This window comes from Diadema antillarum, unplaced genomic scaffold, assembly GCF_040938485.1.
Source record: "Diadema antillarum isolate AM-2024a unplaced genomic scaffold, OU_Dant_1.0 seq00000085_RagTag, whole genome shotgun sequence".
Lineage (NCBI taxonomy): Eukaryota > Metazoa > Echinodermata > Echinoidea > Diadematoida > Diadematidae > Diadema > Diadema antillarum.
Genome location: NW_027271177.1, coordinates 1,592,258 through 1,722,505, shown reverse-complemented (window position 1 = coordinate 1,722,505; position 130,248 = coordinate 1,592,258). Strand labels below are relative to the sequence as shown.

At 38.3% G+C, this 130,248-nt stretch overlaps 5 protein-coding genes across 5 annotated transcripts; 4 read left to right on the top strand and 1 right to left on the bottom strand.

The window, feature by feature from the left end:
* The first annotated feature begins 22,903 nt into the window (after window positions 1–22,903).
* On the top strand, window positions 22,904–27,881 carry LOC139726477 (uncharacterized). Its single transcript, XM_071637432.1, has 3 exons — window positions 22,904–22,922; window positions 27,055–27,197; window positions 27,300–27,881. The coding sequence occupies exons 1-3, from the start codon at window positions 22,904–22,906 to the stop codon at window positions 27,879–27,881; spliced, it is 744 nt and encodes a 247-aa protein (XP_071493533.1).
* Window positions 27,882–28,893: 1,012 nt separating this feature from the next.
* On the top strand, window positions 28,894–87,333 carry LOC139726476 (phosphopantothenoylcysteine decarboxylase-like). Its single transcript, XM_071637431.1, has 6 exons — window positions 28,894–28,927; window positions 31,407–31,570; window positions 77,470–77,571; window positions 78,691–78,819; window positions 84,693–84,861; window positions 87,272–87,333. The coding sequence occupies exons 2-6, from the start codon at window positions 31,424–31,426 to the stop codon at window positions 87,331–87,333; spliced, it is 609 nt and encodes a 202-aa protein (XP_071493532.1). The 5' UTR covers window positions 28,894–28,927; window positions 31,407–31,423.
* A 6,813-nt stretch (window positions 87,334–94,146) lies between these two features.
* On the top strand, window positions 94,147–96,081 carry LOC139726494 (histamine H2 receptor-like). The gene is made up of 2 exons (XM_071637447.1): window positions 94,147–94,275; window positions 94,916–96,081. The coding sequence occupies exon 2, from the start codon at window positions 94,960–94,962 to the stop codon at window positions 96,079–96,081; it is 1,122 nt and encodes a 373-aa protein (XP_071493548.1). The 5' UTR covers window positions 94,147–94,275; window positions 94,916–94,959.
* A 9,136-nt stretch (window positions 96,082–105,217) lies between these two features.
* Window positions 105,218–107,017, bottom strand: LOC139726475 (uncharacterized). The gene has a single exon (XM_071637430.1). The coding sequence runs from the start codon at window positions 107,015–107,017 to the stop codon at window positions 105,218–105,220; it is 1,800 nt and encodes a 599-aa protein (XP_071493531.1).
* Window positions 107,018–120,664: 13,647 nt separating this feature from the next.
* On the top strand, window positions 120,665–127,276 carry LOC139726492 (snRNA-activating protein complex subunit 3-like). Its single transcript, XM_071637446.1, has 7 exons — window positions 120,665–120,769; window positions 121,467–121,533; window positions 122,072–122,179; window positions 123,041–123,267; window positions 123,643–123,813; window positions 126,368–126,475; window positions 127,129–127,276. Exons 1-7 carry the CDS (start codon window positions 120,684–120,686, stop codon window positions 127,274–127,276), a joined length of 915 nt encoding a protein of 304 aa, XP_071493547.1. The 5' UTR covers window positions 120,665–120,683.
* The last annotated feature ends 2,972 nt before the right edge of the window (window positions 127,277–130,248 follow it).

Sequence of the window (130,248 nt, the reverse complement as noted above, 5' to 3'; positions counted from 1 at the left end):
TGGGCATGTCACCTGCTGCCTCGTCCTTTGTGACCGCATTGTCTTGTTTTGCATCTTGTGGTGACAACATTCGGCTATACTGTCGGCGGTCATTCTCCATTCGCAGGAATGCCTCCGTATTCAGAGCTGCTTGAATTGCTTCATCGAGCGTAGTTGGTTGGGCGCGGAAGAGGCCAGCTCTTATTTCCCGGTCAACTAAGGCATCGAGAAAGTGACCCCGAGCCAACCTGTCTTGGCCTGCTTCCCCGAACTCTGGATAAGCCATGATTGTAAGTTCGCGAATGCTTTGCCCAAGCTCTTGTAGGCTTTCTTTGGGTTTGCGTCGCCTGGTGCGCAGTTCTGCCAAGAACATTTCCGAGTGTCCAACAGGGCCAAACCGGTGCTTGAGGCGGTTAACCAATTCTTGATACGTCAAATGACGTCCCGTCTGTTGAACTAGGACTTTGACAGCAGCTCCTTTGAGGCTGGCAGCCAGGTATTGGAGAGCCTCTTCTTCTGTCCATTGATTAACACCAGCGCAGGCTTCGAAATGGCTGAGGTAATCCAGCACTGGTCCCTTGCCATCATATCGATCTGGTGTCACAGCTGGCTTGTGGGCTCTATTGCCTTGTACAACATAGTAGCGTCCCTGGTCCCACAGCTCTGGGCGTCGCCACGGAGTACTTGTCGCTCGGATTTCCAAGGGAGGTGCTGGGCCAGGTGGTTGAGTCATTGTTACTCGTGACAATCCTGGTTCAGTCAGCTGTCGTTGCCGCATTGTCGGTAGATATGATGGCCCTGCTTGGTGTGAGTTCGAAACAAACTGGTGTGGCATAACATCTGATTGTTCCCCACATCCCAGTGCTTGTTCACTTGTATGTGGTGGAGGCGACTGCTTCTGAAGTAGCTTCGATGAAGGCGGAGCCGACCACTCTACATCCACATTTGAGTCTCCAAACAACTGAGGTTGTACTACTGGCGGGCGTAACGGTGGTGACGGGTTAGGGCTCCCTCCATGAAGTGTCATCGGTGAGCAGCGTGAATTAGACATGACCGAAGTTGGTGCTACTCCAGTTTGTTTGCGTACCGACTCAGATACCTTGATGATTAAGTCGTCGATTTCACTTATTCGGCTCTCCAGCAAACGTGAAAGTTCCAATAATGATGTTCCGTGTGCCATCGTGGTAACAGATTCAATTACATTTACCTATCTTAAAATTATTAACTAGGGATCCCACTCCTGACACCATGTGTGACGAACTCGCCTTCTTGTCGTGAATTAAGAGAGTGTATTTGCCTGTTTGTACAAATGTCTCCGCGAGCCGTGTCAGGATGGCCGAGTAGGCGGGGTTCGTTTTGTTGCAGTTTACAACGATCCCTTTTAAATTACTAAAACTACTAGTCTATGTCTACCATGTAACATGTTGGGTCAGAAGCAGTTCACCAACACAAGCGGCATACATACAAGTTCATCATCACTTAACGTATCTCACTCCCAAGCGTCTCTTGTTGAGGATGTTAAATTGGTACACCTATTTTTGTTACCAACATTTGCTACCAAGTTCTACTACCAAAGTTTGCTACCAAGTTCTGCTACCATGTTGTGCTACCATGTTCTGCTACCAACTCGTGGAACACATTTCACAACTATGTGGTGGCACAAGGTAATGTGATGACTGGACCTTGGATTGGGCACGGGCATATGCGACAAGTCACATTACCACTATTCCCGAAATCCAATAGCGACGACTGGAACTTGGATTGGGTACGGACTATGCGACAAGTCACATTACCATTATACCCGAAATCCAACGGCGACGACTGGCACTTGGATTGGGTACGGACTATGCGACAAGTCACATTACCACTACCCGAAATCCAATGCTGCTTGCTGGTAGAACTCCACTGCTTGTGCCACCACTAAGTACTACTTGCTTTATAAGTCAAACTCAAAGAAAGAGTCTAAAGAGTCAAACGTTGAATGAATGTATAAACAGTTTACTTGGTGCTTCCAAGCAGCAATGAAACAAAAGCAAATGAACTCATGCAAACACTTACTGTACTGTTAGTGCTACGGGCTACTTGCTGGCGACGTAGTCGGACAGCGGCCAGTTTATATGCTTCCTTTCCTTAAAAGAAACCTGTACTGACATTTTCTACTTGTCTGATAATTCTAATCTACATTTTTTGACGCCTACAACTGGAAAGAGAGGATTCTACAACCCAGGATAAGCCTGTAATGATTTTTTGAAAAAAATGAAAACGAGCAAGCCAAGGAACGATCCACACAATTTGGCATACGTCACAGGTGCCAACCTCCAACTTTAGCAAAACGAACTACACATGTCAATTTACTGATGAAATCTCACACGAAGTACTGCAAAAACTGTTATTTAGTAAAATTGCAATATGGAGCTGAAATAAACATGTTAAACAATATTCATTAATTTTTAAAAGGAATCTATTCAAAAGCTTTTTATTTAGATCAAATTTGTGGGGAATATTCCAGATATGCAAAATGAAATTGGCATCATGTCCGAACGTGCTGCCCATAGAAAACTGTGTGTAAGTAACGTTGCACTAACTAGTATGCATTGATGATGAGCGATAATGGTTCGACATCACAGTTCAAACTATCTAACGAAGATGAGGACTGAGTGATTCTTAAAATCTAAATCCAAAAAATAGTCAACGGCAATCACGGTTTACGCCTAGTTAGAAGAAAACGGCACTCAGTAGAGACGCTAGACTAGAACTAGGACTAACGTTAGGACTAGTGAGCAGTCAAGGACCGAGAAGATTCTACTCGCCCGCCCGTCGACAGCTGTACGTGCACAGCGCTATATAATAGGCACAGTGTACTAGTAAACGGTTTAGTATGCAATACTTACCCTTGCTGCCAGAACTTGAAGAAAGTCCAGACGAAAGTCCAGACTCCAAGGTCTAGCGTTGCCGCTAGATCTAGGCCCTTGTGCTGCAGGCCCTGTTGTTTCTGTGCTGAATTTTGCAGGTAAGGTATCTGCTTTATGGATTTTCAATGTTTTTGTAGTCGAGATAAATCTCATTGTGGTCGTATTAACACCAAGGACTAACTTAGATCTAGTTTTAGTACGAGCCATGGCCCATACCTCGGAAGAGTGGCCTGACCACGTAGAAACAAACAGTGCCGCCGCTTCGCGATCCAAGCGCTGGTGTAGGCATAGTGCTAGATAGACAGAAAGATCCGTCTGTCCGGAGGACTCTTTTATATTTTGCCATTAACGCTGTCCTCCGTAGACAGACGGAAGGTTGCAGTACCCATTGCTGTGTGGATGTTCTTAACCACTGTCTCTATGGAAAATTGGGTGAGGTACCTCACCCTTCTCGATTGCGTCTAATTCACGGCCCTAGGTCGGCAAATTTAAGCTTGTATGGTGAAATTATTTTTTTAAGAATACGTTACACTCACCAGATTAATGAATAATCCAACATTTTAGTAGAATTTTCAACGTAAAACACAGCCTGTCGCGTCGTCACATTCAAACTGCCGAAACATACACTATGAATCTATAAGCCAATCACATGCGAGGTAGTTTCTACGTGTTTGTTTTACTAAAACAGGTACCTCGCATGTGATTGGCTTAGCAATTGTTACAGATTCAAAATGGCGACTTACTGCTCGCGAACGGCGATGTTGCGATATCGATCAAATTTCTGCATTATAACCGAGGTTATGTGAGTACATCAGTATTTCGATTGCACAATGTGAGAAATTTATCCCAAATATTGCTGCATAATGTGTCATGTCATGTCATACTTGTTTGAAGGTAAAAAAGCTGTCTGAAATTTGGTTTATCGTAACGTTTGATCTGTGCGCGACTGCTCCACACAGGAGCCGCAATCATTGACTTCGGTCTGTATACGGAGGGGATCCGTGAAGCCAGACGCAGTCTCCGCGGAACATTCCCCGACGGACAGATACAGACCGATCTTTCGGTCAAAGTGCTAGAGTACTTCCGTATCCATGTAGATATCTCAAAATTCACTTAACCAAATTGCACCAAAATCACAAGAAATATTTTATGACTCATGTCCACTTGCTCACGCTAATTGGAACCAAATAGCAAGTCGGGAAGCGTAAGTGAAGTTGTCGACTTTCCTGTTGTCGCTAAAAACAATCTGCTCTGTAGAGACTGTACGACTAAACAAGAGTTATCGCGGCGTAGTAGCCCTACTTGCCTGCGCACGCACAGACTGAAGTTAGCCATCTAATATCATGAGACAAATCTTTCAAGTAATCGGGAGCAAAGAATCAATTTAAAAATTATTTGAGTTAAGTTGAATGAAAAATATAGTTCGTAAATCACACAAATTGCTAAAATCATGACATTTTTTAGTTTAGTTCCCGCGCAAATTCCCCGTTCGCACAGGACTAGTCGGCTAACTTCAGTTCTAGATTGTGCATGTCGCGTTTACCAAGATCTCTCGCGAAGAGTGAGTTTTTTTTAGTGACAACTTGAAAATCGGCGTCAATATTGATACTTCTCGATTACCGATTTCGTTCAAACATAATACATTATTTTGAAATATGCTTTGACGTATATCCTGTAATTTTGGTGCGATTTGGTTCAGCGAAATTTGAGACAGCTGCATGGATAGGACAGTACACAAGTGCCGCCTGCTAGCTAAATTGGGCCTAAGCGTCGTCTGCTACTCGGCACGATTTAACGCACGCGTATGCGAGGGCTTGTAATCAGTGATATATTTGGCACCTGTGACATCACGACATCCGGGCTCGTCAGCTCATTAGCATAATTCTCGCCCAAAAATTTCCATTTTCAAAATGAAATTACGGACTAAATCGTTATGAAATTTTGAATCTGTTTGCACCGCTGGGTGTTTTAGAATTAAAAGAACAACATATAAAAAAATAAAAAACCGGTACAATGCCCTTTTAAGAAGAAGGATAGAGGATGCAATCCCGCACGGCCTTATAGTGCAGAGCGAATCCTCCGGATATCGATCAAATAACCTATTATCATGTCATGGTTAGTAAATTCGACATAATTATTGATTCTAAACATATTTGGGGTTCATCGTTCCATCTAACGGTATGTACCGACGGCTAAAACAAACATGTAAATACTACGATGGCGCCAACTCATAAATTTCCAACAGTATAACTAATTATTTAACATCAATGTTTAAATCATGATAATTAATTATCCCATAACAACGACTATTGAGAGTACGGTATACGGCACTACTGTTGAAATAAATAGGACGCCCTCTTTTACTGTTAAACGTACAATCGATTTTAACAAGTTGTAATTGGAAACAATTAATTACAATCGATTTTAACAAGTTGTAGTTGGAAGCAATTAATAACAATCGATTCAACCAAATTTTGTTACAATATATATATATATGCATACATACAAAGAGAGAGAAAGAGAGAGAGAGAGGACTGGTTTTAACGGATATAAAGTTTGCCTTGTCATATATCACATCCCTCTTAATGCTGAATGAAATGAACTAGAAGAGATTATTAATGCATTTAATATCGTGTTCTCAAAGCGAAGAGACTGATATCGTATCCTTGACTGATTTATGCTTTCGTGAGTTATCACAAAAGATCGCGGTTTTATAACACAAAAGTAATAGCTAATTGTACAAACAATGCACAAACCAGAAGAAATATAATTTTGGTTGTTATGTCTGTAGTCCAAGTGTACGTCTCTTTTTTTGTCATTTTGTCTCTAATTAACATTCTGATATGATCTAATGCTCAGGCCCATTTTGACTCAGTGCTACTCCATGGGCTCGTTCTTATTGGATAAGCAGCTTTCTGCGGCTTTTTATGCACTACTTTTATATTCTAGACACGAAGTCCAATGCATTTAATATATTACATTGTATGACGTTATGAGGTTTTTCCTCTTAAATGGATGCTATTTATTGATATAAACGTCTCATTTCTACATAAATGAATGCTGTTTATTGATATAAACGTCTCATTTCTACCGTCGATGCGCGCATAAAACAAACATACAAACACGCACACATATACACCAGTGTACACTCAAGCACATTTGGACCTCAATAAAAAGTAACCACGTCATCATGTTTCAATCTGTATAGGGAAACAGTAAACCCTTATAGCGAGTGTTCCTTTTGAGTCGATACGGAATTCACATCTTCGCGAAAATGAGGATGCTAGGGCACTGGCGTAGCCAGGGGGGGGGGGGGCGATGGGGGCGGTCGCCCCCCCCCCCCCCCCCTAAGATTTGGACCGGGGATTTGGGAGGCGGAAAAAAAAATGCGTGTATACTGTATGCATGCACATGAAGCGGGTCTCCTTTGCAACCTTTCATCAAATAAGATATTTTTTTTTGAATATTTCACTCAAAGTGTGCACCAGATTGTTGAATTTCAATTCAAAATATGCAAAATCTCTCGTGCTTGGGAGGGGGTATCCCCCTCCCAACCCCCCCCCCCTCTGTGCCTCTTTCCCTAGCTTAGTACACTTTTTATATTTACTAACAAATTATGAATAATTCTGAGTGCACAAGACTTATCACTTATATTCCGAAAACTGAAGGTTCCCTCATGTATAAGGGGAATTTCCCCTTTTAATCGACCCTTTCCTCCCTCAGTCCCCCTCCCCCATCAGTTTTTTTTTTTTTGTGATTTCCCAAATGTTGATTCCATCAAATATGCGTATACGAGATATCTCAATTTCAACCTTAAAAAGGCAAAAGCTCCATCGGAAGGGAAGGGTGGAGATAACACTCGCCCACGCCTTCTCCCTGCTCGCCCGCCCCTCCCCCCCCCCCACCTTCCACCATACATAGAAGTAGACTGTGGCTATACCCAGATCGCTTTATTTCAATTCTAAAAACGGGGGAATCCCCCTTCCGCTAAGCTCTACCTCACTAGACTTTATACATACACACAGATGGTGCACATTCGGAATAAGAGCTAAATTCCGTGATTTTAACACTTCGATGAAAAAGTATTGCACCAAAAATTTGCACCAGATCGCTGAATTTCAGGTCTGAAAACGCAAAATCACCTTCGTGTGGGAGGGGATATGCCCCTATCTACACCCTCGTGTGCATGCCTTTTCTGTTTGATTGCTGAACAGACAGCGTTCATGATATTCAGTGTAAGAATGAATACAAGAAGATTATTTAAATGATACCATTTTATAGGCAAATTGTCCAATAATAATGTACACTAAAATATACTGCAACCTTAAACAAGTGGAACTGTTTCAACTCGTTAAAACACGCAAAAACATGCATCAAATTGCACCATTTGCAACATTAAAATGCAAAAAGTTCTCACCGTGGGAGGGGGGACACCCCCCTCCCACACCCTCCCCTCCCACTTCGCTCGCTCCGCTCGCTCGGGTTCAGTCGCGTTCATGATATTCAGTGAAAAGAATTAATACATAAAGATTATCTAAATGATACCATTTTATAGGCAAATTGTTCAATGATTATCTACATCAAAATATACTGCTACCTTAAACAAGTGTTACTGTTTCACATCGATAAAACGCTCAAAAACATGCATCAAATTGCCCCATTTGCAACATCAAAATGCAAAAAGTTCTTACCATGGGAGGGGGACACCCCCCCCCCCCCGCCCCTCCCACACCCTCCCCTCCCCCCTCGCTCGCTCCACTCGCTCGGGTTCAGTCGCGTTCATGATATTCAGTGAAAAGGATTAATACAAGAAGTGTATTTAAATTTTACCATTTTATAGGCAGATTGTTCAATAATAATCTACACTAAAATATACTGCTACCTTAAACAAGTGGGACTGTTTCACGTCGATGAAACGCGCAAAAACATGCATCAAATTGCACCATTTGCAACATCAAAATGCAAAAAGTTCTTACCGTGGGAGGGGGGATACCCCCCTCCCACACCCTCCCCTCTCCCCTCGCTCGCTCCGCTCGCTTGGGTTCAGTGGCGTTCATGATATTCAGTGAAAAGAATTAATACAAGAAGTGTATTTAAATCCTACCATATTATAGGCAAATTGCTCAATGATAATCTACATCAAAATATACTGCAACCTTAAACAAGTGGGACTGTTTCAACTCGTTAAAACACGCAAAAGCATGCATCAAATTGCACCATTTGCAACATCAAAATGCAAAAAGTTCTCACCGTGGGAGGGGGGAAACCCCCTCCCACACCCTCCCCTCCCCCTTCGCTAGCTCCGCTCGCTCGGGTTCAGTCGCGTTCATGATATTCAGTGAAAAGAATTAATACAAGAAGTGTATTTAAATTATACCATTTTATAGGCAGATTGTTCAATAATAATCTACATCAAAATAAACTGCTACCATAAGCAAGTGGGACTGTTTCACGTCGACAAAACGCCAAAAAACATGCATCAAATTGCACCATTTGCAACATCAAAATGCAAAAAGTTCTTACCGTGGGAGGGGGGACATCCCCCTCCCACACCCTCCCCTCTCCCCTCGCTCGCCTCGCTCGCTCGGGTTCAGTGGCGTTCATGATATTCAGTGACAAGAATTAATACAAGAAGTGTATTTAAATTATACCGTTTTATGGGCAAATTGTTCAATAATAATCTACATCAAAATAAACTGCTACGTACCTTAAGCAAGTGGGACTGTTTCACGTCGATGAAACGCGCAAAAACATGCATCAAATTGCACCATTTGCAACATCAAAATGCAAAAAGTTCTCACCGTGGGAGGGGGGACACCCCCTCCCACACCCTCCCCCCCTCGCTCGCTCCGCTCGCTCGGGCTCGGTCGCTTCGCTCCCTCGCAGACTAACCGCCCCCCCCCCCTAAGATGAAATCCTGGCTACGCCGTTGTGCTAGGGACAAACAAATATAATAAGACACATCCGTTATGATAGCTGGGATCGAGCCTGACAGAAGCACTACATACTCGTGAAAAATATTATACTGAAGACACTCCCAGCCTTACAGCAGAACGGCGACGCTGTATGCGTACAGGTTTTGAGACTCTATCTTATTCAGACAGCTAGTTCATACCAGGTTGCGTTAGGCACTCATTTCCTATAAGTAAACAAACAACAACAAACAAATATCTACAGCAGAAAAATGTCCATGCAAACGACAATGTGACCTCCACATGTATTTACAGATCTCTTCTATACGCTGAACAAGTTTTTAAAAAGTTACCATACCCACTTGAAGAAAAGGACTGGAGAAACGGGGAGAAAACTGAAATGACGTTGCAGATTTAGTTTGGGAATCTTACTTTATAGTTTGTACAAGTGGACTTCATCAGCAACGTAAAGTTTTAATTTGAGATATCTGCACAGAATTAATGCCTTGCTGTCTTTAGTTATGGTTTTGAATATCATGAGATGAGAATTTTTCTTCTAAAGTACACGATGTGTCAAACTGAATTTTCATTATGTTGTATCATCATGTTGGCTGGCTTCAGATTAAAAATCAGTCTGGTCCAGTAAACAAGAGACAAGAACGATGGAATAGAGGTCATAAAGAGAACTTCAGATGAATCAGCTATCTGGAAAAGGATCTCTAAACATTTGATCCTCGACCACTTTCTTGATGTCATCTCATCCTCTCCGGGCTTCGCTGACTCCCAAAGATCAGATGTTGCCCTTGGCAAGGCGCTGTCACGGAGCCGTCAAGTGGCCCGGCACACTGGATCTTGAGGGTTTCGACATTTCACAGGGTTTACTCACCTCAAACTATAGCCTCGTTCGTGCGAGCATGAATACACTCACCCATGACCGCTCTTTGGCTGGATGTCCACATGTTCATAAAAATGTCTATACACAGAGCACTTGTCTGCTTGTACCCAGGGATTTTGTTTTCCCTTTGGATTCCGTCGCATGAAGACAGCAAAAAAAAAAAAAAAAAAAAAAAAAAAAAAAAAAGGGACGACGTCAATTTAACTACGTCCATCTGAAACGAACCTGCTCTTGCAGCGTGTCATGAATACGAAATTTCACTGTAATTATGAATATATATATATATATATATATATATATATATATATATATACAAGGTGTATCAAAAAAGTTACACTTAAAAAAAAATGTCTAAATTACATTTCAAAATATTTGGAAGATTTTCTCATATCTATGGAAACCCAATAGTGTTATCCATCAAGTGCAATCAACAAAACAAATTTTTGTTCACGCTTGGCTGAACACTGACGCTCTTTGTCCAGAGTGTGAAAAATGGCTTGCGCCAAATTGAAAGGAGATGGAAAATTCAGCCAGCAATCCAAATTAGTGTTCTCATTCAAACAAATTGCTCTTTTACTCACAGTTTATTTTGGAAACTGGAACGAATAATACATAAAATATACAGACGTATCCTTGTACATGTATTGTGTGTTTGCATAATGTGTTCATGTTTATCTTTTGTTGTTGGGGGAAGGGGTGATTTTTTTTTTTAATCGGAGCCAATGGACGTTTCACCAGACACACACTTACATAGCCGACATCTTACACAAACAGTACAAAACATACGTCCGTATGTACGCTTTCCATTTTTTTTAACTTTGCATGTTCTATAGGCCTATCCATTTAGGCCTTATGTGACCTAGCAGAATTAATGAGTGAAATACACCAGAATCAAAGATTTAATACTTGACGACATTCGAAAAAATGAGGAAAAATTTGTACATGCATGTACGTGTAAGTGTATAATTGTGTGTGTGCGTGTGTGTGTGTGTGTGTGTGTGTGTGTGTGTGTGTGTGTGTGTGTCCACATGATACACGTGTAATTTTACATAAGTTACACAGACCAGGATATGATAAGGTTTAATTTTAGGTTTAATAGTCTTATCTCGTTTAGGTTTAGAGGTGGGATATAGATTGTAGTACAATATTCTTTGAACTTGTTCCATCATTTGACATGGCCTCATGTTGCACATCTGTCACTACAAATGTACCGTATTCGATAGCCCTGCAAGATTTTAATGCTATCTACTTTTGACTGTTTTCTAAGTCCAAGTGAGCATGGTGAGTTCTTTACATATAAGTAAAAATTAATGATGTATACATTTCATATGAGAAATTATATTCCAAGAGCTTGACGTTTTACACTTCATGGCTTTAACTTCAATACTGTTCCATGGCTTAACAAATGGAGATTCATCGGGGAACGCCACTGGCGTCATGTAAACCTCATTCATAATAGCCATCATTTCCCATCACTTTCCACCAATCACAGCGTGTCACGGTGGGCAGTCTCGTAGTTTTGTTAGAAAGAAACAACCATCTTATTGCATGCTCAGGGAGTATTCTTCCGTAACCACGGTAACCCCATTACACGTTCGAAGATGTAGTGATCGAAACGAGCTTAAAATAATGATTTTTTTCTCCATGTTGCTTCTTTATTAGGATGTGCTGTTCTAACTGCATTAGTATCTTCTTTACACGTATGATATGGGCATTTATGGGCGATTGCAGAGTAAAAGGTATAATTAACATACAAGGGGGAAACCTGAAATTTGGTAATGTCTCTTCAGCTACTTATTTGTAAAAATCATGCATCCCTCAATTTTGTGTGTCTTAAACTGAAGAAACAAAATGATGCGTTGATTTCATGAACGCCATTCACCTCAATTATTCATGTTTTCATCAACTTTTGACTTTTGGACATGGCGAATAGGTCAGTGTATAATATAGGTGTGAACAGCAGCAACAATGCGAACAAAAGTCAATGGTTCAAAATCAAACCTAGAGAATTTAGTCTTGATATCAAATATGTCCCCTTCCATTTCTGAAGGGATGATTATAAGAACATATATTTTGCCCTTGTCATTTACACTGTTGGAATTAGTATATATGTATATATATATATATATATATATATATATATATATATATTTATATTTATCTATTTATTTATTTATTTATTTATATATATATTCATTTATCTATAAGGAAGTGCTACAGTTGAAATGAACGTTTTGGCAAACCAAACTTCCTTCGACGTGTCGAATAGCAGCATGTGTTATTGTATGTACCACGTCAAAGAAGAAAGTCCATATACTGAAGTGTTTTTTTTTTTCATTTACTTGTGCGTTTGTTTATTGTTGGCTTGGCCTGTGAGCCTCCTTTGGCACATCGGCAGCTGGAAATCTGTGGAAGACAGAAGCGAGAAATAGAGATGTTAATCTGGCTTTGCCACGGGCTGTTGGGGAATACGGTTACGGTAGTTGAGTAGATACGAGGGTGTGCCCGGTCGGCAACGGCTAACAAACAGAAACTTAATATGAACATTTTCGCCCAGTTACCTGACGTTGTGCTCTTCACTGATTCTGGTTTCGCACGAGACGCATACATCTTAGATGGCATAAGCTTTGTTGTTGTTGTTGTTGTTGTTTCATCAGTGTTTTACATTTCAGTAAAAGAATAGTTTGCAATATATGGGAGTAATATGAGGAAGCAACTCGCCCTTGCGTGCACCTGTGAGAGCGCGCGCGGATGCTCTTTGTGATCTGATCAGTCAGTGCGTAATATCTATTGTTTATACACTTTCGGTTAGTTTCGTTTGCTGTTCTCAACAGGCTTTGGTTTGTTCTGTTTGTCTGTCTGTCTGTTTGTTTGTTTGTTTGTTTGTTTGGTGGAAGAGGTCTAAACTAAATGAATGTACAGAAAACAAATGAAAATGGCACTCCCCCTCCATGAACAAACGCAGAGTGCTGAGTGCAAGGTTCACTGTGTTTTAACGAATCAGTTTTGTACCCCCCCCCCTCCCCGTCTGAGTTTTGTCATTAATGAATCAATAACCATCAGTCATTTAGCCTCTTTTCTCTTTACTGTTAATGTCATCTTTCTTCCTCTTTTCAATCCATAAAAGCAAAATCGTCTAATGAAAATATTGACGAAAAGCTAGCTTCCTCTTTTCTTTGCTTGTTTCTCTGCACCCCCCTTTTCTCTGTCTGTCAATATTACCCCTCCCCCATCTCTCAAAGTAAAATGTAATTCCATGTGGTATTGATTTCATTCCATTCACTTCCATTTTCATTCTTTTTCTGTTATCAACATTTCCTTCCAACCACCTTATCTGTTTAACGCTCATAAGAATAGAATGATGTCAGTTCTGCGGTGTCACTGTAGCCGATTATTATCTCAGTTCTCGTGGCAAAAGTGATAACTCGCGGCGTTGCAGGTATTCAGTTGCACGCATTGCCGAGCTAGTGCGATCCTAAACGGAAAAGCGACTGACAGAATTTTGTTCCAGGTAATCAAGAAGACAATTTGACAGTAAGCACCGCTTTCCACCCCGATAAGAAGACGATTAGCTTTGTGAAAGTGTAAACCTATATTAGCTTCTCTGGGAACGAAGCAAATTTCGCGCGCAAGAGTCCATGAAATGAGAGACTGTAGCCTCTGGAGAAGACAACAAATTTGATAAACTAAATCTAGGAATGCCAGTCATCCGCCTCCTGCAATTTCCACTTAGTCTCCGTACCGTGCTGTGAAATTTTCTGAGATAGTAGGACCTACTACATCATTCTGATGGAAGCTAAAAAAAAAAATCAGTATGAGCATTGAATTGTTGTCATATAATTAAAATCTTCTTTAATGTTAACAAGTTCTCAATAAACATGGACGCTGGATCAGTGGTGAGAATTTCGTTTTTAATTATTTGAACAACTCATTAATACTTGTTTAGTTCATTTTCCCCTGCAAACAAGAGAAAGGTAAGCTGTATCTGAATTCCCCCAATACTTGTCTATTACATGAACATTAGTCAATATTAGTGTATTTGACACTTAATGTCCTGTTCACCTGGTTTTACGTAGTACACTGTAGTCAACTTCAATTTGGTGTTGAAATGCACTTGTGAACATATTGCGGTTAGACACAATCACCTTCAAGAAAACAAATATGTGTGTAGAAATACCGACTATCCAGTCAAATTAGAATCTGTAGTGAATTCAGCATCCACGTCACAGCGAGATAATATACAATTGCTAATTAATTCACTTCACTTCACTTCACTTCACTTGTAATTCAATGTAATTCAATTCAATTATATTCTATTCTATTCTATATTCTATTCTATTCTATTCTATTCTATTCTATTCTATTCTATTCTATTCTATTCTATTCTATTCTATTTAATTCAATTGACATTTATTTCCATTCATCCACAAACATCCAAACAAAATACAAACTATACATTGCATAATTACCATAGCTTAAACTTTGTTACAATTTCCAAACTGAATACCACAGTAATAACTACGACAACACTTTATTACTAGAACGATGACTTAAAGAAAGAATTGGGGGGGGGGGGGTCGGAGGCCGATACACACATTAATTCTATCCACAAACTTAGCAAACAAATCGTATCTGTTGACGTAGGACTCAACTGTTGGAAGGGTGAATGCCCCCACTTTAAGCAGAAAATCCTACATGCCATCCAGGGAAATCAAACTGGGTATCAGCTCTCGGAATGAAATCAGAGGATTTTGCAATAATCTACCTATCTGCCGAGTCTCAGGATCACGTCATGTAATGGAATACCAGAGCGAGGCTATATCCGGTCATCGGGAGTGTGAGGTGACAACAGAGAGAGAGGAAGAGGGGGAGGGAGAGAGAGAGAGAGAGAGAGAGAGAGAGAGAGAGAGAGAGGGAGGGAGGGAGAGAGAGGGAGACCAGAGAGATCAAAGAGAAGGTACAAAACAGTGTCAGTGTGAGAGAGACTAAGAGAAAAGAGAGGGAGAGAGAAATGAAGACCGTGTTGGTGTGATCTACAAGGAGGGAGAAAGAACATGAAGAAGAAAAGGTGAGAGAGAGAGAGAGAGAGAGAGAGAGAAGAATATTTTATTTATTTATTATTTATTCATGTTTTCTTTGAAAATACAGAGTAGGCACATTCAGTTCGATTACTGCTTCACAATGGCGCCCTGAATATACGCAAAATATAAGATTACAATACATTTATAGTAACATGATTCACACGATGACAGATCAATGACAGAAACAAACAAACAAACAAAAACTTAACTACATTTCTGTTACGTACTATATACTGGATATATCAAAGGTTATACGGCCTTAGCAATTTGGAAAAAGAGAGAGTATATAACCATATACAAAAACAAAAAAAAATGTCTAATGGGTAAGACAATGAAAAAGAAAAAGAAATCTTGTTGGATTCATGAGAGAGAAAAAAAATAGAGGATGCGGATAAATCTTAAACAATTTTTAAAAAAATATATTCAGAGACGAGGACAGTTACTGCAATGGGGAGTTTGTTGAAAAAAGAGCTACCGGTGGACGGAAAGGAACGTTTCTTATATTCAGTTTTCGGGTAAGGTATTGATAGAGTGCTGTTCTGAGAATATTGTGTTTTGTGGTATATTGGTCGAATAAGAAGTAATCAAAGGGTTTAAATATCAAAGTAGGTACCAGATTATGATTGATTTTGAAGGTGAGTATGCAATATTGTAGCTTGATTCTTTCTTCAATAGAGAGCCAGTTTAAAGTGGTGAGCAGAGAGCATTGGGGTGTATAACAATCAACATTAAGCACTAATCGCGCATATTTATTTTACATCCTTTGTAGCTTTTGCACATTGGTTTTAGAACACCCCCCCTCCCTGCCGTACAACAGTAATCAATATGTAGTTATATAAAAGGAAAATATAAATTAATCAACATTTTTTGAGGAAATAATCTTTTTTTTTTTAATACGGCGAATGCATCCTATTGCTCGAGATATCTTTCCACGTACATACAGAATATGATAATTCCGCAATAGTTGTGAGTCTAATATAACCCCCAAACATTTAAAGCCCGGTCACACCGCCAGAACTTTGCTAGAGCGTTCCTGGAGCGGTAAAAAAAAAATCATCACGGCTCGTAACCGTTCACCACCGTTTAACAGAAGTTGGCCTCCGTTAAGGCAACGCCGTATACGCTCTGTCACCGCAGATGGTCCCTCCTACCGCTCCGAAAGTTTTAAGCTGCACAAAATATTGCGAGCGGTGAGGAGCGGGCAATTTTCCGCTTCGGAAAAGTTCGCCACCGCTCCAACAACGCGCAGTCAAAGTTTGGCACCGCTAGACCCATTTTCGTGGACGCTTGGGTCTGCTAGGCCAACGCAGAAATCTTGAACGCTGGACCACCGCTGCTTCGCCAGCTTTGCCCGGGCGGTGATTAAACGTTACACAGACTTTGGTGGAGCGGCTGCAAGTGTTTTACGAGCGGACACGGGATTGCTGGAACGGTGTCGGGCGTTGAAGCAGCGATCCATTGCAGTGATGAACTTTGGTTTGGCGTTGATGTGGAGGTGTCGGAGCGGGACCAGAATTTGGCTATCAATACGGGGAGAAATAGACCAGGAGCCCATTTTGAATCGAGCTGCCGTTGAGTGCAGACCTCATTTATATCGAATGCTCAAAGTTACAGTAAAACTGTACTACCATGGATGCTGAGAGACTTGCTATGATTGGTGCACTAGTCCAGCAGCAGAATCAGAACCTCCTCAGATTGCAACAAGCTGTTGACAGAAGGTGAACAGAGAGAAGAAGCTGCCTGCTCAGTAATGATCTTCTTGGAGGCTGATGCCTTTCCTTTTCCAGCCTTCCTCTTCTTTTGTCCACGTGGCATGATGAACTTCAACTATCGACTTCTATCAAAAATCTATCAGAACTTCTATCAAAGCGATCTGTTCAGCTCCGTAGTCAAAAGCGGTATGCCGCTAAACCAACTTTAAACCCCCGCCGAGCCAACGCCCACATACGCAGAACGCCGCTCTATCAACGCTCGCGTCACCGCTAAACCAATGCTCGCTACCGTTAAAACAACGCTAAAGCAACGCCGGCTTCAGCGGTGCACCGCTAAGGCACCGCCCGTGTTTTCGATTTTTTTCCCCATTTGGTGCGCGGTGACGAGCGTTGTCGAAATTCGGCCCCCTCTCCCTACCGTTCAAGGAACGCTCCAACAAAGTTCGGGCGGTGTGACTGGGCCTTTAACAGTATCAATAGTTTCTAATACAATATCATTATACATTGAATATTACAGATACTTTATTTCTCAATTTTCTTTTTGGGCCAAAAAACATTACCTTGGTTTAGAGAAAATGATATAGTATAAGAGATGATGAAATAGAGGGAGAGAGCGAGAGAGGGTATAAAAGACAATGCCTGTGAGAGAGGGAGATGGAGAGAGAGGGGAGAGAATATAATTTATAAGACAAAGTTATAGTTGAACAGGTGCACACACACACACAGACACACATAATCTATATTATACGCCTATTAAATATATTTTATTTAGTGGCGGATTCTGCGCTCAAAATGTCATCAGGAGCGTGTGAATCAAAGTCAGGTTAATTGACAAACCCGTCGGGCCAACAATGGTCAAGGGCTGGTGGGTTTCTCCTATGTCTCAAAAATGTTTTCACATCTTTTGTCCCATCTCGTTCAAGACAAAGTTATTATTCAATTTGTTAGCAGTTTACTTTCTCCACCCCATATGCGGAATTTTTCTCCATATTTCCAATTAATAAACAAAAATTTTCCTAATAGAAATTTCATAGTATATGAAGTGCACTCCCGTTATAACGAACACGGCTTTAACGAAATTCCGGTTACAACGAAAATGAATTCAGGCCGCTACATCATTATTGTTTATTTGTTCGGTAATAACGAAATTTCGATATAATGAAAGAAAACTGCCGGTCCCTAGAACTTCGTTATAAGGGGAGTCCACTGTACAGGCTCTCTCCTCTCAGTCCCCTCTCTCCTTCGCTCTCTCCACTTTGTCTTTTTCTTTATCTTCTTTTGCCTCTCCTGTGCGTTTATCTACTCTTTCTTCGTTCATTCGTGAGATGTTTATAGTACCCCCATTCCTTTCAACAGTGGGACATCACATGTAATCATCTTAGCAATTTGGCCTACATGATATACGATGTGAGAATGGTCAGAGCCTTATATCAAATATCATTGGCAACCATTTCCAAGTTATGAGAAACTATTTCACATGAAATATAATGGATAACAATCGTAATTGTTCTCTTAGGATCAACACTTGAGAAAGAACGAATCGCTCGTAAATATGTGTGCCGAAATAAACTGTTGGTGAATACAGCATGAATTTTGCTTCAGTTTTGTTTTTGATGATATTATTACACTAACACGTGGACAACTCACTCAGTATGTATATATATATATATATATATATATATATATATATATATATATATATGTATATATATAATGCGTGCGTGTGTGTATTCAAAATTTGCCATGCTCCTCGTTAATATCATAATTAGGAATTTCACTTGTAATTGTGCTCTGTATATACGATGTCAATGTATGCATTTATCTTCTGTAAAAGAAAAAAATAATGTAGTCACTTTTATTGTAGATGGAAAATGAATAAAAGAATGAATGACTAAACACAAGATACAAGTAAAAACGTTAACATTTTTGCAGAACACTACAGAAAAAAAAACGTAGATAGCAATTCAGATAATTTCTCTTTTTAAAACTCAACATGGTAACTTAAAGGTGGTCATTGCAATGAAGACATGCCATTAATGTGAATATATTGGTGAATATATCAAAAAGAAAATTTGTTTAGATTAGCAGAGGAAAAGATCCTTGTCACATTTCAGTGATTGACAAACGAAATACAATCCCATGGAAGTTTGAAGTGGCTGTTGTTGTTGTTGTTGTTGTTGTTGATGTTGTGATATTTCAGTGCTCAATTGGGACGATTCAACTTAAATCCTCCACACGCTGCATGTTCTGATATATATCTACTAAATGACTGCTTCTCCCTCAGAAATTCGACATGCATTGAATTGGCTTTGAAAATACAGGGGTATAGCCTTTTCAAAGATTACCTGCAGGCTGAAATCGTACAGAGTGAGAAGGGGGACAACAGAACACACGAGGAGGGGAGGGGGGTGGGGGCGGTGGCGACTAGACAGTTCATGCAAACAACCCTAAATGGGACAAATATTTAACATGGCCAGGCACTTATTCGTTGGGAGGGAGAGAGTCCGGCCGCCATTATTTCCTCCTTGAGACATTCGGCACATGTCGACCAGCCCAAAAGACTCATCTTTAAGGGAAAATCCTCTCTTTGCTCAGGTTTCACGTTTCAAGTCTCAATTTATTTCGTACCTCTCATATATCAATATTACATCAGGAGTGATAGCACAAGTTCTTGTCCTTTGTCAATAATATATACAAACAAACAAAAATATAGATTACATACATGTACACAGTAATTAAAATGATAACTAGTCAAAGTCGGAGTCGGGTTTTATGTACAAAGAGTAGTACGACTGGACCTACATGAAAGCAAGCTTGTTTGAATGTAAGCCCCCAAGGTTGACTTGTGGAAAGAGAGTAATGTAAAACAAACAGAAATTGCATTTCATTTTTGTTACTAAAATCAGATAATTGATAAGAAAGTTGTGGAAATCACTAATGCGAATTAAACAAGGTGATGATAATTCGCTCTCGACATTCTCCATGTGAACAAAACCAAAAAAAAATATATATATATATTTTGGTAAATAATATCAGCAAATGAAATTACCTCTATCTATAAATGTAATTTTGCACTCTCTTTCATTTTGTCCGCTTTTGATGAAACTTACACTGTTGTATTTATTGAAGATAATAGTGAACATGGAATGAATTTGGCTTTAAACACTTTAAATGTAATACGCGCGCACGTTCAAATCTCTTACATTATATGCATTCGTGTGCGTGCTCTCGTGCTTGCGTGCGTTATGTGCTGTGCTTTTGCAATGTCTGTCGAGATAACTTATCGATTCTCATTTTTGGAACATTTCATTGGCTAAGCAATGAGCGACTTTCGAAAGCCGTTCAAAATGTCAACCAAATATTCGTCTAAGAGATTGTATTTGGGTTTCTGTATTGCTCACAGACATCAAATTTCAGGTCAAACATCAGCTGTGTTTGGGGCAGTGGGATTTAAACGGATCGCCCTTCTTCAGTATTTGCTGTTGTGGGATTATGTTTATCTCACTGCGATACATGTACGTTTGATCTCGTGAAAAATTGCTTTGTACTTATGCATTGTAAGCGATAATTTTCATGTATAAACTAACAACTAATGATATAATGTATAAACTAACAACTAATGAATTACCATCCGTTTTTATTCACATGTTCAAAAGAAATCGCTCTATTCATTGCTACCCCACTCGTCAGAGTGACGCCTATCACCTTCCCCGTACTCGCACTATTTTTGCAAAGAAAACAATTATGTTTACTGGACCCAGATACTGGAATGACCTCCCTCAAGATATTACTTCTTCCTTATCCTTATTCACCTTCAAACGCAAACTAAAACGGCTATTACTTAGTGGATACACACTACCCGGCTCTTAGCAACATTCTTTTTTTTAATACCCCCAGTCTTTTGTCTTTGTCTGCAGCTCCAAGTTACTTCACGATACCGTTATAGCACTTTGTGTGTGTGTGTGTGTGTGTAAACACGGCGAAATATGTACAGTCTCGTTTAAGCGATACTAAAGTATTCATGTGGTTCGATAGTTCGTTTTTAATACTGATTTTGCACTGGTACAATTTAAGTTGGTCGAGATAAACATGTCCGTTCTCCGTATAATTTCACGCCTATAAATTCGGGAACCTACAGTTTTTACAAGCGTCATTGCTTTTATGTAGGCCCCATCATATTTCTGACATTTATTTGTGATATCCTCAGATGAAAATGACCATTTATATTTGTGTGTAATGTTAGTTTGTCTTTTTTTCTTCAAACATAAGATATGGTTGTATATGTTTTGTACTTTTGTTTTATTGTCAATCATTTTGTGATCCCATCACTGAGAAATGGAAATATGAAATAAACTTGAAACTTGAAACTTGAATAATGCCTGCCATATGGATTTTTATGTTTTATCACAAGAACCCAAATTCTGTTTGCCATTTTTAAACCTTTTTTTCCGATTCGGGGGCACCATCATTAATAATCAATACGCTTGATGACGATGTCTTACATCTCTCTGTGTTGTATAACTCCACGATCCCTGGGCGTACCATCCTGGGTACTGCAAGCGGAGCATCTTTCACGGGACCCGGTCACACAGATCCTTTGGAGCATGAAGTTCGTAGGGATGGTACAGTTCCGGTTGAGATGGGGCTTCAGGTTTCCAACGTTTTGTTGATGATGATTATTTGAGATAATGAGAAACCTCTTATGAAATATGAAAGAGCACACAATTCTAAGAGATCCTCAAAGTTTATTTGATGAAAATTAGTTTTGAAATGGCTCAAGCATCCGAAACAAAACGATCCTAATAAAAAGTGGGACCCACATTCTATTAGGATCTCTTTGCTTTGCTTTGTTTTGGGATGTCTCAGCCATTTCAAAACGGATTTTCATTTCTTTGAATTCGTCTTAGAATTATATGCTCTTTAACATTTCATAAAGTGGTTTCCAAGTATCTCTCAAAAAGTTAAAAGCTGAATCCTCACCTCAACCAAAACATTTAACCCTGTGCATGCCACACGGATTTCTTGTCCTTAGGTTTGTGTGAGGAATTTGGGTACAATTAACTCATTGACACACAAAGGGTTAACTAGAGATCTCTTGAGAGAGGTATCATAAATCGTACCAACATAAATCTGTCCGAGATGTTTTTCGTCTATAAGTCGCCATTCCAAACCAAACTATACACTGGCCATCTTTTTCAATGTTATTTAGAAACCTAATGGATAAAAATGGGGGGGGGGGGCGCTGTGGCAAAGTGGAAAAGACTCCCGACTCCAAATCGGAGGACACGAGTTCGATTCCCACCTAGTGCTTACTTCCTTGAACAAGATGTTTTTACTCACAATGTCCCTCTCTACCCGGGTGTGTAAATGGGTAACTGGCAACGCTATAGGGTAATAATGGCAGGACCCTCTGACAGAGCAGTGGCAACACTGAAGAGGCAACCCTGGATAAATAAGACCTTGTACCATCTTGTGTATTTTCTGAGGGTCCCATATCGTACAAGTTTTGCTTCTTAGTGGGACCCTCCATTTCCACCCCAATCCTTAGTTAACTTGTATTATACGCTTTATGTATATATTAACAAAGATATGATTGCGTTTTTTCCCATCTGCTACTCATTTTCATAAATACTTTGTTAAATCACGTTCTGCAATTATTACAAATATACTGTACATATGCATTGTATATAATTTCTTTGTTTATTTGATGGAAGTGAAATTAAATTTGAATCTTGAATCTTATTATTACAAAGTCCTTGATTTACTTAATCCAGAAGACAGAATACTAACTTTTTTGAAACTATACCTTTCATTAAAAGTGGAAAACGTACCTGTCAGAATCAGTGATTTCTTTCAATTTGACATTATCATTATTGATCTATTGTATCAAAGATGAGTGTTTTATCTTGACTACTAAAATTTTAATGAGGCGGCCGGTGTGCATACTAGTACTCTATTTTTACTGTACCAATGAGTATTATACCACAATAGGCCCTATATATTTTATTTTACAATCACCAACGTCATGATAATCACATCGTATTTACTTCTGCTGTCAAACATTAAGAATAAAAAGGAATAATACATAGTACATCAGGAAATATAGATTTCCTGCATGTAATTGTCCTTTTGGGATTACTAAATTTTTTTGTGGTAAATTTGCGGTTAAATTGATGAGAAGTCCTTGTGAGTGCATTCGACAGCTTGGACAAGGGAACAATAAATTCGCCGATTGATACTTAATAAAGTAGAATATCTTAAGGCGCATCATGATTTTAAAAAGCTCTCTCTATGCGATTTATGAGGTAGGATAATATAGATAAGCGGTGAATTCATGTTGCGAAATGACCGGCCAAATTAAGCATGCTCCTTTAAGTTTTCCGACGCGGTAATGGATCGTCCCTCCAGATAGATGACGCGGAACATCCACGGTAAAGACGCGGTGTTGGGCAGCGGCTGAAACTGACGCTCTCATTAGCTGTCCGTTATAATTATAGGAGTGATCGAGACAGAATTGCACTGCGACACCCTTCGCGATCACCTTGCCACCGCTGCCCTGCCCCTAATACAATTGCGCCTTTCAAATTTAATCATCGGAGTCTTTCCTCATGTGGACAGTACACGACCCGCTGATCACTTTCTACCTCGTGGATTTTGTTTTGCCTGTTTTTAATGTCAACGTCACGATAATTGAGAAAGAATGCGCAGACAAGGTGAGGAAGTCATTCCCATGTCATCAAGCTGAAATTACAATCGAATCGTTAAAAGGCGATAGAAGAAGAAGAAACGACAAACGATGATAAAAAAAGTAAGCTGCAGAAAAAAGGACTGAACAGTGACTTCAGTATCTAACACACCCCTTTCTATTCTTCCCCAAGGTAATAGGGAACAAGAAAGTACCGCATTTGAAGTAAGCATCTGAAATATAGTCAACGGAAAAGAAGGCGCTACGATACTGAAAATTTTAACTCATGTGACATTAACGCTATATGCACAAAAATGAACAAAACCTCTCAATTAATGGGCCTATACTTAATGTGACCGCAGCCGACGTTACTGAGATGCACATAATAATTGTAACAACCAGATGAGTGCATTTTCTACATAGACTCAAATGTTTTAAAGACAACCCCCAATTATATATAGTTTGTCTTCCTCACATAATTATAGATCTACCATTGTAAATGGGGAATACGTCACATTCCTGATTTTCGGTGCTTCAGAAGGCTGTCGCACCCCCGTGCCCCCCCCCCACCACACACGCATGAGCTTTAGATGGAGGTTTGTACCTCCATGCACGAACCCACATCGCTATAATTGTCGTTGAAAACAATATTTGTTCTTTGTGGTAAAGTTCAGCGGGTGTAAAATGGACTGTATCTTTATTTTCTACAATTTAAACAAACAAAGAAACATCAAACAAGACAAACAAATGTCGAAAGCTTGAATTGAAGTGGTTCATAAAATAGATTTAAAAACTTAGAAGAAGAAAAGAGGGGAAAAACTGAGAAACTGTAAGCTGGTGACTGATCAGTAGACAAATAATATGTAAGAAACCCAAATAACCAGCCGAATAAATGGAACCCCTAGATTTCATAACCAACCGAACTAACTGTAGGCAACCTAGCCACCCCACCCAAGCAAGCAAGCAAACAAACAAACAAACAAACAAACCAAAAGCAGACCAAAGAAACAAAGAGAGAGAGAGAGAGAGAGAGAACAAAAAACAAACAGACAAATAGACAGACAGACAGATGGGGAGGGTGAGGGAGAGAATTTGGTCAGTGAAAGAACTAAACAAACTTTGAACTTAATAGCCTTCTCAATATTAGCTTGGAAGATACATACAGCTGCAATCTGCATGAAGTTTGAGATCTAAATTGCCCAGTACCTTTATATTTATGCTATTCATTTGATGTCAGTCTACAAATTTGATCTGGTGGCTGGTAATGGCAGATGTCAGTAGCTGTTTGATTATACTGTTCTGTAGAGTTGATTACTCTTTCTGTGTCACATTCTTCAATTTTGTTACTCTTGCCTTATCTTTGAAAGTACCCTTTGTATATACCCCCCCCCCCCACTATGACTGACCTTCCATATATTAGTGTTCTGTATATATCTATGTTTGTATCATGTTTAAATGTGACAGCTGACTATTTGGTATCAATGTTTCCTAAACTGCAGGCTTACTCAGTAAAGCACCCCATTCAATGTACATATGGCTCAGACAGAAGTAGATGTTTGTAATTTTTTTTAAATCCGACACAAATTCCTTAGATTTTGAAGGTAATGAAAACACTATGGATTGCTCAGTAAATTGTAATTATATCACAGAAAATACTTTGTTTGATAATATACATTCCTCCGAGCTCACTCTTTTACATTTTAACAGTTTTTTACATTTTTTAACAGTTTTTACATTTTTAGACATTCGCAGTATGTCTAAAAATTTTGATAAACTACTATCATTTATGGCAAAAATGCATTCAGATTTTACTGCAATGGGTATCTCAGAAACGTGGTTTGGTGATGAAAGTGACACCAGCTTGTATCCTATTCCGGGTTATAACTTGGTGTCTAATAGCAGACTTGATAAACGAGGGGAAGGTGTTGCCATGTATATCCCATCTCATTTTGATTATCAAGTTCATCATGGACTTAATACAATGAGTAATTTGTTAGAAACCCTGTTTGTTGAAATATTGATACCAGGAAGAAGAAATATTGTTCTAGGAGTATATCCCATCTCATTTTGATTATCAAGTTCATCATGGACTTAATACAATGAGTAATTTGTTAGAAACCCTGTTTGTTGAAATACTGATACCAGGAAGAAGAAATATTGTTCTAGGAGTAATTTATAGACCACCCAAGGAAATTTAAGTTTTGTCATGAGTGATTTGCAAGATATGTTGCTGAATCCTTTACTTAGTAATAAAGATCTATTTTTAATGGGTGATTATGATATAGATTTATTACAATGTGATGTGAATAATCAATGTAATGACTTTCTGAACTTGATGGAGGCCTTCTCGCTTATGCCCTTAATAACTAAACCCACTAGGATAACTGAAACATCCTCTACTCTTATTGATAATATTTGTAGTAACTTACAACCATTCCCTACTGCTTGTATAATTATTTCTGATTTGTCAGACCATTTTCCTGTCTGTGCAAAAGTGCCTCTCAAGAAGCATTATTTTATCAATGTAGAACGTAATAAGCTTGTTCGGAAAAGCAGCCTGGAAAATATTGCTAGACTTAGAGAAGCCTTAATTGAAACTGATTGGAGTCAAGTCTTAACTGATGAGAATGTTGAAAGTGCTTTTGATAATTTTTGGGATAAGTTTTTGTTGCTGTACAATAAATGCATACCACTGTGTCAAAGTACTGGTAAAAATCGTAAGAAAATTCCTAAAATGCCATGGATCACTAACTCATTATTAAGGTCAATTAATAGAAAAATAAATTATATTATGAAAATAAAATATCAGGATCACAATCTGCGTATAGAAAGTATGCTGATTATAGAAACACTTTGACTTCTGCTCTGCGTACAGCAAAGAAGAAATATTATTCTGATCAGTTTCACTCAACTGTTAATAATATCAGAGACACATGGAAAGTTATTAAAAATGTATTCAAACCCACTCAGTAAAAGTCAGATATACATGACATTAGAATCAATGGTGAACTAATTGAAAATAAAAATGTCATTGTTGATAAATTCAATGATTTTTTTTTGTTGTTGTATTGGTCCCAATCTGTCAAGGGCAGTGCCTCACTGCGAGAAGATGTTTTCTGATTATTTACGGGAACCAAACCTAAGTAGTTTATTTTAATTCCCAACAAATGAAGAAGAACTTTTTAATGTTGTGAATTCCCTTAAAAAGAGGAAGAGTCCAGGTTATGACGGTATTTCAAATGATTTGATAAAGAATGTTATATTAGGGGTTGTTCAACCTCTTGTACATATTTTTAATCTATCAATGAATAATGGCATTGTCCCTGTGAATATGAAAATAGCGAAGGTGATACCTAGTTTTAAGAAGGTTGATCCTCAGTTATTGAGTAATTATCGTCCAAATTCTCTTTTATCCACATTTTCCAAAATTCTTGACAAAAACTTATATATGTCAGGACGGTGAAATTTTTTAATGTGAACCAAACCTTCTCTAATTTTCAATTTGGTTTTCGTGAAAAGCACACAACAAGTCATGCTATTTTACATTTTATTGATAAAATTTCTACCGCATTGGATAATCACATGCACACAGTTGGTATTTTTCTGGATTACTCCAAGGCTTTCGACACTGTTGGTCATACTATTTTATTACAGAAGTTATCTCATTACGGAGTAAGAGGGAAAGCCTTGGAGTGGTTCACAAGCTACTTATCTAACAGGAGGCAGTTTGTCTCACTGAATGATGCAAAATCGGGGTTACAAAATGTCACATGTGGACTTCCACAAGGATCACTACTTGGACCACTATTATTTCTTATGTATATATATTAATGATTTTCAATATTGCTCTGATGTATTCTCATTTATTTTATTTGCAGACGACTCAAACATATTTTTATCACACAAGAATCCTCAGGTCCTTTTACAAACAGTTAATAGTGAGCTAAGTAATATTATAATTTGGATTCATGCAAACAAGCTGTCATTGAATTTTCAGAAGACCAATTATATGCTTTTTAGTAATTTTGTTAGAATATTACCAGGAAATGTTTTGTTTGGAGGAGTTGCGATAGATAGAGTAAACTCAACAAAATGTCTTGGTCTGTATATTGATGACAAACTAAATTGGAAAATACATGTGAATAAGATTTGTAAGCTCTTATCACGAAATACTGGTGTTATATGCAAACTAAAAAGAGTTATTCCCAAAGAAATATTGTTTATCCTGTATTCTACTTTAATTCTTCCATATCTTAATTATGGTATATTAGCGTGGGGTAATTCTTCAAAATCGCAAAATGAAAAGCTATGTTTTATCCAGAAGAGAGTTATAAGAATAATTTGTAATGTACATTTTCGTACTCACACTAATGCTCTCTTTCATCAACATGAAATTCTGAAAGTGGAAGATATCTATTTTATGCAGTTAGGGTCTCTAATGTATGATCTTAATGCAGGTGAATTCCCACTGGCACTAGCACAGCGTTTTAAGAAAAATAGTGATATTCATAGATATAACACAAGGCAGGCTTCAGATTTGCACTTACCCCGTGCAAGGACACAATTTACTCTTAAAACGCTAGTACATACTGGACCCAGGTTTTGGAATTCGCTTGATGCAAGCATTAAACATACTTCAAGTAAATCAGCCTTCAAGCGTAGGCTTAAGTCTCATCTTTTAAATACTTATTGTGTTGATTCGTGATGTCGTTAAAACAATGTTAATGTCAATAACTGAAAGTAAGTCCTGTATGTTATATTACAGATGCATATACTTTTATGTCAGACTTCCCTTTAAAAAAGAAAGAAAGTATCGATGTATAATATTATTGAAACCCAGTTGTCCTCTTGTCATGTTTTGTTTTGTTTTTGTTTTGATTTTTGTTTTGTTTTGTTTTTGTTGGATGTGTGTGTTTGTGTATGTATTCTATCGTCTCACATAACCCTCTCTTTAAGTTTCCTTTCCACCCCCTCCTTTCATTCCTACCCTTGTTTTATGTAAATAATCTCCCTTCACCCCATTGCACATTAGCCTCCCTTGTCTATTCCCTGTTTTCGTTTGAGATTGTGTATTTTTGTTATTTTTTTTCTTCCACTATGTATACATACATGTATTTTTTCTCTCTTTTATTCCTGAGGGACCTTGTCTTACAAGTTATGCTTCATTAAGGTCTCCTCGTTTGCCTTTCTCAAAATATTGTTACCCTTTTTTATCATTTCACATACACATGTAATTATATATTTATGTATTTGCAAAATTTTAGTGTTAGTTGTTGTTGTTCCTATTATACTCCTGAAAGAAAGTGTTAATGTTATTGTTATGTTATTGTTATATTGCTTATTGTTGGAAGAAAGACAAATGAATAAATAAACTTGAAACTTGAAACTGGGGGGGGGGGACATCCACACTATAAAAAGAAAGGTCATACCAAGTACGGCTACAATCTGTAATACACTGTACCAAGAGCTGGCGTGAATAGCGTAGATGGCGTATAATATATGATACAGAAATGGATCAGGCCTTGGTCATCCTGAAAGGTTCTTACAGGGAGCTCTCTTCCACCTCCCTGGTTCTTACATGAAGACACACCTGTGTACGTGTGTGCGCCTCAAGCCATGCATGCAAGCTGGAGGATATCTTGCGTAACGGATTTGGCGCAGCTAAAGGATGCAGCATGCAGCTGGCTGATCATGCTGCTGACAGTGCTGCTGAGTGTTGGTGAGGTATACACAGTCATGAGTAAGAATACGGTAAGAAAGTGTTGCTCGTTTATTCTTATCATCGCATGTCATTAATTTGCCAATACAGGTGACATAAAGGAATGCGATGGCATCATTCTGTTTAACAAAGATAGATTATGTGCATCTGCAGCATAGCCATTGGGCATTACATAGACGAGTAGCAGACGATACGTTATGTTGACATAGCTCACGCAACAACATTACGGTCCCATGCATAGACATCTGTGTTTCCCCGTTCTGGTTCTGTTTGATACGAGAGAGAATGCAACCTTTGTCGACCCTCTGACGTTAGTACGTAGATCTAGAGTAGACTCTAGTAGGATGTAGTGTCACGCAGTTCACACATCTCTGTGGGCATGAGGTTTGACATTGAAGTTTTGTGCAATGCGGTTACGTCAGTGAAATCACTCTGATGTTGTGTGTGCCAGTGTCCAGTGACAGTGTAGTGGCTGCGCTCACCCTTCAAATCAATGCATCGTCTAGCCTTACAGTGCTGTACTACTCAGCTGAGCTGCCCCGCCCGCGCTCCCTTCTTGCTTTTCTGTCCTGTGCTGTGCTAAGAGTAAGACTGTTATGTGCTGCTTGCATAATAGTGCAGCTGGATGAAGTTGCCATATTACTGAATTGCCATGCATGAATGGGTACAATAACTGCAAGTGAAGTTGCCTGTAGGCGTTTTCACATCAGCCCGATAAAAATCCAAGCTCGAGATATTTTTCAACTTCCCAAGTCAGAAAATAGCGCGCTATTTTGAAACATCGGGCTGATGTGAAAACGCCTTATGAATAACACTGCAGACTTCCACTGAGCTGAGGAGGCGTGATGTGTTAGACAGCCAATCAAAGAATGAGATACAAATCACTAACAGAGTGTTTTTGCTCGGTCAGTTTCTCAGTTGCAGTGATGGGTCTTGACCAAGTAATGTTCTGCCTTTTCACCCTGCACAAGAATTGTATGCATGTTTTGACGCACTGTTCTTGGCTAGAGCAAGTGGTTAATTTACAATCTGCACTAGTGGGCTGTCTCATATTCTGCTTTTGGCTCGGCATATCATCATTTTTCTTCTAAACCCTCAACCCTCAACTTTAAAACATGCCTGTGAATTTCTGGTGAAGTGCAGCTCACATCAATAATTTACTACACACAGTGCACTGTCAAATGCATGTTGTAATGCTGTGTGCACAAGTGCATTATGGGAACTCAAATTAACAAAGTGTAGACATACACTGACCATAACTCTCGATCTTTTCACTGTATGTGGGATTTGCTTCCAGCGCACCATGGTCTCCATTTGTGTATAATTATTACCCGTTCATTATTACCTCCGCCAAGGCAGGAGGTTATGTTTTCGTTACCGTTTGTTAATGTTTGTCCATGTGCAAAATAACTCAAAAAGTTGCGAACGGATTTAGATGAAACTTGCAGGAAAGGTTGAGAATGACGCAAGAAACAGGTGATTAAATTATTGGTAGTGATCCGGAAACTTTTATAGATTTTATGAAGGATTTTCGATATTTTGGCATGTCGGGTCAATGAACTTGGGAGTTCAAGCTGCAGTTTATAGGTTTTCATACGCTCTACTTACTGCGAGGTGCGCCGCACACCTGAGGGTTGGTGACATAACAAAAGGCTTCTATATTGCGAATTCGGACGATTTTTAGCATGCACTAGTATACGTATAGGTGGATTTCATTGATCTCTATGGACATGATGATAGAACAAGATCGTTGGTAAAAAAAATTAGGTGCTTGGCGGAGGTCAGTGGAATCGTCCAATGGCTAGCTAATGGTTATTGAATACCCATTACAGCCTTTGGATGTTTACAGCTGTGGTGAAATAGTAGACAATTTTCAATGTTTTCCCATCTGGCAGAACATTCCTGGATGTACTGCCCACAAGCAAATGGCAAAAAAAAAACAACAACAACAACAAAAACCACACTGTAGAACGATGTGTTTACTGTCATTGGTAAGTAAAAGTTCATGTTCCATGTAATGCCAGAACCTGAACAAAAGATAGTATTTGATTCATGTGAAATTGTGGTTTAGAGAATCAGGATTTTATGTGGTACACACTGAACACTACATCCTGTAAGCGTGGAGGTGATCAAATGCAAAAAAAATAAAAATAAAAATAAAAAAAATGCCTGCCATTTTGGGAAGTGCATAATGTTGAATATATTTCTGTGTGTTCTTCAAGTACTTTGACTAACCCATATGATGTCTACAGATTTGTGGATTTTATCATTTGTAATTGAATATGCATGATGTTTTAACTCGTTGAAGATGAGTCCTTCAAGAGTATACTCGTGCAGGTGTCTGTGGGAAATGTTTGTTGTATAATAGCAAAGTCAGTCCTCAATGTCAGGGTGGTCCCGAACAGGCTTGGGTGGGTCATAAATCCGTAAATTCAAACTGTAAGGATGGAAAATTTTGTATCTTGTTTTCTCTCCCCTGTGAGCCACAATCTATTTTATCGTTTGACCCAGACAAGCCCATTTGCAGAATGAGTGCATCAGGAAAGCAAACTTCATCATCACAGGGCATCTCAAGAAGCGAAGACAAGGAAAAGCATGTTTTAATTGGGTGCACAGGCAGTGTGGCTGCCATAAAGCTCCCAGTCTTGGTCCAAGAACTGCAGAGTATTGGTAATGTAAGTACAAAATAATATCTTAGAACCACTTTTAAACAACGACAAAAGACGTTTTTTTGCATCCTTTAATGGATGAATTATTTACATTTAATGTGAGGGAAGTGTGCCTCATGGAAATTATTACTTTGTTTGTTTGCTATTTTCTTCCCCGTTGTCATGTTTTGTACATATTTTCTTCTTTGTTGAAGCACCATGTGTGCTGTACTGATAGCCACTTTTCTTCTTCTTTTTCTTCTTCTTCTCATTATTATTATTATTATTATTATTATTATTATTATTATTATTATTATTATTATCATTATTATTATTATTATTATTATTATTATTATTATAATTATTATCATTATTATTATTGTTGTTATTGTATTCATTACTAGTACTACTACTACTACTACTACCTACTACCTTTGGAAGGGGAATCATCACATTTCAGAGCTCTGGAATGGTTATGAGTTTGCTATAGGTGACTCAGCCTTTACATAATCACGAGCTCAGCTCCACTGAAAAAGGTGTGTTGCACATGCTTAAATGGTTTTAAATATTTTGCTGTGTTTTTATTGTTGAGAATTTCACAAGTTGTCCAAACGAATGGACATTCATAACAGAAATAACGAAATGAACAATTAGCAAAAATATTGACTTTAATACGTAACACAGAAAAAAAAAAGCATAATGATATCATCTCCAATATGGCAAATCTCTAAGTTTTCTCTTGAAAAGCGATAATAATTCTATTTCGTTCCATCATTGTGGTTCTTGATGGCCAATCCGACCATTTGCCAAATCATCTTACAAGTCCCAAGTTGCAGAATATCACGCTCGGAAAAATAGATAGCATACACAGTAATTGATGTATTAGGATGACCAAGACTATGGCTATCATGATACCCGAAACACTCGTCATCAACAGAATGAAAGGAAGTTATTTCAATCAGTGTTACCTGGACATACCTGGTTTGCCTATCATAGAAATTGATCCAATAAGACATTATCCAAGTACGTGCTTACCTTGAATCGGTAAAAGTCTTCACAAGATTTCAGCATGACTTCTCGTTATGATCTTCCTTTTGAAGTGTTGGAAATACACTTACAAGTTTCAGTTGACATTTAAACAAGTGAATGACCTTCATTAGTGTGGCTCTCAAAGGATTTTGTGTTGCACTAATGTGAGTGTGCTAACATTATTATGATTGACAATGAAATTAACATATCATAGCAATATTTAGTGGGGCCACCATTCTGCATTATTCATATCATTACTCAGTGTATTAATCACTTTGTAATTAAGGCTAATTTTCACAAAATTTTTCATAAATTTCACAAATCACAATGTTGTTGCTTTGACAGCTGTATGTACAGATATGTTAGTCATGAGGGGTTGAGGGTTTTCTGTGCGTTTATTTTTGCAAGAGCCACACCTTGAATTATGGACAGAAAGAGAGAAAGAAAGAGAGGGGTACACACACACACACACACACACACACACACACACACACACATTCACAAATATACTATATATCTGAAATCCTTCCTAGGAAGAAATTTCTTCCTAAGTCAGGATATTTTCCTACAGGGTAATTCTGAAAATCCTCCGAAGTTTCTTACTAATTGTGACACTGCACCTCAAAACAAACAAAAAGTCGCCAGACACGAATTTTAAGTTAAGACCATATTCTGAAAGAGCAGACTTTAAGCTTTAAAATGATGTATAACTCAAATCAAGTGGACTCTCCTAACCTATCTAAATATTGGACAGAAAGCACAAACTCAGGAAATGTGTGAACTGAGAAAAGAGGCTCTGAAGTACAGTGTCTATTCAAGCGCTTAATCTTTACCAAACCATGCTGGCTGTGCGATGAATGGGACAAAAAACAGGAAGTAAACCACCAGAGTAACAACAATGAAGGGATTATCAGATTAAACTGAAATTAAGCATGTCTCATGAACACATTTTGTCCATAATAAAATGCCAACTTTCAAAGCAGTAGCACTATCCTTTCAAAAGTTATTTGAGTTGAAAGTGAAGAGTGAGGACAAGGTTTTTCAGAAATGAAAAAGGGATTCTAAAGACGCACCTAATCACACTATTCTACCAAAAATGTTCGAGATAAACTGCTAAAAAAACACACTTTCCTGCCCGTTTTATGATACCACATTTTAGCATAATGTAAAAGAAGACCCGCTCTTTCAGAAAATATGAAAAAGTCAAGCTCGGCTAGGTTGACCCATTTCACTTATTTTCAGTCCTCACGCAAAATCAGTGTGTGCGACTTTTTGTTCGTTTTGAGGTGCACGGTCACAATTGTCTTCCTAACTATTTTTCCTAAACTTTAATAGGAAGATATGCCAATGAGGAGGAGATATATGCAAATTTCTGACTTAGAAAGAAGTTAGTATTCTGAAATGCACCTAGAAAAGAATTTTAGGAATATATCTAGGAAAGCCCCACCCCTGTCCTAAGTATGTTGTTAAGATGTAGCAAGCTGCAAAATATTGTGATAGGCACTTGTCATTCACTGTGCGCAACATGTACTTTGATGCGCGAAATGGGCATGAGAAAGGGGACATGCGGCACACTCGTTTTTTTAATCCTACGTCAAAATGATATAATATGCGATTGTCATGGGTTGGTCCTTATTATACAACGTCTCGTATGCAGGGATAAGGATGGCCTAATTTGCAGTACTCTCGTTGAGGACAGGCTGATTTTGATACAGCACACAAATCCCATAGACACTTGCCCGAGTATACTCGGGACTCGTCCTCAGTGGGTTAATAAGAAGTTCCTAGGAAGAACTTTCAGAATGCCAATTCTGTCTTTGATCCTAGGTACTTCCTAACTTTCTGACTTAGGAAGAAGCTTCGGACGATTTTCAGAATACCACCCCAAAAGCAGCAGAAGTATATTGTAAGTAACATCTGTCCAAAAAAAAAAAACCACACGCACAAAACAAAATCAAATGTCTGCTCTGGACATTAGTTCCCAATTGGAGAAGATGGTTTATAGTGTACAAACACATGATCATTCAATCATTGAATTCACAGATCTTTGCCTGAAATATGTGATCCATCATATTTTAACTTTGTAAAGCAAAGTGTTTTTCCTCTGTTGGATATGACTTAGAATGTGGTAATGAAATTGATTCTAAGCTATCTACAAGAAGGTTTTTTGTTTTAAATGATTTTTTTTTCTTAATTTACTCTGCTCATGACTCCTGTAATCATATTTCTATCAAATGTACTGGTGACAGATGCAGAAATATTAGCATTATCAAGTGAGAACCCACTGTCAGACACAGGTCAAGGTGAGACTACTCCATTGTATTATTGTATTTGTGATATGCACACAAAATCTCATAAATGTGTGGGTTACCCCCCCCCCCCCACCCCACACACACACACATACAATTCTAATAGCAATTCCACGTCACAGAATAGATTGTGTTCCCAAATCTACATCGCAGCTCATTCTTTGAGCGCATCTATAGGTAGTTTGAACCCCCACTACTGTCTTTGGTACCATGACAATTCATTGAAAGAGGACATTTACTAGTCTGTACTTTGTAGCCTAATACACAAATTTCCACACCATTCCATGTCATGTTGTTGATATAGAATAGAGTTTTTCAAAGATAAATGTGATTAATGTGTACTAGTGTGAATACATGCTTGCAGGACTCTTCTGATCATTACCTCCACCAGTGGGTGGAACATACGGCCGGTGGAGGTTTTGTTTTTAGTTCTGCATGTTTGTCTGTCCATCTATCTGTCCGTCCGTCTGTCTGTCTGTTTATGTACAAGGTAATGGGAGATCAAATGAACGAAATTTTCACAAGATTTGCAGGGTGTATTCATAATAAGGTGAGAGAAAAACAATTGCATTTGGGGTCATGGGGTCAAAGATCAAGGGCCATAGGGGTCATGAAGGACATAAAATAAGCTTAATCTCCTAATAACTCAAGAGTGGATGACTGGATATCTTACCAAATTTGCAGCGTGTGTTTATTGAATGTAAATTAAGTTAGAAAGAAACGATGCGATATGGCAGTCATAAGGTCAAAGGTCATTGGAGTCATACAGGAGATTACATAAGCTAAATCTCCCAATAACTTGAGAATGGATGTTCAGATTTTCACCAAACTTTGCAGGGTGTTTCCATAATGAAGTAAGAAAGAAACACTTAAATTTGGGTTCATGAGGTCAAAAGTCAAATGTCATCTCCTTAGGGGTCATAAGGGACATGAAATAAGCTTAATCTCCCAATAACTCAAGAACAGATGATCAGATTTTCACCAAAACTTGCAGACTGTGTTCTTTATGAAGTAGGAAATAAAATATTAAATTTGGGGTCATGAGGTCACAGGTCAAAGATCATAGGGGTCACAAAGGACATAAAATTTTAAGCTTTATGTCCCAATAACTAAAGAACGGACAATCAGATTTTCACCGAACTGACAAACTGTGTTTATAATGAAGTAGGAAGGAAACAACATAATTTGTGGGTGATGGGGTCAAAGTTTAAAGGTCATTTTGGTCATAAAGGACATAAAGTAAGCTTTGTCTCCCAATAACTCATAGAACAGATGATCAGATTTTCACCAAACTTGCAGACTTTCTTCATAATAAAGTAGGAAAGAAACAAACATTATGGCACCTTTCATGGTATCCACATTAACTGAATTTAAAAAAATGCCAGTAGTGCCGGCAAACAATGGTCCCCAGTTGCCACACTGTACAACATTTTACCTTAAAAAGTCATCCAAATGGAGTATTGGGGGTTTGATTTGGGGATATGTGCTTGTGAATGGGGCCCCTGACCAAGTGCTCTACAGTATTTCCCAATATGAGGGGATTTAAATGAGAGAAAAAAAAAACTCCTTGGTGATATAAGGTTGATATTAAAGGCATCCAGTCACATATCAGAGCTGCCATGTCACCCCCCCCCCCCCAATTGTTTCACAAGTCACCTTGAACATAAGGCTCCACTTCCATCACAAACTACACTCAATATATGCATTATCTAATAATGTACTTTGTACGAAAGAAAAGTATTCATATTTTCAATTAATGTAATATCACAAGAATTGCCCTAGAATGTATGTGGAACCATCCACATTTTTGATTTTTTTTTTTTTTTTTTAAATAAGGAGGGTGGCAAAGTTGATTTCTAAAGACATTTAGCATTCTGCAATATCTTTTCTGCAATATTTTAGTGACTTGCCTGCAGTTTTTATACCAGATCCCTGTATTCTGCAATAACAGTTTATCATGTCCCAGTTTTCAAGTTTCATTGCTTCTGCTGGCATTTTCATGCTGTCCTTATCATGTTACATTTATATGGAGAAGGGCTAGATGGAACTGGCTGTGATACATTGAATCTGCACAAAATCAGAAAACTTTATACGAAATTGTCCATTTTGTCCGGGAAATTATTACTTTGAAATTGTAAAGTGTGTTTGGGATTTAGAAATCAGTTGTAAATTAAGAAATACAGCAGCTTTTAATGATTTTGTAACCAAAATAAAGAATGGAATATGAACTTGGTGGGGCTCAAATGAAAAAGGAAGTTTTTATTCTCTCTTGATATGAAATACTCATAATGAAGGTCAAAAGTGATAATCAGAAGATACAGCAGGAAACTACAGAAATTGTGGTTTATTGGACTTGATAGGTTGGGTTTCCATAGTAACACCGGATGCAGAACAGAATTCATTGAGAACAAGAGTTTCTATCACCCTCTCTTTCTTGCGCTTTCTGTCTCTCGTATTATCCCCCTTATTCATGAGCATCATGTTAGACCCCCTTTCCCTTATTGCATTAACCTATTGTATCATCGGTTGCCAAAGGGTCAAGCTTATAGCTTTCTGTACCGTTCTGTACAGTAATTAATAACACATGTACTGTAATGATGTCACAGATGTATGTGTAATCAAAATTGTTGAAATTGTAGAAACTAGCTATAATGACTATCATAATTTGTTTAATATTATGTTTGATTATGTTGATTAAAAAAAATGCAAATGGTACCATATGGAGAATAAATAAATCAAATCAAATCAAATCAAATCAAGAGCCAATGTGTGAATTGGACATGCCATATTACAATTCAACTCCCAACCAGATTCACTGTCAACATCTGGGTAAAGTGAATTCTTCATCATTTGTCTGACATCCCATCCCGTTTCCGGAGACAGACTGGTACTTATTGCATCTGGGAGGAAGAGCCATGTGATTTATGTTTTATTCATGTCAACATGTTTGTGTCTTCTCGCAAATTCATGAGTCATGTCTCAATCCTATGACACAGTGGCATCTAGCTCCTCTAAATACAACACCAGACACCGGGAGATGTCGCCACGCAGACAAAACTCTATTTTTGTACGACACATACACAGGGATGCCAAGTTAAAAAAAAAAAAAAAAAAAAAATGATGAGTGAGATTTTCATGACTTGGCATCTCAGCATGTGAATGTGCGCGCGAGCGAGGGTGTGGGAGGGGTTTTTTCCCCCCTGTGGCCTCCCACGGTAGGGAGCTTTTTCAATTTTTAGCTCTTAATGGCGCGATCAGATGCATACTTAAGTGACTATTTTTTACTTATTTTGAAAGACAAAAGGGAAATATACCTTCATTTGCAACTATCACTTTAATCTTTTGAGCTATGCTCATTATTATAGGCCCAAGTTGCAGACTTCGCCCGATGCGTGAGAAAAATGGTTGCCATGCGTGAGATCGTGAGATGGCCCCTAAATGCTTGAGTCTCACGCAGAATGCGTGAGACTTTGTAGCTCTGCATACATCACAGTCTCATATTCTAATCGTAAACATGTTTCATGATAGTGCATGTACTGATTAGATTGTCATCGCTTCATCACTGTTCAAGGCCCATCCCAGGGGTGGATCCAGGAATTCCGTAAAGGGGGGGGGGGGGGGGGGGGAGGTGCAAACAATATTTCTGGTGCTACTTCCGGGTTCCATCTCATTTTTTTCTTTTTATTTCTTGTGTTTTAACAACAGATAAAGAGGGGGGCGCACACCCTCCTCTGGATCTGCCACTGCATCCCCCCCCCCCCCCCACACACACAAAAGAGCAAAAACTACAAAAACAACCTAAAACCCCACAAAAGACAGTTTAAGAACGACAAAATGAATGTCACATACTATGTACTTTTCGTAAGTCATCCGTCTTTGATGTCACATGCCCTGATCTGTGTATACTCTGAGCTAATTGAAGAAATTTGGCCAAAGGCACAATGTCTGCGTGGCCCACTTTACTGGTAATTGCTTAAGAGCAAACTGGATGGTTGAGTAAGTGATGAACTCGGAAAGTAATTACTGGGAGTGGGTACCCTTTCAAACTGAAGAATACTCTTATTTGTATTCAAATTTATTTGTGAGTTTGTTTATTTTTCCTTTTGGGGGTAGGGGTGGAAGAGGAAATAGAAGATTAGAGTTAATCATGAATATTAGATTATGGGCTTTCATTGATTGATGCATTTTTGATTTTCAATCTAGGCTAGAACCAAATGATATGTTTAGGTTGGAGTGGTTTATTAGGCTACAAAAACAAAAACAAAAACAAAAACAGAAAGTCAGTTGCCAGCGTATTGATGAAGTCCATGTTTTCATATGCTGATGTCTATAATTCTCTCTAGAGCTCCTACAGTGTGCTAGGTACAATTCATGCCATGAAATGTCATTAGATATCTTGTTATTTAGATTATTTTGAAAGATGAGATCATTGCAGCAGTTTGATTAAAACATAAATCAATGTTGTAGATGTTGGGGGAGGGGAAATCACCCTCTATTTTACTTTGCAAGGGCAGAATTGTATTTCATATGGTGAAACACCATACTACACAAAATTAGCCAAAGTTTAGACATCCTACTCCAGAAATGTTCTGAGTACTGTAAAAGTGGAAATTTTCACACAACCAGAAACTAGCGCGAAAATAAAAGCATGCATATATTTTTGCTTGCTATATGTTCCTGTGCATGATGTCCTGATTCCACTGAATGAAAAACATGCGAAACTCTTCTTACCCGGCCAAGCGCGAAAAATTAGTCGCGAGAAAATATCCACTTTTACAGTAATGCAATGTTATATACACTGTTACTTCACATTCATGTTGGAACTTGTCTTTTATCTACAAGTAAATTGTAGGAGACTGAAAGAAGAATAAACTCACACTCAAGACATGAGGGAAAAAATGGTAGTCCTGACAGGATTTGGCACAAGAATTCAATTGTACTTAAAGGCAGCCGATCGCCATCCCTAATGGTACGTAAACTCCGAACGACCGAAGTTTGTGCATGCAATTGCGCAATGCCAGACTCGGTGCTATATCCATAAACGTGTGGGACAATGCTGCCACTGAGACACGTGTGTGTGTGTGCATGTGTGTGTACGCATCATACACAAACATTGTCACCACGAGCTGCGGTGATTGGAGGAGAGAGGCCAGAAGACGCGTGTGTGTGTGTGTGCATGTGTGTGTACGCATCATACACAAATATTGTCACCGCGAGCTGCGGTGATTGGAGGAGAGAGGCCAGAAGACGCGTGGCTCTTTTGGCCTCTCTTCATGCGCATGCGCACTGAGTGTGTGCGTCCATTCGGAAGCTCACGTGGCTCGCTCGGACAGCCATTTTGGGTTAGGAGATTAGCACAGAGAGCGCTCTTGTAGCCTGCGCGTTTTGTTCGCTGACCCATTGAGCCAGCGCTATTCTCATTCGGGGTCACTACATTTGATACAGAATGGGGAGGCAGCGTGTTGCGTTCGTCTCCGTGCCGCACAAACCACTCGCCACGACTGAGTGCCTTTAGTACACTTCACTGTACATTCAACGTGCAGCTAATTGCCAGTAGGTAGGCAAACATTTAAAAATACATGCAGATGATTCATGGTAGCCATGCATGTTAACTGTGAGAGCAGAATTACCAACAAACTTCCCTGCAGTTGCTGCTGTGTATGTAGAAATAAACCATTTGACACTTGGCATTAGCTATGCAGTAAGAGTATAGTGTAACTGACCCTTTGCCATATGCAGTGGCAAAGGTTAAGATTGCAGTGTAGCTGTGGAAAAAATTCAGACTATTAGATGAAGCAAGTCGGGATAAAAAAAAAAAAAGAAGAAAACTGTTGACGAGAAAGAGCCTCTGCATGAAATGGGGACGAAGAAACAAAATTGAAGAAGAAAAAAAAAGAGAATCTCATCAGGGATGCATTATGCGGAATTGAAAAATGACACATGGATTTATTTCCATTTTCTTATAATGGAGGCTGGGATGAATGCAGAGTGCATATCATTTACCAAATCAATAACCCCCCACCCCCACCCCTCTACCAGCCCCCCATTTTATCTCATCATGTCTGCTCCAGAATTTCTGAGTTATTTATTTTCTTTCTTCATCTCGGGGGAATTCGGGCATTGGAGCATTGAAGAGCAAGGCACTCAGCATCATTCAGTATTGATCTACTTTTTTTTTCTCGCTTTTGCAAGTCATTTTCCATGCAGCAAGAAATAGGAAAAACAAAGCAGTATATCAAAATATAATAGAATCCCCGTAACCGACGACGCTGTATACTGCTAGCATTCGAAACAGGATGCAGTTGTTCCATACTTGTGTGCATTTAAAACTATCATGCATTGAAGGAAAAGAGTTTCATGAATTATGGAACCTTCTCTTTATTTCTTTTCTTTTTTCGGGGGGGGGGGGGGGGGGGAGGGGCAAGGATGAATGATTGGCTTGCACCGAAATGAGCAAGACTGCCAGAAAAAGTCTTTGATAGAACTAGAGTGATAAATGGTGGATGAGACCTGTTTATCTTCCTACCAGGCACTACGGAATATATCGAATGGCTAGAGAGCCTATTTTGATGCATAATTCATCGCCATGTCAGGTACCTCAGAGCCATGTGGGCTTATTGTCACAGTGGAGGGATATCCATCAATTGCCATCTTCTGATTACCAAATTATCTTATCTTGTTTTTTGGGTGAATAATTGCTGATGAATTTGTTAGTCTTTTTTTCCCCTTTCTATCTACGTACTTTACAGCTGAATAATACTTGCAGTATAGATGTACTAAAATAACATACATTCAGGATAGAAAAACACAGACATGAAACAAGGACATATTGTATAAAAAAAAACAAAATAATATAAAAATGTATGAACAATTCCGTGGTATCATTTTTCTGTTTTGTAATATATTGTTTGTATGGTATACACAGTGCATATCAAGAAAAAAAGAAGATAATCCAACTTTGGAGGGCTACTGTTTTGTAATATTTTGTCAGCTATGAAGAGCACAATGTTGGTTGTGAGGAAAGAAGAACCCTTCCTCTTTCCATTGATACCTAATTATGTTGACAAATGCCATTCATGACTGAGCACATGAACTTTAAAGACAACAATGACAAATTGCACTTTTTCAAGTTTGAGAGTCACATGAAGGAACAATGCATGTCTCACTGAATGGATGAGATCTGTCAATGAAAGTGGCCAAATTGGCCAGCCTGTACAAACACAGGTTTGTGTTTATCATTTCCTCTAACATTTTATTTTATTTTTACCTTTAACATGGCCACCTGTCCAATAACTTGGTCACCCCCACAAAGACCAACCCACATACACATGTAGTCTGGTTCCATATGCCAAGAATTTCATGTACAGCACATGTATGTATGTGAGATGAGCACAGACATCAGAGACAGATAAACCTTAATGCGCTCTCTTCACTATGAAGCCCTGCCTTACTGAGATCATGCCTGTGAGTTCCTTCAGTCCAAAATGTGGCCACAATCTAGGTTAGACCAAGGAGGTTTGAGAAATGGAGTTCCAACTGGCTGTTTCTATTGACGTACAAAAGAATTCCACAGGTGGATTTGTGCCTAAGTTGATGATCGGGGTTCGATGCCGCTGTCTTTCTCAGCAATGTCATGGTTCATTTGGAATGCCAACATAATGTCGGATATATTTTGTTTGTTTTTGTATTAAAGGAAATTAAATGTCAGCAAATGATAAGGCATATGAAAAAGAAAGTAAATCCTGACCAGGATTATGTCAAAAGTGTAAATCTGAGCCGTACGCTGTGAAAATATTTGAAACTGCACTCTTACTGGAAAGCCAATTTTATTACCTTTCCGATCACTTCCGACAAATGAAACTGATATGATATAATCTTCAAGTGTAGTTCTTTATTCATGTATATGTTAGATTGGTGTAAAAACATGTCAAGTTGAGTAATTTAAATTTTTATTTCATCAATTCGTGCAGAATTTTTATTCGCACATCCCTGTGTCTGTACCTTTATGTACCGCTCATGTTTCATAAGAAGGGACATCGAAAAGTAATTACCAACATAAAGACATATCTTCCTTAGAGAGTGACAAGTCATGATGTAATGCCACATGAATCAATTGTATTTGTGTCTGTGGGTAGCTCCAGTTTAGCACAAATACTTAAAATATTTCTTAGTGGCGGCATTAAACATGGGATCAAAGGGAATAAGAATGGTGTAACTCCATCTCTTGAACCTCCTTGGTTAGACAAACTCCTCATTATTATGGCTATAGATGCACTATACAACAGTCACATTCATGGTGGCTGTTGTGTTACTGCATGTATTACAGGGAATAGTCCATTCTTTTATCATGTTGCTTTGAAGTAGATCAGAGAAAATTTGTAGAAAAAATCAGACACTCACAATACAGATATGAATTTATACAGTTTAGAGAGTACAGACAAATTGGCAACTCTGAGTGACATCTAGGCCTACTGTACTATAGATATGGAGCAGCACTCCTTTTGTTTTGTACACAGAATTTTACTGATTTTCATTTTTCTGAAGTATTTTGATGCAGACAGAATCTATCCACTGAGGAAGACAAGCAGAGACTTTATTATACATCAAAAAGAGATCTGAAGGCACTTTTTCTTGTGAGAAAAATGAAAATTTGTGACTTTTTTGTGTACAGATGGAATGGAGAGCTACTCACAATATTGCTGTCATGCTGAATTGCCAATTTGTCTTGCTAGTTCATAACGTTTTTGTGCCTTTAATTTCTTTACCCAAATTTTCACTAATCGACTTTTTTGATTTTCCTGTTTTCATACAAAGCAACATAATATCAAGATGAAGTTCCCTTGAATGGGATGATGGGATCCTGGTAATGTGACATTTTATTTCAGGACATGTGCTGAGTTCAGGAGAGAAAGCAGAACAGCTTACCTGAGTGCCGATTGACAAACAAAACACTGTATGGGTTAACCAGAAGTACAGACGTCTGTGGCAAATGTAGGGGACTGGACAGCCCCCAGGGCTTGCGATTGATACGGACAGGTACCATATCGCCATTTGCCATTTCGCATTCTCCTTTTTCCATGCGGGGGATTCGTGCTGTCACGAATTCTTTTCCCACAAGCCCCAACAAACGCCCCGGTGATAGACAGTCTGGATCACGACTGAGCCCGGAGGCAATTTTCAGCAAGTCAAATGTTTGTGAGCATAATGTAGGCTTCACATCTGGGAGCTCGTCTCAGTATCTTTTCCCTTTTTATTTCTTTTGTTTCTTCTTTTCTTTTTTTCCCCCTTTTTTTGTATCGAGAGAAAGTTGTTGGATGTAGTTTCTGCTTCTTCATGCTGGTTGGGTTCTAAAAAATAAGCCATAAAAGCACATCAACCTCACAAATCATTTGTATTTTAACCCTTTTCAAATGTAATAGCAGCTTCGATTGAAGGAACGTTTACACCCAAACATGGATTCTTTGGGATACTAATATCTTGTGCTGCCATGTTTTCCAGTCACATGATGAAGCCATACTATTTTCTATTGATGTGTAAAAAATAAAGCACAAAGTGACAAGCAAACTGCCAAATCTTTTTGAATTGGAAGTTTTCTTTAATTGCCAAGATTTTCATTGACTGGCCTAAACATGTCTGTGATTATTAAACCGATGACATAGCTACTGGTAATATAAAAATAATGTTCTCAGCAGTACTGTACACTTTTTGTGAACAAACCAGTTACTTTTGAATCATTTTCAAATTACAGCCACATGGATAGCATAGTGGTCATTTCAGTTAATGTAATCCTTTAAATGAGAAATGCAGTTCTGGCTAGTATGCAGTATTTAGAAACATACTCTTGCCTTTTTTGTATCTAAATTCATTGAATTGTGTATAGATACCCAGTTCGGATTAACAAAACCAAAAAGAAATTCAAACAAACAAAATGAGTCCATGTGCACTTGCCAGTTGTTCATGGAAAAACGTGTGCCAGATGAGTCAGAATTTTAAATGGGCTAGTGTGAGATAAATACTGAAATAATTACATTGCTTGTCCTAAATCATGTTAACTCTGCAATGTTTATGAGGTGAACTGACATGGGACAATGTTTCACAAGAATGTTTGACTCTGGCAAGCAGTAAAGACTCCCAGATACTGGTTTGTAATGACCGAGACTAAGATATAGATGTCCTGGACGACATTTGTGGCCGCTCACCCAGACTCCTGCTGATAAATTTACAGTATGTCCTGTCATATAGCGGTGGCATTAATGTCGAGGTTTATGGCTCATGTAGAGTCGTATAATCTGAGTCATGTTAACTTTAACCCTCGCTGTGCCATATCCGCTGACTTGTGTGCAACATATTGCAGGGATGCCAAGTTCAAAAAATTTTTATGAGTGAGATTTTCATGACTCGGCATCTCGGCGAGCAAATGTGCACGGGAGCGAGGGTGTGGGAGGGTTTTTCCCCCCTGTGGCCTCCCATGGTAGGAGCTTTTTCAATTTTTAGCTCTTAATGATGCAATCAGGTGCATACTCTAAGTGACTATTTTTTACCTATTTTTGAAAGACAAAAGGAAAATATACCTTTAATTGCAACTATCATTTTAATCTTTTGAGCTATGCTCATTATTATTGGCAGAAGTTGCAGACTTTGCCCGATGCGTGAGAAAAATGGGTATCATGCGTGAGATCGTGAGACGGCCCCTAAATGCTTGAGTCTCACGCAGAATGTGTGAGACTTGGTAGCTCTGCATATTGGAGTGCTTTCTTTGCTTATTGGATCGTGCAATGTATATTATCTGGAAACTAATTGTCAATAACGGATTCTACCTAGTCCCCATAATCCCTATTGTGTTTCCATGGCCTTTGTGCTGGGCTTAGAGGCACTTTGCTACAACTAAAATAGGCTGTCCAGCTTTACTAATGCAATGTAGGTAAAGTTTTAATGGATTGCTGATGGTTGATTCAAAACTAGTCAAGTTATTGTAACATTTTATGCTTTAACTCAAAAAAAAAAAAAAAAAGTGAATTAGATAAAGATGCGAAGGTTTAAGCACAGGCAACTTCAAAATAATTTGCCTGAAATTGTATTAAAAGATGAAATTTTAGGGATTAGGTAATCACTATTCATTGACAATTAGTTTCTGCACATCATCTGTGCATCGGCACATAAAGGGTTAAAACAGAAAAAGATGCCGAGGTTTGAGAGAGGGCAACTTCAAAATTAAGTAGTTTTGCCTGAATTATTATAAAATTAGATACTAGGTATTATATATAGGTAATCTATTCGTTGACAATTAGTTTCCAGACGTCTGTTCTTCAGCACACAAACGGTTCAATGGATAATGAAAGATGCGGAGTTTTGAGCAATGACAACTTCAAAGTAAAGTAATTTGCCTGAAATATATGATGAACAAGATTATAGGGATTATGCAATCTCTAATCATTGACAATTAGTTTCCAAACATCTTTGCTGATCGGCAAAGAAAAACACTTGAGCGTACATGGTAAATTTTGCATACAAAGTGCAGTCAGGGTCAAATAGTTCCAAATTCAGCCACCTAAGCTAACCTCTGCCTTTAGATTACAGCTGAGCCCTACCCAAAGGGTCCCCTCTGTGAAGGTTCCAGTGCAGACATTATTGGCATGCAGTGTCCCATAGTCTCCTGGAAAGCAAATTTTTTTAAAACAGATATTCACCAATTTTGAAAAGATTTCAAGTTTTTTTTTGTTTTTTTTTTACATTCCTGTGATGAAAAGAAGTGCTTGCAAGTACATACATAACAGTAGTAGTGGGCCTATGACTTTTGTTGTACAGCAGTATTTTGCTAACTGGTAGTCACTGCACTTTATTAACTGGCAGGTGCATTGATGACAAGTAATGTTGGATAACATTGCTTGGTACTTAATGTGGAAAGTACAAGGTGTGTTTCCTGACTAGTCATGTGGCAAAGTTTTATCAGGCTGCAATGGAACAGGTTTGTGGCTGTCTTCAGACTTTCTTGCTGCTGTGGTTTCCTGCAGTAAGACTTGTGGTTTATTATAAGACATCTGTGAGGCAATTAAAACCATTTAGTTTAAAGGATCTCTCTGTTCCTGCTGTATCCAAGGTGGTGCCATAATGTTGGGAAAATATTTTTTGGCTTCTTTTCATTGGACTAGGGTTGTCACATGAGGTGTGTTTTCTATTTTCAGCAAAAATCGCACTTGTTGAAGGGTTGAAGTTTTCTAAAATTGGCTACAATGCCATTTTCAGCTATAATATGCCATTAATTGCCTAACATATCAAGGATGAAAGCTATAAAAAGGATCATCTTAAATTAGGTAAAGTGTTATCTGGCTATGAGTTCTATGAGGCATAAGTCTAATAGCAATGCCATTTGGTGTATTAAAGGGATTGAAATAAATTGGAAACTATATGTCTTTTGCACATAGAGATCGCAAAAGTTATGATCTGTGTCAATGGTCAAGATCAAGGAGTGTCATGAAAGATGTAAATGAAGGGCCATGTTCTTAAATGGCAAATATATAGTGGGAAGCAGAGGCAGCACATTTGGCTGAGTGCTGAGGTTAAAGTCCTCTAATATTATATTCTCAAAGTGTCCTCTGATCACGTAATATCATCTGCTGCCCTTCTCTCTTTTTTGTTCTGTCACTCATCTTTCTCTGTCTTCCCTTCTTAAAGGGACTGTACAGTACTGGTTGAGGTGGGGATTCATGTTTTGAACTTTCCTAAGTGAGATAATGAGAAACCTCTTATGAAATATGAAAAAGCATACTGATTTTAAGAAGGATTCAACGTTTATTTGATGAAAATTGGTTTTCAAATGGCTTAGATATCTCCAAAAGTGATAATAATAAAAGGCGACATGCCCCAACTTTATTAGGATCTCTTTATTTCACCTTGTTTTTGGATATCTCTGACATTTCAAAACCGATTTTCATCAAATAAACATTTGATACCCCTAAGAATTGCATGCTCTTTAACATCTCATAGAGTGGTTTCTGAATATCTCGCAAAACATTAAAAGCTAAATCCTCACCCCGACCAGAACTGTACACACCTTTCATTTGATGTCTTTGATAGGTATCATCTGCCCCCTTTTGCTTCTTCTGTCTCTACCGTAGTAGCCTTAGGGTCTTGCTGATGTCACCATAATACCAGTTTAATAATCTCTTTGGAAGTTTGTTTGTGCTTCCGTTTTGAGAAACGTTAATCACTTCTGTGCGCTAGTATCATTTCAACCTCTTCTTTTCTCCTCTCACTCTCACTTCTGATTTTCTGCACAGAAGGCTGACGCGTTCAGATTTATCGGGTCACGAAGGTTTAAGGATGAGGTGAATAGCATGGTGTCATCACGCCATCCTGCCATCAGTAATGTGTTGCTATTCTCACCAGTTGCCCAGTCCACTCCCAGCTCATCAATATCTTTGGACGTGTTTGTTATTGTCTTGCCTCCAGAGTTGCAAGCCAAATAGGAACATTTATCATCCGCAGTTCCATGACATGTGCTCCTGTGACAATTGCTCCCACGAAATATCTGTACGCTGAGCTAAACATAAATAATTCTACCCACAAGCATAACTCTAACCCTAATCCTAATCCTCAAAAAAAAAAAAGACTGGAGCAACGTTCGCAGGAGCAAAATGTTGTGTCACCATCATCCGCAACAGAGGTCTTAAAGGGGACTTCCGGATGATTTTCAGACTTTTACATTTGAAAAACTATAAATTAGTTAAACTGAGTACAGAGTTTTAGAATTTTTAGTGATTGGGTTGAGGAATGAGAATGTTTTCAAAATCTATAACAAATTGCGATGAAGAAGGATGATGACATAGCAGCCTCACCATAACAGTGCATGAGTTGGGGCTCAAGGAAGCAGAACAAAAGAAGAAGGCATGCATAGATTTTTCGCAGGTGAATTTGTTGAGCAAGTGGTATTGTAATGGAATTACACTGCTACATTTCTGAAATATATGAGACTCTGATGTCATCAATACTGTTCAGTGTAATTTGTTTAAGATTTTCAATTTATTGGTTTCTCTGCTCAAGGACCACAATAAATTCCACAAATCTATACATGGAACTGTCGATTTATGTACTACATGATGTGAAATTATGAAAATCGTCCGGAATGCCCCTTTAGCTGTTGACCTACCAAGCTGTGACAATCTAAAGGAGTCTGTTCACATCTGTTGAACTTACAAATTATAGAAATGGACATATATGAATACAGTACCACTGCCATGAATGACAAACACAGAAGTGATGTTTATGATATCATTCAGTATTTTTTTTTAAAATCATGAACTGATATTAGCAAACTTTGATAGAGCCACCTTTCTATTAGCTCCCATGCATACTGTAAAAGTGGATATTTTTGCATGTAATTTTTCGCACTCGGTCAGATAAGATGAGTTTTGCGTGTCTAATTCCACAGAATCAAGACAATAACTACTGGAACATGTAACAAGCAGAAATATTTGTGTGCTTTTATTTTGCTCGAGTTTCTGGTTGCCTAAAATGCAAAAAAAGAAAGAAAAGAAAAGTAAAAAAACTACAAAAATTTCTACTTTTACAGTGTTATTTAGGAGATGAAAGCTATTTGCATCGATGGCGAAGGGATGAGGTATTTGATGAAGGGAAGATAGAGAGGGCATTTAAAAAAAAACAAATATCAAGTAACTTATTTCTTCTGACAAATCACCTCAATTTGCAATTTTCTTGGTCTATTGCTTTTTCAATCCTAAGTAAAATTAGATTTCTTAGAAATGTATCTTTAATCTCAGTGAATGATGTTACAAAGAGCTCTTTTTTCCCTCTCTCTGACAATTATTACAGTAACTCATACAAACCAATAGATGAATACCCTACATGTATCTTCATAAATGTGAATTTGATTGCAACTTATCCGTCTTGTGGAAAAGTCATTTGTGGAAATCCCAATAGATGTGTTTCCTAGCAAAGCGGGCTCATCGGCTTTGCTGTACAGGTAAAATTGCATCTGTGCTTCCCATTTGCATGTCCACGGAGCACTATTACAGATGGCTAAAGTTTGATTTGTATTCAAAGAAATGCAAGTTTACTGCCAGTGTATCTGTACTATTACAAACTAATGTTTCTTATGATACATACTGTCTGTGGCACGTGGACCATGTGTGGAGATCGTTTATCCTCTACTGACTCGCTTCTAGGGAACTTAAGAGACAATGACAAATTGTAAGCAGCCAACTCCTCCTGATTCGTTGGGTTTAGAGATTACTTCATTGGACATGTGACAAATGTATTGATTACAGAGACGCAACTGTCCCCTTGTTCACATCGTCACTTTCTGAAATGTTCGGCTCATTGCCATGAGATGCAAAGTAATGGGGAGTTTTGCAAATGGTCCGGAGCATTGATTGTTGCAAGCGATGCCCGTTTCTAATACTTTTTTTTTTACCAACAGAAAGACACCATCTCCTGGGCCAAGGTCTAATGGATATGTTTTGAGGTGGGGGTTTTGCTGAAATCCTGCCTGTATCACTTACAGAATATCTGATGGCAGTATCATTAGTATCAAGACTCACTATACAATTTCCTATCATCTGTGATGAGTATCAATCAAAGTCATGCTTTTTTTCCAAAAAAAAAAATATATGTAAAGAAATGGTACAAGATGAAAATTATTTTTAGAATATCTTGGTGATTGAAGCTTAGCAAAGGAAATTGAATTGGCTACATAGTTAAAGCTTGAGGAGTGTATTATTGCATGAATTATAATAAATGGTGAATACAGATTGTGAAAAACAAAACAAAACATTTTTCATTCAGATGATTAAATAATTATGTGTTCTCGAAGTATTGTTAAAGAGTAATATTTTTTTCTTTCAAAATGTTTATTAGTTTCATAAGCTTACAACATTGTGAAAACAATATTCACACATGAAAGATAGTGATGTCACAGAAAACACACAAAAACAAAGAGCCTGATGTAATGGTAGCAAAGCATTAATACTGGTGGCTAGAAAATAAACAAGTTGTGAATATTTCAACCATTTCTATGCCAATGAGTCAAATGTGCACAAATTTCACATTAAAAAAACCCTATGGACAGGTAATAAATGTATCATACAGAGGGAGCCATTTTCTCTTGGATATGAATATTTTCCTTTATCTTTTATTTGACAATAACAAATTCTAGGAGTGTAACCCTACCAATAAATGCTAAAAGACCAATACCGATGTGTTGGCTCAGTAAGTAGAGCGGCTGCCTCACAATCGGGAAGTCATGGGTTCGAACCCCGGCCGCGTCATACCAAAAGACGTTAAAAGATGGGAGTTGCTGCTACCTTGTTTGCCGTTCAACAGTTGAAAAGGTGAGAGCAACGTCGATCTGGCGCTGCTCAGTGGCTGCTGGGCCCACGATCAATTGGGCAAAAAGAATATCCATTTTCGGACAATAAAATTTGGAGTTTATATCCAAAACAATTATCTAAGATTGATAGGTAAAGAAATATTATGCATGGGCAGGCAAAAACAAGCAGAGGGAAGAATAGTACGGTATGATGGGTACCTGACTGTGATGAAAAACGTGATACTTCTTCTCTTTCCTGGAGACACAGACATGACATTGTAGTAGGCTATTCCCATGCTGAAAGTGCATTAAATGAACTTGAATTTTTTTCATTTTAGTCACACCAAGTCCAAAATGACATCCAACCTCAAAGTTTTTTCAGGGTGTGAGCATCAGCTACACAGTGTACATATATGTGAAACAAACTGAGTGTATTTGAGCTGAAGTGTGCACCATTTCACCTCCTCCAGTTGATAGCGTGCCGATTCAAACTTTCCATTTGATGTGGGCTTGAGGTAAACCTGGCATTTGACATTTCTATAACCTTTTGCCCAGTGTCCAGCAATTGTGTAACCTCCATGCACTTTATAGTCATGTCCAGGGTAGCTGTTTTCCGGAGATAAACCCAAACGGACATATCTTTTGATAGCAGCAAAATGGAATAAATGAATGCCCAGGGTGTGTGTTGGGAGCACCCCGCCAACTGATGGATTGAAGCAAATTTGCATGAAGATTGCCTCGTAAGGGGAAGGTGAGGAAAAGAATGGGGTGGGAGGGGGTAGGAACTGGTAACTGAAGAAACCCATTTGCTTTGAGGTTCATCAAATGGTGATAGTCAAACAGGAAGTACCCTCTACATGGTGGGCAGAGATAATGCCTTCTAGGATGTGTCCTAATGATCGGGGGAGATTTGAATTGACAGCATAGCCTCTCATCCCATCAAGCTAGGGCCGTCAGATGGGTTTCAGACTTTAAAAAGATCTTGTTCACTAAGTTGTAACCTGTTCAGATGCTGCAGTGTGTCTCCTTGACACTAGGTCATTTCTGTAATGTATGACAATTTTATGCATGCTGAATTCACAAAGATTGCGTTAGCGATCACAAAGGTTGCCAGAGGAATGCTCTGCCTACCTACATGAAGCAATGACTGATGAGTGCCAGTGAATTCCTGCCTCAGAAACTTGAGGGAGCAGGTGAATAAAATGATTCGATCCAGGGTGTAATGAGAGAAACAGCCATGAATGCTAATACATCACAGAAACTGTCAATTGCCACATGCAAATGCATTCCATACAACATTTGTCACAAATGTTTAAATGTGGTCTGTGAGTGGAACACATCCTGAAGTACTTGCCTGTATGATGATACTTACATAGATATGTTATGCACATGCAATGTTAGAATGGAATGCAAACTCAAGCTACAATCTCCACCTCTCCAATCATCTTTTAGAAAACAAATTATTCTGATTACAAACGCACCCAGAACTGAGGAGAATTTAAACAGATATTACCTTCAGACTGTGACTGACCAAACATGACTGGAAAAGTGTGTTAAAGGAGACCTCCTGACAATTTTCAGGTTTTTACATTTGAACAACTGTAAATTAGTTATACTGAAGACAGAGTTTCAGAATATATGGTAATTGGGATGAAGAATAAGAATATTTTCAAAATTTAGAACAAATTGGAATGAACAAGGATGATGACATGGCAGAGTCACCATAAGAATGCATGAGTTGGGGCTCAAGGAAGCAGAACAAACGAAGAAGGCATGCATAGATTATACACGGGTGAACTCGCAAGCAAGCGGTATTGTAATGGAATTACACTGCTACATTTCTAAAATACATGAGCCTCCTTTGTCATCATTCTTGTTCAGTGTAATTAGTTAAAGGTTTTCAAAGTATTGTTTCTCTGCTCAAAAACCACAATCAATTCTACAAATCAATACATGGAGTTGTTGATTTATGTACTACATGATGTGAAATTATGAAAATCGTTTGGAATGTCCCTTTAAGTGAAAAACAATTCCTCGGTTTGCTACAGTGTATCAAACTTTAATACTTGGTAAACCATTAAAAAAAATGTTACATACAAAATCTTTTGCCGGTGTGAAATGGGTCCAAGTTGGAGGATGATTGTTCTGTTTACAATATTCTGGCACGTAATATAATAAAGGGGGAGGAAATGGGAGTCGAAGAAACCGCCTTAAGGTAGTTTAATCTCTTCCCTGGTTTGGTGAGCCTGTCAGATTTGATATGGTCTCTTACAGACTCGCTTGCAGGGTTTTTCTCTTTCCAGAGTACAATCTAATGATACACCCTCCATTCTGTATTAGTCTATGTTGCTTTGTCTATGACTTGGAGACGGTTTTAGCCAAGTTTGCAAAATAGATGTAAATTTTGTTGTTTGATGAGTGTAGAAGACGTGTCTGCCATTAAATGTGACCCGCTGCAACAAAAGGATCTGAAAGTCGGGGGAGGACAATTTTCTGAAAATGACATGACATTATTCCCTTACTCTTCCACTGTAATGCCATACATAACATGACTCATAAAAGTATTCGGTTGCGGAGATATGGATGATTTTATTAGCGTATGTCGAGTGGTTTAAGAAATCTGCGTTACTAGAAAACCACCTTCAAAGTTTTCCTTCTGACGCTATTATGATCAAGGGAAAGCAAGGCAGTTTTCACTGTTTGACAATAGAAGGTACGCTCCTAGCAACCTCCGCGATGTTCATTCAAGCTTAGCGCCAGCGGTCTACGCACGGCCAATCAGTAACCAGGATGCCACGCACTGACCAATGAGATCACTCCCTGGTTGCCAGGGGTGGAGTCTAGCTGCGATGCTAAATCCAAATCTTCAGACACGCTTCTGTTCCGTTGAAAGTCGGAAAATCATGGCCCAGAAAAATGTTATTTTCTTGCCTTTCCACTGATCATTTAGCTTCGAAATTTCGGCAGATGATAGAAGATAAATTAGACTACAAAATGACATGTCAAAAACAGAAATCCAAATCTTTTGACGGATTTTGATGATCTGACTTCAAACTCGATTTTCTCGGGTGACCCGTCAGCGACTGTAAGATCCTTTTGTTGTAGTGGGTCACAAATTAGCAATACAAACAGTTCTTTGGAAAATTTGATAAAGTTGACAATGGATATTGTTCCAAAATTGCCCATATGCCCTTCATTATTTTGTGTAAAACTAACCAGGTGAGAATTAATAATAAAGTACACTTTCAAGTACAGACCAGGAACTGAGGATTGCATTTATTGCAGGTTTTTTTTTTTTAAATCTTTAATTTCAGCTAGTAGTCCAATCCAGGATCTAGGTAAAGATAGAAAATGTATGTTAAATGCTGTTAAATTTTATCATGGGTATGCTGAGGTACAACACTGAAAACAAAGTCAAAATCAATCAAAAGAGAATTGATGCTTAAGTCTTCAGTGTAACTGAATCCATGTGTACTATACACATGTCTTTATGTACACTATAATATTACGCATGTCTTTATCCCTATATCATACAAATTTCATTCTGTCATTGTCATCACAAGGCTACACATAAAAAATATTATTCTGCTAGGTTACAAAACCAGAACTAAAAACAAACAGAACAAACAAACCCATAAACCAAACTGACCTTTGCCGATGCCCACATGTTGATTGTTGTTATCTACAGGGATGTCTCTTGCGCAAACCAAACAAACAGAAGAAGGAGAGAAAAAGAAAACAATATGCAGCATAAACTGAAGAAAATGAGAGCCAGAAGGAGAGAAAACAAATCAAGGATGTTTTTGTCAAAGATCTCTTTCAGGAGCATTCTCTTTTAGCCATCAGTGAAATGACATCTCTACCTTAGCGGTGGGACCCCTCATCGACTCGTTGCACTGGATACAAAAGGCGGCGTGAAATTGAAGATCTCCGCCTGCGGGTGACATGGAAGAAATCAGACGCAAATGGCTGCACGACTGTTTTTGGACTGTCACAATGTACAAAATGTTTTCCTTCATCACACACCCACGTGTTATGTGTTTACAAGTTTCTAACCCTATATTAAAGCCATAACACACAAACAATATTTCTGTGTCTAGTATTCACACAGAAATACATACACATACATAGGCCTGGTTTCCAGAAATATGACATCTGCACAATCAACCATCTTGACCACACATACCAGACAGTTTGTCTTTAGATGCATCAACTGATTGACCAAAATTAAAAATGGACACTTCCAAGGCCCAATCATGCAGCTAAAGAAATAACATTTTTTTCTTCTTCTCTGTGACTCTCAACCGGTACCTAGACAAGGACCAGGAATGTTGTTATTGATATTTTTTTTCAATCATTCATGATACCATTTGTGACCCGCTACAACAAAAGGATCTGAAAGTCGTCGGAGGACAATTTTCTGAGAATGGCATGACATTATTCCCTTACTATTCCACTTTAATTTCACATATAGCACAACTCATAAAAGTACTTGGTTGCGGAGATATTGATGATTTTATTAGCGCATGTCAAGTGGTTGAGGAAATCAGAGTTTCGAGAAAACGCCTTCAAAGTTTTCCTTCCGACGCTATCATGATCAAGGGGAGGCGAGACAGTTTTCACCGCTTGACAATAGAAGGCATGCTCCTAGCGACCTCCGCGATGTTCATTCAAGCTTAGTGCCAGCGGTCTACGCATGACCAATCAGAAATCAGGATGCCACGCACTGACCAATAAGATCACTCCCTCATTGCTAGGGGTGGAGTCTAGCTGCGGCACTAAATCCAAATCTTCGGACACGTTTCTCTTACGTTGAAAGTCAGAAAATCATGGCCCAGAAAAACGCAGATTTCTTGCTTTTCCTTTGATCATTTAGCTTCGAAATAGAGGCAGATGATAGACAAGACATTAGAGTACAAAATTATGCCAAAAATAGAAATCCGATTGTTTTGACTAATTTTGATGATGCGACTTCAAACTCGATTTTCTCGGCTCAGCCGTCAGCGACTTTAGGATCCTTTTGTTGTAGTGGGTCACATTTTTCTTTGTCTACAGTGTAGAATCATTGTGTACTCTTCTTTTAGGATCATGACAAAAACTGAAACTGATTCTTTTCTTAATCATTATTTACATTACTATTATTAATTCAACTAGATAAATAGCATAAAGATATCATTAGCATTACAAACATAAAACAAAAACTAGCATGAACATTACAAAAGGATTGGTTGTACTTGTAACAAAAATGATAGAGGTAAATATGGTGACAACATGTGGGTTAGGGCACACAAAAGTAAAAACATTGTACTATTGCCCATAGACGTTATTTTTTCAGGATTAGACTATATCAGACTGCACTTATAAGTTAATTCTTTTTGACTCTACAGGCATATTCTGGTTCATTCTACCAACAAATACTCTTGTTTCTTCTTATATATTCCATAATATATAAATAGTGAATTGTCACGAGTGCAGTGGTACGAGATTTCGCACGAGGTGGAAGATAGATGCACTCTATTCAACTCCGCTCTATTCAACGAGGCAAAGCCGAGTTGAATAGTGCGCCTCATCTTTCACCGAGTGCGAAATCTCGTTCCATTGCACAAGTAAAGACCATACACTATTTGTTTTATACAACACCTCGTACGTCAACGAATTTGTTACTCACAGATTCTTGAATTTAGCACAGAAATGGCAACCATTTTCCGTGAAAGACGAATGAGTAGCCTCACAGTCGCAGTCACCATGTATGTATATGTTAACGTGTACATACATCTATGTGAAACGAAGTTGTTTACAAAAAATAGTGACAAAAGTACGCGCTTGTAAGCGCGCTTGTAGTTGTTGAGTGCGCGCTGCACATGTTTGTTTATTGTGACATCAGAGCACGTGCAATAGAACATTTTGATTGAACCAAAATTGAACGCTGAGACAGCCAGAGTGTGTAATACATGTAGAATCTTTCACTAAATGTCACGTAATGGGTAATCGACTAATCGGATAGCTACATTCTAAATAGGTGTTGTATAATATGGTTTATTCTAGCTATCAGAATCATGCTTATCACATCGCCTTTGAGAAGTGACAATTTCCACTCATTTTAGAATGGTGGTACAACAGTTCCTGTTACCAATGAAATGGGAGTGGAGAATAGAAAAATATTCCTAACAACCAGATAGTTTGCACAAGGTTTGCCCCATGCTTCAACAATCATAGGTATGAAGGCTGGATTACAAGTGATAAGCTGTAGATTGTAGGAAGTCATGAACAAATCTTTGCTCACTTGTCAGCTAAACAAAAAAAAAAAAAAAGATTTTGTAGGTTTTGAAATTTAGTGAATTAACCCAATAATATGTCCTGGCAAATTCTGTCTACCTTCAGTATCATCCCAACCATGTGAAGGAAAATTGATGTGATGAATGCATTTTCCCATTTTTAGAATTGCTAGGAAGCTTCTGTACAGCTCAGATGCATGTGATCGTCCATGTTTGATTGCTTTTGACCGAATGCTCTAGGCTCATGGTATACAAATCCCTAGACCCCTTTCCTCCACTTCTATCTACTGATTGTAGTGGTTATTGCATTTACTTCTCAGGTTGTATTCCCCAAAGGAATCACAGAGTGATGTATTTCTGCACAATGTTTTTCATCTGGTATGTATACTCTCTGCTTCCTTTGATTGCTAATTCATTTTATGACCCCTGACCCCCTCCTCCACTTCTGTTCCAATAACTGTCTGATTTATGTAAAGCCAGTAAAGTTATCTTAATGGAGTCAAAAGCTTTCAGTCATCTGTCCTGCAGAAAAAAAGAAAGTAAATAAACGTCATCCAATGCTGCAGAGGGCAGTATGATGCAGAGGAGCTTACTTTAAAGTGTAGTTTTCGTTCTGATGAGTTTTGCTTTAGCTTTTGATGGCTGAGTTTTTGAAACCAATCAGATCCTCAGAGAGCCCCTTTGAGAATCTCACTTTTGCATTTGTGTTGGTTAGAATGCATGGCAGTGTTTTTCCCTTCTTTCTCCTGATTTCATTCCATCCAGTTTGTTAGATCTTTATGGTAATGCGTCTCTCCCTAGTCCCATGTATGCAATATTCATGTTGTGTGTGAAGGTAGAAAAGCAGAAAACAACCATTACCCCCAACTGCAGTGCAATGGAATGCACAGGTTGCTATTTCAGTCTCCACGTGGGATCATTGCGCTGGGCTGCCTCAATTTTAAGTTTGCACACCTGTGTTTGCTGGAGTGAGCTGAGCGTGTTGAAGTCCAGAAAGAAAACTGCATCCACATCTAGATTGAGAGCAAACTTCAGGACGCTTTGACCTGTCCAAGTTGGATAAACCCAACGGTTTATTGCTGCTGCAGTGATCAAATAAGGCTTGACTATGCTTCCGCCAAGGATGTTTTCTTTTTTGTTATATACCACACACGCCTCTTCAGGGGCTTTAATTGTGCCCAGCATTACAAAGATTTGTAATTGACAGTCTGTTTTGTTTGATGGATATTCGCAGTCACAGAATAACTCATACCAGCCCACTGATTTATAAGAGATAAGAAGAAAAAAAAAAACGGGCAGGAAAAAAAAAATATATGGTGTACTCTGAAGGCTTGTATGATTTGTGAAACCATATTAAGTATGTAAACATAGCCATTTATCATGTCTTTCACCCATGAACCCCCCATCACAGAAGCTTATGATGTAAAAAAAAAAATGTGCCAACAGATTCACCCGCTGAGGAATTCTGATTATACTTGGGCCGGTGTCGATGGGAAATGTGTGTTGTAGCGAAATGAGTCCGTCCTCAACGGGTTAACAAATATATCTGATATTGAAGTGAGAAACTGCATCATATCCTAATTCTTCAAAAAACTTTATTTCATAAAAAACATTGCGTACAAATTAACAAATGTATCTGATATTGGGTTAAACACAGACGTGAACAACTGCACCATATCCCAATTCTGTTATGTTTGTGAAAATGTTGGCATCAAATTTTGACTTAAGCTCTTCTATTTTCCCTAGTAATGTCTTTTATGCAAATCAATGTTTGATATTGTGGGAAGTGACCAAGAGATATGTGTTTTGTGAAGGTTTGTTTAGTGATTAGAATTATTGTGAAGGTTTGTTTAGTAATTAGAATTATTGTAGCTGATCTTACACAGAGTTGACCGTATGTTTCAATCTGGATTTTTTTCAGAAATAGTAAGCAAAATGGTAGATACAAAGAGACATGAGACTTTATGACCAGATACTACCATATTGGATGTATAATAAGTTCTTTCTTGAAATAGGCATTACTTCTCATTTGTCATAGTGTGTATTTTTAAAGAGGAAATCTTACTTTCATGGACAAACCAAATGCTCTCCTCTACCGTAACTCCCACACATATTTCCTCTCTCATGTATGTCAAGAAGCTTTTGTTTTATTCATAGTGATAACTACTGGTAATTCTTTTGAGTGCATTTACATAGCTTTCAGATATATCCTTGTGTAACTTTGTACCATTTGAATTTTAAAAGGTGTAGTGTGGACTTCAAGATTAAAGTATTTGCTGGATCTCATTGCAATGCAAAGGATTATTGTCTTTATTGCAGAACAGCCTTGTATCTCAAAGTCCAAAGTTTCACAAGGCTGGTGAGGAAATATGTGGGTGGTTTGTCCATTGCTCTAAAAGCAGTCATTACCAAGACTTTCAGCATGTTGCATTCATGTGCACATTAGTCATGTCTGAGTTCCTGAGTGTTGCATTTTAGGTTTGAAAAGTCTGTTGTTTGCCATTTGCTAGTGCATTTTTTATGTGAATGTTGTTTTCTTTTTTCAATTTATGCCAGAAATATCAATTCTCTCTGGTATTACCTTACAATGTAACAAAATAATTCCTTTAGTAAATGTAGCAATTGAGGCAAACATTTATTTTTCTAATGTAACAAATAAATGACAATAGTACTGCAAATCCCTCTCCCCCCCAAAAAAAAAATAGATTGAAAGTGTATCTAATATAAGACCCATCCCCCACACAATGCTCCCTAGCCACCCTTCCTAATAGTATACCTTTAAACTACCCAAGACTATCAAAAATCCTCCCTATTCACATCTCCCCTCCCCCTTAATTTAAGTCCAGCCCATTGCCAGACAGACATCTGTCCTTCTCTACCCTTAGTTCCCAGTCAAAACAGAACAATACAAAAACAAACCAAAACTGCATTGAATACTGTAAACGCCAATATTTTCGCGCGATTAATTTTTCGCGCTGAGCGGCTCGAAAACATACTCGCGGGTTCTTAAATTCGCGCTCCGCAGCGGGTTAATACACAGTCGCTGTTTTCATCCAGCGATGCCAGCGTATGAAAAGCGAGTGCGAATACAAGCGCTCAACTACGTAGTACACTGTACATGTATTTTACTCGATACATGTACTGTAGTACTAGTACTGTAGTCGCGGGGATGTAGCACACAAATCGGCCGTGGGCTCGGTGCGTGCGGTGCGTGCGATGATACTGCTATATGCGTAAACATGTCTGTACTACGTAGCAGTATCATCGACGAAGCGCACACAATTCAGGCCGTTCAAAATGTGCGTAGAAAATTGCGAAGATATATTCGCGCGTTTTTGAATTCGCGCTAGCTGAACGTAGCGCGAAATCCGCGAAAATTAATGTACCGCGAAAATTTCCACGTTTACAGTATGCCATATTCATACAAATGCACATACAACATATTCATACAATTGCACACACACACACACAAACAAACATACACAAAATTGGATGATTGATGGTACATTTAGATGCAATCATCAAAGAACATAGTAAAATGACATCAAATAGTGTTTGGTTCTTACTAACACATATTCACAACTTGTTTACAAGTATCAACAGTATTGTGATCCTACTTTCAAGTGTAAAGTTAGTTTTCCTTTACTGATCTTGTGCATTTATTGTATATCTTCTCAAAGGGTAATGACATGATGATCAGTAATGGCTGCAATAAAAAATTGGTATACTTTCCACTGCAACTCATAAATGTTTGAAATTGCGCAGCTCACGTCAAATGATAAAATAGACCAACAGGTGCACTGGTCTTATTCACTGCTTGACTGCATAAAAGGAAAATGTATGTTTCGTGCCCACACTTTTCTTTTTTTCTGCTTGTGCACCCTCCCGCCTCCACTTCCCTCGAAGCCAGGTTCCAATACATCATCTTGGATAATGTTTCAGGCAACGTCAACTGCCCCCGACATAACAGTGATGGGCCCTTTCTCCAATGTGATTATCAAATTTCACAGAAGATTTTTTTGTCCTCTCCATTTTTTTTTTCAAACGAAAAAAAAAAAAACTTGGTCGTGAAATTATTTTTCTTACTCCATCTGAAAGCAGCTGCTGCACTTAGATGAAGAAGAAAAAGAGAAAGGAGAGATAGAGAAAAAAAGCAGAGAGAGAAAAATGTCCTTGGGACGGAAGCCATTTGCAAGCTGATGAAGATGGAATGTATGCTCCCAGTCGGCGGAGTGATCAATTTTGAGCAGGTGCTCTCCACGGACGTCACAGTCAATGCCAGACAGCTCGACTTGTCTTCCCTTGTCTTCTCATCTCTGTCAGCCCTACTATTCACAATGATTTCATCTGTTTTGTTTTTTTTGCTGCTTTGTCAGACTACATCCATCGATGTGGAATTTGGGAGCAGCTAGGCATTGAACTAAGGTTGTCCTAGATAGTCAAGTATTCGGACACCATCTCTTTGTTTGATTGTTATATGGGGGGGGGGGGAGCAAGAATAGGCTGTTCTTTCAGGTCAAGGCATGTCCCACAAGAAATAGAAAGATGTCACCTATTGCTGACTACAAACCAGACCAACCAACACACAAGTGCTTGTGGCTTCTTTTCTTTCTTGTATCAGGATCAAGCAGATATCACCACAATTAACCCATTGAGGACGGATTGATTTTGCCACAACACGCATTTCCCATAGACACCTGCCTGAGTATACTCAGGACTCATCCTCAGCAGGTTAAAAAGTCTGAAAATGAAGGTGAAAGTAAGAAATAAATGTTTGCTCTATGAGTGTGCATGTGTAGACAGATATAGACAGAGAGAGGACATTTAATTGTGCTCATTCACATACACTTTGGAATACCAACTTTGATTCGAATCACAAATCAAGTTACGTTTTTGTTTTTGTTTTTTTGTTCTTGCTCATACATACATGGGCAAAGAAATCCACTCAAAACACACTGGTTCCAAGGAGGACAAAGTGTGCATGCTTTAGTTTGCGAAGTTTGACCTGTTGACTTTGACACGACAGTCTGGAAGGGTCTAACACATGCCTCTCATTATGAGACTGTTCATACACAATGCACACAGCAAATTTTTGTGACTATTCTGAAAAAAGCGTAAGCGTAAGCAGTTTGGAAACATCACACTTTAATAGTGTGTATACTGTATAGTGCACTGTGAATCTCACTCATAATCACAATATTATGTCCATACACATTAGAAAAATGTAGATTTTGTGCTGTGATTCAAATTGCGAATACTTGAGACCATTGGTGGCTGTGTGAATGGGCCTATCATTATTCAGGTCTTGAGGTGGATGGTCATCCCAGAAGCTGCATTTTTATCATTCTGTTGTGGTTGTTTCTTTGTTTTTGTAGGGAAGGGGGATTAGGATTTGGTTGGATGACCCAGAATTTGCAAAGGGAATCATGCACCAAGAATAATCTGCATAGAAATCATCAAATTATTACTTATGTTCACAAATTATGGTTAGTTCTGTTCTTGTGGAATATTGATTTTTATGGTTTCTGGTGTGGTAATATTCATCAGTTCCCCATCTATAAATTTGTAGTGATACCAATAGTATCAGTCACTTGCACTCCATATTATCTCAGAGTATGAGGAAATTGTGAATCTTTCAGTAGAAATTTTGTAGCTTGACATCCTTGAAAGAAACCTCAGTAGACATATTGAGGACCTGTGAGAAAGTGGGCAAACAAGGATTACTCTTTTATTCCAGCTTGCCCTGGATTTATATTTGTATGACTTGATTGCAGAAGTTGATGTCAAGTGGAACGCCCTTCAAATTTTCATTCGATCTGCGGGTTTTGTCAGCTCAAGTTTCCTGTTGCCTGTTATGTCCCTATACATGCCACAAAGAGTCTGGATGTGTTCCAACCATGCCTTCCCCTCTCTTTACCCCAGACTTTTATGGCATCATCTGGTGATTTCATGATGACATTTATAGGTGATTAGTCGTTACTTGGGTCGATACATACATTATGCAAGTGGCTGAGCACCTCACCAGCATCTGCCCATGGAAGCTGCCCGTGAAAAAGATTTCACTGATGTACAACTGGGTAATGGTTACAGAGATGTATTATTAATGTAATGGGTGTACATATACCACATTCATCTCATGAAGTATGCAAGAATGGAGTCGTTGGTGATGTGGGTCTAGAATGGCAGCAACATTATCCGCGCTGCCAGTGGAACGAGGGGTCATTATGGAACGATGCCTAGACGAGCACCACAGATGTGCAAGTCATCTTGGAAGATTGAAATGCGGAAGGGGGATAATGGTCCCATTCATAGATCACCCAGTATGGATGAGAACATTCCCCCCTTGTGAGATGGATGCCTTGTATCCCTTTTGTCTGTGATAAATTGTAAATGCCAGGTACTTCATATTGAAGGTAGATGCTTCTTGAAAATACAGCAGGCAGAGCATCAAACAAACAAACAAAAAACATGTGAATCATCATCAATCAAACCCATGAAGATCCTTCAGGCAGTTTAGGCTCAAGTTCTGATGTCAAAAGTCTTGCTTGGTGCAGTTTATATCTTTTCAGCCAATGGTTTTTTCATTCCCCATACATGACTTCAGATTTGATGGGGCTCCATTCTCTAGAATAATGGATTTACTTTAAGATTGAAACTCGAAGCAAGATCAGACTTTGCAAAGAATGGAAATGTTAATAATCTATACCATCAAAAAGCACTTCCTCTTTCAATAGTTCAAATCATTCATTTGCCGACCCTATGTGAATTAAATTTCCCATAATTGAAGTTTGCTACATTTTAACATTTTAATCATACATGTATCAGGTATCTTGAATTTTCAGGACCATTGTATTAATCTCTAATTTATGCCCCTATGCAATCTGAGCTCTTATACAAGGAATATAGTTCAGTAATGAGGGCAAATGCAATTTGAAACTCCATAATGGTCATTTTTTTTTTAACTCTGAGAGTACCATTGACTGCATTTTATATACAGCATCAATGACATTATGAAGTGGTGAGTCTGAGAGGGTTTATGGGTCAGGAACATCTCTCCATATTCATATGATCTATCTATCTAATAGGTAAACACCTAATTTGCAAGTATAAAGCCATTTTAATTTTTTATTCATAAAATTCACTCTGTTTGATGCTAGCTGCTGTAATTTGAAAAGTGTGCAGTCTTTTTGCATTATTCTTCAACAAACTGTGTGTTTCACTACAGCCTAGAACTTAGATTGGGGTTCTAGAGTTGTGCAGATATTCCATCACACTGTAGGTAGTCTAGTTGTTTCACATCAGTAGTAGACAGCATATATAGAACCTACTGCTGCTTGATACTATTTACTTCCTTTTGTTGCAAAAGTTGTACAACCTGGATTAGCCTTTTCAAATATTTACAGTTATCACACCTCTTTCCCTTTAAATTGTGCATGAATTTCATAATAGCTTTTCAAAATGATTGCATTTCTGTCATAGAGGGCATAGAACAGCATTGTGACTATGTACATTTATAATGTACCGTATTTGTTTGTATGAATATGCATGGGTTTGTGTGTTGTATGTGTTTGTGAATTGAGTGTGTGTGTGTGTGTTTATCATGTGTGTGTGCGTGTGTGCATGTGTGTGTACATGTGAGTGTGTGTGTGTGTGTGTGTGTGTGTGTTTTTTTTTATGTGACATGCATGCAGGAATGCAAGAACATGCTTGCTCTAAGAATCAGTCATGGTGTGTGTGAAATATCTTTCTTTTTTCTCAGCATTTGCTGGCTTGAACAACCAATTTGGTTCATTTAGGCATTATGGTTGAACCCATTTTATGCTAAGATTTCTGGATTGTAGTGTGTGTGTGTTTTGTCTTGTTTGTTTGTTTGCATATTTGTTTGGTTTTTTTGGTATCGGGGGTGAGAGGTTCACACTACACTCTACAGCACTCAAAACTTTGCAGACTTCTGATGGCTAACAGGTGAACTAAAGTTATGTTTTCAATATTAAAGTTTGGAGTCAAAAGGGGCCTGAGCTTTCGATCCCAGCAGAATCTTCATCAGAAGATTTGCCTCTGACGAAAATTCTGCTAGGATCGAAAGCTCAGACCCCTTTTGACTCCATTTTACTCCATTGGCTCGCCCTTATTGGATAAGCAGTCTTCAGCAGCTTTTTTTTTGCTACAGTATTAAAGTTTCACAGATAGTGATGAGTATGGAACCAGCTGAAGGTATGGAAATTATATTATGACCCCTCCGTTTATATCTAGATGAGAATGTATGATAAAAATTCACTCACCATATAAAGGCTTGTGAACCTAGCTCTCTAAGTGTGGCTGACTGCACACAGCAGAATGAGTTATTAAGATAAATTTTAATGGTATCATAATACTGTAACATCATTACTGTTAGCAGAATGATAATTACTGATATCAGTATCATATTAAACTAATATAAGTACACATTGTATCACTGAATGTGTTATCTATGATTATTGTACTCTAGTTACTGTAATTTTGTGCATTCATTACATCAGCCTTGCTGCCTGTAATCCCTACAGATTTTGTGTACATTTACCCATTTCTGTGCCAGTGTTCACAAATAGTAGACCTATGGATATCTAAGAAATGTCTCCACATTCAAACATGTGATATACAAATTTTAGTCTGTATTTATAGGTGTAGACATGGTGTACATCAAAAGGCAAACTTTTGAAAAAAATCTTTTGGCATATTATTCCCAAAATCTGACCTTCCACCCACCCGCCCATCACTAGCCAAGAAACCATCATGCCCCCGTGTGATGTGAACCAGACATAGAATAAATCTGACTGCTGGTTGAATGCCTAACCACTGTGTGCTTCATCTTCAAAAATTTGCCCTCTTTTTATATCTGGCCAAGGTAAACATTGACCGGTGTGCCTATATGCCCAGTGGACCAGAGTGAAAAAACCTGAATCATTATTTTTACAGCCACATTTTTATCTGATTAATTCTGGCACGAGTCAGACCCACATACCAGGCAATAAAATCTGCTTGTCAGCTCGGGCACTCAAATCTGTCTCTCAACCCAGAATGTGCCCTTTAACTCTATTTCCCCCCTCTTCTTCTCTTTTTTCTGATGCCTGTGATGAAAGGCTTCTTTGCTCCTTTTAACCAGTTCAGATCAATAAGAACTTTCAAAACTCATTAACTGATCAAATTTTTAAAAGTGAGCAAAATGGCATTGCCGGCAGGTTTGAGTGTGACCCAGATAGCTGCTCCAAATCACACCTTGTTTCTCCTTTTCTCATTAAAATTGAGAATGACGGCTTGAAGTACTTACAGTCCATGACGAAACTTATCTTTGTACCTCAGAGCTAATATAATGACAGCTCTTGTTTTATTCCTTTGGTGTAATATCTGAGATGTGATTATGTCAGGGGGGCATAATGATACTTTAAATCAGGAAAATCGCGACACTTATGCGTGCCAAAAATCTTCTTACCTGCCCGGAATAAAAGAAATGCAATTTATGAAATGTATCATCTTGTGTACTCGATCACATGTCAAGATTTCTTTTTTCTTTTCTTTCTTTTTGCCAGTTAAAGATGCAGCAGAAGCAAGCATTTGTGAGTGCTCTGAAGCTTCACCATATTGTTTTGCCATTGAAATAATCATCTGTAGAGGATCTCTACATTCTATTTGGATTGGATGATGAATGCAGTGTATGTAGCATTGGATTTGTTTAACTAGGGTTCAAAAACCATCCAAAAATTGCATTGTATTACAAAACTGTGTTGAAGGTCACACTGCTCTGGAGGCAGTGTACCACTAATCTAATATTAATGTATTGAATGGCATACTTTTGGGGAGCAAAAGAACTACACTTCGTGAGATATATCATATCATATCATATCATATCATATCATATCATATCATATCATATCATATCATATATCATTTGTTTTCATTTCATCTTTATTAACCTCATAAAAAGATACAATAATACATGCTAAAACGATTTAAAGCACAAATTTGAAAAACAAAAACAAAAACAAGTTTATCAGAATTTTTTTTACAACATGCCACATGCAGAGGGATGTGCAGTGTAAGCAATAACAAGCCTCGTTTCTGGTACCTGTCATTTATAATCATTTCCAATTGTCAATCACCTTTAGTACCAGGGTCTGTGAGTCATTTTCTGTTTCGTGTAGCAGCAGGGAGATAAGGATTAGAATCAAGGTTTACAAGTGGATTTTTAATAGTCATCAGGACAAAGTAAAGGTTTCATAATTTGGGTAAAGTTTAATCCAAGATTTCATAACTGAATATGTCAAATGTATGTTTCAAATGTAAGCTTCAAGTAGCCAACAATACCCCCTCCCCTGCCCTTCAACAAAACAGATCAAATGGATGAACTTTTAAACCACGCACTCCAAAAGGTGCATACATGTGGAGTAGGGCAAAACGTATTAGAAACATCTTAAGCTTACAGCTGTCAGATTCTCTTCTATGTTACCACTCAAAAGGGGGAGGGGGAGGGGAGCGGGGTTCAGGGGTGGTGGCGATCCAAGAGATTAGGAAGATGAGACACCAGTAATCAAAGATGATGATTTGGGAATTGCGAGGCAGACTCCCTTGATGATCCTTGTCTGGGATTGTTTTTAAGAGCTGCTACCACATATGGAGGAGACACATTGCCTAGCAATGCGATCTAGCCGGACCTCAATAACCATAACTGCATTTTTGTTTCTATATTCCTCTCTCCCTCTCTCCATCTCCCCCACTCTCCCTTCTGTCACTCCCTTTTCTCCCCTTCTCCCCTTCTCCTCTCTCTCCTCTCCTTCTCATCCTCTCTCTCTCTCTTGTATTCCTCCCCCTCTTTTTTCTCTATCCCTCCTCCTCTTATCCCCTCTCCCTTCTCCCTTCCGATATTTTCTTCATCTTCTCTCACCTTTATATCCTTCTCAACCCCTCTCTCTCTCTTTTTCTCCTAATTCCATGTCATCTCTCTTCCATCCCTCTATATTTCCCTGATCTCTCGTTCTCTCCATCATTCTATCCATAGTGAATATCTACTCATCTGTGACACATATTTTGCTCTCCCTGGAGTCTTACCATCAAGACAGTCACACCTACACCTACCACACTGACCTATGAAGTAGTGCAGTGCAGGTTACCCCATGTGTCTCTCCGATGCAGGATGAAACAAATTGCATCAACAAAACAAACGACTACAACATAGCAAAAAAAAAGTGTATTTCCTGAGTACAAGAGAAAGACATCAAGATGATGGTTAAGATCGGAATTATTTGCTGGGACATCGGTAAGATATATCCATTTATAGATGGTGCTTACAGAAAAGCTTTTAAATTCTGGGGTAATTGAAGGAATTTATTTGAAACGCAGACTAGACATTGGTCATTACATGAGAAGTTTATGCGCCATTCAGTACAGAGCAACATGGAAAAGGATGATTTGCTTTGTTATTGATCAGTTGTATATGTCCAACCATAAAATGGAGATTATCCGTAGCTTTCCTCATCCGTAGAACATTTGTCTCCACTTTTCCCATTTGTCGAGCGATCCTGTATGGAGGACCCGTGATCCATTTGGATGGTAATAATGACTTTCATATGTAATTTCTTTTGGAGGATATTGCCCCCACAAGTTACTCCTCTTCTTGTCTTGCGTTCACATACGTCTCCACGTCCTGGGGAAAGTCCCACGCAGTAGGACGTAGCCTTCCAAAACTATAAGGTGAACGCTCCCTTGGACTTGTCCCCCTGTCCCCACGATGCAAGTTGGGTCTAGGAACAAAATTTGGAGGGGAGAGTAACCTTTGGGAGTAATTAATAGCACCCAGCTGTATTCATCAAATGTGCACACGCGCGAAGTCTGATTTCAAGAGGCAGAGCTCGCTCCAAGCCCCGATTTCTCCTGCAGCTCGAGATAGTTGAGATAATAGTGTGGATGGTTGCTCATAAAAAAAGATAAGATCTTTGATGACTGTCCCCGCAATGCAAGGACAAATGTGAATGCGGGGTTTGTGTCTTTGGAGAAGAAGGACCTCTTAGAATACACACCTGTTATCATCAAACTTTCACAGTGAGAATGCAGCATGTGTGCGTGGATGGTTGCTAGGTGTGGACTGTTGCTAGGCGTGGGCCATTGTGATAAGTTCTTGAGCATTGCTGAGTATTACAAGGCTCAGAGATACACCTTGCTACATGTCTGGTCATTATGGGAAATGTGTTTTGGATGATGATTGTGAACTCGAGACATTTATGGATTTCAGTTTGTGTGCCTTAGATATTGGTTTGGGGAATTCATTAAATTCTCACCCAGCCATGAACAATTCGCCCATCGTGGTTGTAGCTATTTAATTTCCATAGTGCTTTAAACATCCGGTCCAGGGCCTACACGTACCAAGACACCTTTCATACCTTATCCATTATTCCATGTACCATGTTTCATGAGTTGGTCTCTTGCTCCAACTTGCTGGGTAGGTTAACCACCCAAAGAATTCTATGTGTGGCAAATGAATCAGGATTATAGCAAGCACACTTAAGGGTAAAAAAAGTTGCATAGAGACACAGTAATGAAGGTAAGAAATGAGGAGTTTGTTCGCAAAGACCTATAAGTCCATATTTGCCAAATGGAGATATTTGCGATTAAAGGTCAAGGAAAATAAAGAGAATAATAAGAAAATTTGTGCTTCTTTTGAACATAACTTTAAAAATGTACCTTTATATATATAGTGACCAATATATCATTTAAAAGGTATTAATTTGTACTTTATGACAGAGATCGTACTTCAAAATCTTCAAAAATGGACTTATCGGTTTCTGCAAACAAACTCTTCAAGTGGAGAAGTAAAAGAAAAGGAAGAAAAATGATAAAAACAGAAGAAAAACAAAGAAACATGCAAAATAGAGATAAACTTCGTAGAATCATCCATAAATATATTGTTTCAAATTCCTTGAAAAAAATGTTTGTTTTTGTTTGCTCGTAGGTACAATTTTTATACCCTCTGTTAAGAGAAATGCACATAAGGATTTGTGCAATTTTCCTCAAATTTGTGCCAATTTCTTTTCTTGTTTTTCCTGTATGCACTGTAACCACATACCTATTTGGGATTTTTTTTTTGCCTTTAAAGAATGATAAAAAAAGTGTCAGATCAGCGAATTGAATTTGAGTCAAACATCATTCTTAGGTTTATGTTCCTGATCTAAGCACTAAAAGAAATCTCCCCATCCATTTCCAGCAAATTCCTCTGATATCCCAAAGTCTATGAATCTGGCTGAAGTAAAAAGGATGAAGGATGCCTTAGAGTAGAGATAGATACGACAACAAGAACTCACATTCAGAAAAAGAAAAACATGTTTGATTTTTTGCCCTAGAATCTTTGATTATTACATCTTTTTCAGACTCTTTCTTGACTTGAAAAAAAAAAGAATCATTACCTTTTTCAAAGTTGAGAGATACAGTATGCAGCAATACACTCATCATATCCAGTATTGTGAATTTTCAGACATTTAACTTTAATGATATACATTGTATATCATCTGTCACTGATACATAATATATATTAAAGAAAATGGTTTATTGTCTGAGATAGTTAAATAACACCAGAGTTTTGGTATTAGTTTTTATCGATGTCATTGCTGTTATGATGATGATGATGATGATGATGATGATGATGAATACTATGTATTAATATATTTTGTTATCTGTCAATCCTAAGTGCTACATGTTTTGGCTGGCATGCTTCCAAGCAACAGCAACTCATGTCACGTTTGCCAGCCCAGACCAGCATGTAGCATTTTCTTTTCTTTCTTCACTGTCCTTTGTTATTCCCGTCCAAGTGTCACGTTCAGTACAATATCTGCTAACATCACTATCTTCATTCACTTGACAAATGAACAAGCAAATAGTGCATGGTTGCAACACAAAACTTGACTAATGGGTTTATTCAGTGATGACATCTTGTAGCCTTCGTGAAAGTAACCGCACAAAGAAAAACTTTAAATCAAATCCTTGTGGCCATGTGTTCCACCCTCCGTCCCCCCCCCCCCCCCATGCACATTGAGGACAATACATGAAAAAGACAAATCCACAAAATTTCCAGCAAAATTTTGACTATTCCATGGGTTTTATTGAGATAAATAGAAAGTATCAAATGGCATTGAACTTAATGCATTGTATTACAAAGTAAATGTAACATGGTTTAAATAGTGGAAGTGTATGCTTATTCTTTACATTTATCAGTCAGTGGTTACTGGTGCATATACACAATATCAATTACAAGAAATATCTGTCTCTTAAGTGTAAATGATGATTTTTTTTTCACCCTCTGATAGATGCCTTGAGGCCAACAGAAATTTGTAAAATGATATGATGCAAATTAGCACACCTCCGAATGAAAGTCTGACAGTCTGCTTGCGAGTGGCAAGCCTTCAGGACATTTTACACTGGGACAGAATCTATTGACTTCTGTTATGCTGCTTTTGATCACTTCCTTCAGGGGCTTCTGTACACATGTACTTACATGATATAATTTGTCATTCCAATTAGCTCAATTTGTCACTCCAGTTAGGAGGAGGCTGTAATTTGTTTATTCCTCAGACATCAGTTGTTGTTGTTTTTTTCTTAAAAAGAACAGTGTCTTGGTGGGTGGAAGGAAAAAAAAGAAGAAAATAAGAGCTGAATTTGGGCTCAGCTTCATTATTTTTTTAATATGAAATGAGAAGCTTTTTATGATGCCTTTTTTAATACAGAGTATCTCTTTTCTGGTATCTTAAACTTTGCCAACACAGTAGTGATAGAAATTTCTCTCTCTTTCTCTCTCTCTCTCTCTCTGTCTTATTTAATACATTTGCAAGCACACAAATACTGCATAACACTGTAAGACAATACCAGTAGGGCTTGTAGAATACATTTTTGTTTTTTCTTTAATAGGAGAGATTAAGGACAATTTTTCAAAAAGTGATCTAGTGCCACATTAAATTTCATGCTGCTTTTTACCAGGTATAGTAAGCCACACTTTTTAAAGTAGTGAATCTGTGAACCTGTTAGGAAATCAGTGAAATTGTTGAGATAAAGGCTTCAGATGATATTGGCTCAAAACTCTGTTAAAAGTCCTTACACAAGATTACAGAATAGGAGAAGAAGCTAATTCAGAGGCAAAATACAGATATACAGGTATAGTAAGCCTATTTTTTTTAGTGATAAATCTGTGAAAATGACAGGAAATTAGTGAAATTGATAAGATGTAGGCTTTGAATAATATTGGCTCGAAACTCTGTCAAACATTTTAACAAAAGATTACAGAAAAGAAAAGGAGCAAATAGGCAAAGTACAGATTGATCAGTACTCATTGTTTCCCTTTCCCTGTTACCTGGTGCATTGATGTAAACGGTGTAACTGCACATAATAAATGCAAAAATCAAAATCCTGGACGGACAACTGGGATACGATTCTAGCCTCTGGCGGGTTCATTTAGAGGTTATTATCATCCAGCCCTCATCTGCTTGGGCAATTGTCGAGTCATTAAGGCTCACTTTCTCTGCATCATTCACACCGCCGGATTACGTGTCAAGTTTGTCAATTGTCCAGTGGCAGAGTTGATAACATCTACATGAAGTTACCTCTCTGCTTTTATGACTCTTCCTGATTTCTGGTTGCTATGGGAACCGCATCTTTTTGGAGCTCCAGCCCCATGATTTCACAAGCATATTGTACCTGCTGCTCTGGAGCTGATAAATGGCCTGCCATGTGATATAATATGCCAGTATTTTCTCACATCATGTTGTATATTTCTCTGAGCTTTGGTCTGTTTTCTTCATAGTTCTAAGGACATTTAAATGATAGATAGGCCTACCTGTACAAGGTGTATGTATAACATAGAAAAAATAGAATATGTATGTATTTGTTAAAGAGAACAAAACTGTGTAAAGTGGAACATACACCAGAATAATGATAATTATAATGAATAATGAATAACACTTATATAGTGCTTAATACTGACATTTCCAAGTGCATTAATCCGAAAAAAAAAATTGAAGTAAAATACGGGATTATGTACATATATAACAACAACAACAACAACAACAAAAATGAGGATTGAGTAGTAGATACATTTTCAGCAATGATTTAAACTTATCAACACTTTCAGCATCAGAATAAAGGATGATGTTGAGATACTATTAGTTTTTTTTTTTTTTTTTGGCACAGGGACACTGAAAGAACTCCAACGTATGTTGAATGGAATCTGAGATTTATTTACTCAAAGTTTTCCTGGGGCGTCTTTTGCAATCAATGTAAGCACAAACATACACAACACAGACACAGACACGCAGACACACAGACAACCACATAGAGACATATGTATACAAATGCTGTGATGAATCTCACTCTACATTGCTGGGACGGAATTAGGAGTTGACCCACGCCATTAGAGCACAGATAAATGAGCGCCAAGAGATGGTGATATCTTCGTCCCCGTAATGCAGTTTGTTCGGCTTAACGACCCCAATTAATCTTGACTGAAGTATGGGACCATCGCTGCCTGATGTTGACACTGCTCTTGCCTCAGGGCAAGGGGGTGTGTATAATGCATACATGTGACCCGCCCATCATGTTATACTGCTAGCATCCCAAAAGATAAAGCCTAGAAAACTTGTGTGAATATGCAGTTTACTCTGGAAAAAAAAAAGGTTGAATTGGATATTTCTTTAAAAATGTATGATGGTGATATGATAAATGATATTCAATGACCTCTGCAAATAATTGCAAAGTCTAAAAGTCTATGAAATTTGAAACATTTTACTTTTCAGGATACATAGTACTAATGATGCCATTCTGAATAGACTCAAGTTATTATTAAAGAAAAAAAAACACAACATAACAACCTTAAAGGTAGGGAATCCCAATTGCACGCCTTAAATGAAGAGTTGTATAAATACAGTGGTATGTTGAAGAGAATATCATTTCAGAAACTCCCATAAAGTATTGAAAGTGGAAGGTAACATTTAGTACATTTTTTTGACGGTTAGATTTTGAAATGAATTGTTTTCGGGGCTCACCGTAAATTCCAGTACATTACTAGGCTACCTTTGCAGACCCATGTACTGCATGTGTGTCCATCATGTATATTTTGTGAAGAAAGTTCGTCAACACTTACAAACATTTCTATATACATTCTTACCACACACTCTATTAGTTACTACATCAACTCTAGTACTTTTAGATTTGTGTTTATAGATCACAAATACAGAAGAATGCAACAAAAAGGCTTAAGTGTGGCTGACACACAGAACTACTGAGTAGTTGAGTTTTGTGCATTATTCAAATTTTAGATAACGGTTGACTTCTAAATTTCGAAGCAGTGGCCTAAGCAAGTCCCCTGAGGTTCATATTTAATGTTTTGCTGCATTTTGGGAGGTCTGTAAAAGGTATCTCCTACCTTTAAAGTGAGGGATATACAAAACGTAGATGGTATGCTCAGTTTATTTCATTAGATTGCCCTCCAGTTCTCTGCAGTTACCACCTGCAGTGATCGCATGGATGTATTTTCTATTACTGATATGAAATGCAAATCAATCATGTAATCTGTGGAGCTTCTGCATTGAAATTGTGTGGAGTCCCTGCCCAGAAATTGCGTGGAGCCCAGGTGAGAATGAGCCAGGATGTAAGGTGACCGTGCATTGGGTGTGCTGTGCCATCAGCCAAATGGCCTCTGCATGATGTCTTTGCAGAGCTGCCAAGTCTCCCTGATTCTGCAGGAGTCTCCCTGAAAATGTCAAAATCTCTTCATGTCTGAATATTCTCGAGAATATCAAAATCTCCCTGATTTGGGAATTATTTTTTCGCCCATTGAAATGCATGAAACACACAGATATCTCCCTGATTACTGTGTGGAATCTCCCTGATTTGGATGTGGGAATGTTGGCGGACCTGTCTTTGCAAGAACCGTGCAATGCCACTTACGTTGCATGACGTGTCTGCCATCTACAGTCGTATAATTTTTCAGATTTGTGTAATTTCCCTCTGAACGGAATTGTGAAGGCCACAAAGCCTGTGAAGGGCATGAAAGCATCTCACAACCTCCTTCTGCCTCCACTCGGAGGCTGCAAGAGAAGGGGGGTAGCGGTTCAGTAGACACATCGCCGGCCAGATGTGAATAAGGCATAATCAATCCTAGGGATTCATTCCCCATCATTAGATATATAATGCAAATTGAGACGTGATATATTCCGAGTGAAATGAAAGAAAGAAAGAAAAAAAAACTTAACTCATGAATAATTCCAGCAGATTTGCTAGGAAGTTGACACTGCCGTGGCTTTTGCCTCCTTTTATTCCTCAACACGCCAGGTTTAATGAGTTGTCCTCCAATATGGCATTTTGGTCAGATTGAGTCCACGGATCCACTTTCCCCACGAGAGAGTTCAAAGTACAGATTTTCTTATCATTGGCAACCGGGGGAGTTGACTTGCATCTGATTCCTTATCAAGCAAAGACAAGCAAATCAAGTGAGAAAAAGAAAAACCCCAAAATGATGGAATACAGTAAATCTAAAAAAAAAAAAAAACAAAAAAAACCTATATCAAAGAAAACACTTCTATAAAGGCTTCGACAACCATTCCAGATAGACGACGTTTCACAATGTGGAAGCTAATGTGTAGTGACAGCTGTGCTTTCGCATTATCACACCATGAAGATTTGCCGACGGAAGTGGTGATGGTTGAATGCAAGTGTATATTATTAAAGTGCGCACTGTGATTTCTTCATGACTACTTTGTGCTTTATTTTGTGAAGACAGTACAAAAAAAAAGAAAAAACAGCAGCAGAAAGAAATCAGTGGGTAGCATTTTCAGCACTATGGAAAAAACACTAATTCACCCAAGTGTTCACAGCCTGTGAGGGATATGTAACTGTGATTCTCACATAGGCCAACTTTATTTTGTTTCAATGACAAAGTGTGCAAATGGTGCGTTCACACCTCTTTCAATGCCATGACATTATTCTTTTTTTTTTCATCCTGTTTTCACAACATAGAGAATTCTCAAGAAGATTTTCCAAGCTATATATACAGAAGTACAGAAGCTATGTCACACATGTATATGTGACTGCTCATCACAGAGCTGATAAAATGTCACACATGTTGGTTTTACAATTACAATACGTGTACTTACCTTTAGGAGCCTTTTATGTTATGGGTAATTTAGGTTGATTTGGGGTTTTCAGTATTTCCTGAAAGAGCAATCCTATCTAGTTCTGGAAATTCACAACATTGAGAGTAAAGAATTTGATGCAACTTTTTCACAGTTTTACATTTTCACTTCTATTTCAACGGCTTTGAAGCATTGAGTATTTTAAGAACAATGGTAATGCTTTGTTACAGTACGTGTTAATAGAACCTTGGGTCTGGCTTTAGTTAAACTTAATTTTCCAACCATTAAATGCATTAAAGCATGCATGAAAACATTACCAAACCTGTCAACTTAGTTAGCAGTAGAGCTGATAAGTTGAAATAATCAAGGAATAGAATGCAGGATGATACAACAGTCTCTTAATGCTTCATTTCTCGTCAAGACAATACGGCGAAAGTCTCTACGTTTCGATAGACCGTAATTACTTCAAATATGCTGCTTGCTCCCATGAGAAACCTAGAAATGTATCTGGTGAATCTTTATTCAGGTATTGTAAGGGGTTGGGAACATCACACCTTCATGAGTTCAAACCTTGAAATTCTTTGCTTTCAGGATCTTTAACTTGAACTTGACAATCTTCCTTGGCAACCTTATAGTTTGTTTCATTATGCGAAGTCACATAGATTGATATGCCTACTCCAACAGTGTGTATACTAAATTGCATAATTTAATGCAGGACAAAAATGGAGATTACTCTTTATCTTGAAGAATTGCTTAGAGCAAGAACCATGTGATTCCGTTTCACCATGAAATAGCAATGGTGACTGTTCAAATCAAAACCGCCTCGTTCTCTTCTGTTTCTGTCTTCAAGGTGGAGGTCCGCGTCTTGGTAACAGAAAACGCCCTCAAGTTTTTTGATAAATCGATGCTGCCCTCGGGTGTCCGGATCTACCGTGATCAAGATGAATGGCAGGTATGTATCTGTGGTCAATCCTTGGCATTTATACACCCCCTGATCACAGAGACGTGTGTCAAAAGATGGAGAAAATCTACACCTAGAGTGAAAACACTCAAATCAATGTTTTGACTTTATTACATTCTCTCTTTTCCAAAAGTGGATGATTTGCTGTAGAACAGACCAAAGATTACAGATTGTAGAGTGTTAAGTAGTCTCACTCTCGTCATTTTTTTTTTTCAATTTAATGGGTAGCTTGTGTGTCTTGTGTGAGTGTGTGTTTGTTTATCTACTTGTTCCATAGTATTATTTCATTTCATTTCATTTCATTTATTTTATTGTCCATAAAATTGAAAGTCTTTATGATTCAAGCGGCATACATAAATACACATACATAAAGCACACATTTCAAAATAAAACAGATGATAACAACACACATGTCATTAATCCATATATAAATAACACAGAATGAAAACTTAACACTCAATAACAAAAAATACATCCACGACACCAAATATTGCACCTGTTTCTTCTATACCTAATCTAAATAACTTTTTAAACCAAAGTGTTATGATATATTAAACAACAGTTGCAAAATACAATGAAATAAACAAAAAATAAGGCTGATAAAGCACATACAAAAAAATATTGACATGTCATCCTATGAAAACCTGGAACATTGACAACACTATCAATAAAAACTTACTACCTGGAATAAAACTCCCCATGAATCTCAATAACAAATTTGAATAAAATCCGACAGAGAATGTGGCTGATACAGCATGCACAAGAATGTGATAGATACAGCACACACAAGAATGTGACTGATAAAGTACACAAGAATGTGGCTTGGCATCCAAGTCAGGAGAGTTATATCTCTTCTTTGCTCACACTACAATAACTATTTCATTATCACATTTATACACATATACAATAAACAATTCTAATGCACATACATGTATCAACATACGGTGAAGACATAAACACATGTGTCTGTGTATGTATTTGTAATGACAAACATTTGCACAGTGCATATAAGATACTCCAGTACATGAAGAGTCAAATGAGATTGGGAAGGCATACATGTATGTTTGATTTTAAGGGAGTCCTGTCAATAATTATCGCTCTATATCCCAGATGTGGAACAAGTTGTCTGATCCTGTGCTGCACATCGAGCTGAGACGCTGGGCTGACCTGATGGTCATTGCACCCCTGGACGCCAACACCCTGGGGAAAGTGTCCAGTGGCATTTGTGATAACCTCTTGGTAGGTCCTTTATCATATAATTTCATACAGCCCTGTCTGGTTTCACTGTCCCTCTCTATGGAGCATTGAGTACCTTTAGAGTGCTAGAGTAAGGATGGCTACAATCAGGAATTGCTATATGATGTACAGCGTATTACACCATTCACAAACAGTATTGTCCCAAGCAAATATGGGCATGAAAAGTTCACCAGAGTTAAAACCAAAAAATAAGATTATGGTAAAGTTTTTATAACTATTTGTAGTCATTTATTGATGTCAACACTGTAGTTATACAAAACAGTGCTAAAATTACACGCAACATCCCCTAGTAGTAGTACTACAACTATTTAGGATAATGTCTCCCAGATATTGTAATCTTAAATTTTTCTTGAACACAAATTTACAAAGAAGAAAATGTGTATACAAAATATGATAATACTATAAAGTGTGCCTTACATTTCTGTGATACAAATCATTATGAAATAGTACAGGCTCATCATAATTGATTAGCAATGATGTTGCAGGGTTTACGCAAAAAGCAAAACTTGAAAGCACATGACAACCCTGGGGGCAAAAAATCTATAACCTATCTACTTTTGTAAACAAAAGGCACAGTTGCATATGCATTAAGGGTTTGGGATGGAACAAGGGGGGGGGGGATTGCTTGTTCATTAAGAGTTGTTTGAAATCTTTATATTAAGTTTTGGCATGGAGCATATAAGAGGTAATCATTATCACTCAATATATAATATAGAAAAAGGTGAAAAAGAATGTTTTATTCAATTAATTCGTTTTATATTTTACATAGGATTATGAGGATAGCATATTTCCTTTCATTCGGACTAGGGTTAGGCATTCGAAAGATGTGAATGCACAGGATTTGGGCCAGGCTGCAATACAAAACCAAAGCAGAAACACTGATAATGACAATAATGACTTGTAAGAGTATAGTACTGATAATGATATTACCCCGTTGAGGACAAACTGATTTTGCTACAACACACATTTCCCATCCAGACACTTGCCCGAGTATACTCGGGACTCGTCCTCAATGGGTTAACAAGAAGAATAAGAATTACAATGATGAAATAAGAAAGGGGTAGCCAGCAAGACTGTGTGAAAGGGTGATACTTAACCCAGTAGATACTAGTGCTATAGCTAAAGCTTGGCCTCCATGGCATTTCCCCGGGCACAGCTATTAATGTATGCTGATGTGATATTTTTATTTCCCTCTCTTGCACCCTAGTTTTTCTCCCCCTCAAATCTCGAATGTTTGTTTTCAAAACAGGACAGCACCAGCCACCCACCACCAAATTAGTCATGATCGATTGAAAGTGTAGTAATGCTCATGGATGCATCTGATGATATTGTATTTCAATGATCCTTTGTGATTGAAAAAAAAGGTAGTTAAAGGTCGTGATTGTGCCCTCTTTTCCACCCCCACAGTATTTCCATTGTGAAGTAATATCCACCTTGGAATGTTTTCTATACGAAAGTATTTGTAGTAATCCATGCAATGGTTAAATACATTGAGAATAAAAGCTTAACCCGTTGAGGACGAGTCCTGAGTATAATCGAGCAAGGGTTGATGGGAAATGCGTGTTGTAGCAAAATTAGCCCATCTTTAACGGGTTAAGATCTTAACCAGCATGATACATGCATGCGTCACAGTGCCTTTTTGGTATGCATATACTATTGAAAGTTCATCATTTATCATTGATTTTATATTCTCGAGTTGTCTGGAATATTAATCCAGACTCCTAGAAGTCCTCAATATTGAGACGAAACAATGAATGTTAAATTCAAGATATAAGTATGGATACTCTTGGAATTCTCTCTCAGCAAACTTGAAGGCATTTTTTAGCCGGAATTCTGTGGTCATGCTATTCTCGGACCACACAATTTAGCAGGAATTGCAAGGTACTCATCAAATGAGAGCCGCGACCTTTACAATACCTGGTTCTTTCATCTCTCCCTCTTGTTAGGAGACTATCTCTCAAGAATGCTTGTTGAGTGTATTCATAGATCACTTGATATGCTGTACTGCTTCTCATCATTTTTAGATTCCCATGAATGTCATGTTTGAGTAAATGCTCAGATGCTGATTGAACATATTTCTGCCAGGGTTAATGTATCGGACCGCATCCCTTGGATTGTTCTGGTTTCTGTTCTATTCGCAGGAAGAGAAATAGAGTGAGAGATGGGGGATGGGGGCTGGAGAAGAGATGAATCGCCCAAATTTGATTTTCGCCGGGCACCTGAGCAAACATGCCTGGATACAATTGCATGGAAGTTTACTGGATAGCTCTATTGCCTGAAAGACTTAAGGCTGGGCTTAGATGATGTAAATGTATGATTGCAGATTACCCCCTCCACCATCCCCAATTGCTCCAGGCAGGTTCTCTGATTCAGTCCCAAGAGATGAATTAGTTTGTTGCCATGGCATTCACCTCCACCTTGTCATCAGTTACTGTCAGCATCAACAGCAAAACCAACAACAACAAAATACTTTCTGTTTGGTTTATTTTCTGTTACTCTACCTTGTTTAAAAGGATGTCAAAGAAGGAATATGAAGAATGGACGTGAGGCAGCTTCAATTTCAATTCTTTGGAATATTTATGAAATCTGTAATGTTTTAATCCTCACTTTTCGCACAGCATCACCAAGGATGATATATGTGTTTTTAACCCACTGAGGATGAGCTAATTTTGCCACAATACTCATTTCCCACAGACGCCTGCTTGGAACTCATTCTCAATGGGATAATAACTGAATATGTTGCAAAGTGTCATAAAGTGATCCCTGCCTGTGCCCGGGTATCCCAATATAAATGTGTGCAACATTATAGGGTTTTCTGAGCCAGTCAGCACTCAAAGCACGTAGAAGGTTACCAAATGTTATGATGGGTTAGCTTTATGATATTAAACTATGAAACAGATGAAAGTGCTTTGAATTTCATCACATGTATGCTGCAGTCAGCTACACTGTATCTGTTCAGAATTTAACCTCAATATTCTACCTGTTCTTCGTGTTTTGTTTTGGGTGTTGTTGTTTTTTTTTGTGGGTTTTTTTTTTGGGGGGGAGGACATTTTTTTAATCCAGCTTATATACACAAATTTCCTTTTCATGAAGTTATTTCTGCTTCTGTATCATGTTGATCAGTCATTTATAAAATGAAAAGTAACATTCATTTATGTATGTATCTTAATTATAGTATTATATTCAGAGGGTTGAGACTCAATCATAAATACTGGTATTTGTGTCCTTCTTCTTCTTTCCATTTTATCTTTCTTTCTCTCTGCATTCACCCAGCTGTTCTTTCATCTCTATAGAACTACTAACCATCAGCTAGCCTGTCCTCACCAGAACAGTACAATGTACTCTGTGCTTATCTTTGTACCAAGTCCATATAACAAGGAGCGATAGAAATGAGGGTAACTCACACCTTTAGGCCTCATGCTCCTTTTCCGGGCTCCCATAGAAACCTGTGTTAAGTGCAGCATATTCCATAAATCATAAAAAATCAATCGAATCATAGAATTTTTTTAAATTGAAGCAGATGAAGGGAAATTTTCTCTGCTTTCAAGCAAACAACATATTTTGGGATGTTTTCCAGCCCTAAAAAAAGTTAAGAGCCTCCATACGAGACTATTCATCCAGTCACTCTCAAAAACAATAAAAATAGCAAATTACCTCATATATCAATAAAAATTCATTAAAAATACAAAAAACCCTGATTCATTCAACTTCTTCATAGCCTGCAGAAGCTTTTGTCCTCAAGCAATGTCAAACACTACCAAAGGTGGCAATTTTCCACTTGACTGATTTTTGATTATTTTTTTGGTAAAAAATAACATTACCTCATCTTTGGACTGCTTTCCCTGTAGGCAATGCGCGAGTTGAATGAGGAGCGTGAGGCCTATATGACAGAGGACAAGAGATGGCGCTATTGCATTGTCATGCATGTACTGATTAACCATGACTGCCACTGCCATTTATACATCATGCCATTCCAATGAAAGCCCTTCCTCACCACCATAGCATGACAACATTAGTGTCCCTGCTTTTGTTGTTGTTTAATGACTGTCATTAGTGAGGATTGTAGTTTTTTTCTTCTTTATGATAGTGATATATTTATGGAAATAATATCGTCTGTTGAGAATGAGAAGGGCGTTAAGTTGTCTCGAACACTATGGGTTTAGTGACAACTTAACGCCCTTATCATTCTCAACCGACGATATAATCAAGGTCGACTTTCCTTCAGAAACATGACTACATAAATTTTGATGGTGATGATTGTTGCCTCAATTTTATTCACTCTGCATGATAGGGTGGCATAATTTACTCTGATAATGAAACTGTATGAGTGCGTTATCTATTTAGCTAAATCTCATAGAATCTCTAGTCATACAAAAGCCTTTGGCTGGGACTGTTTTATATTTCACCAGTGTATGCTTGGACTTCTCTGAATCACAGTTACCTTTGTAAGAGCGTGGGTGTATGTTGTCATCCCATCTTAACCCCTTAAAGATGTGTCCTGAGTATACTTGGGCAGGTGTCTGTGGGAAATGCATGCTGTAGCAAAGTCAGCACATCCTCAAGGGGTTTATATCAAAGATATCAGCCTTGGTAGAATCTATCAATTTTTACCAGACCTTTCATTTATAATGGAGAGATGTAGTTTTCTCTTCAAGTTTTGTTTAGATAGAGATCATACAAGCCCTCTTTAGCCATTATTTTAGTTTTTTTTTCTTTTCATTCCACTTTTGAAACATATTGAGTTTTGAGATGGCTGAGTGTAACTTAAAGTTTTTGATTGCTTTACTAGATTTTATCACACATATGTGACCCGCTACAACAAAAAGGTCCTAAAGTCACGCACGGTCGAAGCCGTGAAAATCGAGTTTGAAGTCAGAGCATTAAAATTGGTCAAAACTTACGATTTTCTGATTTTGATATATATTATTGGAGTCTAACATGTCTTCTATCATCTGTCAAAATTTTGAAGCAAAATGATCAAAGGAAAGATAAAAAAATAGCGTTTTTCTGAGCCATGTTTTTTGGCGTTTCAACGAAGCAGAAACTGGTTCGAAAATTTGGATTGAACGCCACAGATAGGTTCCGCCCCTAACAACGACCAGAGTGATCTCATTGGTCAGTTTGCTGCTTGCTGCTAACCGAAGCGTGAAGCTCGCACACTGCCCAGTCGACTGGTGCGTGCGGGCGGGGTGCGCTATGCTCAGCCGCTTCTCACATCCTGGTCACTGATTGGTTGGTGAGGAGACCGCTGACGCTGATGTGCTTGAATGAACTCTTCGGGGGTTGCTAGGGCTTACCTTCTATTGTCCAGAGGTGAAAACTGACTTGCGTGTCCCTTGATCACGATTGCGTCGAAAGGAAGACTTTTAGGGCGCTTTTCTCGAAACAGTGATTTTCCAGACGTCTCGACATACTCTCTTTTAAGCATCGATATCTCCGCAGCCGATTATTTTTATAAAATGTGTTATGTATCAATTTAAAGCAGAAAGATTAGGGGATTATATCATGCAATTTTCAAATAATCAATCTCCCCCGACTTTAGGATCATTTTGCTGTAGCGGGTCACATATAATAGTGATTGAGCACAATGTCTCCCATAATATGCACAGAGAAAATTAATCTGCTGTACCTTGTATTTAAAAGAGTAGTTGTATTCCCAAAAGTTAAATTTCTCATGTTAGTTTCAATCCTAGTATACACTATATCGCACTTAACCTGTCTATTCCCAATGGGTTATGTGTTCTGCCATGGTCTGTGAATGAGCCACAGTGAGTCGCTTTGTGAGGGTGATGTTTTGAGAGAGGAAAGTGTTTGATTTTACTGCTGCTATTGTTTTCTTTGTGTCAAAATGGCAGACCTGCGTGGTGCGGGCGTGGGATGTGAGCCGCCCCCTGCTGTTCTGTCCCGCCATGAACACCCACATGTGGCAGCATCCCATCACGGCCGGACAGGTTGCGGAGCTGTCGTCATGGGGATACAAAGAGATTCCCTGCATTGAGAAACTCCTCGCCTGTGGTGATAAAGGTTAGTGTGTGTCAACAATCATCTCTGGTCTTCATTCATGTGTTTAAAGGAATTGTACAGTTTCGATTGAGATAGGGCTTTTGGTTTCTCATGTTTTTTGACGATGGTTTTTTTAGATAATGAGAAATCTTTTATGAAATATAAAAGAGCATACAATTCTAAGAGGAACTGCAAGTTTATTAGATGAAAAAAATCAGTTTTGAAATGGCTGAGATATCCAAAACAATGTGATCGTACGGTAGAACCCATCTTTTATTAGGGTCACTCTGTTTTATAGTTATTTCTTTTAGATATCTCAGCGAATTGAAATCCAATTTTTATCAAATAACTTTGAATTCTGTCTGGAATTGTATGCTCTTTAACATTTCATAAAATGGTTTCCATTATAGTATCTTGCAAAAAATTAAAAGATGAATCCTCATCTCAACCAATACTGTAACATCCCTTTAAAGTGTTTAGAAAGCAGTGAAATGACATTTTCTCCTATCACAATCTGCTCTCACTGGTCTTATTTTCTCCCAGGACTTTGGGTTAGCTTTAGGGTTGTGTTAAGGATTCGGTTTAGTTTCATATGAGGATTAGGATTAGGCTTAGGTTTATATTTGTGGGTAAAATGTTTTGCATAGTATGCAGATATTTCATAGGAGCACTTGTCACAGGAGCAAATGTCATGGAACCTTAGAAAGCAACTGGTATGTTAACTGTTATCAGAAGCTTTGCTATTTTTGTTTTCTTAATTGCATCAAGATAAAAGTGACACATGTGTGGAGGAATAGTTAAAGGGAAAGATAGCAAAAACTATATGTTGATTCATCCATGCAAATGCAGAAAGATTAGTGGATCACTGGAAAGTTTCACTGAGATCCGTTTCAAAAAATTTGAATAACTGTAAAGTTTGGTTTATATCACATGTCATGTCATGGCAGTTGAACGAAGGAAAATACCACGGGATTAGAATCAGGTGAAATATTATGCCCTTGCCTGTGGGACAGACCAGCATACATTTACATCACTTTCACAAGAGGCCATTGGATCCAACAAGGAGAATAAAATAAAAAGGTACAGTGTGCCACTTCAGCTTTCAGCCTTGAATGTTCACGTGCCTTAGTATCCTTGCACTTGGCAAAAAAATAATGTGTAAAACAATCCTACTTGATATAACACAACCTTAAGCATCTGGTCGAATAGCCGTGCCGGTTGGCTGCACGAATACACCTTGCCATTATTTGATATTGGATGGCATCTGTTGGGGGCATTTCTGTGAGTGCCATGTTGTATTTCAACATTTTGACTGTGTGCTGCAAAGACCTTTGAGCTGCTTATGGAGGTACACCGTTTGTAGTTTGATTGGTTCATGTTTAAGGCATAATTTGCCATTCGCAGATGAAACAAAAACCCAGCATTTGTGCTTTAAAATAGTTCTAAAATATGAGTTAGGGATAGAAATGACCACTGTAAAAATTTGAATCAATAATTAATGCTAAGTATTGCTAAATATACAAAATATGAACAATAGTTATAATGAAAATGCTTCCAGACTAAACCATCTACAGTTACGGTCTATTGTGAAAAATACTGATATCTCCTTATATTTCAGGCGTCATTGCAAAAATTTCATATGTTAGGATGTTTTGTGGTACAACAGGCCTATGCATATGCATTAAATGTGATATCTTGGACATTTTTTAAATCACTGGTCCCAAAGGTAACCAGGACCTTTAAGAGAGTCTAATAAGCCCCAATGATAATTTTAGCACCCTTGCAAAATTTCCCCCTCCTGTTCTGTATCATAATGTGTTATTCTTTCCCAACTTTGTCATAAACAATCTTTTTATATACACATTGTCAACAAAAAAGGATTTGTCTTCTGTCAAAGTCTTCTTTTGTTGTTAATGCAGACAAAAGCATCAAAATCAAAGTATGCATAAACAATGAATGAAGAAACTTCTATTTCAGCGAGGTCATGTCCTCGACATGTTGTTGATGGTATGAAATGACCAACTTGTTGATCAGAAAGATGAAAGATACCCTACTCATTCTTGTGTTGTTTCCTTTCATTTGAAGGAGTGAAAAAGACGAGATGTGTATCCCCTTTCTTCACATTCTCACTTTTCCTTTATAGTGAAGTGACATGTTTTCTTCTAATTTGTGCCATAAATGAATGAACAACATTACACTTTGAATGTGGCAAAGAACTGGAATCTTTTGCTGTCTCTTTCATATTTTTTCTGCTTCTTTCTCAGTCTGCTCTTTCATTCCTACTATTTCACACTGATTTTCCATGTGCATAGAATAAATGTTCTTAATAGCATTTGCCATCATGTCTTGAGCATAATCCTGTATTTATTTGGTACATCATTCTGTATTGTATTTCTTCTCTCTATTCTCTCTCAATTTCTTTGCCATTCAGGTTTTGGAGCCATGGCTGAGGTTTCAACGATTGTTGAAGGAGTAAAGGAAGCCCTCACATGACGCTGGCCATACATTTCTACCGCAGTGATGCTTCATTGTAATGTCCCTTCAATGGCATTCATGTGTATTTGAACAGTTGCACATCAATGAATGACCTAGGGTCATATTGCTGTTTTTGTGTTACCAAGTGCCACTGTCTTTAGAGTCTTCTTTAACCCGTTGAGGACTAGCTTATTTTGCTACAACACACATTTTCCATGGACACCTGCTTGAGTATACTCGGGACTCGTCCTCAACGGGTTAATACTGATGTCTCCAATGAATGATTAACATTACCCCAAAATAATTGGAGATGTAGAAAGAGGAAACACAATTTTGCAGTTATGAGGTCATTATAATGACTCTGTGTGAATGTCTGGGTTCATTCCCCAGTTTTTGTCCACTTTCAGATGTGTTTTCATGGTGGCACCAGTACTAGTGTAAGGCAAGTCACAATGATACTAAAAATGTTCCATAGAATCTGATGATTTTCCTATCCCCCCTGTTTTGAGGGTGCTAAACACAAACCTGCTTGTTGTTAAATGTAGAAATCCTGTCTTCAGCCATTGCCGTGGTAATAATTATCATCATTCCTACTTTACAGTATTGAAATGTGATTACGTATAGTGAATAAATGTATAGATTTAGAGTTACCAGATCAATAGCAATCAAAATCCTATTCTCTTTCAGGGTCATGGGAATGTTGACTTTCTGGAAACTAGCACATTTATAATGAAACAGTGTAAAAACATGAGAGAAGCGTTTGAGTATGTCTATTTCATGTTTGCCATGAAAACTCATTTTCTCTGTTTCATGGTGGTTGCTATGGCAGTCACTGTGTAGAAATTGCTGTTTAATATATTATTTTTTGTGTCGAAACAACATAAATAACTAAGATCACAAGTAAATGATTGGGCAATGCGCCAATCTAACTGTTTACAATCTGTGTGTATGCTTTTAACCCCCCGAGGATGAGCTGATTTTGCTATAATAATGATTTTCCATAGACACCTGCCTGAGTATACTCTTGACTAGTCTTCAATGGGTTAAGGTTACAGCTGTACCTAATAGGACAGTTGCTGTGGATACATCATGGTGGGATTTTTTAAGTAGATATACACTTGTACTCAGTTTACAAAATCCATACAAACTGAATGTGCCGATTTAGTTAAATGTAACTCATTCTCTCTGACACGATGTCTTCCAATATGTTTCTTTTTAACCTAGTTAACTTTACAATCGTAATCAGTCTGTTTGCTGTTTAACTGACAATAGGTAAATGTTTCAGTGATGTTGCCATGGTAGCATAGCAATTAATCAATGAAATCCTTCAAAAAAAAATATGTGTGCTTGTGCAAAATTCACCTACTTAAAAGCATTCTGTGACTTACAATGTATATACGCTGTAAGTGTTACACTGTAAGTGTCAACATTTTCTTCTTTCAAGCAACGTGTTGGATTGCAATCAAAATCTCAGTTATCCAAAATTGTGTTGCACTCAAAATTAACACATGCCATGGCAGTACCTGAACTCTCAGAAAATACTATGTGTATGGAATGAAATATCACATAAAATAAACTGGTAGTGTCTTAAAATCTTTATTTCAAGCCAGAGGTTTGATATCTGTGCAAATTCTGATTATTCAGTGTCCTATTTCATTGCAGAACTTTTCAGTTGCTCATATGGCAGCAACAATGGTATTATAGTTTGAGGAAAAACAAAACCATGATGTAAAAGTTCAAGGACATGGGTCTATTACCCTTTGCAAAATATATTTTTCCACCTCCACCAAAAAATTTCAGCAGAGGAAGATGAAAGTATGTGTGAACTTGTGCTCTTGTTTCAAGAATGACATTGCAATATTGATAGAAGTACATCTTCCATTTTCTTCAAGTACCCCCAAATATACAAGATATTAATGTCTTTAAACCTAAAGCAACATTTACAGTATATTCTTAATCTTCAGGTTGCCATTTGGAAGTGATGAGCACTCACCTGTAGCTCTACTCAGTTCATGTTGGTGAAATTTGCTGGAGATTAATATTGTAAACTTTGCATCCTCTCAATCTGTGTATTAAATATACATTTATATGAACAAATTTTTAATTTCGAGATTAAAATGAATGTGACAGATATAGCAATGATATGCATGCAAGATTTATGATGTAAATTTGAGGGTACCAAGCTCGTGCCTGGCTCCGTTCTTGCATCACCCGTCTCAATGATGTGTGGCCTTCTATTTTGTGACAAGTATTTGCAGGAATAAAACAAGATGTAAATGACTGTGATCTGTGATACCTGGCTGTGATATATCCCTCGAACACCATATTATACTATGGAAACTATGGAAAAAAAGAAACAAACAAACACTAAAGTTTAATTTAGGTTTTCCCGCCCAATGTCATCAGATTTGCATGAGAGTTAATGACAAGGCGTTCATATTCAAGGGATTTTTGTCACTGCTCTACTCTCACGGTTCATTTGAATTCTTTGAGTATTCAATTTCATTTCATGTCATTCCTTTTAGATTTTATTTCATTCAATTTAGAGAGAAATTCATTCAATTTAACAGCTCAAGGTTGGCATTCAGTTTCACGCCAGCTGGATAGATGTTCAGATTCGCACCAAATACCAGTTTTTCAATTTCATTTATAGGCACACAACTTTGACCTTTGAACGTTCAAATTCAATTAGCATAACCAAGTCCTGTAATTCTATGCAATTCTTACGAATATTCTTATGTTGATGAATGGCAAATTCATCAATGTTCAGTGTTATCATTTCAATTTCAACATCTCTTTTTCATGTTTTTTTTTTTTAATTCGGCTAGTTTAACTTTATTTCCCCATCAAAATGGGTATTACATTATTTTACAGAATGGTTAAACTCCGACTTTGCTAACATAATGAGAGATCACATGAGAACATTGATATGTCAGGTGTGATTACAGTCGTATTACAGATTTTGTTTTCAGTCACGTTTGAGGTTTGAAATGTGTGTGAGATACATTGCATTGGGATATTCTTTCTTTGACATAATTCATAATTTCGATGTTCAGTCTCTCAGTCTCTTCAGCCGTCGATCTGTTGATGCGCCAGGCACCTTGGCATGTGCGTCTGAGAATGGTTGTACGATGTGTACCATTATTCAAACAGATGGAGAAGATACAAAGAACATGAGCAGCAACGAAAAACACTGCCCAGATGCTGTAGATGTTTGCCTATTCGCTAATTTGAATTCCTTAATGTTCATCGCAGCTGTGCCGGTGCGAATTTGAATGCGTTTCATGTGCATTTTTAATTTGAACGCGCTGTTTACATGTTTATGTGACAAAATCAGGCATTCGAATGCCGATGAATTTAAATTGAATAACCTACTTAGCTTTTTGAATGTTGATCTCAGTGATCATTCAAATTTGCTCGAAAATGAATGCTCGCATCATTAAATCGAATGCAAATCTGATGAAATTGGGCGGGAAAACCTGTAGTATGCTAGCTTCATAGCCAATAAGATACTTTACAACAAAATATACCATCTTCTATAAAGACTTGAATGTATAGCTCATTGATACTGATTTGCGTATTATACAGAACACCCAGAAAAACTGGATTTCAGTTGTAATTTGTTTATCATATGATGAATTATGCAGAGAGTTTTCTATATTACTGAATAAAATCCTACCTTTGTAAATGTATATTCTTCCTTGTACACAAATCAGTGTATGTGAGCTTATTGAAGTCTATGAATAGTAGAAATCATGCGTAAGATTGTGTGTACCCTTCAATTTACAGCATGTCACTGTTCTGTCTTGGTTATTTTACGTGTATCTTTCCACCAGAACACAGTCAACGAGTCCTGAAGGGGAGTAAAGATGAAGAAAACAAAACAAAACAAAAAACAAATAAAAATGAAATTGAATGACACCTCCATTGCGTGAATATCTGTTTCTTTCTTGAATGAAAAAAAATGAAGGAGAGTAAATGGACACATTATTTCCGTTTGAAATAAAACCCGAGCAGCATGAGGTTTGTAGTACTTTGTACCTTGTCATTTATGTGATTATCGAATCTGATTTTTATACCATCAATGCCACAACCTGTACTCTACTGTTCTCTTGCCGTGTGTGTCCCCGCCAAGCCCACTGGAGTAGTTTGTTGTGGTAATCTGAGCCCCAGGTACAAGGGCAACGCACTCAACTTTTGCTTGCAAGTAGTCTCTCGGTCCCTCTCCCATTCTTTCAGACACGATTGACCAAATATCGCGTATGCCTGGATAATTGTGTGTGTGTGTATGTGTGTGTGTGTGTGTGTGTGTGTGCGTGCATGCGTGTGTTTGTTTGTGTGATATACAATGTATACTGTATATATATCTATGTATTCATATACAAACATGTTGAGAATTCACGTATTGGCTCCACGAAGAAATGATGAAATAAACTGGTAATGCATTTTTGGCCAATAAAGAATGAGTTTTTATTCAACTCAAATTTTCAGCTTCAGGAGTTGACTCCTGAAGAAGGCGGAGGCCGCTGAAAATTTGAGTCGAATAAACTCATTCTTTATTGGCAAAAAATGCATTACCAGTTTATTTCATCATTATATATCTCTTTCTATCTATCTATATATGTATATATATATATATATATATATATATATATATATATATATAATTATATATTTGTATATGTATACTGTATGTATATATGTGACCGTGCATCACAAAACGAACAAAAAATCGCACACACTGATTTTGTGTGAGGACTGAAAATAAGTGAAATGGGTCAACCTAAGCGCTCTTGACTTTTTCATATTTTCTGAAAGAACAAGTCTTCTTTTACATTATGCTGAAATTTGGGATCATAAAACGGGCAGGAAAGTGTGTTTTTTAGCAGTTTATTTCGAACATTTTTGGTAGAATAGTGTGATAAGGTGTGTCTTTAGAGTCCCCTTTTCATTTCTGAAAAACCTTGAACACACTCTTCACTTTCAACTCTAATAACTTTTGAAAGGATAATGCTACTGCTTTGAAGGTTGGCATTAATTATCTACAGAATGTGTTAATGAGGCATGCTCAATTTCAATTTAATCTAATAATCCCTTCATTGCTGTTACTCCGGTGGTCTTCTTCCTGTTTTTTGTCCCATTCATCGCACAACCAGCACGGCTTGGTAACGATTAAGCGCTTGAATAGACAATGTACTTCAGAGCCTCTTTTCTCAATTCACACTTTTCCTGAGTTTGTGCTTTCTTTCCAATATTTAGATAGGTTAGGAGAGTCCTTTGATTTGAGTTATACATCATTTTAAAGCTTAAAGTCTGCTCTTTCAGAATATGCTCTTAACTAAAAATGCATGTGTGGCGACTTTTTGTTTGTTTTGTGGTGCAGGGTCACACACACATATATATATATATATATATATATATATATGTGTGTTCATGTATTCATATTTTCATATATTTGTATGTTTATGTATCTATATATTTGTATATTTCATTTTATGTCTTTCAGTTTATCATTGATTGATTAAGTTCTGTGATTGTGATGAAGATGTGCTTTTGTTTTCTTTATTGGCTTTTTAAAATTAATTTTCCCATGTATTTCATTATATCTATGTATATATATATATATATATATATATATATATATATATATTATGAACATAATAGTATTGAATTAAGTAGTCATGATCAAGTACATATTCAGTCTGAAAAATCCATGCAGACGCAGTCTTTCACATACCCAAACAGGGAGTGGAAAAGGAAGGCAAGTGGAAAGGAGTGATCCAAAAGGGGAAAAAATATACACTTAATGTGAGCGAAAGGGGAAAAGAGAAAACAAATAGCATAGTTTTGCAGTGACCCTTGAGAGATACAGTTAGGTACAATGTACCTACAAAACACGTTTTTAGGAATGCTATGAATAATTTTACAAATACAAAAATGTAATCACTTTTAGCAGTACAGCTGTATTCCTGTTTACGTCGATGTAGGGCAATTTGTCAATCAGTTGCAATGAAAACAAATCGACGGAAGAATTTCATCAATTTCATTAATTATACGCAGTACCCGCTGCATGCTATAAGGATTAGAACCAGCACTGGCTGTCGGGTTTATTAGAAGCTCGGTGGTCTAGTGGATAAGACGCCTGTCCGCAGATCTGTAGGTCGTAGGTTCGAATCCTGCTCGACTATGTACGCCCATGATTTTTGGCATGGCTCCTTCCAAAACACTAATTAATTCAGTGCTTATTTACGTCGATGTAGGGAAATTTGTCAATCAGTTGCAAAGTATCTCATCTATTATATACCTTGATTTGAGATATACTATTTTCTCAGTTTAAGTATTTTCTCAGTTTAAGGACTAACACACATACTGGACACTAACAAAGGAAAGGTCGAGAACTATTTTTGTTTATTTGTCATTGACAAATAAATGGACATTATCATGATCTTATAATGAGACTACCACATAATTGAAACCGGGAAAAGTGTGCGATAGTAAGGCTTCTGCCTTCTACACAAAGAAAGAACAGTTTTAAATGATGCGAAATGGCGCACACATAAAACGAAACTCGAGTCTGTTAAGGGTGTTAAGCAACGGAAAAACAAATCACAAGTACCCTTCACCTCCCTGCAATCAACACCAGCTCTCTCCCGTCGGATGATAGCCCGAGTTTTGCTTCGATTGTCTCCTCCAGTGACATTTGATAGCATGCTTGTCTATTCTCTGCCACTTTTCTGTTGCTGGTAGGAGAGAGTCGTTGTTTGAAGTTGTCCTTTGTTATACTAAAGCCCACCCCTCCATTAAAAATGGGAAAAGGTTTCAGATGTGGTCGTCATAAGTGCGCTGTGACCGCAAAACATTACACTTTGTGATAGAGACGCCAGAAGCATCGCTCAGGGCTCCTATCTAAAACCGATATCGGAGCCGGCACAAAAGTACCAATTCGCTGACCCAAGTTTGGTAAGTGTTGCCATTTTCTCTTTCCAATTCCCGGGCACTTATTCCACATACCTGAAACCTGTAGTCTGCTAATCTTCTTACTTTTAATCTCACAGTCATAATATGGGATAATGTGATGATGTGAAACGGGGGTTCAAAGGAAATACATGTATGTGTTTCCTCTCCTATTGAAACTCTATTCCATTTTGTCTTTGAGGACTTCGCGTCGGTGCCCCACGTTTTCTCTAAACTTTGACATAAAGTAACAGTAAATGGCACACTGCATGACTATTCAGTGTGAATGGCATTCGGATCCCCCTCTCATTTGAGAAATTCACATTTTATTAATCTACTTTAGGTATGAAGAAAAGAGACTCGTTTTACAAAATAATGGTCGTCTCCCAAGATCCCAAAGGAATTATCCCCACCCTCGCTAAAACAAAGCAAACAACGAACAAACTAACGAAATGGAATTAAAAAGCGCTTCACTTTCCGTTATCCGCTACCCTACATGGTTTAATATTTGTACCTTACAAGGAATGAGATCCAAGATATGTGATTCAATAAAATTCTCCTGATTATAGCAGACATTATAAACATCATTATTTTGATGAAATTGAGGCATAACGGTATCCCATGATTTGTACCTTCGTCCCTACAGGTAATTCGTGGAGAGTATTGAGTTGGTTTCCTCGACGACCGGCCATGTCTAATGCCACAATGGACGGCGACATGTCAAACATGTCGTCCATTGCAACGAACGTGACGGAGTGGGAATTCACCGACTACGGACAGCGGGTCTTCATCGCTATTCTCTTCATCACGATCTCACTCCTCGGTCTGGCGGGAAACCTCCTAGTCATCATCGCTGTCAACCTCTCCCGCAAACTTCAGACGGCTACCAACGCCTTCGTCTTCAACACCGCCTGCGTCGACTTCCTAAACTGTCTTTTTCTCCCCTTCAACTCCGTGTCCATGCTCAGCCGAACGGGCTGGCCGATGTCGTACAGTATCTGCACGCTGTCGGGTGGGATCACCATGGTGTGTCTGGGCGCTACCGTCGTCAACCTGGCGCTCATCGCCTTCAATCGCGCCTATTTGATTAAGAATCCGCGCACGCATTATCGCCAGCTGTACACACCGATCAAGCTGGGCATGATGGTCTTCTTCGCTTGGCTCTACCCGATCTTGGCCTTCGCCTTGCCTCCGTCTCTTGGTATCGGTCGCCTCGGATACTCCCATCCCTACAAGGTGTGCCTCTGGGACGACACACATCCGCTCTACTACATCAACGACTACATCGTGGCTGCCACATTTCTCGTGGCCTTCATCGTCATAATCGTCTGCTACTCGACAATCTACGTCCACGTCAGGCGCCATAACATCCGTCTGAAGGTGGTGTACAACACTGGATCCTCCGGCTCTCGAATCGTTAAAGAGAAAGGACACAACTCGACCCTGGACACGAAGGAAAGAAAGGCCAACAAGCGCGAGATTCAGATTACCAAGAACCTATTTTACGTGGTGTGCGCCTTCTTCGTGTGCATCCTCCCGTACCCGATCACTCTCACCATTCCCATCAAGAGCGTTGCTGACGTGTATGCTGGCGTCCTCCTCATGGCCAACTCCTGCGTAAACCCCCTCATCTACAGCTTCAAGCATCCTCACTTTAAGATGGTCTTCCACTACATGGTGCACTTTGAGTACGACGAGATTCCAGAACCCACCAGCCTCCTCAAGTTCATCCTCAGATCCACAGGTCTGGAGAAGCAGCGGTCAAACACCAACCTGCGCACCTCCAAGAACGAAACAGCTTCTACTCGTTAGAACCCAAAATGAACTGGATAAGAGAAACATTGCTCTGAATAAGTCGATGTGGATCATTGCAATGAGTCAATCCTTTATCGAGATGAGTAATCGCAGCCATGACAGGATCTAATGAGATGATGATGTCTCTGAAACCTAATGTATCATCAGGCGTGCTGCTTATACATTGACCGACGCAACAACAGTAAGAAACAACAGTAAGGTTAACGACAATGTTTACGTACACTTAATACTACCGGTAGCACCTTTTTTATGTGGTTATTTTACTTCAATAGTATGCTTATATACATGTAAGAATAATGGCTTATCATGTCAACATCAGAGAGTGTTCTGAGGTGCGTATATTGCGGGGCAATATCAGAGTTAGGTTAAAGTCCTTTTATCATCTTATGTCACCATGGTCACGATCACCAGAATATTCATTTATCAGAATAATATATACATTTATTTGATATTGCTTTGGCATAAATTGTGTTAAATGTAAAAAAGCAGCTCACACACTCACGCAACGACACTTTCCCCCTCAGCATCAAATTAGTAATGCAGTTCATGCAATAGTGTTAAGGACTATTCTATGTAGTGTAGACATATTTGTATATAGAATTCTACTTGGTTATTTTTGAAATAGATTTAGTAGTATAATGACTTCAGTGATTGTGAGATTGTCATAATAATCATTGATGTGATTTAAGTTTTTCCGTTTAATTTTGTCAGAGTTGCATTCGATTTAACGACGCGATCATTCAATTTCGAGGGAAATACACTGGCAGGGCTCAAAAGCTACCAAGAGGTGGGGTCCAAAATGTTAAAATGGATGTTTAGATGCAAAAAGTTATGAGTTATGGCCATTAAATGTGTTAGTTATAACAATACATCCATGTATCATGATCAAATGAAGTATAACTGGAAGAAGAATGAGAAAGAAAAACATGAAACTATGATTGATTTAAACTTTTAAACTTCAACTTTGATATAAACATGAAATTATGTAATTACAAGCAGTAAAAAGGGGAATTTAACATGAAGGAAATCGGTGAGAATTGCATAAAACTACAGAATTTGTTTATGTTGACTGAATTCGAACGTTCAAATTGCGAAGGTATTTGTGTATTAATGAAATTGAAAACAGTATTGGAAGGAAATTCAACGTCTATATCCAGCTAGCGCGAAATTGAAAGACAACTTTCCTCAGATAAATAGAATGAATCCATCTCTACAGTGGATGAAATAGAATTTAAAAGGAATGATATGAAACGAAACTAAATGCTCAACAAATGAAAATGAACCACAAGAGCAGAGTGTTGACGAAAATCGTTTGAACTTGAACGCCTATTCATGAAGTCGAATGCAAATCTGATGAAATTGAGCGGGAAAACCTTTCATTTTCAGACAAAGACATCGATTTTGATATTTTTGAAAGAATTGAGGAAGCAGGAACTTCCGAGTGTTTATTAAGAGATAAAGAGAAGAAGAGTTAGAAGACAAAATGGAGAGAGCAATGGGTAAAGCAAGAGAAGAAAGCAGAGGAACATTAACATTTGTTCAAGAGCAGAGATTCGAGTACATTCAATGATTGCGACGATGTGATGTGACTTACACTGTCATGAAGACTTGAAAGAGATAAGGAACAGGATGGCATTATTTTAAGTACGTGTCTTTGCTTTTACGATATATTGGAATTCATGTAAATATCATCATTTAACGCCACTTTATACCAAGACTTGATGGTGTGACTACAGACGTCAGTTGCCAACGACAACAAAGAAAAAATGATTTTTGGATATGTTTACACCATATTTTCATTGCAAATTTTGAAAAACCAGCGTGCGCCATATCAACTAGATGTGAAATATCATGATCATAGCTCGGCTTGTACATCATCGGAAAGCTAACGATGTACTCTTTTTTTAGTTATGCAAGTAAAAACAAATATTCGAAATTCCCCCCCCCAAAGGAAAAAACACACATACACACAAAATAAAATAACTATTAAAAAAATACACTCCCTCACTTTGTACGGGCAGCCGACGATGATAATCGATGCACTCATTCGTTCATATTTCTAAATGATATTTACTTTGCGCAAGATTTTCAGTTCTGAGACATTCATGGTCAAAGCTGTGAAAGAAGACCCTCAAAAGACGAATTGTTATATTTTCTTCGGAGTGTATGTTTTGTAAATAGATGTACCGATGTACATGGCCTTAATTTTATCATGTTATCTACTTTGCTCTTATCATAATTAATTTTTTACGGCGTAAAGACTCGTATAAAACCGATGTTTCGATTCCTTTAATAAAAGAAAACGAGCTTGAGAAATGAAAAACACAATATAAGGTATCTTTTCAAAGAAATACACACTAAAGTGGGAAAAGGCATTATTTTTTGATCGGGAAAGAAAATTTTTGATATTGACCTTCGCTTGTGTGGAAGGAAAGCACAGATTTAGTAATTACTTATTTTTTACTTTTATTCCGTGTTAACTATCTACTTTAATGATTCTTATGAATAGATTGCTCCGCAATGCTATTTGTTTGCATGTTGTAATGGCAAGTCTGTAAATAAAGTACTTCCCAATTTAATTCGTCTGTATGATGTCATGATTTGACCCACATAACACACACACACACACACACACACACACACACCTATAGACTTATATATATATATATATATATATATATATATATGTGTGTGTGTGTGTGTGTGTGTGTGTGTGTGTATGTTATGTATATGTTTATGAGTAATGACACATAATATGCGTGTACACTTTACAGTGCTAAAGTTATCTCAGGTGTTTTGTGTGTGTGTGTGTGTGTGTGTGTGTGTGTGTGTGTGTGTGTGTGTGTGTTTCTATACAGCTGGCCGATATTTCACTCCTTGTAACGCAGATAGAATGTTATGTAGAATTCATGTTTCCAAACGATGATTCCATCCACGCCGTTCTGATTTAAAAGATAACGACGAACAGTATGAATAGTATGATAAAAATATTATAGGCCTATTTAGATTATTATGAAGGATTCCTTGGATAAAAGAAAATGCAGGACTGAAGTTTTACTAAAGCTTCAATCATCAATCTGATATTGATTGGTCCATTTTATCTCTTGTTGGTAGATAGATTTTTTTTTTGGCTCATAACTTGCTAACTTGAATGGTACGTATAGGATTTTAAAACCTTGTCAATGTTTTGTTTTTTGATATTTTCTGAAAGAGCAATTCTTTTTCAATGTTGGGTTCTAAATTTGGGATCATAAAGCGAATATAACAAATTATTTCTTTCTATTTTTTTTCTACAACACTTATATTCGGTCGGACGTAGGCTTTCTCAGATTTGCGAATTAGGAGCACTATAAGGAACCCTTCTAGCACTTTTCACTTTTCGACTCCCATAACTTCTGAAAGGATGATGCAATTGAAGAGTTTGTTCGCAAAAACCGATAAGTCCATATTTGCCAAATGGAGATATCTGCGATTAAAGGTCAAGAAAAATAAAGAGAATGAAAATAATTTTTTTGCATCTTTTGACCATAACTTCAAAAATTTACCTTTATGTAGTGACCAATATATCATTTAAAATGCATTATTTTGTACTTTATGACAGAGACCGTACTTCAAAATCTTCGAATATAGACTTATCGGTTTTTGCGAACAAACTCTTCAATTGTAAGTTAGTGTCGGTCAAGAATATCATGTACTTAATGATGCGCAAACTTTCAGTTTAGTTTGATGATCATTTTATAGTGCTTGCCATTGAGCTTAATATCCTGTTCTTTATTCCATCCTTTCATTCACATCGGGGTGAAGTGGGCAATTAATAATACCCTAAACTTCAAAGCCTCTTCTCATTACTCTTTTTTTTATTGAGTGTTTACTTATGTCCCTTTATTGAGATGAGTTTAGAAAATCTCTTAAAAGTGCATGTTATTCTAAAGCATAGAGTTTGCTCTTTCAGAATTCGCCCTTATCTTAAAGGGATGGTACAGTATTGGTGGAGATGAGAATTGGGCTTTTAACTTTTTGCGAGATACCAAGAAGGCACTTATGATAAAAACAGAGCATACCATTTTAAGAGGAATTCAAAGTTTATTTGATGAAAATCGGGTTTGGAATGACTGAAACATCAAAAAACAAAGTAAAACAAAGCGATCGTAATAAAGCGTGGGTCCCACACTTAATTAGAATCGCTTTTTTTGATATCTCGGCCATTTCAAAACCAATTTTCATCAAATAAACATTGAATTCCTCGTAGAATTACATGCTCTTTCATGTTTCATCTCACCAAAAAATGTTAGAAACCTGAAATTAGGTCTCAACCAAAACTATACGATCCCTTTAAAATCCACCGCTGGCGACTATTCAGTGGTTTTATCATGAAGATCACATTATGTGTATGGTTTGCCTTGGCTCCCTTCTTTCTCTATCAATCCTAGCCGGACTAGATTTCTATTTCTAGATTCTCTATTTCTGTGTCAAACGCTGTCTTCCTAGAGCTCTTTTCTAAACTTTACTGTGGGCAATGTTCACCTTATCATGACATTGTATACAATAGGGGCTATTCACTTGCGTGAAACTGAGACTGTACTCTATAATATAGAGTACAGTCTCAGTTTCACGCAAAATATGTCAGCATTTCCTGGTATAAAAGATAATATCATTATGTACTTTGAAAAGTTTCACACCGTAGGAGCACTGTCCGGGTTGTGGCTCTCTGCGGAGATCCGCGTACATTCACCCCACTTCTCCAAGATGTGGCTGAAACTCGACCAGGGGCGTGGATATACGGGCGAGCTCACGAGGTTGCGGGTCACCCGGGGAGCACACAGCTTCCAGCAAAAAACGCAGCAAGGCCACGGCGCACTCATCAGATTCGGTCACGGACGAGCGCAATGACAGTGGCACTCGATCTCGCAACCTGCCGTGCTTACGTAGGCAAGCTGAAGTAGTTTATCATCACGTTCAATATCAAACTAGGTCTTGGACTTACACATGCATAGCAATCATAATCAGACGTTAAGTACGCGTTTGACTATTTCGAGATCGTAAAACAAGTTAGCTCTCTTCCTGTTAAGTTAGGATATTTGCGATTGAAACTGCTAAAAAACAAAAACAAAAACAAAAGAAGAGAAAATAATAAGAAAATACGAGATATTTTTAATCATAAGTTCAGGCATATTCTTTGTTATGTGTTATGTGAAAAGTGAATTATCACTGGAGAGATTTTATTCTGCTCTATGTGATGATGGACTTACTTTAAGATACAATTTGAAATGACGATTAGCCTATTTTGTATGGTCAAACTCTTTGATTATGTTTGTGCATGTCTGTATCTCTGTTCTCCGCCATTTTTTCTCACTCTTCTATCTCTTTGACATTACTTCGTGCTACTTGCAACGAAAAACGACAGGCTCACAGTCGGGCGATTAGCCATCAATTCTAGAATGTTCATAACAACCATTTTGGACTTTTGCTTCCTTTTTTATAGAGATTTCCTATCCAATCCGCTTTTGGAACAAATTGAGTATATGAATATAAGAACGACCCAAGTCCATGGAAGATCATTTCGAGTAAACTAAAAAAAACTTCATATCTTTTTTATTTGTCCAATAATATTCTATTTAACTGTGATGGGAAGGCAACATTGTATATACAAATTAGAACATATATTATTATGACAATTAACATTTACATTAATTGTGGAGAGGCCATTTTGTGTGGTGGACTTGGGTCGTTCTTTGATTCATATGGACTTGGGTCGTTCTTTGATTCATATACATGATATTCTGCTATAGAGATGGGAGAAGGATGAGAGAGGGCGCTATTATATGAATGTAAGAATGACCCAAGTCCTTCATCCTTACATTAATATAAGATTAAACTCATTCATTTCAGGCACTTCCGGGGGTAATTAGGATTTATCATTTATACACAAGATGAGTCCATGCATAAGCTACAATTTCCCATGTCAAACTGAATTTGGCCAAAAATTGGACTTGGGTCGTTCTTATATTTATATACTCAATTGTATATGTAGTATTCTATTGGGCTATTTGTTGGTTATTTTCTTCGACTTTAGAGCACGTGATCAAGCACATTTATACACTTCTTAATTCTTTTTTTATACCTGTCACTTACCAAACACCTATATTTATGCAACAACTCACTCAAATTTGCGTGGAAAAGACTCACTCATTTCACAGAATATACAACTTCAACCACACACGAAAATGATGACTTTTTAAGACAAAGATTTCTTGTTTAATAATGATTCCAGATCACTTTCACCATTTTGCGCATAAACGCAAAAAAAAAAAAAATGTATGTTACACATGAAGGCCCGAATTCACGAAGGTGGTACAAATGAAACCATGGTTTAAACCATGGACAAAAACCATGGAGCGCCGAGTGTCGCATGGAATATTTCGTTACGAAATCAGTCATTTCGTGAATGAAATAATTATTTTGTGACGAAATGACAACATTTTGTATACCTAAATGAACATTTCGTCCGCGAAATGATAATTTCGATAACGAAACGGTCATTTTGTCGACGAAATGACCAATTTCGTAGCGAAATATTCCGTGCGACACTTGGGGCTCCATGGTTTTTGTCCATGGTTTAAACCATGGTTTCATTTGTACCACCTTCGTGAATTCGGGCCATAGAGATGACATTATCATCCAAGGAATATACATTCTAACATTAGCATCACTTGCCCTGAAAATTTTGCAGGCAGATATCAAGGCAACCTGTTGTATCCATGTGCGTACGCGCGAGTTGAACCTGCTGCAGATGCTTGCCACTATATGCAGCAGAGGACGACCTTTCAATTTTTCAAAGGGGGGGGGGGGGGTAGGGTGACCTGTCGTCTGTTTCAAATTCAATGAGTTCACACAATGCAGATGAAACAATGAGGAATTTCCATGTCCGGATCTGACAAAGTTAGTGTGTGTTTTAGAGGGTTTCTTTCCCCCTCGTAGCTTTGACACTCGGCCTTGACATCTTGTCAAATAAACTATTGCGAACTCTATAATTAATATTATGTTAATATCTATATCATCAATAACTTTATTTCAACAAAATGACGGCGTAAGATTCTGCTTAACTTGTAAGTTAACTTGAAAAAAATGCTATCTAAGACAAACACTTTATCTTTGAGAGTTGTGGCCCATACATTATTTTATCACAATAGATGTTCTTCGTTGAGTTCTGCCCGTGGTTACAATCTAAAAAAAAAAAGGATAAATGTTGTTCTTTATACTATTATCATCCTTTTGTTTATAAACCAGCACTAATTATCATAATGCGATGGCATTGGTGAACATGGAAATCAATGACCTTTGCCACTGAATATTAATGCAGTGCAAGTAGGGAATATTGCACAATGCGTTTTAACGCCAAAGAACAGAGGGACTTTGTATTGTGAATATTGAGGTGTGGAACAATTGGCCTAATGATCAACACCAAATATGTTCTTACTCGCGAAATGTATTGTATATATCTGTGAAAAGTGATGTCGAAGACCTAAAAAAAAAGATTTGACAGACAATCTAAGACAAATGAATAAAATTGATTCGACATGGCTATTCTACTGTTACAACACTCACATTGATAACATGAAGATTTATCAAATAAAAAGTACTTTTCACACAGAAATGTCAAGATTGAACTGCACAAATTTTCAGCATCATGGTGACTGCCAACGTACTGTAGGGATCTAGTCATATTAAAGTTAGCATATCAAGGATATTGCACATCTGTCTAAAAGATCACGAGTCGAAAACTGTTAAACAAACGAAAGATCATAGCATACATGTATAGTCAACCCAAAATGACCAAAGTCAATCTCTCTTCAAGCCTTCCTGATACCAAGTTATTCTGATAATGCTAAAATAACTTTCAATTAGTAAATGTGGTAAACGTCTTCTTGAACCTACAAGTGACTAGCCGATGCGTACTTGAACTTTAGTTTAAATCAATTAAATACTTCAGGCCTTTCCTTGTAGCCGGAGGATCTATAGGAGTTGGATCTATGTGACCTGCACTTTGGCAATGATTGAAGAGTTGGACGTTTAGTGCATGATATAAGCATCAACTTTAACCTATTCAAGACTATATTGCAAAAGACTACTGACAATGAACATAACATGGATGCTTACGGTAATGGTAAAATTACGTCGAAGGTGAGATACCTGTACAAAGATGGTGACCCAATTTGCTAAAGGAGAGAGAGGAAAAAACGACTCTCGAAGTATCAAAGTGCTAATCATATAATTGCTGCTATATTTGACGGCTCAGCTAGAATTCTAAACATTTTTAACAGAAGATGTATCTTGTTCCTCTTTTGTTTTTGCCTGATGCTTCACATCATTTTTCATATTCAAGTAACCATAACAATGTGAAAATACGATGGTTGGAAAAAAAAGATCTCATCTCAATCAAATGGGTGTGTACTAGTTTGGTTTATGTTGTGGTACTATAACACAATTTGTGTGATGTCAGAGTTTCGCCTTTAGTTTGACAAAAGGAATCTACATCATTAAAGGCCGGCAGAGTTATAAGATCCGCTTTAGCATAATACATTCCTTCCCACTGAATATTATCATTGTCAGGTTGCGTTTGGTCTGTCTTTGCTTTTGTATTTTAATTTGGAGTACAACAACATACCAATTGTATTGGCCCGTTTTGAAACTTTTTCCAAGCATGCCAAGGGATGCGACTTTGTTCATTTGTTGATGCTTATCCATTCATACCTTAATTAGCCATTGATTATAATCACTTGATTTCAATGTGCAATATCATGATTGTTGGGTTAGACTTTGCTATCAACTGAATCTTCTTTTGCACTAGACATTAATTTCATGAAAACGAAAAAGAAAAAAAAAACAAGACACGATTTACTACCATCACCACAGAGAGGAAAATACTTTGTTGACATACCATTTCGTAACCATTGCACTCAGCTGTACAAAGGGTCGCGATAATGTGCTACAGATTTGCAGTAAATGAAATCAATTATCCATCAAGTGATTTTAGCAAATAACTTTATTGTATATGAATAGTTTGCTGACCCAATTGTTCACATCAATCAGTTAAAAGTACCAAATGTCATTGTCTTTTTGGCATGATACCAAGCTAGCTTTCCTCAACTTCGTTGGTACCGACATTTGCAGAGTCTAGTATTGGAATGATTTGAGCATCGTCGGCAAGCGTAAGGGAGATTCGTGGAAGAGGTTCCGACTCGGATATCTTCGGCAGCTTGACGAATTGATCCGTGATGCTGAGCCGATCTCCCGAATATTTCCGAGTCTGGCGACTAGGTTCCATCGTCTGCAGCCAATTACTTACGAGCTCGTCTGAGTTCTTCAAGGTCGAGTCGCCTATGAGGTCCGACATTGTGTCGCGGGATATCGCTTCAGCAGCATCAACTGCATCTGGTGCTTGTTCATCCTTCCTTTCATTAGATTCTTTTGGAGTTTGTTCAGTTTTCTCTGCACCGTTTGCATCATCACCTTGTTCATCGGCATTTTCAAGAGACAGTGCTTGCCTTTCTTCGTGATTCTCATCATCATCGAGTTCATCTTCGACGGAATCATGATCGCTTACGCTGTCGACGTGTCCTGGTGGAAGAATGAACCGCACGCGTTTCCGTTTGCTCTTAGTGGCGACGTGTTTTTGCATCTTCCGCCTCCTCTCTATGAATGCCTGCAGCGCCTCCTGCCGACGCCGCGTGATCTGCCAGGGAGAGTTCGTGTGCGCGTGATCACCTTCTTCGAGCTGGGTGTATTCGACGGTTATGGGATAATCGGGTACCATGATATCTCCGGTTTGCATAGACCGCTTGTAAACCGGCTTCAGTTTCCCGCCGGGCCTCCGCGCTGGAATGTAGCTCTGGAGTTCGCTCTCCAGAATGTGCGAGTAGAGGAATTGCTTTCTGATGGGATGTCGCCTTGCCACTTCTTGCTCGTGGCGCCGGAGTGCTGCGAAATTGATCGGCTTCTTGCGCTGGTAAGGTCTCTTGATCTTCTTCGGTCTCGGCTTCGGAGGTGGTGGAGGGGGCTCTTTCTTTTTCTTCTTCTTCTTTTTCGGTTTGATTGGTGTAGGTGGCCTCTCGGGCTTAGTATCGATGTCATTCTCGTACGGTGATCGCCCTGCCTCGTAAGGGAAGGGATTAATAGTCAGTGCGTGCACATCGTCGGCCTCCTCGCCCTCCGATGCGCTTTCGTCGAGCGAAACGCGACTGAGGAGTACCTCTTCGTCGGTCGTTCCGTCATATATCCCACTGTCCGTGATCGACCCATCGGAAGCTGTTCGTGCGCCACTCAAACATTTTCGGCTGTCGGACTGGGGCGTCGCGAGGTATCGACCCTCAACTTCTAGCTGTCTCACGCGGTCGTACATATCCAGCGACCTAGACAGTCTGTGGTTATATAATGTATTCACACTCAGTCGCAAGCCAGCGCTGTGGTTTGCGTTCGATTGTCGCGGAAATTGTCTTATTTTTGGCAGGGAATTACTTGAGTGTCTCGTGTCCTCCTGACACGATAATAACTTCGAGTCTTTGTCAAGAACAAGATCGTTTTCGGGGTTATCTCGCAACAGGTCATAGCGACGCGCTCGTTGCATTGATTTACCTTGTACGATATCTGGTAGAAAGCCAGTTTCAAGCCGCGTTTCATACGGTGGAAAGGATTTCTGTGTAATTGCGTTTATCCGTGGTCTTTCCATACTGGTGCTGTGATGAGGACATCTCCTGGTAAAAGCGGGAAGGTCTCGGGCGGAATGATCGCTTCCGAGTCCGGTCATAACCGCGCAGCTGTCGCACTTTGGTGCGTTGTGAATCCAGGTGACGTGGTGTGCCAGGACCGGTTTGATGTCACCCGAGTCAAGCATGCTGTCCGCCAGTAACTCGTCGTCGGAATTGATGAGCATCATTCTCCAACCATGACGACATCGAAATGCCCGGCACCGAACACGAGTAGCCGAAGGTTTCTCTCAGCAATCTGCAGGAATGAGAAGACAACATTCAGGAAATGATGATCAAACTGACGTCTTACTTATAAACACAATGTCTGTCGTCGAGCAGTTACATAGATAACATTCTCATCGTCAGTCATCGAAATGATCTCAATAAACCCTCGAAAAGTTTTGATGAAATACTCAGGATGGACACTGTCGATAGTAATTATCGATATTGGCAAGGCGCGATTATATGTATCGAGCTCACGAACAATCGGCGGCAGGTTCGCAAAACCTCTTCATGTGATTGCTTTAATACGCCTCTCCATAATAACATGAGTCATTTGATAAACTGTGCGTGTCTAGCACTGTCGCTTTGAAAAAGAAAAATGATGGTAATCAACATCTCCCATATGACACCGGTGTAGGGGCCGAAACTAAATAGGTTTGTGGCGTATTAAACAAAAAACACGCAACAATAAGTACAAAAGACGCTATCCTCCGTCCTTCGAGTGCGTATCCATTAGCCTGATGACTTCCACTAATAAACGCTCGGCAGGTATCATATCCGCCATCATGATCATCCAATTGTGATAGAAAACTCTTGCTTGATTTGAATTAGTGCCATACAAGTATCGCGTACAGTGACGTGCCTGAGCAGAATTTTTACCCAGCAAAAAAAAAAAAAGAAAAAGAAAAAGAGAGAGACAAAAACACCCACAAACAAAACAAAACAAAGCAAATGTAATGAAAAGAAAATCTTGCTGTATATTCTAACATGCTTTAAGCTTCTCTCTATTTTGCACAGCGAAAACTTATTGCAACGCTTGATTTGGGCACTTTCAATGAAATATAAGTTCCCAGTTCCCACACTCGAAGGCAAAGATATCTGCATATCGTGTGGCATGAAATTTCCCTACTACAAAGTGTTATTTCCCTTCACTTCTTCTTTGTTCTTTTTTTAGTCTGTATCTTTACAAACGACATAAAAAAGTCATTCCATTTTCTTTTCTTTTCTTTTCCTTTTTCCAGCAACCTGTGCATTACAGAATAATAAAAGGCCATCTCCAAGAAGTCTGAAATTTGTGTTTTACGATAAGAATTGAAATTAAGATCGACTTTCATAATCCCATTGAGATTTATGTTCGCTCTCATATTAATGCTGTATATTGTAAGTGGGGGGAAATGTCATAATGTATATAGTGTACACTAAAGTATAACTCTGTATCGCAGCTGATTCATTTGGAAGACACATTTCCTTCTATTTACAGACAATACGCACAATTTACCACTATGCCGCTCCCGCTTTTATAAAACAGGATTACTCTTAATCAGCCCTGCCCACTAAAAATCAAACTCTCACTTGGTCTACATGGCAAATCAGCAATGAAGATGTCGTTATTCCGTCTATTGCATATTCAATTTTGTAGAAGAGCTACGCTGAACGTGAAAACAATCACTTTGAAAACATCTACAAAATTATCACTGTCACTTATCTGTAAACTAACTTTGCGACTACACTTCATGGCAAAGTTAAAATAATAATTTCAGGAAGAATTTCACAAATATCTGACTGTTCCTTTCACTTGCAGGGCTTGAACCAATCTTTCAAAAGAAATATGAAAAGGGCTATTCATAATTTAGATACCCTTCTTTTGAAGTTCGTTGCTCTCTTTTGAGATAGAGGCAAACCAGGAATACTGACAAATTGATGAAAAGTTTCACCGATACAGGCAAATGTCCTATAAAGGTATTACTGTGATGTCAACAGACATTGTAGTAATACCTTAAAGATATCTGCATATCGTGTGTCATGAAATTAAGGTATCAAAGGTATTACTGCAATGTCAACAGACATTGCAGTAATACCTTAAAGATATCTGCATATCGTGTGTCATGAAATTCCACTACTATAAAGTGTTATTTCCCTTCACACTTATGAAGGGAAATAACACATTTTAATGTGTTATTGACAACACCTTTTAAGTGTTTTTTCCCTTTACTTATCATCGTAAGTTTATTGCCTGTCACTTCTATGTTCTGACACAAATTTGCTCACCATTTGAATAGTTGAACCGTATCGCGTTGAATTTATAGGCCTAATACTCCGGTAGGCGTACTTGTGTCTCCTTGTAGACTGTTGTCCCGAGTCATTCAGTCAGTACACTATAATGACGAATGATGTGTGTTGCCGGCGGTTTCGTAGTATCACAAACAGATCAGCTCATAATATGTCTCGATGGCGTCATTTAATAGCTGCAGTCACCTCATGTTCGCTTTAACAACCGAATCACCTTCGCTTATTTCCTGATCATACGGACTGAGTGTACCACTTGGCGCCGCAAGACGACAGAATGACGTTAGGCAGCACTGAAGACCAAATCACGACCAGTCCCACCGAATGACAGATCGATATCAGATTCTCGTAAATCTGTCGGACAAAATCACGACATCTTGTTCTCTGTCAATCCCAAACCATTTGATTATGACCGTCTACTGAATGTTGGCGTCCACATATGCACGACTTGTTGCTGAAAAACATTAATTGTTACCCACAGGATCGCTTATGCATGTTCTTCCGTGCCGATGGTAATACCATGCATTAGCGGTACCGAAAGCCTTTTGAGGTTGGGGAGTGCTGGTGATTGAATAATTTCGTTCGTGGTTAAAGCGTGTCGTGGTTGCCTAGGCGAGAAGCTGCTATTTGTTTGCTCCTGTGGCAGGTTGAATAGCGTCTCGGGACCAGGGTAAGTCATCGCCGCTAGCCATGCATGGGAGAGTTCCTTTGTCGTGACGTCTGAGTGTTTGTCCGTGTCATCGGGGCACGATTAAGTATCAGAATGTCGCGATAGACGGACAGAATCTTAATCCAACTGTTCAGGAACTAGGAGATTATTGCGAACATGTCAGGGCTTCAAAAGAATGTCAATCAGGCATCTGCACCTTGTCACCTCACAACGCTCATAAATTCTCTCAAAATTGCATGACGTCCTTTGCTTCGGATGCTCTCGTAGAAATCAATCCGTTTACACACGAAGACATCAAAATGTGTACTTGCATCCAAAGTTCAATTCCTGATGTTACGCATGGAATCAAATGGAAGCTGTCAGACCCTGTTGACAGGTTGCAGCCATTTGCCTTCACACAAAACTACAAGAAGAAAACAATAAAGCTCACAAATCAAATGATTGGTCATTTTCAAGTATGCAGGCACAGCATGATGGAGCATGGAAGTGGTTTTCCCATTTATCACATTAATAGGGTATATATTTATGGGCAACATGTTTATCCCCAGAATAGCACGATTGTTAGGAAACAAGAATATGGGTATTTCTTTAGGCAGAGAGACAAAAATTTAAAATTATCGAGTTTCGCTCAATTCGTTGTAGATATGCCATGAAATATTAATTATCAGCACAAAAGTTGACTCTCTCCGTGCAAGAATATGATGTGAAATGTACGTGGGTGTGTCGTAGCTAAAATTTGTGTGTATCCATCCAGTTTACACATGTGTTTGTGTGTATGCGCGTGTGTGGGTCATCATAGTCATCACGTGTAGCAGAACGCTGTGCTCCTAGAGCTTCCCAGGTGCACGATTAATGATTAATGCAGGACATTGCTAAGAGAAAGAGAAATAGACAGAGAAATAGAGAAAGAAAGAGATGAGAAAAGAAAGCAAGATGAGAGAGGGAGAGCGGCACAATAAGGATTCATCAATCATGAATTAATCCATCAATCAAAGGTGAAATTTCTATTCATTGCTTGCAGCGCTGGAAGTACCTATTCTAATTAAGATCATACAATTCAAGATTCGTTGCTTGGCACTAAACAAAAACAAAACAAATTCCTCTTTGCCCTTCACATCATCACTTGCCAGGGAATACTAACAATATCGTTGGGAAATTACGACAAAAACATACTCGTTGGAGCATAAAGACATCCTGATATGCCTGCTCCGGGTGAGTAATCTTGCATCTGGAGATCTCTTGACTGCTGAAAATAATAATGTATGTTTGTGTTATCTAAAGCATGACGAGGAATAGAAACGAAAATAGATGATCAATAGATCTGTTTGTCAGAGACCATTAAGTGTACGTTCCTGTACACTTTCAAGGTTTAGAGCAAATACAATCATTACAAGTTCCGTTTCAACGTTGAAATACCTTTGTGAATGCTGCCAGCCAGTTTCAAAGCGCAGTGTAAATCCCCCTGAATGGCAAAGTACAACGAGCAAAGACTTGAGATAGGCTAAATGTCAACTTTGTCTCCATGGCAATAATGTCAGCAACCCGAAGCATTCAAACTGTTCTGTTTATTGTGTGTATGAGACTGCTGTCACTCAGATTTCATGCAACAATGAAAAACAAGAAAAATATCCTCCATAACTAGCGTCAAACATGTTACGAACTATTCTAGTAATATAGTAACGAATGTAAAGGTATCTTCCAATTTTTTCCAGTTTCTTTGGCTCCATACGCTCTAGTGTCATTGTTTTCAGGCAAGGGGAGATCGAGAAATTTCTGTTTTCTATCCAGCAAAACTGAAAACGTTTTATGTAAGTAAGTTCCTGAAGCGCCGTGCATGGCGTGATTTGCACGTAACATTCATTGATAATTATGTCCTCATTCATACAATGTCATATCTCTTAATCAGCATTTTCGTGTTTTCTCTTTCAAGTTCGTTAATTTAAATGGTCCCCTTCAAATACCTTTCGGTCGTTATTTTTTCATTTCAGTAATTACCTGGCTTTTGGGTTTTTTTCTCTCTCTCTAAAAGACTACGTTTTTCCTTCACTGTCCATCGTGGCTTATTTATGAAACTCTAGAATCACTGATGTAGTTAAGATATCAGCCCCTTTTTGAGGGGGCGACGATGGGAAGAAAAATAGATGGGGTGTTACGCGACGAACTATTCATACCGTAGTATAATAATAAATTATGAAGGAACACAGTCGCACGTATCAATAGTATTCTCAGAAGAGTTGAATAGGTTTTTGCAGTTTGACAGCGGCCACGGATGTTTGAAGGGAAGTACCTCGCTTTTGAACAGCGACCGAGCGCGGATCTCCAAGTTTCTTTCAATAATTGAACAAAACAGAGCTTCCTTGCACAGGGTTCGTAAACCTCTTTGCGAGTCGAAAAAAAAGATAAGTAACCCTAACACGACATTTTACAACAATAATGAGGCTTTGCGATTACAGGCCTCAATGGATCTTCAAGTAGGGTACATTGTACACGTACTCATAGTTTCCAACAAGAGAAATCCTTGTTTTGCATAAAGAGAGTTCAGAAATAGGGATGAATGCATTTTGTGATAGGATAGAAATAAGTGATAATTATAATTAAAGTTTCCTTTCTATTTTTTCTTTCTTTGTCTCAATCAAATTTTACACTGTCTTCAAAGAAGTGTCCCTCTGTTTGGCAAGTCCCGTCAAAATAATAATACCTGAGATTATCCACTTGATTCCTTGTGAAACTTAGGTAATGTATAGTGAGGAAGGAAAGCGTCTGGACGAATTGTGACATCTGAAGTTTCATATAAGTTTTCCTCGCCAATTTCATTGTTTGTTTGTTTTTTCATTCAATTTCATGTCGGAAGCAATCATTTTCTTCAAATACGATCCTGCATCGAAATGATTATCGTCTTTCAAAATCGTTTTTCGTCGTCGTTCCAATTAACTAAAGTGACAGTCGGTTTTGCATTTGGGAATTCTAATTCATTGAATGCACATACACTTTCGGCAATGGTTATACATCTCGCCAGATCATTCCGAATAATTATTTAAATTTGCAAAAGGGCAAACAAGTCCAGCATTATGATCACAGAAACACTCAATGAGATGTCGATTCAAAAGGTTCATTGCTTGTAATGTATTTCAACCTGAATATATAAAAAAATTATATTATATGAATCACACATAATTGTGTTATAGATGTGTATTCAAAGAGCACAAAAGCAATATGATGATCGTGATGAAATTAAAGATTTCAAATGAAGATTATAAACACAACGTAATGATCATGATAAAGATAAAGACGTAAGTTAAAATTAACATCAAAATTATAAAGCAAAATCAATGTAATGATCAATGTAATGATGATAACCCATCTCACTAATAGAATGCACATCTTTGGAAACTCGTGCCCAAACACGAAATTGGATGCTTACATGCGAAGTTGAATATTGTAACAATTTATTTGGGTGCCTCAAAACGATTAATGTGAAATCCTTTGACCAAAGTCACTTTACCGCTTCAAACATACGAATTTGAATGCTCATAAAGTGAAACTGGACGACAATCTTACGAAATTGGCCGATAAACTCTTTGTATTTGTTTTTTTGAATGCACAAAAGTCTCTATTTTGTCTCTTTAAGCGACTCACATAAGGAAATCGATTCATTTCGTTTGGAAAGCCATGAAAAAAAAACAAAGACAATCTTTAATGTTACTTCGTCCAGTGAGGATCTTACAGGGTTTCTCCCTTGAAAAAAAAAAGTGCGAAGTTCGTATAGCCTAAAAGACGAACATGCGTTTCAATGTGCACAGTTAGCAGCATCAGCCGATCACAATGGCAAGAGTGCTTCACACGATCGCAGATTCATCTCGACAAAGACCAGAAAAAAACTCTGATCCCCGTCTCTCTTTCTTCTCATCTACATTTTTTCTTTAATTTTGTGGAGTTTTTTTTTTTTTGTCAACACTTCGGCACGATATGCAACACGAGATAAAAGCAGCATCAGTTAACCACGCCAGCTATAGCTATACCCGCACTAACGTCGAGGGTGCTTGAGTGCTTAACAATGGTATCGCTTACCTATCGAGCCTTAGATTTCAACTGTCTGCCCCTATAGATCCAACCACTATTTTGTGGCGTGCACATACGTTTTCATCATCAATGTATTAAGTTTAATATCATATCATGATAGCGGAGAGGAGCACGTAGCCTCAATACGGGTATATAAAACACAATTATACAGGGTGATGAGAACAAAGGATTTATACCTCCCTATGGGGGTTCAGGTCAGGTACGAGGTTCATGGGCTGAAAGGATGATTAACATTGAAGTCTTCGGACATTGGTTCCTTGTTGTCAGAAGAGAAACAAGAGGGGGGGGGGGGTAAGAAAATTTAGTAATAAATAGTTCGCACACATGAGACATGATTTCCTGTATCATCCAGTCTCATGTTACTTATACTAATCAAACTACATTGCTTCGATAAATATGTATTTTTGCATGTATGTATGTACGTATATTTATGCATGTATGTATGTACGTATTTATGCATGTATGTATGTATGTATGTATGTATGAATGCATGTGTGTATGTGTGATATACTTTAGTTACTCTACATATCTACTGCTTGGTGATCGGTCATAATATACAAATGAGATCATGTGACTATGCAGTGAGGATCAAAATCGTTGTGATTGTGAGCAGTGGCATAACGTCACGTGATATAATTTAAGACTTTGAATGGGTGCTGAAATGACCTGCATTTATGTAGACCAGATAGTATAACACACAATCCTCCTGAGACAATCATATCTTACATGCAATATATTTCCTTGCATGGGGAAAACATAATCTCACGCTGAGATTTCAAGTGTATACACCATTATCGAAAGGCACAGTATCCAAATAGTGTAATGCGATAATAATCTGCAATTTACGGGGACATGATCATTCATTCGTTGTCTAGAATAATTACTAACCTCAGTGTTTACTTAATTTCGAATGAAAGAGAAAGCATGTGGAGAGAGAGAGTGTGGGTATGAGTGACTTTAAAGTCACTCACAGCAATAGATATATAGACAGATAGCGATAGATAGATAGATAGATAAATAGATAGATAGATAAGTAAATAAATAAATAAATGAATAAATAAATAAATAGATAAATAAAAGAATAAATAAATAAATAGCAGCAGAAGTTTGTCTCTTGTGTAGGCTTCGTCATCCAGTGGCATGTCTTTCGTTGCCTATAGCAACCATTGAGTTTTACATTTCTTTTCACTCTTCCTTCTTTTCACTCCATTGTAAACTAGAGAGGGGCCGTCAAAGGCGGCAGACCCACGCCTAAGTACAAAGTCGGGGTAAACATAATGTGCATTCGGTCATCTACCAGAATTCGGCCACTTAATTGCCAGTGTGCTTTATCACCAGCCAGTGAGTTCTACCAAAGATCGTACACTGAAGTGTACGATCTTTGGTTCTACAGTCACATCACACGCAAATCACATAATTACACATACGGTATTAACACTCATTCACGTACAGGAAAGTCCTTAAGTCTCCTCCAAAAATCCATCGAAAATCCCAAATTCCACCGTCAAAAGTGCAGAATCGGAACTTTTCCAAGCGCGCGCGAATTAAGTCCAGTTTTAAGAGTATTGTCTACGCGACGGGTCGCGGAAAAAGCGCTAAAAATCGAGAAATACGCCGTTTTCTTGCGGGATATTTTGATTATAGCAAGCCGAGAGTGTGATGATATCAAAGGTCGTATGAGTGTACGATCTTTGATGGTATCCACAAAAGCAAAAAAGAAAAACAAAATTTACGTACCCCCTAGGCAATTACCCCTATGATTAGTGTCTACGGGAATCATTCAATGCAAGGGTTGAATGCAAATGTCTACTGCACCAGTATTCGGCCACCAACGAGCGCCGCAACGTCCCCGGTGCAATTTTGCACCAACAGTGTAGAGCGCGATGCATTTTCAGCGGCCTTGCACACGCATTGACATTGAGCACGCATATCGTGCAGTGTGACTGCGACCGAGCAAAATGCTCCTCCAACGAAAAAAACAATCAATGTTAATTTGAAAAATCATCAAATATCAAAGGTCGTATGAGTGTACGATCTTTGATGGTATCCACAAAAGCAAAAAAGAAAAACAAAATTTACGTACCCCCTAGGCAATTACCCCTATGATTAGTGTCTACGGGAATTATTCAATGCAAGGGTTGAATGCAAATGTCTACTGCACCAGTATTCGGCCACCAACGAGCGCCGCAACGTCCCCGGTGCAATTTTGCACCAACAGTGTAGAGCGCGATGCATTTTCAGCGGCCTTGCACACGCATTGACATTGAGCGCGCATATCGTGCAGTGTGACTGCGACCGAGCAAAATGCTCCTCCAACGAAAAAAACAATCAATGTTGATTTGAAAAATCATCAAAATACGGGCCAGTTTGTGATGACGGAGAACGAACTTTCATAAATCTAGAAGGACATAGTCCCTCAAATAGGCCTAAACGTAAATTTCGGAATTCTTACGAACATTTGAGCAGCGAAGTCGGATCGTTGGGGAGTTTATGTCTTCGTATGGTAGCGGAAAATCGCAAAGTGAGAAACGGGAAATTTTCGGAATGGTCACTATACCATGGGGTCAAAACTTCAAGGTCACACAGAATTTGCAAGGGTCAACCGATTATCACCAAAATCTAATCGATTCTTTCCTGTCATTATCCAAACATTCCCTGAACATTTCGTGCAAATCCGTTTACCCGTTCTCTTGTTATCTTGTACACAAACAAACAAACAAACAAACAAACAAACAAACATACAAACAAACAAACAAACAAACAAACAAACAAACAAAAAAACAAAAAAAAAACAAACAAACAAACAAACAAACAAACAAACATACGGAACCCTTTACATAACCCCCTGCCGATTTTCATCGGCGTGGGTAATAATAAGTCCCACTTCGCACTCCATATTCACGGTGACTCATGACTGTGTATAGGAGTGCGAACTGGGACTCGGAAATGAGCTCCCTCTTGGTCACAGTGCAGATGACAAGCAGGAAAACATAAGACAGAAGTCTACGTGATTTTTCTGAGTTTGCAATGCACTCTTAGAAAAAAAAAAAGAGGTTCGACTTTGCACCTTTACCAGTGTCACAATCAGAGCACCTTTTAAGGTGCTCCCATTGTTAATGGTCTTAAAGAGGAAAACCACCCCAAATAAATAAACTTCAAAAGAGAGAGAGAAAAAAACATTCCCTACAGAATGATACATAAATAACTAAAATCGGATAAGATATAAGGAGTTAAAATAATGTGAAATTTCAAAAATGACCTAATGTTGATTATCTTCCTTATTTCTCAATCGATTTTACTCATTTTTGCATCATTCTGTAGGGAATATTTTTCTCTTTCTTTTGAAGTTTATCTATTTTTGGGGTGGATTTTTTCTTTAAGGGTGCACGGTTGCACCCGTAGAGGGTTCTCCCATAGTATGACATCCCTAAAGGTGCAAAGTTAGTTAAACATATTTTTCTTATAAGAGATTGTATAGAAGGGGGTAAATGCTAGAAATTCAGGGCAATAAGTTATAGCTAGCTTGCATTCTATGAACGGCAAGACATGTCCGGTGCAGTATTCAGCCAGAAGTCTGTGCGCCTGGTGTAGGTCCTTGTCAGACCAGTGCCACGTAAAACAATTCAGACTTTCAACTGGTCTTGTTTCTTTGTCGTAAAATATAGCTATGCGTTTCTCATGTACAGGGAAAAACCAACGGCTATCCAGTTTGAATAGGCCATGGTTTCTGGACTTCACATAAAACGACGAGACAAATGTAAAGTATCATGTGAGAATCAGTTAGGACCTATAGGCCTAATAGTTTGTACACCGATTCATTTATTTTCGTTTATTTTAATTTCCTGCAAAAGTATAATTGCAGTAAAATATTTTCTCCTAATGACACAATTTAAACGAATACGATGAACTGAAATACTATAAGCGACTTGTATGTCAAATACTGATTAATCAAAGTTGTCGGATATGGAGCGGACTGCTGAACAGCAGGACTTTAAGTCTGCAGTCTCCTCATAAATAATAAGCCTAGCTCATTACCAAACTAGGAAACTAGTCAAATTGCCTAGAAAAATAGCAAAACAATTCTTCCTGTCTGTTTTCCCTCCTGCATCCCTAGCTTTAGTCTCTTGTGTATCTGTACTTCGTCTTGTAAATATGTGTATTTTAAACAAAAATGTCTTTTTAGCTATGTTTCAATCAGATTCAACTACATTTTCAAATGTTAAAGGTGCACTCACTTCAAGCTGTGCTTACTGAGTTGTCACCTCCAGTTTGTCATTACTGAATTGTTACTACTGTTACACGAATTGATCTGGAAATAAATGTTCTATTGAATTGAATTGAATTGAAAATTGAAATACACACACACACACATAACAAGTTTCACGTATCGACATAAAAGAGTGTTGATATGCTTTCTATCAGTCCAAGTATACATCGGGTGACGAAAATGGCCTTATACACTTTCATACTAGTATCCGAAATGAATCTGTGAATTTGTGTGAATGATGAGCAAGAAATTTCTTTGTTTTCGCTGAGTGAGAAGACTACCATAGTTTGTGAAGGGATCCGTTTGTGACATCGCATAGGAGCATAATATAAAGAAAAAAAAATCATTAAAAGTTTTTTTTTTCTTTTAGTAGCTAGGCCTACACATTCCTTCGACCACGTCTGGGAATCAGTGGTGAACGCTGTGCAGTTTTAAATTGGCAACTCACTCCGCGATGATCAAGCTCTTGCGAGTTGCGAATCCTTGCGAAGCGTTCAGCTCATATTGTGGCGATGGCGAATATCACTGCACTGATCAGCAAGTAACATTAGATGGCGATGGCTACCTAGCAGAAACCGGAATCTTAACTGATCTTTAACTTTGTGGCTGTTGCTGATGATATTTATAAGTAAGCAATCAGGTGTGTATTACCATATTAAGTAGCTTGTTGCTTTAAATGCTTACTTTGCTGTGGTTTTGATATTGCAGCAGCCGAAGGCGGACGTGACATCAGCTGCTAGCTACCCCGAAGTCCCGGCAGCGCGGCATGCCTCATCAGTCAAGGGCTGTGTGCACGTTGGTGTGCGAGGCCCCTTTTCTGCTGAACTGCTCTCGGATACTCGGCTGTGTGGCAGCGTATTCAGTGATTCTTAAGTCTTTTGATCGACTATTCAGTATAAAGGTTCATTTTCATCCATAATGGATCCATCCACGTCCATATAGTGTAAATTCAGACCTCCTCGCAGGATCAAAACCATGCACACTATCAACAGAGTAAACATGATGGCATAAAATGGCATATATGGGACTACATAAATGGTATCATTGCATTGTAAAGATTATAAATGTGTATTGGTCTTTTCGTCTTTTTCTCTGTCTTACTTGGAATGGAAATGCATTAGTGGATGACTTTACAGTGTTCATATCATTTGCTTTTCATGTAGATCTCTAGTGACTGTATAGTAAAGGTGCACTCGTACGTAAGTGCGTAAAAATTGCAACAAAAAAAAAAAAAAAAAAGAGAGAGAAGAAAATAAGTAGGCCTACAGTCTACAGACTAAATTTGAATAAATTTACCTGACTCTGTCTTACTTTGATAACAGTCAGTAGTCTCTACTTTTCAGACATCTTGCTAAGTTGGACAGAATGTGTGCAGCTGTAGCTGATGAGTCTCATGAGCAGGAAGACGAAACAAAGGGCGCATGTTCAAAACTCGTCGCCGTGGCCGACTTCCAGGAGAGCTGGAACATCCTTGACGATGCCAACTTCAGGTTTGATGTGAGAGATCTTCCTGACGAGGATGTTGTGAAGGAGCTGGGAGTCTCTTCTGTCTTAGCAGAAGAGTTACGCAAAGTGTGCAGGTATTTTCTTCATTATGAACTTGAGTTTTAAAAAACAAGAATGTATATCTGTAGACCTCTATTTAATATCTGTTTTTAACAGTTTGTGTCATGAAACTTCCCTTCACAAAGATATTTACTTAAACCTTTTAAATGTTGAAGAAAATCTCTGGCGCAAAGATATCCACTTTTACAGTTTGTACATTCTATAGTGTGCTAGGTGCAGTGTGTAGGCCCTAGGTGGTGCATGCGTGTCCCTCTTTTAAAAGCAACTTCAGTGTTTGGGTAGGCAATATGTCTCAAATGACAGGTAACATTGTTCCCTGAAATCTAGCTGTAGACAGAAGTTGAAGCTATGGTGGAGTGTGGGAGAGTATTCCAGATGCGAAATACCTAGTTCTTTGGAACATGCTGTAACATGTAGCGGTTCTCTATGCAGTTGGGCTGAGTACAATGTGTATATTGCAGGTTGTGTCCAGCATATTGTGATCGTTAGGGATGGGAGAGCTGCTGTTGATGAGGCTGGTCTGACTGGGCGTGCTAGTCAAACTCTTGTTCACATAGATTACAGAAACGGCAGAATGGAACCAAGCAATGTACTCTCATTCGTGAAATATACAATGTATATCTACTGTGATTTTTCATTTTCAGTTAAATCTTCAAAGGACTGATATGTAGTTGCTGCTTTTTCAACAATTGTATCTATATAAATTGACTTAGTCACATTAATTGATCTTTATGTTTTCAGAGATGATGACTTTTGTTGTCAGGAGTATACAGAATTTATCTAGCATTCCCCCTAAAATTTTCAGACTCTTAAGATTAAACATTGCATGTGTGCTTTTTCTCATGACAGTCATCTTCTATACATCATATCATCATGGCTATGTTACTATTAGTGAATATTTTGTTGATCTCTCTGTGTATCTACCCCACGCACCCCCTCTCTGTATTTCTTTTTCTACAGTGTAGACACATTACACTCTGAAATGACAACCTGTGTGCCGACTGCCAAACATGTTGCCATCGTCAATGGCAAGGTACCAGACGGCTGTGAGCAGCTAGAATCAGTCAGGTACAGTGTTATGTGGATATAATACTCAAAACTTTATATTCCTAATACATGTAGTTCTTACCAGAGATATTGTTCTCCACAGTGTATGTGATTGTGGACTACTTCCAAAAAGTTAAATGTGACCATGCATTACAAAACCAACAAAAAGTCGAAAGACCCAATTGAACATGAGGACTCAAAAAAGATGAATGGTTCTATATTTTCTGAAAGAGCAATTCTTCTGGATAATTATTGCAAGTTTGGGATCATAACATGCATGGAAAGTTGTCTCTGTTTCTTTTTGGCAGTTTTTGTAGAACTCTTTTTTTTGGGGGGGGGAGGGTTCTACATACGGAAAGGTGATATCAGTCATGAGTAGAATATATTTATTGAGTGTGCAAAGATAATTGTTTTCATCACAAACATTTATGAAGTGTTTTAATGTTCATCTCTTTTTTACTGAAGTATGGATCTTCAGATTCTCTATGTACACTGTATTTAAAGCTTATTCCATGATTTATAATGTAACATATTTCTCCCCAAGTCCTATCACAAAAGTGGTGAGAAAGCCTACCAACAGACAAACACAACTTTGATCATGAGAAGCTGGACAATACATCTCAACAGAATTCATGCTGTGCTGCAAAAATCTGTGAATGTAACCTGTTGAGGGTTTGTCCTCATACAATTCTGTACTTAACATTTATGTGCATTGCAGGAGGAGAGCAGAAAACTATCGACAGTACGGTCAGTGTGGAATTCCCTTGCGGTGTAAATGGTCTCACGTAAGTACCCAGATTCCCCTTGACCAAATGTGTGTGTGTGTGTGTGTGTGTGTGTGTGTGTGTGTGTGTGTGTGTGTGTGTGAAGGTGCCTGTGTGGAATAGCTGGGCTACATCATTGCCCTTTCATGTAATGACAGGCATAGCTTATTTCAAACACTTGTCTTATCAGACCAGTTGCGGCAGAACACAACTGACAATATTCAAATGTAATTTATGAATTCTTGTGTCAAGTTGTTTTTATCACAGCTTACAAATTGCCCATCATTGGTGTAAATAAGCACCGATTATTCAGCATTTTAGGAGTATAGCCATGATCATATTTTTTTTCTTTTCAAAGCGTTCAGTAATCTTCCACAAGGATATTGCACAGTGCAGTCATGCTTATGCTGCTGCACACTTTTTTGCACTTCACCCGTGCATTAGCAAAATAATAGAAAGAACACATGTGACTCATTACAGTGCTCCTCCTTCGTGATACATTCTTAAACCCATGTAATGATTATTCATGTCTATTTGTCTCTTCACATACCATGTCCAGTACTACTATGACGACGAGCCAACCCCGGCAAAGCCCCTGAACAGGCCAGTCACCCTTCTCACAGTATCAGTAACGGTCAGCAGGAAAGTCCAGCATGCCTCTCATATGGTAAGAACTGCCGAGTAGTGACAAGTGCCACAGACTCATGTAGATTACTTATTCAAACACCTGGTATAGCATGGGGATACTCTATTGCAAAGGTCCGCATGATGTGGACATATTTGTGAATCTTCTCAACAAATTGTGTGCAGCTGTATACATAGCACAGGCAGTTGAAGAATTTCGAACATTCAGCGCTGCAAACATTACTAATGAGCGTACACGTTGGTGCACATATTCGCTGACAAGCAAATCAGGGCCCTGTTTTATGAAGAGTTAAAATTGGTTATATAGTTGATTTCAACTGTAAGTCTATGTCAGCCTGTGTGGTAAGGAAATTTATAATCTATTATATCTTTTGATAAAATGGGGCCCAGGTTAGGCCTGTGCTAGTTGCGTTTTTCAAATGTACCCTGGTGGGCAGCGAATGGAGATTGATTAGATTGAGCCAACTTTCCATCACACAGTCTCCCAATGCTAACAGGTCTTTAACTTTCTACATGGCACAGGCACAGATTATACATTAACCATAATGTTATTTGTATCAATATTCATTTTGTATATTCAACACCAATTGTGATTTTCAATTGTAAGATTTCAATTGTAAATGGGGCCTTTGTTAAAACTTTCATCTTTTTTTAAAAGAAAAAAATGCTGAAAAACAAATTAAGTTTACATTGTATCATTAACTTAGTCACTGCAACCTTCAACCTCCTTGTTTTTCTGACTCAAAGATATCTGTGAAGGAAAGAGTTGTTGCGAATTCAGGAACATGTATGATGGTGTAGTGCTCTCTACTTTGCTATTTTGTGACTGCCTACCAATTGACCCCACTATACCTGATTTTCTCTTTATTTGTTACTTCGAAAGGTGAAGCATGATTGTGAGTTGCTAGTCTATGCAGATCAGCCCCTTACTGCCCTCAAGGACAATCTAATCTGTCCCCTAGACATGGTTTACATCGAAGGAGAATGCAGTGAGAATCCTGATGCCGTCACCGACGTCAGAGCCCAGGACCTGTTCAAGTCCTCGTACTTCTTCATCGAGAATGTTTTCTACAATGACATGAGAGATCCTGCTGCTAGAGATATTAGTGCGTGAGTGTCTGTAAGATCCCCAGCTTTTTGTTTTATGACATTCCCCCAACTATTCTACATCCTTTGAAGACATTACATCACTCAGTGATTAACGTGTCCTGATTATTATTATTATTATTATTATGACGATGTTCATGGTAATTGTAGTATATATTTGGTCAGTATCATCAACATCATTGTCATTCATTATCAGTATTCCTACAATAAATAGTAGCAGCAGTGATATTACTGTTTTCTTTTTGTGATTATTGTGTGATTACAAAATTCCTTGACCAGTTCATTGAAAGAAGTAGGAGTATAATCATGCCTGTACTTCCGAAGAGGCATCAAGGCACATCTGCTCTCACACTCTCTTTGCTGGTCTCCCCATGCCAGTCCAGTGCGAGAGTGGCTGCGGCAGGGCAAGAGTGACCTGATCAAGGGTGAGGTGACCAGCGCCAGGATGTCTGAGGTGACCTTCAATGACCTGAAGGTCAGGCTGGGCTACCCCTATCTCTACTGTCATCAGGGAGACTGTGAACACAACATCACTTTCACTGACATCAGGTACAGGACACCACTCTTCTGTCTGTCTGTCTGTTATCTATCTGTCTATTCCTTCCCCCTTTAACCCTAATCCCACCGGGTTTTTTGAGGGGGGGGGGCCTTTTTGGCCCCCGTTCAGATCTTGGCCGTGGATCGCGCGATCCTCGCGAAAATTTGCAGTAAGGTAGAGGCCAATGTAATCTACAAGACTGTGTAGTTAGATTTTTCAAATTTTAATTTATGTATTTTATATTGATTAATTTATGATAATTTATGCAAAAATAATTTTTTGCCTGTAAAAAAAAAAGCTTCAAGAATTCTAATTTTTGGTGAATATATTCTTTTCAATATCCTCAACAATAATATTGAAGCAAAAATTCAGATTCATAATTATTTCTTATGTATTTTAATGTTTATTGAATTTCTTATATATTTCTTTGTTTTTTTATTTGTGTTTTTCTTGTTTTTTGTCAAAATTTGTCGCAGAATATTTTTAAAGCATAATCAGGTTGAAATAAATCATTATCAGCAATTGAAAGTAGGAATTATTATGTGAATTAATTTCAAAAACACAATTTACATAGGATTTGTTCACAAAATCATGTTTTTGGGCAATTTTTGGGTCGACAAATTTTTTTGAAAGGGGCGTGGCTTCAAAACGGTATGCCCGGGAGCGACAAATTTGGTCTCAAAAGTTGCGCGATACTTGAAAAAAAAAAGGTCGTAAAATGTCGCGGCAAGAGCATCACGCGTTGCGGAATAATCACACGAAACGTCGAGGGAGGGCTTTTGCAAAAGCCCCCCCCGGTGGGAATAGGGTTAAGTCTCTTCATAATGTACTGTAAAGTCTTCTTTAATTCCTCCACCACAAAGTGTCGCCATAGGCAATATGTTTTGGCATGGCATCAAAAGGCAAGGGTCAAAGATCAAGTAAACATGCTCAAATTCCCAAATACTTGCTCTCTGAAAGAATTTTGCCTTCGGAATGAAATCTGGTTCAGGGAATGCGTAAATACTAAACACATTCTGTCATTTGGGTTGTGCCATGGAACTTTCAAACATGTCATCTCAATTTTTGCATTTTTGCCAATCATGTGAAGCTCTCATCTGACACTGTCAAGATGTACAACAGACCTATGGGAAAATAATGTGATGTGGCGGAGGCATTATAGCAACATTTCTAGTTTGTATTGGGTGTGCTTGTGTTCTAGATTTCCTCTTTGATTTTAATTTTTCCCCATGAAAGACATATGCATCACTAGACATATGAAATATGTCTGCCACTTAGAGTGCTCTCTCTCTTTCTTTGTATCTATACTCTATCTTTTTTGTCTCACACACTCAAGCTGTTGCATACATGCTGTCCATTTCAGGGGATGACAATACTATGGATAGTGTAGCTACAACTGTATATACATACATTTCCAAATGTTAATGAGTGCTTTATTTTGTCTCTTGCTGTTAGTATTGTCAGTTCAGATATTGTTGTTATTGTTGCTTCGGACTAGAAAATATTTGCTCTAGAGCCCATTGAGAGCTAGCCTATTTCAACTCCCCCCCCCCCCCCCCCCCCCTGCTGTAAGGATTGCAAGAGGAACAAGCAGTGGGTTGTTAGACAAGATTAGTTGGGCTAGTAGCAAAAGTCCAAGATGCATCAAGAGAGCCTCTGGGAATCCATCCATTTCTTTTTTTTTAAACTTAGGCCAATAAATTGCATGAATTTGCTACCAGCGTTAGATAGCAAATATCACAACCGATCAGGTGGGGCACGACCTGAAGAAGGTCACGCATACACGTTTTGCACTGATGGCTGATGGGCAAATCAAGCACTTTCACAGGTCAAAGTGACCGGCTCAATTATTCAGTGACTGAATTTTTCATCAGGAGTGGTGGGCGGGTTAGACTTTCTCCTGGTCATTAATAATAATCACAATCACAGATCGCGAAAGGTCCTTACCCTGATAAGTGCAGCTTAGTGTGCTCTTTGCTCACAACTTTCAGTGATAACAACAGTGCGGGGGCCTTTGAAAATGGCTAATTAAGAGCCAAATCTGTCCCTGTTTGATTGCTGTCTTGTGGTATCTGGCGTGACATTCCAGGTCCACAAAATTGCTCAATCCTCAATGAAGAAGGCTTTGGATACTTTGATGAACTTTTGTTTTTGCTGTCACACCAACCCCTCCCTTTTCTGTCTTTTCATCTTCCTCTTTAGTTATGTAGTCTTCCATTTTGTGTTGTTATTATCATTACCTTAATTTATGATATGATATGTGATATTATGTTTTTCTTGTTAATGATCTTAATGATATTTTCTCTGTTACATCATGTATTGTGATTTTTTTTCTCTCTCAACATGTATACCAAGGTATGGTAAAGATTATAGGTGGATATGGTGAATGTGTTCAAATGATTAAGTATTGTTAAAGTGTTCATTGCACCTATACAAAGAGAGAAAGTACAATTTGTGAAATAAATTGATCAGGAAACATGGTTGATGAATAGGGAGAAAAATAAGTATTATTTAAATCAGTCATGTGACTATAAACTGCCTCTGAATCCAATTCTTGATGTGCAGGTTTCTGAATGGTGATGACCCCCAGGATCTGGAGCAATACCCGCTGCTGCTTAACAAGTCCAAATTCTACAAGATTGCCTGCTATGCCTGCAAGCTGCTTATTTCCAAGTTAGTATCCATGATTTCTTACTCTAGATAGGAAAAAAGATCACCCTAGAATTCTTTGCAAGGCTTCTGACATGTTGAAACACAAATGTTTGGCTGTTGTTGTTTTTTTTTCAGTAACATTCGCTCATATAATTATATTAACCTTTACTGTGCTGGGTTTCCCAGTTGGCGCACTGAAGGGTATGCTTTGTTTGCTTATTTGTAGGGATGTCTGGAAACTAATTGCTAACCCATTGAGGACAGGCCGATTTTGCTACAGCATGCATTTCCCATAGACCCCTGCCTGAGTATACTGTGGACTCATCCTCAACGGGTTAATGAATAGCGATTACCTTATCCCATAGTGCCTTTTGTGTCACTGTAGTGTTGTCATTGTATTGGTCTGAGGCACATTAATCCACCCGAGTGGGCTTCCTTTATCCGTAGGTCAGTCAGGTTTGAATGGATTACTGATTCATAGTGAAAGAGCTTGGCAAGTTGGTAAAACCATGGCCTGTGTCAAAGGACGAAGAAATGTTGGTTTGATTGGCTTGTTCTTTTTTTTTTCCTCCCAAAAACTACCTGTGGGATGCCATTGAGTTGTAGAAAGGGGCATTATGATATCTTGTGGACCATTTTTGAATGAAAATGTTGCTCCCTTTCGCTCTCCATAGATGGATGACCCAAGAAGACATGTTGGCGCCACATGATCCCTGCTTCTTCTGCGACGTCTGCTTCTACAAGTTTCACTATGACCCGGACGGAAACAAGCTGGGGACTTTCAAGGCCTATCGATTCATTGATCCGTCCATTTTCAGGTAGCACAGGGCCAGCAAAGTCCTAGTCTTGAGGACTGCTTCATTGGTAGACACCTGCAATATACCTCTGAGAAAGGAATTCTTCACACCTGAACTGTGATGTGCACATGTGTGAATACATACTCATTGGAGCGAAAAGCACTATACACCACATCAGCAATGACATGACGCTGATGAGGAATGAGTGGATAGCTGCACATGAGGGCTCTCTGAAGACACTTTATTTGCCAAGGGACAGTGTGCTGGATGCAGATGCCGTGACGGCAGTGCATCTCCATCATTTTTCAAAGCTGTTACTCTGTATGCAAAGCAGTGATAGAATACGTTCATCATCATCATCCTAATCATTGTCAGTTTCATTTTTATCATCATTCTAATCATTGTCAACATCATCCTGATCATTTCATATCATCATTCTCACCATCATCATCATCCTACTCATTATCAGTATTATCATTGTACTCTTGATCATCCTAGTCATTGTCATTATCATTGTTATTATCATCATCACTATCATTATTATCATCATCATCATTGTGACCACCATCACATTACTCCTCCATGTTTACCACTCTGTTTGGTCTTTGTCCAGACTGTCACACCTGTATAATGACCAAAAAACAAACAAACAACCAACCAGACAAACAAACAAACAAACAAACAAACAAAAACCAACAACTGGTACTGTCATGGCCTCCATAATATCCAACTTAATCTGAGATTATATGATGGTACAAAGTGACGTATTGGGAACTGCAACAATCTTTTCTTGCTATCCAAATTTCACTTATGTGACTCTCGTTCTTCGTTTGTGTGTGTGTTATGTGAACAACATGCAAGCATGGTTGTGAATCCGCATAGCATGTATTTAATTGGGAAGTCAGTCATTCCCGGTCCCCTGCCCCCCTTCTCAACAAATGAAGCACATGAGGGAAATGGCAATTGTTTTGCCATTAGATTGCTCTCGCTCTGGAAAAATCTTGTTCAAATGCTTTGCCCTTCCATTTGCCAGCCTAGATTGTCATGCATGTTCAAACTTCCCATGTTGGTCGTTAAATCATTGTCTCTTTGTATGACTATGAAACAGCCGTATACAAAGACCAACAAGTCACAGTTGGGTTTTGCAGGACAATCTGCTACAAGTGTGTGATCGTGTGTTTGCATGGCTATCATCAGTGAACATAATAATTACTGTGTGTGGAACGTCTGGCCTGTGAAAATCAGTGCACAGCTCTCGATTAAAGAAGTTGCAGAGTTTTCTTGACACACTCTATGATTATTAAAGGGTGGTGCTCTGGAGATTTAATCAGTCTTTCTGACATACTGTGTTCTTACATATGTACAACTGTTTTAAACCAAGTACAATGTACAAGTTATAATTCTCACTGAAAAAAAAGAATGTTACCTTGTTTAAGCTAAGGGTGTAGCTATCCTACACAATACCATGCAGCCAAACCAGATCCACTGCGGTGCTCTGAGACTTATTTGATTGTTATTCATATTTATTGCTTTGTTCTGTTTTGAAATTTTTTCGGAATTCAAGGAAGCTCTTGAGTACTGATATTTGCTATGCCACTAAATTCATACACTTACATGCAACTTTCTCGGTTAGATTTGAGACCAGTGACTGATTCATCACAACACGTGAAATTTAACAGCCTTTCATTTCTTTGTAGCATCCTCTGATCATGCATATTTCATCCACTTTTTGTGATGGTTTTCCATGAAGCATATTCAATTCTCTTTTGAAATTATAATATTGTGCTGCTGTTTTTGATAAAAGTTTATGATCATTTCACTTCTTAAGCAAGTTTGACATCACGACTGTGTGATCCCAGGGAGAAGAGAAGTTAGCGTGCGAGGTACACTTTGTGATATTTGTGATATACATGTATATGGTTCAAAGATATGTTGTATTCTACAGTGTACTTTAATATAATGTACATGTGAACCATTACTCGAAACACTTGTCTGCGATTAAAGGTCTCTGTTTTTATCAAACATGCTGAAGATTGTTTTCCTTGGACTTACATAACAGCTCCACAAACACTGTCATAAATGTGCAATACAACATGTACATATATTCAAATTCATGAATTCTTCCGTCGAGGTGTTTTTATTGCAACTGATTGACAAATTGCCCTACATCGACGTAAATAAGCACTGAATTGATCAGTTCAGTGCTTATTTACGTCAATGTAGGGCAATTTGTCAATCAGTTGCAATGTACAGTACATATTATATTGTAGTTTTATTTTACGAGCTCATTGTGCTCCACACACAAGGTTCTATTCTAACAACTAGAGTGCACCTGTGTGACAAGATATTTTCACTCAGACTGAAGCAGGACCCTCACAAGCTGAAGACATTGTTAAGACGATTGTGTGGTTTGATGTGTTGATGGAGATGGTGGTGTAACTACTGTACATGATACTGCATGAAGTCTTTTGTGTGTGTGCATGCATAATGGGAGAGAGGTACAATGTATTTGTGATGACCTTCAAAAGTGGACAATCCCAGGATTATATGTTGTACACTGAGTGCGTCATTGGGGTTTATAAGGTCTGTCCGTTCATTGCAATTTAGGAATTTTTTTTTTTACAAGCTGTTGTGCAATTCCATATACCCATCTATATAGAGTTGTATCATGTGCATTTTAGTCTAAGGTGTAGCTGCAGAAATAGTGCTGCTGATGGGCTTCTGTGAAGTGAGCAGCTGTGCTGTTCCTATATGGTGGTACAGAATTCATGGACTGAGTAGACCTTTCATACCTGAAGAGAATGTAAAATTTACATGTACATGTGAGCATGTGCAGGTGAGCGTGGATATGTACATACAAAACAAGTGAAAATTCAATACCACTCAATCCATCAAACAACACAAAACCCACCAAGTCCTAGGAAATACTTTCTGCAGAAATTATCATATTTTCATCGTTAAGTTGACATCCAACTTTCACTGCGAATCTGATATTTG

What these genes read in the sequence shown, in the direction of transcription:
- LOC139726477 (XM_071637432.1), top strand. An exon ending in CCAATTATATGCTTTTTAGT is followed by an intron (nt 27,198 to 27,299) that starts AATTTTGTTAGA and finishes GATGACAAACTA; the next exon opens with AATTGGAAAATACATGTGAA.
- LOC139726476 (XM_071637431.1), top strand. Translation starts at nt 31,424, where the DNA reads ATGAGTGCATCAGGAAAGCAAACTTCATCATCACAGGGCATCTCAAGA. An exon ending in GCATTTGTGATAACCTCTTG is followed by an intron (nt 78,820 to 84,692) that starts GTAGGTCCTTTA and finishes TCAAAATGGCAG; the next exon opens with ACCTGCGTGGTGCGGGCGTG. An exon ending in CCTCGCCTGTGGTGATAAAG is followed by an intron (nt 84,862 to 87,271) that starts GTTAGTGTGTGT and finishes TTTGCCATTCAG; the next exon opens with GTTTTGGAGCCATGGCTGAG.
- LOC139726494 (XM_071637447.1), top strand. Translation starts at nt 94,960, where the DNA reads ATGTCTAATGCCACAATGGACGGCGACATGTCAAACATGTCGTCCATT.
- LOC139726475 (XM_071637430.1), bottom strand. Translation starts at nt 107,017, where the DNA reads ATGATGCTCATCAATTCCGACGACGAGTTACTGGCGGACAGCATGCTT.
- LOC139726492 (XM_071637446.1), top strand. Translation starts at nt 120,684, where the DNA reads ATGACAACCTGTGTGCCGACTGCCAAACATGTTGCCATCGTCAATGGC. An exon ending in GAGCAGCTAGAATCAGTCAG is followed by an intron (nt 120,770 to 121,466) that starts GTACAGTGTTAT and finishes TGTGCATTGCAG; the next exon opens with GAGGAGAGCAGAAAACTATC. An exon ending in GCTGCTAGAGATATTAGTGC is followed by an intron (nt 123,268 to 123,642) that starts GTGAGTGTCTGT and finishes TCCCCATGCCAG; the next exon opens with TCCAGTGCGAGAGTGGCTGC.